Source organism: Kogia breviceps, chromosome 9 (assembly GCF_026419965.1).
Source record: "Kogia breviceps isolate mKogBre1 chromosome 9, mKogBre1 haplotype 1, whole genome shotgun sequence".
NCBI classification, from domain to species: Eukaryota; Metazoa; Chordata; class Mammalia; order Artiodactyla; family Physeteridae; genus Kogia; species Kogia breviceps.
In genome coordinates, this window is record NC_081318.1 from 109,910,772 (window position 1) to 110,054,950 (window position 144,179).

Genomic DNA, 144,179 nt, shown 5'->3' on the forward strand with positions numbered 1-144,179 from the left:
TTTTGATGAAGCAAAAGTTATATTTTTACTCAGAGAATACTCTCATTAAATGTATTGAATTGAATGCACAAAACACTAGTATGACAGAATATACTATGTAGAGATATTAGAAAGATATAAATTCTTGCTCCCTTTATTCAGTTCCGAGATGATCTCCAAAAAAAGCAGTTGTTTCCTGACTGCACGAATTCTTGTGTGGCCAATAGCAGGGTCCTCTAATTCCTCTCAAATTGGCATCTCAGTGCTGACATTTGCAAGTGCATCTTCTCCAAACATGGAACTAGGCTGGCTGCCATAAAGCCACAGCAACTGGAAAGGGCCTGGAAAAAAATTATTAATAAATTTAATAATTTACTAGAGAAATATACACAAGCAGGACCAAACAGCATATGTGAATTATCACTTAAAATAGTACCTATTACGTGATGGTGGTTGTATAGCTATGAATTTATCAAAACTCATCGAACTATACATGTAAAAAGTGTGAATTTTACCTTGTGTCTATTACACCTCAATAAGCCTGACTTTAAAGAAACTGCACTTACCCCAATTTGTGGTTTTACACTCTCTGTTTACTTAGAGTGGTCTGACTGCCTCTCACACCAGAACTAAGCTCCATGAAGGAAGAGACTATTTTTTTTTTTTTTTTTTGTGGTACGCGGGCCTCTCACTGTTGCGGCCTTTCCCGTTGCGGAGCACAGGCTCCGGACGCGCAGGCCCAGCGGCCATGGCTCACGGGCTCAGCCGCTGCACGGCACGTGGGATCCTCCCGGACCGGGGCAGGAACCCACGTCCCCTGCATCGGCAGGCGGGCTCTCAACCACTGCGCCACCAGGGAAGCCCAGGAAGAGACTATTTTTATTTTGTCCATTACTGTGTACCCGGCAGCTTACATAGTTCTGGGCATATACGATTTGTTTGCATATTTATTTACTGGACTCTGTGTTTGTTGAATAGACTAGTATATGTATTTGAACGTACCTGTTTGGCAGTAGATATTTTTTATTGATAAAATTAATATTATAAGATGAGCAGAAATTTTATAAAGAGAAAAACTCCCTTAGAGCCTTGGCTTTATTTTTTGTCTTCCTTTCTTGCATTTTTCATACATATACAAACATAGCAGAAAGCCAGGGTATATCGACAACTCTGTATTTGAGCAGATATATTCGGACCCACAATCAGAACGAACAGACGAGATCAGGGACATTTTCTAATCTAGTATCACAAGATATTTTGGAATAAGCCTTTAGCTGAAAAAGAAGAAGAGTTACAAGAGTAAGAGTTGGCTATTAATTGCATCACTGCTCTAGGAAAAAAACAGGCTGGTATATTCCAGTAGAGAGAGGTAAGCAGATTCATTTATTTTATGGTATAGCTTCTTTTAGCCAGTTCAGAATGACACTGCTTCTCTCACGCTGAATAATAACAAAAACACACTAGAGGAAATTACAGGAAAGCCAGGAATCTACCATACTACTCTCTATCAGATCTAAGACGTTCTCAGTCAAGTATTACCTTCTCTGGGGTGAGGTGTTTCATGTTGGTTGACTTTAATATGTGCTGTAAATAATTATTTAAATAAATTATATTTGCATTAACTGTTACCTGTACAGAGAGGGAAAAGTGAAGGAGATTATAGTTCTTACTATGAGAACCTTGTGAACTTCTTACCATGCTGTTGAGAAACCAATCACTCTCATGGCATACTGGAACCTCTGTTCAGCTATTTTAGAGGGAAGGGTGGGCAACAAAAAGTAAAAGACATCTTCAAAATCCAACAAAATGAAAGTTAGTATCAGAACTCTCAGTTATAGAAAACTTCTTAGAATATCAACATGCTGCATAGAAGATATTTCTAAAAAAATAAAAAAACAATAAAAGACTAAATGCTTTCCCCTTTAGATTCGGAACAAGGTAAGGATGTCCATTCACAGCCCTGTTCTTCAAGGTAATGCTGGAACTTTTAGCCACTTCAAAAAGGCAAGATAAATAAGTGTGACAGGGATTGGAAAGGAAGGTAGAAAAACCATCTCTGTTTTTTTCATTTGCAAATGCATGATTGTGTATGTAGAAAATTCCAAAGCATCTGAATTAGCTCACTAAGTCTGCTAAAACAAGTACCGAAGACTAGGTGGTTTAAACAGGAGAAATTAATTTTCTCATGATTCTGGAGGCTAAAATCATCCCAAGCAGGACGAGTTTCTTCTGCAGCCCTTGTCTTGTCCTGTCGATGGCTGTTTGCTCAAATGGCCTTACTCTGTGTGTGTCTGTGTTCTCATCTCTTCTTACAAGGACACCAGTCACAAAGGATTAGGGCACATTCTAATGACCATGTTTTTACCTTTATCACCTATTTAAAGGCCCTATCTTTAAATACAGCCACATTCTGAGGCACTGGGGTTAGGACTTCAACATATGAATTGAGGGGGAGTCACATTTCAGCTCATAACAGCATCTAAAATAAAAACCCTTAGAACTAAAACATGTGTGCAAGAAGTTCACAATATAAAAAATTAACACTCAACAATCAACCACATTTCTATATACTGGGAATGAACATACAAAAACAAAAATTAGACTCACAATGCAATTTAAAATCATTCCATAGAATGTGAAATACTTAAGTACACACTTAACAAAACATGCAAGGAATTGGCATGCGGAAAGTTACAAAAAGTAGATGAGAGAAATAAAAGACCTTAATAAATGGAGATTCATACCGTGATCATGGATTTGAAGAATCAACATAGGAAAGATAGAAATTCTCCCCAAATAGATGTTGAAATTTATTGCAAATTTTATTAAAGTTTTTTCTTTTTTTTTTTAATACATAGGCAGAGGATTATTCTAAGGTTTATACAGAAAGCAAAGTAGCTGGAATAGATTAAAATTTTTTGAAAAATACAAATAGAGAATCACTCTACTTGATTTCAACACTTATTACATATAGTTTCAGTGATTAAGATTGTGTGTAATTGGCAGAGGTATAGACTCAGATCAATAGAACAGAACAAAGAACCCAGAAGACACACATAAAATGCCCAGTTGATTTTGGGCAAAGGTAAAAAAAACAGTTAAAAGGATGAAGGATAGCCTTTTCAGCAGACAGTGCTGAGTAATTGGATAACCACAGGAGAGAAAAAAAAAGAAAAAGAAACTTGACCTATAACTCATACTCTATACAACAATTATCTCAAAATGCAGCAGTTCTGTGATGCTTAATTTTACACATCCACTTAGCTGGGCCATGGTGCCCGGATATTTCACCAAATATTCTGGGTATGAGGGCTTTAGGGATGAGATTTTCATTTAATTTGCTAATTGCTGAGTAAAGCAGACTGCTTTCAATAATGTAAGCCGGTCACATTTAATCAGCTGAAGGTCTAACTAGAATAAAAACTGACCCCCTCTGAGCAAGGGGGAATTCTGCACCAGAAGCCTTCAGACTTGAATTGCAATGTCAGCTCTTTCCTGGGTCTCCAGGGTGATGGCCCGCCATACAGATTTTGGACTTTCCAGCCATTGTAACCGAGGGAATCAATTCTTTAAAATAAGTCTCTTTCTTTATATATCCATATTCTACTGATGACATTTCTCTGGAGAATCATGGACCTACACGTGAAACTGAATTAGTAACGTTTCAGGTCAAAAAATATATCAGAGACTATCTTCAGGGTCTAGGGCTCAGAAAAAGAGTTCACAGACCTGGCACTAAAATTATGATTCATAAAAGGAAAACATGATAAATCAGACTTCACCAAATTAAAATGCCATTAACGGGAGGAAATATTTGCTAACCACTTATCTGACAAAGGAATCGTATCTAGGATACATTAAGAACTCTTAAAACTCAACAGTAAAAAAAAAAAAAAATCTAAATCTCAAATTAAAAAAATATTAACACTACCAAATACTGGTGACAATGGGAAAAAAAAACCAGATTGCTCATACATTGCTGGTAAAACTGTAAAATTTCACACACATTCTGGAAAACAGTTTGGAAGTTTCTTATAAAATTAAACACTCAACTACCACATGACCAAGGAATATTTAACTCAGAGAAATGAAATTTTCTGTTTACATGAAAGTCTATACAAAGATGGTCACTGTAGATTTTAAAAATTAATACTTTGAAACTGGAGGCCCCAGAGGTTCCTCAGCAGGTGAATGGTTAAAGAAACTGCTTTGTATCATCCCATGGAATACTACTTAGCAATAAAAATAAATACATTGTTGATACATGTAACAACGTCAGTGCAGCTCTATAAAACTATGCTGAGGGAAAAATCCAATCCCCAAAGGTCACATACGGACTTATTCTATTTATATAATACTCTTGAAATGTCAAAACTATAGAAATGGAGAACATTGGTGGTCCCTGGATGATAGAGATGAGGTGGGGGAAGGAAGATGTTTGTGGCTGGGGACAGGCAAGGGCAGAAATCCTTGTGGTGATGGAAATGTTATCTTCACTGTATCAATGTAAATTTCCTGGCTGTGATACTGTAATATAGCTTTGCCAGTTGTTCCTTCAGAGGCAACTGGATACATGAAGGTATGTGGCATCTTTATTATTTTTTTACAAACTGCATGTGAATCTTCAACTATATAAAAGTTAAAAATGTCATTTAAAAGTTACATTAATTAAGACAAAAACGGGTATTTTTCCAGGATTATATTTAATAACACATTTGAAAGTTGATTTGTGATAAAGATGCTACAGAGGAACATGAAGGAAAAGACAATCGTTTTATATATTGGTACTAGCTTAATTGCAAAAACATAGGGTCAAATGAAACTTGACCCGTTCTTCACCCCATAAATAGAGTGAATTTTAGATGAGTTATGGTCATAACTATGAAAAGCCACACAATAACAATTTGGGAAGATAATGTAGGATTATGTCTTCACGGACATAGAAAAGAATGGAGAGTAGAAAAGAATTTCTTTTTAAAAAAATTCTATTGAAGTATAGTTGGTTAACAATGTTGTGTTAATTTCTGCTGTACAGCAGAGTAATTCAGTTATATTATATATATATATTATTTTTTGTATTCTTTTCCATTATGGCTTATCACAAGATATTGAATATAGTTCCCTGTGATGTACAGTAGGACCTTGTTGTTTATCCATCCTATATATAATAGTTTGCATCTGCTAATCCCAAACTCCCAATCCTTCCCTTTCCACACCCCCCCCGAAGAATTTCTTAAACAAGATACAAAAAGTTATAAATTCAAGGAGAAAAATGATGTATTTAAATACATTAAAATTGTGAACTTCTGTTTATCGAAATACAATTTGAAGATAGTAAAGGCAAGTGACAAAAGTGGTGAAGATCTTTTGTGTGTGTATTCTGATACTGAGATCATATCTACAGTCTATGAAGAACCATCTACAAATCAGTAAGATAAAAAGATGCATAGGGATGTAGAAAAATGAGAGATTAAAACAGATATTTCACAAGAGATATACAAATAGAAAACAAAGTTATAAAATAGATGTTCAGAATCATTATAATCAGAGGAAAGCCAACTAAAACTAAAAGGAAATAGCTACCTCTGCACAGCATACAGAATATCCACAATTAAAAAGACTGAAGTGCTACGTGCTGCATCTCTATGGATGCCATCATTGTGGAAATGAACTTAGTACCTATTAAAGTAGGAGCCATAAATTTCACACATCAATGTTTCTTCTCTTTGGCATATATATTTAACAGAAATGTGTACATGTGTGCCTCAAAATATGTGGATTTAAATTTTATTTTAGAATTATCTTTAAAGTACAAAACCAGGAAATGGCCAAAATATCCATTAATGTGTAATGCATGAAGAAATTATGGTATATCCATACAAAAATTATATTAGGCAATGGACGTGAATAAAATATGACTGTCTGCAAAACACTCTGAAACTTAAGACATTATGTTGAGTGAAAGATGCCAGATATACCAGAATATCCTGAATATTCCCAGTTCTATTGTTTATAAATAGAACTTTAAACTACAGGGTATAGGTGTGAATACAAAATGATTAAGTTTCGAAGAAAAAAACGTAATTGTTTCAAAGAAAAAAACAACTTCTAAAATTGTAAAGATAACGGTTACCTTAAGGAACTGAGAGGAGAGTTATTACTGTCAGAGTATATACACATCATGGGCTTCTGATGTGCTGGTAAATTCTAGTTCTGGCCCTGAAGAACGATTATGTGGGTCATTGATAGTAATTCTTTATGCTAGGTGTTTTTGTTCTAGATATAGTTAAAACTTATGAAGTTAAAGGAATTGGTAAATTAAAATATGGTAAACCACGAAAAGTAATCAGTGAGAATAAATTAAGTAATTATATGATATGAACTTTAAAACATAAACTATTCAAAAAGATTACTCCATCTTTTCAAATAGCTGTATGTTACTGTATAGTGTGTGTGTCTGTGTAATTATTTATTTGTCTTCTATTGGGAGGGGGTATCCAGGTGGTCTTTAATTCTGCCTGCAGTATGAGACTTCAGATAAATTGGTCTCTCCCTCTCTGTTTTCTTCCATGATACAGCGTCTCCCATTTGTCAGGGTCGCCTTCCTAAGTCACAGTAGGAAACAATGTTGCTTTGTGACCCTGTAGAATATTTCCTGAGACTTTATGTCCTTGAATCAAATATTCATATTAAGGTGAAAAAAGAATAATGTGGTAGAAGCAAGCATGTATTTATCAGAAAAGCATTTATACCTGAAACAATTAACAATAATCAAAATATATGAACTGCCATTACTTCTTGAGGTAATCATGATTTATGACTTCACGAAATTATTTATAACCTGTTTAAGAAATCTAAAGTTACACCAAACTTTCAGACCATGTCTTACTGGACTAGGATTTTTTTTCCTCCACAATAAAAATCCATATCACGTTTCACTAAATGTCATGAAACGCCAAATATACCATGATGTGATATATTGAAAATATGGACTAATTTTTACTTCAGAATTTCTCCTTGTACTTTTTCCTGGGTAAATTTTAGAGTCGTTTTGGAGATTTTGAAAACTATATTGAGATTTTGACTGGAATTTCCCTTTATTGTTTGTGTACCATTGGTATTTTAAAACTATATTCTGGTTTGCAGCTGTTCGGAATCAGATTTTTTTTCATTAGACTTCTTAAAGTTAAGGCTGAAGTCTCCCTTGGAAACCTTTTCAGTGCCCGCAGTTTGCCTTTCACTCCACCTCAATTTTCATACCCAAGATGTTTACTTTCTTTGCCCCCCTTTTTCTGTATGTAGCCGGTACGGATAATCTCTGCAAATGCCTTTAACATTATTTTTCCCGTGCAAACCTTACACTGGTCAATATTGTCACCCTTTGCTCAATTGCATCCTGCTGTGCAGATAGTCCTCAAATGACCTGGCTTCTATGTGACACTAGTCCCTTTTTTTCCTAGTAATACTGCTGAAATCTATTATATGATTTTGTGTTTGTTTACTATTTTTTGGTTTATGTGGATATTTTCATAATTGTTTTTTAAGTCCTTTTATCATCTTCAGAGAGTCTGCCAACAGAGGGGAAGGAAACTCTGCTTTGGTATTAAGAGTGTTTATCCTTCGGACATAAAGAGATCAGGGGTAGGAGTGGTTAGAATCACTTAGCCCAATGTCCAGAGGCTGATACCTCTGCTAAATATCTGATGGAGTTGATGTGTTGAGGCATCACCATGTCCACCCTTAGCAGCGTTGAAAACTTTGAAGCCATTTCCAGAAAGCTGTTTTCAACAAACCCAGTTACCAACCTTTTCCTCCATGATTCTTCTACTAAGTGTTTGCTTTTCGGAAACCTGCTTCTCATGCCCTTGTTTTCCGAGGATTTGTAATTTTTGCATGTGAAGGGAGAAGGAAACTATTTTAAGAGTGAGCGGATACTCAGAAGCAGTGTTCATACTATTTTCTGCTTTTCTAGATGGAACACACCCTGATTTCTGAACTTAGAAGTAGGATGGTGGTGAAAGGGGCAGTGAAAACGTAAGGGCTCACTATGTTTACTTCTGAGTGGTGAAGATTTTGTCAGCATCCGTTGTTGCTGTGATTTTATTTTCAGTTAAATATGCCACGTGTTTAAGGGAAATTTGCTCAGATTATTAATTGGCTGATATTTTGCTTTGATGTTAGGGTCTTTCATCTCCTCCCACCCCCGCCCAATTTTAAAGCATATTTTAGTAAGAATTTGGGAAATGATAAGCCAAGGACTTAGATATCATCTTAACCAGGTAGTTGAAACCCAGCAAACAACAACGTAGGGAAATCCTTTAAAACTAGATTATTTGTAATACTTAATTTTACTACGATAAAAACTTGAAAATATTTTAATTTTGAAAAGACACTACAGCATTTATACAACCTCTAAGATAATTAAGAGACAACCATTATTTTTACTTCCCCAATGAATATAGCTCTTTATCTCTCCTTGGTGCTAACAATTCAAAGTTAATTACAGAGTTGTTCGTCCTTAATGCTATCCCTATTGTTATCTTTTTATTAAAGTATGGCAAATGGCTCAGCTTAGCTCGTGATAAGGAGATGAGTTACCAGAGCCGTAGAGAATTGAAGAGCTGGAAGTCATACTCTAAATGTCTGTGGGGAAAAACCACCTCACGTTGTTTAACTCCTGTTACAAAGTAGTTTATTTAGCTCCATGCTATACAGAGATAAATTCCACACACATTTATTTAATTTTCTACAAGTTGTATTTCTAAACGGAAATGTTTCAAAATTATTTCCTAGTAGTATAGCTAATGAGGCACAAAATGGATTCTAGAAGACAAATATATTTCATCAACTGGGAAATTTACCCATGGCTCAGCCTTGGCTGAGGTCAGTAAGGCAGGATAGGATTCTGAGAGTGTGTTGGTGTAAGGAAATAAGGAAGGTCGTAATGCCTTTTAAAAAGTAACAGCTATCTAGTTGAATATATACAACTGTTTAAACTTTTTTATTTTGAGACAATTGTAGATTTGCATGCAGTTGTAAGAAGTAATACAGATACGCCATGCATCGTTCACCCAGTTTCCTATAAAAGTGACAACTTGCAAAATTATACTATAACATCACAAGCAGGATACTGACATTGATACACTGAAGATACAGAACATTTCCATCACCACAAGGATTCCTTCTGATGTTGCCCCTTTAGATTCGTACCCACCTCACTTTCCCATCCTACGTCTGACTTTTGGTAACCATTAACATTCTCTATAGTTTTGACATTTCAGGAATGCTATACAAATAGAATCATTCAGTTTGCGACATTTTGTGATTGGATTTTTTTTCATGCAGCATGATTTCTTGGAGATTCATTGAGGTTGTTGTAGATGTCAACAATTTATTACTTTTATTAAATTTCATTTCATGTATTTCATTACACGAATGTAACATAGTCCGGTTAACCATTCACCAATTGATGGACACTTGGATTGGTTCCAGTTTTTGCTATTATGAGAAAAGCTGCTATGCACATTTGTGTACAGATTTTATTTGAATATAACTTTCATTTCTCTGGGATAATTACCCAGGAGTGCAATTGCTGGGACATGTTTGCTGCACGTTTAGTTTTGTGAGAAACTGCCAAAGTGTTTTCTAGGGTGACTGTACCATTTGACATTCTGACCAGCAATGTGTGAGACATCCAGCTTCTCTGCATCATTGCCAGCATTTGGTGTTGCCACTATTTTTTATTTTAGCCATCCTGATAAGTTTATAGCAATATCTCTTTGGGGTTTTAATTTGTGTACCTTAATGATGAATTCTTTTGAATATCTTTTCATGTGTTTGTCACCTTTGACCATCTTCAACAAAATATCCCATCATGAATTTTTTCCCTTTTGGTAATTTTATTTTATTTTTTTTTCACTCTCTTGAATTTTGGGAGTTCTTCATATATTCTAAGCACTAGCCTCTTGTCAAATAGGTGGTTTGCAAACATTTCCTCCCCATGTAGAGCTATTCATCTTCTCAACCGGGTACTGGCAGAACAAAAGTTTCAAAAGTTGAGGACGTCCAACTTGTCAACTTTTCCCTCTTTCTATACACACTGATGTCAGGTCTATGAATTCTTTACCCAGCCCTACATCCTAAAGATTTTCTCCAAAGTGTTTTGTTGCAAATGTTTTAGGAATTAAGTTTTTGGTTTAAGTATGTGATGCATTTTGAGTTAGTTTTCATATAAGGTGTGAGGTTCAGGACAGGGTTCATTATTTGCCCATGGATGTCTCATTGGTCCAGCACCATTGTTGAAGGGCTATCCTCCCTCCACTGAAATGCTTTTGTACTTTAGTCAAAAGTCATGTGGGAGTATTTGTGTGTTTCTATTTTTGAGTTCTCTAGTCTCTTCCATCAATCTAGTGTCTATCCCTCTGTGACTACTACAGAAGCTTGATTGTGTAGTTACATAGTAAGTCTTGAAATTCAGTAGGTTTAATCTTCTACATTTATAATTTTTCAAAAATTATTTTAGCTACTGTTCCTTTGTATTTTTATACAAGTTTTAGAAAAATCTTGTCTGTATGTACATAACTTCTTTCTGAGATTTTGATAGGGATTTCTTTAAACCTAAATATCCACTTAGGGTGAATAGACATCCTTATTATGTTGAGTTTCAATAAATAAATATTGTAGCTTTCAATTCTAACATTTGTACATGTTTTCTTAGATTTACACTGAGGTATTTTATTTACTAATTTTAGATGGTATCACATTTTACATTTTTGTGTCATTGTGTTCATTGACAGTTTATCAAAAAGGGATTGATTTTTATATGTTCACTATGTACGTTATGGACTTTTACACATTTCTTAGTTTTAGGAGATTTTTTTGGTAGATTCTTTGGGTTTCCTCTGTAGACAATCATGCCATATGTAAATATGGACAATTTTGTTTCTTCCTTTTTTTCTGTGTGACTTTTATTTCCTTTTCTTTCTCTATTGCACTGGCTGAAATGTTTACCACTCTACAGAATATGAGTGGCAAAGGAGACATTCGTGCTTCCTTCCCAATCTTAAGGGAAATGAATTTAATTTTCATGATGAAGTGTAAAGTTAATGTAGCTTTTTGTAGATACTGTTTATCAAGTTGAATAGGTTTCATTCTATCCCTATTCTTCAAGGAGGTTGTGTTTTCCTTTTTGTTTTGTTGTTGTTGTTTAATGAATGGATGTTGAATTTTGTAAAATGTATTTACCTCAATCAATATGATTATTTGATTTTTCTCCTATAGTTTGTTAATATGGTGCATTCACTTTACTTGATTTTCAAATGTGAACGAATTTTTCATCGTTGGAGTAAACTCCACTGTATCATTTTGAATACAGAAAGATTTTTATATGTTCCTGATATCTATTCATTAATATGTTGTTAAGGATTTTTCTATCTATTTTCATGAAATATATTGGTCTGTAACTTTTGTTTGTTTCCTTGTTTTGAACTGTCTTGCTTTTATTTTGGTATTGGGTAACACTAGCTTCATAAAATGAGTCTGCATGTGTTCTCTCCTCTTTTACTTTGTAGAAGACATCGTGTAGAATTGTGTAGAATTAACTGTCTATGAAAATACTCCAGTTACATGAACTGATCTTAGAGATTTCTTTTTTGTAAATTATAAACTCAACTTTATTAATATTTAATATTAAGAAATATTTAATATTTAAATATTAAATTTATCTAGAGATTTGTCAATTTCATAAATCTTTTCAAAGAAACAGCTCTGTTGAATTTTCTTCATTGTTTTTCTGTATTCATATTCACTGATTTTTATTTTTAACTTTATTCTTTCCATTTTTCTCCTTGTTTTGGGTTTATTTTGTTCCTCTTTTTCTTGGATTTTTAGGCAGGATCTTAAATTATCCATGAGACTTTCCTTCTATTCTAATGCATTTAGTGCTAGAAATTTTCCTCTCAACCTACTTTAACTATGTCATAAATTTTTATATGTTGTATTTTCATTTTCACTCAGTATGGTGTATATTTTTATACACCTTGAGACTTGACCCATGGATTATTTGGAAGTTTGTTGTTTAGTTTCCAAGTATTTGGAAGTTTTCCTTTTATCTTTCTGTTATTGATTTCTAATTTTCATTAACTGTGATTAGAGAATATGCTCTGTATTACTTCAGTTCCTTTACATTTGCTGAGGCTTGTTTTATGACCCAGGATATGTCATATCTTTGTATATATCTAGGATTCCAATGACACGAATGTTAATTTTTGAAATAATCCTACCCTTCTATTTCTTCTCTGTTGTTTAGATTGGTTAATTTAAATTGCTGTGACACTGATTCTTTCTTCTGTTCTTTTCACTCTGCTCTTCAGTCCATCCATTGAAGTTCAATTACAGTTACTGTATTTTCACTAATATTTTTATTTTATTCTTTATGTCTTTTGTTTGCTGAAACTTTCTATATAGTTAGTGCATCTTTCTATTTTTTTCCATTGGTTTAAAGTATATTTATAATTTTTATTTTAGAGTTTATGATAGTTGCTTCAAAATCTTCATGAGATAATTATAATAGCTCTGTCATTTTTGGTATTGACGTCTACTGACTGTCATTTTCATCCCATTTAAGGTCATCCTCTTCTTGGTATGGTAAGTAATTTTCTGTTGAGACTGCATATTTTACTGTTACATTGTAAACCTGTAAATCTTATTGAAGCCTTTTGTTTTCGCTGGCTTGCTCTGACCCCGCTCTAGCAGGAGATGGCAAGGTGGAGACAGAACCACCTCGATACTGGAAGCTGTGGGTAGAAGTCTGGGTTTCCCAGTTGGTTTCCTTTGACACCTAATGGGGAGGGCCTTGTCACCCACTGAGAGGTGGGTGTGCTTTCTTCCTGCTTCCTGCATGCCTTCTTCTGGTACCACTGGGGAGTGGGGGTGCTCTTTGCTGCCTAGTGACAGTGAAAGCCATGATTCTCCACCGGCCCCCTCAGGCAGGAAGTGGAAGAAGCCTAATCACTGCCAAGCAGAGATGAAGCTCCTCAGTCCCCATTCACCTTTCTCTGACACCACCCAGCACGGGCTAGGGGTTCCTTGTTAGAGCCAATAAGGGTGGCATTCTAAGATCCCCATGTGGCTTTTGTTGGCATTTGAGGGGTTCTGGCCCCAGCTTTTCTGTGGTGTTGGCTGGAGTAGAGTGGTTATTTTTTCTAAATAGCTTAGGTCATTCCAGAAATAACTGCAACCACTAAACTTCCTCTCATCCCCATGACCCTCCATTCCTGCCTCGCCTATTTCTCTGACCCTGCATGTACCCTCTATCACCACATTTCCTGGAAAAAAAATTCTTATGTTTCAGAGCAAAATTTCTCACCATGGTAGAATTCTTTAACATCTTTTAAGAAAGGACTTGTAACATTCTAACCTCATGTCTTAGGCTTATTTAATTCAAATGACCGAAAAATACAATCTATTTTACCTCTGACCTTCATGACTGAAAGTTTGACCTTTTCCTCATTAGGAATTGCCTTGACCCTGAAAACTAATTCTGGAATATCTAGTTCTCTTAAAAATCATCACTTCTCTTTTCTACTCTCACACACCTAGATATTCTATATTGTAAATTCAGATGTTTCTTTTGTTCACCTAGTACAATATCCCAATTGTGACTTTGTTTTCACTCCAATGAAGCTTTGAGCCAATGATCCAGCTGCTTTCTTGCTAACGTTCAAAACTTTCACATCGGGTACATATGACTATCTTCCTTTTAAGCTTATACACTTACAATTCTTAGGGCTAAGAGAGAACACCGCATGACTTAAGACAAATGTATTTTTAGATATATGGCATTTGGTCTTAGCTGGAGTCTCAGTCCTCACCAGCAATCGTGTTATGTAAGCTTATCTAAAAAGTCCTTTCACACTCTGCAAAAGTTATTCCCTATCTTCCCATTCTCTTCAAATCCAAACCTCTCACACCTTTTCACTAAACAAATTAATTATAAAGCCACAGGAATTTATATGCATACAATAATGTAAGAATAGATAGATAACTTAATTGAGTTTAACACAAAGCCCAAAATATAGAAACAAATAGATACAAATTAAGATGCAAAATAAAGGTGGCATTTCCTAGCAGTGGGGACATACATGGATTATTACGTGCTTGCTATGAGAACAATTGACCAGCTAAGTATTTCCATGACACACTCATATCTACACATAAATAAACTACCTTAATTTAGGTCTCCAGGAATATTACACCACTGATGGTTCTCAGGAAATTACTGCCTATGTCATATCTCCAGGTCACTGAATATTATAAATCCTCTGCCTAGAATTCTCTCCTATGATTTTATTGCAAACTTTACCTTACTTCATCTTGAAGCCATTTTCAGCTCACTCAGATTGAAGTTTTCCCTCCTGGAGTTCCACGGGGACTTGGGTATTTTCCTGTTATTTCGTTGTTTATAAACATGCTCTCTTCATATCTGAAATACCCTGAGTTGCAAGGAATCATGTTTATCTTTAATACCTTGCTCAGTAAATGATAGGAGCTAAGCAAGGTACTAATTTTGATTTGCAAATCGTTCATACAAACATTTATTGTTTACTATTAGCAGAGAGGATGCTGTGAGTTATGAGAGACAGAGTGATGGTAAATAAGACCAAGGACATTCCCTGGGTGGTTCCAAAGCCCAGTGGATGAGGTAGTTTTACCTACAGGAAAAATTAAAGGATCTTAGCCTAAAAAACAGAGCCGTTAAGATGATTTAATAACAGAGTGCGATCATATTGTTTAGAAAAGAATCTGCATTAAATGATTCTGTATCTTTTAGAAGACCTAAAAAGAATATTAAGTACTATTTGAAGTATATGTTTCTATAAATAGTTGTTATCAAAAATAGGGTTAGCTCAGGGTGCACAATTATTTCTGGTGCAATTTCAAAATAAGAATGAATCAACTTGTATTTAATTTTTTTCTGAACAGGGATGGTGTGGAAGTAGTTTTTTCCTTTGCATATTATTTCATGCATATTTTATAATTTTAATTTTATTAGTGCTTGACAACAAGTTCAAAGGAATATTTATTTGGATTAATCTTGATATTTAATGATATCAACTTGAAAGTGAATGATAATACATAGTAAAGGTCTCTTGTATAAAACATTTATGGAGTTATAAAATAGGTCTTATACATTTATGAGTATTCAAATGTTCCTGTTCAGTTATTATACTAAAGATAACTAGAGAATGTCATTCCTATTCCAGGGGATTATGTGCATACTATCTTCAATACAAAGTCACACTTCAACAAACTAGATGAATTCAGACCTTTAGAAGTTGTGACATTTGCTTATAAATTTAAACTCTGCCCCAGAGCTATAAGAATAAATTAATAATCTAATTTAAATATTTGACAGATATTTCTTATAAGAAATATGGTATTAAAAGATATATTAAAGTAAGAATACAGTAGGAAAGACATTCTTCCTAATAACATTTAATTTGCTATCACGAAAATAAGGTTTATGGAGTCCATGCAATTTGTATTATAAATCTAAAATACACATCTTTAATCAAGGAAATGGCCCTAAGGCAGAAGTAATACTCTCATTGACAATTAAGGTTAATTGATAAATTTAGTGATGGAGAATGATTCTGTTTTAAAGAGACAATTAGGAAACAAGTCCAATTAATAGGAAAAACACCCACTAGCAACAATGTCTCTTTAGCTAGGAAAATTTTTAAATATACATGCCTCAGTACAATTTTAATTTGGTAGAGACCTTTCTGGGTCAGTTAGTTAAAACTAATTGTTCAGGTTTACTCACCATCTAGGATGAGTGACACCAAATCTCCGAAGATTTCTTACCCTCCTGAATTTAGTTTTCCCCAAATGAAACTGGTTGCCTAGGAAAGACGATGCTGTTGCATTGGTTATATTCAAATATATGTCAAGGAATATGTTGACAACACACATACATTATAAGAAGTACTTAACTCGTGTATCAGTACGGTGACAAATCAATCCCCACATCAATAAATTTGCTCACATTGAAATTTAGGTCACTCAGTTAATGAACCATAGGAGGAATCTCATCTGTATGATTCTTCTGAAGTAAAATTGCAATCATGCTAGTTTATTGAGATTTGATTTGCATTTAATTGACAAATCATTGTTCAGTTTTGCATAATCATAACATCACACCTAACCCAAAACAGCAAAGAGGTGAAAAGGAAGACTTATGTAATATTGGAATGTTATTTGAAAGTCTCCATAATCCCCGTACATACTCCTGGCTGACAGGCATGATACCTGTATATCTTCCCTTTGTCAACCCTCACTTGTTTTTCCAGCATTGTGTACCAATGCTTTTCATGCTCATTATTTGGTGTTTGCTGGGAGGAGACTTGCCTATGTGATGATAGTGTTGGTTATTTGTTTCTCAATAATGCTTATACTTTATTTTCTCTGTATATAGGCAAACTGGCTGTGAGCTTTTTTTTAATTAAAAGAGAATTTATCGGCATACATTTATCCTAGACAAAAGGAAATCACTACTCAAAATTATTCCCCAATTGCCTGCTATTCAACACTTGGGTGAATAACTTTCTTTTATAAATAAAATGAAAGAATTGGATTTATTTTACTTTTTATTGTGAATTACTTTACCAAAGTAATCACACTGACCACATTGTGGACCACTTAGTGAATACACCACTGGATGGGATGGGCAGTGATTAGTTGAACTGCAATGTCAGGAAGACAAGTGTAGAATCAATGATGAGTTATGGCTAACTCATATACACTCACATGAGCAACAGTTACATTTTCAGGAAGGTTATGCACCGGTTTTAAACATAGTCTTATCGAAAATTAAATTTAAAAACATAAATAAATTATTTTAAAACAAAGTAATGCATATTCAAACTATTTTCTTCCTAGTTATGTTACGTTTTACTATTATCTGGGCTGTTGGGGTTATGTATGTCTATTGAACCTGTATGGTGGAAATAATGTACTACAGTGTGCTACTGCATATCATGTTGATAGGTTGAAATTAGTCACAGTAGGAATAGATGCACCATGGAAATCAAAAAAATCTCCAAATCGGGGTTTGCTATGTTGTTTCATTGACTAGTCTAATTCTCTGATATAAGGTTGGAAGATGGTACAAGCTGTTTCCGCATCCAGTAAACTTTCTTTAATTCAAATGTTTCGAAGTGAGTTGGTTTTGTTGACGATCTAGTCTCAAAAAAAGTGAGAGGAAAATGTAATTAGGAAGATTAAGCTTAAAAGTGTGATATGTCGGAAGCCATACATCATAGTGTAAGGACATGGAGGAATGTTTTTAGTATTAGAAAATGTATATCCGGCTTAGTAAAGAACCCACTTTTATCAAAGATGAATGTCTCAACATATGTATCCTTATTCTCTTCCCCGTTCTTTCTCACTAGTGTACAAAAAGGCATCAACCAACATTTATGTCAGAACTACACTCATGTCAATTTCAGCCCCAATTTGGCTACAGATAGAGGAACTTGGAAAAAGCTCTAAACATCTGAAATAAAGAAACTACTGGATGCGGAAACAGCTTGTACCTTCTACCCATGCTCATCTTCCAACCTTCTATCAGAGAATTAGACCTCATAATGGAGCAGAAAGCATTACATTGATCTCCCACAGAGTAGCTTTCAAAGAAAGTCTACCTCATTTTCTACATCCACTCAGAAGACGTAGCTTCAGGTAACACAATAGTTTCAAGGAGGAAAAGAACAGAATGTTCTATATATAAATTGTGGTATATAGGGGAACTTTAGGAGCACAAAAACACTGGAGTCTGCAAGACACAATTATTGGCATAACAGTAATGCAGTTTTTTTAATACAACCATAAACAAATGTAACTCTTCATATTCAGTGGACCAATTAGAGTGAATTTTGAGAAATGATATTCAGTCTAAGATATATAAAAGGGAAACCTATAACACAAGTGGCTTTCACAGTTAAAAAATAAAACAAATGAGTCTACAGGGTTAGTTAAGAAGGTTTGAAAATCTAAAATACGATAAACTTTGAGAGAAATAACAGTATATTTTTTTAAAAAATTAGAAAAATGAAAATCTGGTGTCAATTAATAATCAAAGACTGGTTATTAAAATAAATAAATAAAATAGCTAAACTTCAAACAATTGAATGAAGGAAAACATAGAATATCTGGGAGGGACTTCTCTGGGGGTCCAGTGGTTAGGACTCCATGCTCTTACTGCCAAGGGCCTGGGTACAATCCTTGGTCAGGGAACTAAGACCCCACAAGCTGCACTGTGTGGCCAAAAGGAAAAAAAAAAAGAATATATGGGAATAATCAGTAGTTGAGACTTACAAAATTTTAGCTTGTATATTTTTAGGTTTTTATTTTCTGTAGTAAGTTTCCATAAAAACTAATGGCTTCTAATGGCCCCTAAATGTATCTCAAGATGCTGAAACAATTGAACAGAGCAAAAAATAAATAAAAATAAAAAATAAAAGGTGATAAAACTGTCTCGAAAATTACTGGTCAGATGATGATGTGAGCTAAAGCTTTTTATGACCAGATAATTTCCACTATAATAAATTTTAGTTGATTTTTTCGATTTTGTGGACACAACAAATAAAAATTTTTCTCAATTCATTTGATGAAACTAGCATAGTCCTGATGGCCACAGATGAAAGAAAAAAATCACAAAAAGAACATGATGGTCCTTAATCATGAAATACATACAGTATAATGAAGGATTCCCTATATCTAAGTCAATAATAAATGATGATAACATTTATTAAAACACTGTGAGAGTAATCATACAGTATTAATCAATTAATACACTATTAATCAATTTAAAACTGGGATAATTCTTAAAACTCTTAGTTTACTATGAATAAAAAGTCATGGAAAATTTAACTTCTCATTATAAAAAAATCAATGTAAGATAATAGAGTTTTACTTCCTTAGTATGGTATATTGTCAATAGCAAACATGAAAAATGCTGAAGCACTACAGACTTCACCATTAAACTCTTTAAAAAGACAAGGTTATTGGGCTTCCCTGGTGGCGCAGTGGTTGAGAATCCGCCTGCCGATGCAGGAGACACGGGTTCGTGTCCCGGTCCGGGAAGATCCCACATGCCGCGGAGCAACTAAGCTCGTGAGCCGTGGCCGCTAGGCCTGCGCGTCCGGAGCCTGTGCTCCGCAACGGGAGAGGCCACAACAGTGAGAGGCCCACATACCGCAAAAAAAAAAAAAAAAAAAGACAAGGTTATTCCTTGTCATCAATACTACAGGACATTTTTTTTCTTGGATTTCCGCCACTGCAATAGAGTATGAAAAATGTAATTAAATGTACTCATCAAAACTGAGTAAGCACCATTATCACTTGTAACTAAAGATTTAAACAAATCTTCTGAAACACATTGGAACTAGAAAAAAAAAGAAAATTAAGTTGGAAAATGACAAAATGAAGATTAAAAATTACACTCTTCGTAGCTTATGTGGAAAAGCAGATTAAAAAATTAAGAATATCATTCATAATCATATTAAAATATTTCAAAAAATTAGGAACAACTGTTTACTGTGCAAGAACTATGTGAAAATGTTACTAAATGCCATTGGGAGACATAAATAAATAGGGAATAAAATGAGAGGTTGTCTTATTCTTTTATGGAAAGAATTAATACTGAGAATGAAGAAATTTTCTCCCAATTAATCTTTGGAGAGACTACATTTTCAACAGAAACTCTACTGTATTCTTAATGTGCTTACATCACTTAAGAATTCACCTTGTAACATAGACACTGTAACATAAACATCATGAAGAGAGTGAAATGCTGTTGTTTTTGTAGTCTCTTGCTAGAAGTAATGCCAAAGTTTACCCTCACCTGAGTTCCCCTTTTTTTTTTAGCTGTTTGAGCGACATCCTGCTGGACTGCTGAGTAACTCAGTGCCTGTATTACCAATACCTGACCTTTGTCCAGACTGTGGCTTCAGACTTCTGCGCTCTCCCAGGTAATCATCACAGCCCCTTCATCTTCATTACCTTACATGTGTACATTCTTTTGTTATCCAAGGTAGAATTAATAAAAGGCTGGCATTAATGACATTGTATAATAGGCTTGTCAGAAGAATTCAGGGCATTAGAAGGGATTTACAACATTGAAAAGTAAACTTCAAATTGCATATTACCTGCCACCACCATTCTCCAGCAAATGGAACCCCTATGGTCAATCCGTTCACCTGAGACACAGCCTGCTCTACTGTCGTATTGCTGGCACCCGTCTTGTACTCAGATTAGCATCTCCATCAACTTTCTCCCTTATCATTTGTGGGCATAAATCCCTATCTATTGGATCACCAGAAGTAACCTTAAACTTCAAAATAATTTACTTCTCTCTGCAGAAATGATCATCTCTCTGCTTTCATTTAAAAATAACCATTTAGATCACTTATGTCTCTTACTTCTTGAAACCGTTCCTTCAGACTAGACTCCAAGCCTTTTCATATCCCAAAGTTCCCAGATCACTCATAACACTGTCATCTACAGCAAGTGCTACAGCATGATGTGTTCAAACAGAAGTGAATGTGTAAAAATGTGAAAACTTGGATAAAATACAGATGGAAATTTATATAATTTAACAGGACTGAGGATTCCTAAGCCTGACTCCAAGAGTAATTCTTTAATTAAAATATTGATAAGTTTGACAATTTAAAATATTACAGCTCTAATAGAAGGAAGCAAAAAAAAAATTTTAAGAACAACAACAAGAAAGATGAGAGGAAGGGAGCTAAAGAAACATTTATAGCAAAAAAGAAAAGAAAATCAGAATTATGAAAAAAATATTTTTAAATGGGAACTCAAAAAATACTTCCGAAGTGTATAAAGACTAAGTACTAATATCCTATACATAAAACAGAATTTAATGAAAGTATCATAATTCACAATGAGATAAAAAAGCAATTCACAGAAGAAGAAAAATATGTGGCCAATAAATATATAAGTTATTTATGTGATAAATACATGACACAAATAATTTTAATTTATTTTATCAAATTGGCCATAATGAAGAAAGAATGATAAATTCCAGTACGGGTCTAAGTCTGGTGAACAACGGACACTTAAATATTCTAGAACAAATGTAAACTTGATATTTTACTTGGGCACAATTTAGCAAAAGACAGAAATATGTGTAAACTGTGATACAAATATCATGTGGAAATGATTGAAACTGCTTTGGTTTGATCACAAACTAGTTTTTCAAAAATCAGTATTTAGAAGAGCCAAATACAGCTTGACCTAAGTAACTTACAATAATAAAGCAATAACTGAAGCCAATGTAGTATTCCGCATTACGAAATGCAGAATTCAGTATGATAGTCTTCACACAGCACAAGGATAGAACAATTTCCTATAGCCTGATCAGGCAAATGAGATGTGATAGAAACTTAATTTCACCCATACAGTGCCATAAAAATATAAAACCTCTATTTTATTTACTTTGTTTAATATATTTGTATGTTTCAAGTAACAACCCAATAACGTGGGTTTATTTGTTTTCAATTAGTTAGTTTGTTGATGTCTTAAATCTTGCACTAGGTGGCATTCAATTGTTGTCATAGGTAGATAGAAAAAGAAATAGATGGGTGGGCAGGGCTAGATAGGTAGGTAGGTATGCAGACAGGACATACACACATGCGTGCACTATATACATACATAATAAATAGAGAACCTTGACTACATTAGTCCTCTGTGACACTTACGATAGTTCTACACAAAAGACACATACCATGTAATTAATGTCCTTCACAGAGATACTAAGAATTATTTATCTGATTAATATTCATACATAATGTATCTCTTTAAAACAAAAGTTTCAAACTTTATTTGTTCAATATTATAAGTAAAATTAAACAAAATTTAAACTTTCTCTTAAAATCACCTCTCCGCAGTAACAGCAATTCTCATTCTGCTGCCTCTCTGCAAGCATAAGTCAATAAACTGCCTCGGAAACCACCAGTGCCCCATGATCGCACCCCATGCTGCATATCAGATTATCATCAAGGGGAAAAAATCATGTACTTAGGGCTTCTATCAAGGCAATCAACTTGCTAATGGAATTTTCTCACAACTTACGGGAAGCAAAGCAAGGTTATACTAAGATAATGTGAAATAGATGAAAAGAAGTAAGACTTCAGGGGATTTGGTTCCTTTTCTTAATAGACTTTTACTTTTTGGAAGAGTTTACACTGCACCCAGTTTCCTCTATTGTAAATGTCTTACCTAAGATAGGTTCATTATGATTGATGGATCAATATTGATACCTCATTATTAACTGAAGTCCATAGTCTATTTAGATGGCCTTACTTTCACCTAATGTCCTTTGAGTGTTCGCGGATACATCCAGAACATCACGCTTATTTGTCATGTCTTGAGGCTCCTCTTGGCTGTGGTAGTTTCTCCGTCTTTCCTTGTGCTTTACAAGCTTGACAATTTTGAGGAGGACTGGTCAGGATTTTGGGGGTTTATTTGTGGGTTCCCACTATTAGAAACTGTCTGTTTTTCTCACAACAATACTGGAGTTATGGGTTGGTGGTTGGAAGATCAGAGAGGTAAAGCTCCTTTTTCATCACACTGTTGCAAGTGTAGCTCTATCAACATGATTGAGGAGTACTGACCTTGGCTTTGATCACCTGGCTGAGCAGGTCTGTGTCTGGTTCCTTTACAGGAAAGTGACTCTTCCCCACTGTACACTTTGGAAGGAAGTCACCCCCTTCCCGAGGACATGTATTATTTGGAATTATTATTCTTCATGGGAGCATTGTCTCTTTTTCCCCATCAGTGTGGAGTCATAGGTATTTATTATACTAATATGCCCCTGGCTCACCTTGTGTATTTATTGGCCCCATCCTAAAGTCAGCCCTTTTTCCAAAGAGCCATGGTTCCTTTTGTTGGAGAATGGTATTAGAAACCAATATGTCAGTGCAAGACATTTTTCTAGATGCCTCTAGAATGTCATTTATTTTAGACCCTCCTAACTGAGGGAGCAAAAAATATACATGTGTATACTAACCCATGCATATCACATATATATATGTAAAATATTTCTATATGCAACCATGTGTATCTTTATGAACCTAAATATGAGTTTATCCTGATGTCTCCCCTCTAATTCATTATCACATGGATCACTGTAGCTTCCTCCTCTTACTACAAATTCTCACTCCAATAGTGAGAAACCTGCCATGCATCCAGCTGATTGTTGCATTCCTGCAGACATCTACAGCAATGTCAGAGCTGTCAACCCGTATCTCTGTGGGAAACAACTCCATCAACTAGAGTACGGTGTGTATGTGCAATTCCTTTTGCCTTTCATCTTACACTAATTTCCAAAGATATTTAGATCAGTATTTTCCCACCATCTTTGTCAGTGTGGTTGTTTCATACATTTTGCATACAGCTAGAGCCTCTTATTACAGTCTGTACCCTCCCCAGGGATCCCCCAACTTTTAAAATTTGCCGACATTAGGGTTAGTACTTTGTGCTATACAGTCCTATGGATTTTGATAAATGAATAATGTCTTGTATCCACCAGTACAGTATCATACAGAGTAGTTTCATTGCCCTAAAAGTCCCCTGGGCTTCACATACTTCACATATTCATCCCCCTGCAAGCTCCTGGCAATCAGTCTTTTTTTAACAGTCTCTAGAGCTTTCATTTACCTGAGTGTTGTATATCTGGAATCACACAAAAGCATTCTTTTCTCACCAGCTTCTTTCATTTATCAACATGCATCTAATATTCCCACAGCTTGACTGTTCAATCCTTTCCACCACTGAAAAATATTCTACAGTGGGATGTATCATACTTTATCTATTCAGGCACTGAGAGACCTTTTGATTGCTTGCAGATTTAGACAAATTATGAATAAAGCTCAGACAACCACTTGCATGGAGGTTTTTACGTGAAAATAGGTTTTCAAGATTGCATTGACTCCTTTCACCCTTTGTGTTTTCATGTATATTAGAATAACTATAATGCCACACACACACACACGCACACACACGCACACACATTTCTATAAGAATCCTGATTCGGATTACTTAAACACTAGGATCATTTGGGAAGAACTGGCATCTATGATACTGTCTTGCAAACTGTGATTATAGTATTTCCCTGTCACAGTATCTGTAGTATATCTCATGGTTTGTTTGGGGGTTTTTTTTGTATTTGTTTATTCTGGAATATTGAAACACTGTCCATTCTTGTACATTGACATTGTTTACAGGGATTTCAATAAATTCACTATTATAATTTTAATATTTTATAGATTCTTTTGGAATTCCTGCATATATACATATTATTGGAAAATAAGGACAGTTTGATTTTTTCCATTCCTATCTTTATGCTTTTCATTTCTTTTCCTTACTTAATCATACTGAATAAGGCCATCAGTAAAATGATATGGTGACAATAATTTCCCTTGTGTCATTTCTGATCTTGGTGATAAACTTTCAATATTTCACCATTCATATATCGCCAAGATACTTAACTTAGAGTTTTTAATATACTCATTAGCGGTTTTCTTTCAATTCATGTTTCACTAAGATGTATTAAAAAGAAAAACAAGGAATATATACCATTTTATAAAAAGGCTTTGTATTGACTTTTTTCTACATATGATTTCCAAAATTTTTTCTAGAAATGTCTTCTGTCAATTCAGTGAGTTACATGAATTGGTTTTGACTGTTAACATACCTTTTTTTTTTTCTGGAAAAACTTACTCATTATCTTTATTTTATGTACTACTAAATTCAGTTTGCTAAATTTTTATGAAAGAAATTTTGGCCATAATGTACCTTTCTTTAAAATGTTCTCTCAGGTTTTGGCATCAAGATTATAGTGATCTCATATAGGATTTAGGAAATGCTCTCTCTCTAGGTTTTCTAAATGGTAGGGTCAGATTGAAGATATTTGTTCTATATATCATTGGAAAAATTAACAAGACACGTAAACTGGGCTACAGTTTTACTGTAATTGATATTTGACCGTACGGTATCTTTACTTATTTTTATTTCATGTTTGATAGGTTGCATTGATTTTCTAAAAACTGCCTGTATCATACATTTTGTCAAATTAATTATTATAAAAATACTCATCATATGCTTTGATTTCCTTTTTAATATAAGATGATTGATACTGACCGGTGCTCTTAGCCTACCCCAGCAAGTAGAAATTGACCAGAGGCCAGACAAGAAATCCAGGCAAGGCTTTATTAAGGCCCCTGCTGCAGCAGGGGTGAGCCAGAACAAACAACAGGTTCCCTTGCTTGCTCGCTCCCTGACTGGGGAAAGCTTGTTCCTTATACGGGGTAAGGGTAGGGGTGTGTCCAGGGGTCGGGCTGGAGGGGTGGCTTAGGTGTTTTGCCCAGCCCTTGGGTGGTGGTGTGTGCAGGGGGCATGCGCAATTGCTCCCGGCTCTTCGGAAATGGCAGTTGGCTTTTTTTGTCTTTTTGTATATTTGGGGTCCAGAATTTGCCCCAGCTTCACAGGCACACAGTTATTGTTAGGCCCATACAGTTCGTTTGTATTTTGTTCCTTGAGGAGACGTACGTCCAGGTGCAAGCGCTGCAGCACTGCAGCAGAGGGTCCCAGGTCCCAGGCCTGTTTCATGATGACATCTTCTGTATTCATGACACTGGTAAGTCTATTTTTTCTACATTTTTTTCTTAAGCATTTTGCTATGAGTTTATCAATTTTATTAATCTTTTCAAAGAGCCAACTTTTCTCTTATTGATTTTTCTCTGTTTTACTCTTACTTTAATGCAATGAGTTTCTGTTCTTATATTTATTATTTCATTTTGACTAATTAATTTTTAGGTTTGAGTTGTTCTTTCCATTTCTTAAACTAGAAATTTAGATCATTGATTTTCAGTGTTGTAATACTTTTCAAATGTATGCTTACATAAAGTCACACACTGATATAACTACTTTTGCCGTTTCTCAAAAGCACTGATATGTTTCCATCACATTATCATTCAATTCAAAATATATTTTATACTTGCACCACAGTTTCGTATTTGAACTATGGTTTATTTAGTAATCTCCAATTTTGTATCTAGACATTTTGGCATTTTTCTGCTTATATTTTTTGTTTACTACAATTATTAGTATAACTAAATTAATATCTACCAAACTTATTTTCTCATCTCTTATATCTTCAAGGGGCATCCGTGGTCCTGAGAAAAGGTTGACTTCTTGGAGTCTAGCCCTTCACTCGGTTGGTAAGGGCCTCTGAGGAGAGTTGCAAATACACAGCTCACAAATAATAGATTCTTTCCTTTGGTAGAATTGTATTCCTTTTAGTCTGTGTTCCTTCTGAGGCTCTCTGATGCTTTTTCACATATGATTTCCATAATTCATTCAGCTTTTCTTGCTTCTCGGAGAGAGATCATTGACCTGCCATAGACTATTCCAATCTACTCATATTTGGAAGCTTAATAAAGTTTCTATGCTACTCCACCTATTTTGAAAATTGTGTCTCTCTTCTATTTTTACGACATACCAAAATGGTATTCATGCATCTTTCTCTGTGATACATCCCTTGACCTAATCTAAACATGTTCATTCCTTTCATGACCGTAGAGTAAGTTTATGCATTTATAAATAGCTAATAGTAAGAATATGAAATGAATTTATGGAGCATGCTTACTTTTTTCCCTGGGAATCATTTTAAGGTTGCTAAGTTACTATCTCCAAAATAAATTGCTCTTCATCCGCATTTCTATTGATTGCATGTTTTAACTCCTTTCTCACCTGTTCTTGGTGCGGTATTGAAGGTCAAGGAAGGCTCACCATTCTGTTTACCACTTCACTCAAGGGATTTGCATTAGCCAAAGGCAATAAGAAGCCACGGGATCATCACACGAGGACTGGGATCTTCCAGTGCAAGTGTCTGGAGACTGCATCTCTGTACATGCAGTGTGACAGTTTGCCCCACTTGAACCATGAACCATGCAGCAGCCTAGCTACGCATACATTTAGATTTTCCTACATGAAGACCCCTTCTTTCCAAATGCTAATCGTAATTTTTCTCTCTCTTGTATAAACACATAATCTCATCCCAAATTTCCTCTTTTTGTCCTGCCATATATTTTTAGGTCCCTCTTGTAAATTGTTCATCCTCTTTCAGTTCACAGGTGTTCGCTCCTCAATTAAGACAATAATAATGATTATGATTCTACCACCACAACAAGGTGTGGTGGTAAAATAATAATTGTCAATAATTATTAATAATTATTAATTATTGACAATAACTGTCAATAATTGTGAAGGGTGAGAAAGTGACATTTTACCCTACCTGTAGGCTAACAGAATAACCTGCCATATGTAGTTTCACACTGACACAGTTTGCTGAAGCAGAAACAAAGGCTTTATCCCTTAAGGTGAAAACAGTAGCTGGAGAGTCAGCACGATGTTCATACTTGTGACCCCCTCCCCATATGTAACAGGAAGGTCCATCTCAAATCCTGCACACATGGCGGGTAGCACTCCTTCACAGGACCACTGAGCTAGGGCTTCACTATTTTACAGTGAGTAAAAACAAGTCTGCTTTTTGTTGCTTAATACCCAAAACTTAGAGAGGTGTGTCTCCCTCGAGGTACAGTTGGCTTTTCTCCTTATCCTTGAGGGTGAAAATTGGGGGCATTAAGGGAGCAGGTTCAGTATTTTCACCAAACGCATCCTTGCTGCACGCTTTGCAACAATTATTTTCGCCACGTAACTAATTGGCCGTAATGCAATTTTGCCATAACAGAGAAAATAACTAGTTCACTGTTTGGTTTGAAAGTTTGGTTCCAATTTGTTGACAGTCTGGTTTCCTTTCTCCATTGACCCCATATTCCCATTTTTATATTACATCAATCTTCGCCCTCATAATGGTTACACAGTGACCAGGAGATGTGGCAGTCTTAAAATAGCGGATAATAACTATGTATGTCAACTTGATAGAAAATACGATCATAAAACTTACTGAAAGTGTGAAATAAGAAAGTGTAAAAGCCAGACTGCATACTAGACTGGAAAATAATAACACAACAGTTTGCAAATTCTTTGGTGATTTGAAGGCACGGAATTGAAGCCACATTTACCATAGAAATTTGGAAAGTCGAGGAACAAACAACTGACAATATTCCAAGAACAATGTAGGGGCTTCACAACCCAATACAATGCTTCGTTTACAAATATGCATTTGTATTTGGGAACGGATACCTCTGTTAATGAAGGAAGAAGTTTTAGTAAAAAAGAAATTGTTATGCTGAAAGAGGAGATGAAATTATGAGAAACAAATTATGAACAAAAAACTTGGACACACTTGGAAGTGCTTGGGTACAACCCACAAAATAAAACCAGTTGTTTCCACAGTATTGCCATGAATCTACACACATTTTAAATATATTAAAATAGTTCACATTTTGCAATAAAGTCTTTTTAATCTTGTTATTCATTTCTAATGTTTTACCTTTACGTCCTTCCTAATGTCCCTCTTTTACTTTTTGTTATTTACATTTGACAGCAAAATTGCCTGAAGGCCAATGTTGTGCGGTAAAAATGTTTGTGATGAAAGTGCTTGCAACAGTGATGTCTACAGCAAAGATACGGACTATGGAAATTCCCAGGCCCTTGAAGGAGATCCTCACGAAGTAAAGACAGATTAAGTGTTTTGCCTCTGATTACAAAGGTACAAGTAGTTGGGTTATGACTAAATCCAAGCATTTCTTAATCCTTATTTTCCGTTGTCTCCAGAAAAAAAAAAAAGAAAGAAAGAAAGAAAGCAATAAAGTGGATAAACAGCCACCTTAAATCATTTATTTTCGTCCTGATTTTTAAAAAAATGTTACTTCCTCTTTCCATATCTTCTCAAATTCCTGACAACATTTAACCTTGACTGATTCCTCTCCCAGCAGAGAATCTGTTTTCTGGCCATAGAAAACGTATTACCACCCAAAGTCATTCCCAATCAGCTTAGTAATTAATATGAACGATTGATGACCTACTGTGGGTATCAGCTGTGGATGTGTCAGGTAATCAAACTCATCTTATGCTAAACATACTCGTTCCATTGTTGAATAATTCATAAACATAGCAAAAATCATTTTATTCTGACATCTTCCCCAGTTTTAACTCCTAAAAGCAATGTTTCTAATCTCTTCTGAAAGAAATTTGCAGGCAAGGAACCAATTATTCAGTTCAATTACCATCAACGTCAGCATATGCTCCTATAATATACGCTAATTATCAAGTTCATTATAATTTCCTAAGTAAGCAACATATTTAGCAATGTTTTATTATTTAAAATTTAACATAATTGATGTTGTTATTTTTTTTTTTTTTTTTTTTTTTTGGTACACGGACCTCTCACTGTTGTGGCCTCTCCCGTTGCGGAGCACAGGCTCCGGACGCGCAGGCGCAGCGGCCATGGCTCACGGGCCCAGCCGCTCCGTGGCACGTGGGATCCTCCTGGACCGGGGCACGAACCCGCGTCCCCCGCATCGGCAGGCGGACTCTCCACCGCTGCGCCACCAGGGAAGCCCAATGTTATTATATTTTTGGTGAGAATTTGCTGACAGCCTTGGGGATGTGACCACCTGTTTTGTATCTGACGCTCGGCTCCACATCTTATGGAGATTCATTCATACTTCCCTTCACTTTGTAAGTTACCTGTCTTGCGGTTTCATCCTCGTGGTTTTGATGTTAGCTGATTGTACCTTGAGCCTCTGGTTCCTGCTTTTGAGGTTCCTGGAAGTGATACTAACTCTTACAACTACTGCCTTTATTCCCTTATCTGGCCCATCCAATTTGGAAACTTCAGGTAGTTCAGTGTGGATTTCTAACACCTGCACCTGAAAGCATTCTGAGTTAGACAGAATGTTGAGCCAGGTATGAGATGTTGTGGGTACAGACGCTAAAATAGGGAACAAAGTGATGTGGGGTCTGCTCTGGAGTGTTTCCTTGGACCTTAACTGAGGGTCTTTTCACAAATACATATTATGGGGCTTCCCTGGTGGCGCAGTGGTTGAGAGTCTGCCTGCCGATGCAGGGCACACGGGTTCGTGCCCCGGTCCGGGAAGATCCCACGTGCCGCGGAGCGGCTGGGCCCGTGGGCCATGGCTGCTGAGCCTGCAGGTCCGGAGCCTGTGCTCCGCAACGGGAGAGGCCACAAAAGTGAGAAGCCCGCGTACCGCAAAAAACAAAACAAAACAAATACATATTATGGTATAGCCTGTCTCAATCCCTTGATCATATAACATTTTTACCACTACAATATTTAGAGCTCCCTGGAATTGTAATGCTGTTATTCTTGACCCTGTCAAGAAAATCTTTAATCCATACCTTTCGTGCTTCTATAAAATGCGAAAGAAATTCACTCCATTCCTGGATCCAGTGTTATGTAGCCCCTGGCCTCTTCCTCAGGGCCCCGGAAAGATGTCTCTGGTGGTGCCTCTCCTGCTTACATACTTCTCGCTGTTGTCAAAGTTTAAAGTTCTTTCTATCAGAACTTTTTAGAGTATGGATTCAAATTGTGTTTAGCCTAGAAATACAATGTGAAATTCATAAGCTCCATGTGTACTTTTGAAGAACGAAAACATCTGTTAAATCTCTTTTTCTGGGAAAATAGAAAGTTTTCTATTTTTTTGAGGAAAATGAATCTACTGAATTAACTAAAATGAATCATGTAGCAGAAAGAAAAACAATAAATGTCAGCGTAATAACATTTTCTCCAATAAAACATTTTAATCAACTGAAAATCATTAACACAATGAAGGTCACAGAAGTGGTTATGAGATGTATTCTGGAGAGATATTCAGCTCTTGAAAATTCCCTTCAGTTACCCTCTTTTATAAACTAAGAGAATTGGGTCAACCAGGTGTCAATGCAAATCTGTGCTTCCACAATCATTCTTATTGTAGCCACAAGGCAATTCTGTCCTGGAATTCCATATTTATTAATAGACTTAACAGGTAAGCCAAGAGACTCCCATTGGGATTTGTTTTACTCAATTTTTCTTGAGGAAGTAAGGTGCTTTAAAACATTTAAATGAATATATTTCTGAATCGTTTCCTTGTGGCTTACTTGACATGCTGCCATTACCACAAACATGGCTCAATTAGGGCATTTTTAACCTGTCAGAAATCCATGGACATTCCTCCGATCAGTGAGTGTCTGCTGTTACAAAGGTAAAAAGCCTGTCCATCCAAAAGTTTAAATAGTGCTAAGAACACTTTTATATCTTCTATTTAAAGCTGATACAATAAAGAAGTTTCTTTCCTCTCTTTTGAATGTAACCCGAAATAGCAAACGTTGTAAAGATAAATAATTAACTTAAGTGAAATTAGGAAACAAAGCTCCATGTCAAGAATGGTGAAGAAAGCCCCATTAAATACTGACTAATTTGGACTTGAGTCCAGGAGAAACTTGAGCTGATACACACTATCTTGAACTTCAGGAAAAATACCCCCACTGTCCTAAGGGGAGTGTCATGCTTTAAAAGGTCTATCCGACAATTTGTTAAATGAATAAATAAATATAGGGGCCTACCAAAGGCAAAGCAGAGAATGCTTTGAAACAGAAAGAGAAAAAAAGTTCAATGCCTATTTCTTATTATTTATGACCACCAAGTGGCAGAGGTGAAGTAGCATGAAGGGGGCAGAAATCGTGATAAAAATCACCATACCTGCACACAGAAAGCAGCAGGCTTCATGGGCCTTAGTGAAGAAAGAGAGTGTTAAGATCTGAAAAAAAAAAAAAAAGAAGGAAAAGAAAAAGAGAACAACAAAAAAAGTGTCACTAGAGAAGAGGACAGAGAAAATGCAACTGGAAGCTTAGCAATTCACCTTGCCCCAGCTCTCAATCTGTCTGGCCTACAATATTCTTCATCAATTGGTGGGTTCTCTGCAAATGCGAATCACAATAAAAAAATTATGAAACAAAGAATTGTCTGCTATTTCTTATCCAAGGATGGCATTTGCTATGAGCTAGTGACTTAAGAGAGCTTTTCACTCTTCCATTTTCCAAATGAAGCTATTATAGTGTTTATATTGTTTATTCTCATCCACCTTATATTAGATGTGTTTGGAGGAGATAAAAAAAAAAAAGATCAACAACTATGCACAGTGAAGAAGTGTTTATATCACCCAGAAATTCTGGACTGCTTCTCAAAGATAAAAGTAAAAACTCGATGAGCCTTTGAGGTTTTCATCTTTTGAGATGGGGAAATTTTCTTTTATATACATATATGAAAAGGCTTGGCATGAAAATTTGAAAATCTCAGTGGGGGGAGTGAGGGCGCCAGCAAAGACTAGTATTTGACTCATTTACCTCTTCTTACTTAATAGGATTGCTATGTTGCTGGGAGTGACATCGTGCTCAGATTTTTTAAAGTTATATTTGCTTGCCTCTCTTGAAGAAGAGAGTAGCCAGTTACGTGTAAGTGATAGTTTTTTGATGAGATATCCAGGAAAGTCTTAAAGCTGTACTTATATAATGGAAGTCACCGTTTTTCACCCTCCCCTTTACTCTATGTTCCTAACTGCAAAAGAACTGTGAGGATTGACATTCCAGGAGCTGTCAAGTGACTACTAGGTGATGTTGACAGTGGAAGTCCATGTTAAGGATGCTAAGGAGAGAATGGGCTCTGGGATCCCTATCCCTGGGATTGCCATATCCGCTATGGACTTCTTAACATCAAACTTCATGATATGTGTGTGTGTGTGTGTGTGTATATATATATATATATATATATATATATATATATATATATATACTGGAATTTATATATGGAGAAATCTATGCATTCATAAATCTTAAGTGCACAATTTGATGAGTTTTCATAACTGTATACACTCATCCAACCACCATACTACAGTCAAGATATAGAATATTTCCACCACCCAGCAAGTTCACTCATGCCCTCTTCCAGTTAATCTTGCTCTTTGTTCTTATTCCTAATACCATAGATTATTTTTGCCATTTGTTGGAATTCGTATAACTGAAATTTTTGTGTCTAGCTCTTTAAAAACGACACAATGTTCTTTGGAAGATTGGCCTATGTTATTGTGTATATCAAAAATTTGTGTTTATTGCTGAGCTGTATTCCACTGTAAGAACACATCACAATTTGTTTCTCCATTGTCTTCTTGGTTAATATTTAGGGTGTTTCCAGTGTTTGGATATCTTGGCTTCTATGAATAAAACTTTTATGAACATTTGTTTATAAATCTTTGTGTGAACATATAATTTTATTTCTCTTAGGAATTTAGGTGCAGGATACACAGAAATATAATTACTGAGCCATGTGATTAACATGTATTTGTCAATATGAGAAACTTACAAAATTTTCTACAAATTGGTTAGTGCATTTTATAGGCCTTTCAACAATGCGTAAGAGTTTGATTGGTCCCACATCCCCATCAATATTTGGAATTCCCATAAATCTTAATTTTATCCATCTTAGTGAGTCTGTAGTCGTATATTTATGTGAAATTAGTTTACATTTTTCTAATGAGTCATAATGTTGAGAATCTTTTCATGTGTTTACTGGTCATTCATGTCCTCCTTTGTGATGTGGCTGTCAAGTTGTTTGCCCATTTTTAATAGATTCTTTGACTTCTTATTACTGAGTTGTAAAAATTATTTGTATATTGCAGACGCAAGTTCTTTGATCAAATATCTCTATGTGTGATTTAAATATACCTGTGTGTAGTATAAACTCTGAGTATGTAGCTTGCATTTTTAGTTTTTCAATGGTTATTTTAGATGATCAGAAGTTTTCAATATTGATGAAGTCAAATTTATCATGTAAAAAACTTTTGATGGTAATGCTTTTTGTGTTTTCTCTAAGAAATCTTTGCATTCACCAACATTGTGAAGATATTCTAAAATTTGTCTTGTAGAAGCTTTATAGTTTTAATTTTTTATACTCAAAACTATGATACATTTTTAATTAAGTTTTCAGTGTTGCAGGAAGTAGTCAATTATGCATTTTGTTTTTTAAAGCACAGGAGGAAGCTCATTTATTTGTTTATTTATATTTATGGCTGTGTTGGGTCTTCGTTTCTGTGCGAGGGCTTTCTCTAGTTGTGGCAAGCGGGGGCCACTCTTCATTGTGGTGCGTGGGCCTCTCACTGTCGTGGCCTCTCTTGTTGCGGAGCACAGGCTCCAGATGCGCAGACTCAGTAGTAGTGGCTCATGGGCCCAGTTGCTCTGTGGCATGTGGGATCTTCCCAGACCAGGGCTCGAACCCGTGTCCCCTGCATTGGCAGGCAGATTCTCAACCACTGCACCACAAGAGAAGCCCTAATTATGCATTTTTTATAATCATATTTGGTAGTTTCAGTACTATGTGTTGTAGTAGAAGTAAGATTCTTGTAGACAGCACATAATGGGTTAATTGTTAAAATCACTTCTGCTATTCTTTGTCTTTATTTGATTTTTTAGATCTTTTATATTTAATGTTATTATTGATATACTAAGATTTAAGCTTATCATTTTATTTGTTTTCTATTTGTTCTATCTTTTTTCATTTTATGTTTCTTCTTTAATCGTATACAATGGGAAGCCACTGTTGAATTTTATCAGATGAGTTGTAGGATCCTGTTTTCAATTTAGGAAGCCATTTCTGGTTCATCTTAGGAGACATGTATGACTTATGGAAGAGTGAAATCACAAACACCAATTAAGAAGATATTGTACTACTTCAGTGGGAAAGGATGGAGCATTGCTGATGAATAGTGACAATGAGGATGGAAAAAAGTACATGAAATCAGATATATATTAAATACAGAAAAAGCCAGTTTTGCAAAGGATTAAGGTGGAGTGAAAGAATGAAGGAGAGAGAAGTATAAAAGTTTTTTTTTTTTTCAGGACCCTAACAAGAGTAGCTGTGTAGATAAATTTGGTATTTACTAAAATGAAAGATGGAAAATAATAGTTTTAGAACAGGAAAATAAGTGTTTGGATTTGGGAATATTTGGTTTTAAGTTCCCTAAAGCATTTAGTGTCAATGTCACATGGACATTTGTACTAGTGAAAAAAGAAGAAAAATAAGAATAATGTGCATATATATGGTGACTGAAGTTATAGGATTGCTTAAGAACACCTGAGAATATACTGCAGCATGAGAAGTGAAGAGAATCCAGTAATAAACTGTAGAAAACTTTTAATAACCAAGATTATTAAAGGAGAAGCTGGAAAAAGTACTGGGTAGGACAATCAGAAGTAAAAGAAAAATAGGAGATATTGGCAAAGAAGGCAAATTAAAATGCATTCAAGAAGAAGAAAATTATTCATTCTACCAATAGATGGTGAGTGATAAGTGAAATGAAAGTATAAAAGACATTGAACTTGACAATTTGAAGGTCAGAAATGACAGTGATAACTCCAGTGAAGTGATATGGATGGAAGCAGATTCAAGTGGATTGGAGAGTCAATGAGAAAATTTCAGGTTCAGGAAAAATGGGGCAAGGTTATGCAGAATTTTTGCTGTACAAATCTTTGAAATGCTGTGCAACTGCAAGATTTTTTAAAAGTGCACTTTGGAGCTGCAAAAAAGAAAAGGACATTACTAGTATCAGAAACAAAGAGGCAGTTTAGAGCTACAAAGGAAGGATAGGACTGTGTCATACAGAGTAATGGCTTTAAATATCCATGAAAGAAAATACGTGGCTTGAAGTTAGAACTGTGACACCTGTATAACAGATAGAACCATTAAGGGAATCCAGAAAAAAGTCTGCTTAATGGCTCAAAAAGACAATGAAGATTCATGATACTCTCAAGTCTATAAGTTAAAAAGTAATAAAGTTTAACATGGAAAATCTAAACTCTAGTCTTAATCATTAAATTGGTGTGAAGTCTGAATTTATATTGCTTACCTGAAGGTAAAATTTATCAGCTAAGGGATTTATATAAAACTTAAAGTCTGGCAGTGGTAAAGCTGGAGAAACTCCCTAAGTCCAGCCATGTAGGATACTCTAAACACACATATAAAACCACTTCACTGAATAAGATCTCACAGTAAATAAATACAAAATAAGAAGAAAAAAACACCATGAGGAAAAGTTCAGAAAAAATAAAAGAAGAACTAATATGCCAATCACTAGGACATATTAAAAGAATAGCGTAAAAATATTAAAAACACAAAATGACATCCATTATATACCAGAAATGAACATCTAAAAAAGTAACAAAAAAGTAAAAATAGGAGAAAATTGCAGATGAAACATTCTTATAATTGGCCCTTTTACAAAACAAGCATAAGCTGGTAAACACTTATGGAATTAACATTTTTAGAACTGTGAAATCTAATCCAAAATGTATAACAACCATAGAACTCCTTTGTAGAGAAGAGGGTGGCTGAATTTTTGTAAGAGAGTGTTGTGGCAATTTCATTCACCTGCATACCATCTACTATATTCCAGTTCAGGGCCGCACTCCCCAGATGGCACTCTGAGATCCTGCAGCAGCTTGCTGATGCCAGGTCATTAGTACCGATGGAATTTTCTTTTCTTAAATTACTGTAGTTGTGCATTTTGACTTGTCTGGTATTACCCTGAGGAACTGGCATAGAGGTTGAGGTTTGTTGTACTGCCTCTTCCTCCCTACCTTGGGCTGGTACAGATATTCGAGCAGCAGTGGTATCTGCAAAGGATTCAAAGACCCACTTCCTGTCCCCACCTGGGCCAAGAGATGGCAGATGGAGCAAGGGGTGTGCAGTCCCAGTTTATGCAGGAGAAGGCAGAGGAGGAAATCTCTTATGGAATAAGGACTTGGAAGAGAAAGTGTAATGCATTTACCCAGGACTGGACACCGGCTCAAAAATTATCTGAGAGCAACTTAGACTTGCACCTCTGGCAGATCTGCGGACTCTGTGCAAGCATGAGGTGAAGACAAAAGAAAATCTGTGGGCAGCACACTTAATATTGAAGCTGTGCTCCAGCTAAGCAGGTAACAGGACAAGCTGCAAAGAACAGGAGAGTAATTTCTTTTTTTCTATTTGGCTCCAGGTACTTAAGGAAATTTCTCTTAGGTGACTGGCTGATCAGTGAGATAATGAAGCAGATACTTCAGTGAACACACATGAAAACATAGAAGGAATATTTTTTTTTTGCAAAAAGAGTTTAGAAATGTCTCAAAACAAATAAGACAACCAAAGACTTCAACACCACCAATAACAAATCCTGGGGAAGAGGAACTATGTCTTCTAGAATTATGACATTATAATATTCAAATATCCACTTTTCATCAGCAACAAAAAATTATGTCACACAAAGAAACAATACAGTATTTTCCACTCAAAGGACAAAAGATGAATTGACAGAAACTGTCCCTGAGGAAGACTGGATATTGGACTTGCTAGACACAAATCTTTAAATCAACTATCTTAATATGCTAAAGAGCTAAAGGAAACTATGGGCAAATAATTAAAATAAACAAGTAAAATTATGTCTGAATAAAATGAGAATATCAATAAAGAGATATAAATGATTAAAAGCAACCAATCACAGAATCACAGAGCTGAAAGCACAATAACTGAAATGTAACAAATTCTCTGGAGGAATTCAATGCCACATTTGAGTGGAAAAGAAACAATCAGTGAACTTGAAAACTGGACAATTGAGATTATTCAATCTAAGGAACAGAAAAAAAATGAAAAAAACGTAAAGCATCTAAAGGATCTGTGGGATACCAACAAGCATACCAACACACACGTTATTGGAATCCCAGAAGGGAAAGAGATAGAAAAGGTAAAACAAAACAAAACAAAAAACAAAAAGTTGAAGCATTATGGCTGAAAACTTTCCAGATTTCATGAAATATGTGAATCTACATATGAAAGAAACTCAATAAACTCCAAGTAGGATAAATTCAAAGATATCCACACTAAGACTCATCATAATCAAAAGGTTGAATGACAAAGAGAGACAGAGAGAGAGAGAGAATCTAGAGAGCAGCAGTAGAGAAATTACTTGTCACATAAAAGGGAATCTCAATATGGTTAACAGTCTATATCTCTTTAAATACAATGAAGATCAGATGGCACTGGGATAACATATTTAAAAGCCTGTAGAAAAAGAAAGGTTGTCAACCAAGAGTTCTATATCCAGCAAAATTATCCTTCAAATATAGAGGAGAAATTAAGATATTCCAAGTAAACAAAGATCAATGGAGTTTGTTGGCAATACATGAAGACTAAAGAGAGTGCTTTTGCTGAAATAAAATGACACTAGAAGTAACTCAAAGCCATATGAAGAAATAAAATATCTGGAACGGTAACTATATAGATAGATTAAAAGCCAGTATTATTTTAATGTTTTATTTGTAATTCATTTTGTTATTCCCTTCATTATTTAAAAGACAAATTATTAAAATAATTGTAAATCTATGTTGATGGGCACAAAATATATAAAGATGTAATTTTAACAGTAACAACAACAACATAAAAAAGATCTTGTTTGCTATTGAAGCTAAGTTGGTATCAATTTAAATTAGATTGTTATAAATGTAAGATGGTAATTTTGATCCCCATGGTAACCATTAAGACGGTACCTAAAAATACAAATATGAAAAATAACGTAGGAAAAAAATCAAATGGTATACTACAAAAATCAGTTAACATAAATGAATGTAGGAATAGAAGAAATAAGGAATAAAAATAGACATCCACAAACAAACAGTAGTATGAGAAAATTAAGTTCTTCCTTAACAGTGATTACTTTCAATATAACTAAGTTAAATTACCTAATTAAAAGACACAAATTGGCAGAATGGGTAAAAAAATGATCCAATGATATTCTGTCTGCAAGAGACTCACTTTATATCCAAAGACACACACAGGTTTAAAATGAAAGGATGGAAAAAGATATTCCATGCAAATACTAAGCAAAAGAGAGCAAGGGTGGCTATACTAATAGCAGGAAAATAAAGTGTGAGTCAAAAACTTTCACAAGACACAGAGAAGGACACTATATATTTTTAAAAGGGTCAACTGATACAACAATTATGAATATGTACACACCAAACAATATAGCCCCAAAATGTATGAGGAAGAATTGACAGAATTGAAAGGAGAAAACATTCTACAATAATAGTTTGAGACTTCAACATCCAATTTCAATAATGGAAAGATCACTTATACAGAAGATTAATAAGGAAATAAAGGATTTGAACAACACTGTAGACCACCTACACCTAACAGACATACATGGAACATTCCATCCAACACAGAATAAACATACTTCGCAAGTGAACATGGAACATTCTCCAGGAAAACCATATGTTAGGCCACACAACAATCTCAAATATAAAATTTACAAAGATTACAATCATGCAAAGTAACTGATAAGGGTTTAATGTACAGAATACACAAAGAACATCTACAGCTAAACAACAAAGAGACAATTTTTTTTAAAATAAGCAAAGTACTTAATTAGATATTTTTTTTCCAAAGAGGAAATGCAGATGGCCAACAAGCACATGAAAAGATACTCAACATCATTAGCATTAGGGAAATTCAGGTCAAAACCACAATGCTGTCCCATTTCAAACTTATTAAGATGACTATAATCAAAAAAAAAAAAAAAACTGAAAATCAAAAGTGGTGATGAGGATATGAAGAAATTGCGCCTAAGTACATTGAGTGTAGAGTACTTCAGCTCCTGTCAAAAACAGTTTGTCCTCCAAAAAGTTAAACACAGAATTAACATATGATCCAGCAATTCCTTGCCTAGATATACACCCAAAATAAGTAAAAAAATGGTAGTAAAAAAAATACATGTACATACACGTTCAAAACAGCACTATTCGCAACAGTGAAAATGTTGAATTAGGTCAAATATCTATCAATAGATGAATGGATAAAATAAATGTGATATATGCATACAATGGAATATTACTCAGCCATAAAAAGGAATGAAGTACTGATATATAGCATAGCATGGATGAATCTTAAAAGCATTATGCTAAATGGACAAATCACTTATTGCATGGTTCCATCTATATTAAGTATTCATAACAGCTAAATCTATGGAGACAGGATGATGAGTGGTGCTTGCCAGGAGTCAGTGGGAAAGAAAAATGAGGAACAACTGCTTAATGGATACAGGGTTTAATTTGGGGGTGGTGAAAATATTTTGCATCTAGATAGAATTGGTGGTTGCACAACACTAGAAATACACTAAATACCACTGAATTGTTCACTTTTTTTTTTTTTTTTTTTTTTTGCGGTACGCGGGCCTCTCACCGTTGCGGCCCCTCCCTCTGCGGAGCACAGGCTCCGGACGCGCAGGCTCAGCGGCCACGGCTCACGGGCCCAGCCGCTCCACGGCACGTGGGATCTTCCCGGACCGGGGCACGAACCCGCGTCCCCTGCACCGGCAGGCGGACTCTCAACCACTGCGCCACCAGGGAAGCCCTGAATTGTTCACTTTAAAATGGTTAATTTTATGTCTTGTGAATTCCACCTTGATTAAAATAACTGTTTTAAAACGCAAAGACAGAATTTAAAACGTAGAATATTAATATACATACATATATAGTTATATATGTATACATATTTATCCCTACACATATGTACATACATATATGTGTATATGTATATAAACAAAGGACTATAGGATGTTTTGAAAAACCAGTTAAAGGGACATCTGCATCATATATTAACAAATATTTTAAAACAACATTATTTAATACAATACAATATTCATGTAGAGCAAGAAAATAGAATAAAGAAATTAGATAGAGACCATGCAAAGAGGATTATGGATATTCAGAACAAGTGTATATGTTATGAGGTGTTGTTAAAAGTTTGTAAGGAAAACATGGGGTGTTCCATGACTAGAAGGTATGAATAATGCAGAGGCAAGTTATCAATACAAACATTTTTATAATGTGTTTCCATCACATGGCACAAAGCAGAATTTCCAGCTGGGCTGAAGATGTGAATGTGAAAAGTATATTAAAATAGTTATAAAATTGATACGTACTCAGCTAGGGAATAATCTGCAGTAAACAAAAATCAATACCTTACAAAAGTCTTTCTTTGAACATTTTGCCTTAAAATTATAAATTAATACACCAATGACAAGAAAATTTTTAAAAGTACATGAGAAATCACAAAAAATAAAATTAAAAAGTTTATGGATAAAAATGAAATACCTATGATGACTAACTTTTGAGGACATAATTAAAAAATGAAAGTAATTTTTAACAAAACTTGTGTAACTCAACTAATATTATTTAGAAGGTAATTTTATGTTTAAACTCATATTAGAAGTGAGGAATCACTAAAAGAATAGAAATAGACAATAAAGTACATGCAAAAAAATGTATAAGGATGGAAATATTAGATCTAAGAATAGAAATTCATTAATTAACAGAAAGAATAAAGAGATGCAACAAAACCAAAACCTTGCTCTTTGAAAATACTACACTGGCCACCGACAGGACAACATATTTAGGCAATTCTTCCACATGGAAAACTGAGTCTAGAAGGATATTAATCAGGAGAGTGATATCTCTATAGAAGGTTATCTCTCTACATGATGCTTGTAAACTGAGGTGGAGAGAGGAAGGCCAGCAAGGAGATGAAATAATGGCCACTTTGATTTAAAGTGAGGACAAAAAAAAAATCAACAGGAATTGGTGATAGATTATGTGTAAGTTATGATAAAGATGAAGGAATATCAGGTTTCATGATTGAACAATGGGTGCAATTTTTGTAAATACGGAACAGTGGGGGGGAAATGGGGTAAGGTCTTTAGTAAAATGTCCCAGATGGACTTCTTAAGTTTGTGATGCTGATAGTGATGAGAAACACATTGGAAGCAAGGCTGTCAGTTTTGCAGTGCAAGACCATTATGTCCCTGACGTCATGAGCTGGTGCAGTAGTCTTGTGAATAGGCTCTTTTTCGGGGTATCAAGAGCTATGGGTATCCTGAGGTTGTTACTGATGCATTTTTGGAGTTTATATATAAGGACCACACCCTAGAGATAGGAGCAGATGGCAAGAGAAAACCTTAGACCCTGACAATTCCTAGAGCTATAATCTCCACCTTATATTGCCCTGCCCCAGATGTCTATCTTGCTTTTGCCACTATTTTTTAGGGCTCTGTTACTTATAGTTGAATCTAATCATAACTGATAGAGAATCTCTGTACTATTATTGAGAATCTACTTGAAACTTTTCATTTACTAAGAAATGAATCAAATTTAAGGATTCAAAAATAGAAGAGTGAAATTCACAGGACTTAAACATAGGTTTCTATCTAATTCGGACAATAATTCAGGAATTTCGTAGCGTATTACACAGTTATGCAGAGTCTATAAATTGTAGTCAAATACGATCTTGAAACATTTTGCTCTGTAGTTCCACTTTTATTTCAACTCTTATCAGGGCAAGAAAATATATTTCTTGAGGCATATACTTCTCCCAACAGTTCAGACTGAAAATCTTGTCATGGATATTTTTCTTTACTTTTACAGCCCTTTTATAGCCCTTGTTATATGGTCTAAAGTATCTGTTTCACTGTCGAAGACATACACATGCAATACAAAAAGTCCTCATTTCCGGTGTGTTAGCCAGAGTTCTCCAGAGAAATAGAACGAATATGATACATAGAGAGAGATGCCTAGATAGATATGAGACTTTTTGTGAGAATTTGCTCACATGATCACGGACGGCACCCTAGAAGTCCCACGATCTGCTATCTGCAAACTGGAGAACCAGAAAGCCAGTGGTGTAATTCAATCCAGTCTGAAGAATCAGGACACCAATAGCGCAAGTCCCAAAGCCTGAGAACCAGGAACACCAAAGTTGGAGGGAAGGAAAAGACCAGCGTTTTAGTTCAAGCAGAGTCAGTTTACCTTTGCCCCACGTTTCTTTTATTCAGGCCCTCCTGGATTGGATGCTATTCACCCACACTGGTGAGGGTGACCTTTTTTACTCAGTTCACCAATGCAAATGCTAATATCTTCCAGAAACACGCTCGTAGACACACCCAGAAATAAAGTGTAATCAGCTATCTTGGTATTCCTTAGCCCAGTCAAGCTGACACATAAGATAACTAACTAAAAACTTTCCCTCTGCTCTCTGAGACTGGCAGTTGGAGGCCTACAAATTGAACTGATGACTAGGAGAGAAAAAAAGTTTATTCTTAGATATATGGCAAAACCAACAAAAGAAGTAGGTAGATTATTAAATGGTTCAAGCTGGAGTTTTCTATACCTGAGTTCCTTGGGAAAAGAGGGTACAGGAAAGTCTTCTGTGCGAAGAACAAATAGGTTTCCTTAGGGAAGATGAATGGGTTTTCAGAAGAACAAACAGGAGTTAAGAAAGTTTGTGATGTTTGTTTACATAGGTGGGGGTGGAATTTCTAGCCTGTTTCCTGGCCCGAAAGCTCCCCCAGAGAGGGGATTTATGTCAGGTTTAATCTCAGTCTTCTTTTTAAGAGTAGATCTGCCCTGAAGCCTTACTCCTCAGAAGTTGCTCTTTTTAGTCATATAAGGGGATCTCCAGGAAGACTTCTTTCTGCATCTTTCAAATCTAAAATGTTTTCATTTTAAAGTAATCTTCGCACCAACTCTGGGGTCGCGAGTTGTACCCACACTGTCAAGAAACTCGACCAGTGAAATTCACCCTTCTGAAAAAGACACTTTAAACAAATCTCTATATGAGGGGTCACCGGTTGCCACCTCAAATTTCGCCTCCACTTCTCTGCCTCCTTGAAGCCGTCATGTCCTCTTGGAACAAACTAACCAGATTCTGGAAGGGTTGCTCCCTTGTTTATGCAAATAGAGAAGTTTAAAATATTCCTCCGTCCTTCACTTTTTGAAACTGTTTCTTGCTGTGTCAAAGGAATGGCCATGGCATAACTGGACCCATTTGCATGGGTTTCCCACCAAGAATGAAAGCTCTTAGTCCTGAGGATACAATGTTTGGAACACTTCCGAGGTGGGCTTGATCCAGATCTGCTAACAGACATTTGTTTTCCGGTTTGTAAAGGAGAACATTTTATGCTACCATTTTCACAAAGTGGGTCTCTTTCTGAAGGAACCAGTGTGGGACATAAGAGTTTGCCTCATTTGGAACCTTTGCTATGTTTTCCTGAGGCTGAATTTTCTGAGACCCGCCACACTGCGGTCAGAACGGTCAATATTGGGGTGATTGGAGTTTCGCATTTTGTCCTCATTCCACTGCCCGTGCATCTAAATCAACTGACTGAACGTATTTCATTTCTACTAATTAACACCAGCATTTCCACCCCCAACGTAATAAATTCTCCTGTTGATCAATGCTGCCAATGAAACAGCGACCTCATTTTCCTTGGGGCCTCCCTGCAGGCAGGTGGAAACAATGTGTGTTCTCTTTGGAGGCCTGAGGCTAAGGTACAATTTAGCTGGGAAGGAACAGAAAGGTCTTACTTGACACGTGCGAACAATTAGACAAACTGAAAAGAGTCAACAAAGTTCGCACCCAAATTAGTCAAGGACATAAGCGATTTCTAGACTACTCCACTTCTTTCATTTTATTTTATTCTAAAAATTTCAGCATTTACTTAAAAATTAATGTCCATATATTTTAGGTATGTTACTATTCGTAAAAGAAGACCAAACACATGCTAATATCAATGGTGTTTCTCTCTAAGAAGTGAGTTTTAAGTGTGTTTTTAACTTAATTGCTTCTTAAGTTCTCTATTTTTTGAATTTTCTGCAGTAACATATAACTTTGATAGAAAGGAGAGTCATTTAAAATCATCATATAAAATTGTGTATCTTGGATTATACTTGGAATAATAGGATAATTAGATGATAGCACTTTGGTAGAGAGGATAATAAGTTACTCTTTCCCCCGTCTCTGTGTTTTTTGTATATTCGAACATTTCTACATGTTTTCTTGTGCAATGAAAATACGAAATGTTTTCCAAACTTAAAGGTAGAATTATCGATGTTGCTCCGCACAAGTTTTCTAGGACTCTGAGGTGTAGCAACAGCGGGTTATGATAACAGGGCTCAGAGGCCAGGGCCCGAAGTGTCTGTCAAGGAGGAAAAAAATTCCTTTCTCTTCTAACCTCCTAGGCTCTCTGACTGGGGACTTGCAAGTCACACTAAGAAAAGAGAGATTAACAAGAGAAAACAAACGCAGTTAACACGCGCAGCACAATATACGCGGGAGAAACTCCGTGATGAATAATTCAAAGCGGTGTTAGCACAGGGCTAAAATGTGGAAAGTGACATGACAAAGGAAAAGGGGTTTAGACTTTCAGAGGTGGCAAACTGTGAGAAGAATTTATGGGGGGAGGAATAAATGATAAGGCTTAATCCAGTAAGGGTTTTTTTTGTGCAGGTCTGTCTTCGTCGTCATATAATTCCCCTGGAAGAGGGAATTTGTACAAGTTCTCATTTAAGTTTCTACTTCTAGTCAGATTTTTAAAAAGCTCCGAGAAAGTCTTCTGTGTCTGTTGATTCTCTTTTGCTTCCAGCTCAAAATAATCCTTATGCCAAAGAGACATATTTTGTGGTGAAATAATCTGATCCCCTACAGAAGAAAACTTGGGAATTTATATTTTTAGCCGTAAGTTCACATCTACTTGGCATTTCTTGATACTTACTGCCCAGAAATCAAATATTCTCTGTCTTTCTTTAGTACAAATTCTTTGCCCTGTTCTCTTGTTCTGACATAAAATCTCCTGTAGCCTAATCCTTAAATGGGTTACGATGACATATACAATTGAAATAGCCGATTGCAAATTTTCTCAGGGAACATTAAGTATTTTGACCGACTTCACTGAAAGACAAAAGGATTACAATATTTCCTAAATATAATAAATATTTTCTGGGTTGATGCCTTTGTATTTCATTCTTAAACAAGAAAGATGCAATCTCTCAAGATTTAGATATGTACATGCCCCCACCATCAAGGAAGAAACAACCCAACCCCAAGTTGATACTTTTAAATAGGATTATCATCCAAGTATTCCAGTTGTCAATAATCTTTCTTTATAATCCTGTATGGCAATGATGTAATAACTCCCCAGGGAAAGTAAACTTTTCCTTCCATCTTCCAATGCATTTGCAGTAGATAGACTCAAGAGAAAAATCTTTGCAATGAAACAAGGTGAATCCTTGTTTGTTTGGCCACCCCTTTGAGATGTAATTATCAAGTGGGACAGGGCCCCTATCCCCACTGTCTGCGGGAGGGCAGGAGGCGAACTTCCAAAAATGCTATTTAGCAACACAGACGTTTTAATCACATGACCAACCTGCCCAGCTTCACGTCTTCAGTGAATTGTCCTAATCCAACCTCTGTGTTTGAAAAGTTTGGGCTCATTGTTCCTTATTGATTGAATTTACAGGATTCTACAGGATGGTCAATAGAGCTATCCAGATGTGAACATGTGTCATTTTTCCTGAAAAGGGAAGTATAATCCCAATGGTGGTTCAGAGGCCAGCAGGGCTGCTACTGCCCTCAGGCATCCAGGGAATGAGACTGTCACCTGCTCAGTTCCAAAGGGGACAGGGGTGCAGCCCTATTGGGCCCGAGGTGGGGGTGAGGGGACAGGACCACCCCAGGGGGCTTGGAGAACAGAGCTTGATGCCAAATAGGATTATTCTAGAGCCTTAAAATATAATAGAATTTGTCCTGCTAAATTTCAGACTTGCCTAGGACTTGTGACCTCTCTTTTCTACCCAATTACTCCCTTTTGGAATACGAGTGCCTCTGCTCTGGGTGTGCCAACACTTTTTTTTAGAATTAGATAACTTGTTTTCTGGTTTCCCAGGTTCACAGCTTGAGGCAAATTTTGACGCAGGATGAATCACAACTCCTCTTTCACTCACACCTGATTTAGCTGATGTCTGGATGAGACCTTGGACTTGGAGCTGAGGCTGGGATGAGCGAAGAGTCCTAGAAAGGTTCACATGGGGTGCATGTATTTTACATGTGAGGACAAGAATTTTTTTGAGGGGTGGCACAGAGCGCAGAGTGGTATGAACTGATTTGTGTCACCCCAAAATTCATAGGTTGAAGTCCTGACCCCCGCTACCTCAGAATGTGATTGTACTTGAACATAGGGTCTTTAAAGAGGAAATTAAGTTAAAATGAGTTTGCAAATGTGGACCCTAATCCAAACATGACTGGTGTCCTTATGAGAATAGATTAGGACACAGCCACACACGGGGTCCACCATGTGAAGACACAGGAAGATGACCATGTTCCAGCCAATGACAGATGCCTCAGAAGAAATCAATCCTGCCAGCACCTAGCTTCTAAAATTAGGAGAAAATAAATTTCTGTCATTTAAGCCTCCTTATCTATGGTACCTTGTTATGGTAGCCCTAGAAGACTAATACAATATTTAAGAAGTCCTGATAGTTCATAGTGTGTTATATTTTAAATAAATCAAGTAAAACATTTTTTAAACGCCAGGGGAACACAAATGGCATTTTAGAAGCCTGGACATTAATGCAAGTTCAGAAGAAAATTTTCTGAATTATCTAAGTAAACAGTGAAATCTGAAAAGCCTTATGACATTAAGAAGATTATATTTTCTTTAGAAAATATATTTTCTTTAGAATTATATATTTTGCTTATTAATCTTTTAGTAACTGTTGATTTAATTAAAATATTATATTAAAATATATTAATATTGTATATATTAATAGTATATTATTAATATAATAATATATATTATAATATAATATATATTATATTATATAATATATATAATATATTATAATATATTATACATTATATATTATATATATTATATAATATATATAATATAATATATATTATATTATATATATAAATAATATATTATTAATATTATAATATATTAATATTGTATATTATTGTATATTATAATATTGTATATTAATATTAAAATATTAGTATTTAATTAAAATAATATATTCCTTATATACTATACTCTGAGGAATTGCTAAATTTTTACCAACAGAGAGGATGTCGTATAACTTTAAGATGACATCACTGCTTAGCTAGTTAATGTTAGTGACATTAAAGATGGGATCCAAGTAATTGTGCAGTGCCACAGTCATACAGAATGCATCTTCTTCCAAGATACCGCCAAGGAAAAGCAGTATATGACATTATTCCACAGGAGGGGATGAACTTCAGCAAAGCCAGATTCCTGGCTTGCCACACTAAGATTTATTGGTATGAGAAACTTCTAGGTTTACTGGGGAAGGAGACACACATACAGAACTAAGATCCCATGAGCATTACCAGTCACAAGTGCTACAAGAACTGAGAGAAACTGAACTCCAGAAATTAAGTCTGGAGCCCCTGGGGGAGGTTTAACTGCAAAGAGAGCTCCCTGGCTGGCCTCAAATCCCAGGAAGTGAGAAAGGAGACTTGAAAGTGACTTACAGAGGGAAGGAGGGGCAATGCTGATTTTAATATGTGATAATTTATGTCCTACTTGGAAAGACCACTGAAATAATGAAATGAAAATGGACTTTTCATACGTTATTAGCATTATTACTTGCCAATCAAAGAGGACAAAATTTGAAAAGACTTGTGTGAAAAGGGAGTGTACATATGCATCAATACAAGATGAAAACCTAAGAGTAAGCTTTCAACAGAACCCACTATTCAGGTATGATATCCTCTGCAAAAGGCCAAGGGGAAAAAAAAAAGGAAAAAGAAAAAAAAGGAAGGAAGGAAAAAGGGAAGAAAGGAAGAAAGAAAGAAAGAAGGAAGGAAGGAAGGAAGAAAGAAAGAAAGAAAGAAAGAAGGGAAGGAAGGTAGGGAGAAAAAGAAAAAAAAGTGTGCTCCAAATTCTGACCACCTGAAGAGAGCAATTCCTTATTTGCATGGATACTTGGATAGCAACATGGACCACAGTTCAAAACTTCAGAACTGCCCAGGAAACTTAGATCTGTTATGAAATCTGTTATGAAAGAGGGGCTCCTGTGCAAACCACTAGAAAGCATAAAAAACAACACTTGAAAAGAGATGATACTGGGAAATTCCACTGTATTTATAATAAAAATGCCCTCTCATTTCTCACCAGGCCAACTCACACCTCTGGTGAGCTATGTGTGTATCATCACTTGAGCTGGATGAGGAAAGGAGAGAACTGTGCGTGGTCTTCCACTTGCACGCACATGCCAAAGAGTGTGGATATCTTTGTAAGCGTTTAGAACAACTTATGATTCTTATATTTGTTACAAAGGTTGGACTAAAAATTCCGCCAAGAAATATCAATGCAAAAAATACATCCATTACTCTAAAACTCTTAGAGGAAAACAGGCAGAACACTGACATAAATCGCAGCAAGATCGTTTTCGATCCACCTCCTAGAGTGATGAAAATAAAAACAAAAATAAACAAATGCGAGTTAATTGAACTTACAATCTTTTGCACAGCAAAGGAAACCATAAACAAAGTGAAAAGACAGCCCTCATAATGGAAGAAAATATTTGCAAAGGAAGCAATACACAAGGGGTTAATCTCCAAATACACAAACAGATCAAGCAGTTCAATATCAAAAAAAACCCACCCAATTTAAAAAGTGGGTAGAAGATCTAAATAGACATTTCTTCAAAGAAGGCATACAGATGACCAAGAGGAACATGAAAAGATGCTAAACATCACTGATTATTAGAGAAATGCAAATCAAAACTACAATGAGGTATCACGCACCCCAGTTAGAATGGCCATCATCAAAAAATCTACAAACAATGAATGCTGGGGAGGGTGTGGAGGAAAGGGAACCTTCCTCCACTGTTTGTGGGAATGTAACTTGGTGCATCCACTATGGAGAACAGTATGGCGGTTCCTTAAAAAACTAAAAATAGAGCTCCCATATGATCCAGCAATCCCATTCCTGAGCATATATCCTGAGAAATCCATATGTCAAAAAAGTAGATGCACCCCAATGTTCACTGCAGCAGTATTTGCAATAGTCAAGACATGGAAGCAACCTAAATGTCCATCAACAAAAGAATGGATAAAGAAGATGTGGTACATATATACAGTAGAATATTACTCAGCCATAAAAAAGAACAAAAGAATGCCATTTGCAGAAACATGGATGGCCCTAGAGATTGCCATACTGAGTGAAGTTAAGTCAGACAGAGAAAGACAAATATCATATGATATTGCTTTTATGTAGAATCTAAAAAAAAGGGTACAAATGAACTTATCTACAAAATAGAAATAGAGTTACAGATGTAGAAAACAAACTTATGGTTGCCAGGGAGTGAGGAGGGGAGGGATAAATTGGAAGATTGGGATTGACATATACACACTACTATATATAAAATAGACAACTAATAAAGATCTATTGTGTAGCGCAGGGAACTCTACTCAATACTCTGTAATGGTCTATATGGGAAAAGAATCTTAAAAAGAGTGGATATATGTATATTTATAACTGATTAACTTTGCTGTACACCTGAAACTAACACAACATTGTAAATCAGCTATACTCCAATAAAAATTTTAAAACATTAAAAAAAATACATCCATTACTTAATTCAATAATGTGCATACATTCTAAAGCCTTGACAGGAGGGGTGGGCAGGGAAGAGCTTGGAGGTTCACAGCAAGGGCTCTGGAATCAGGATACCTTGGCAGGTTTCCAGTTCTACCAGTCTCGAGTGACATGGGCTGTATCATATAAGATCCCAGAACTTGTTTCTTCATCTCTGTGATGGGGCTAATATTCTTTTATATAACTGGTATGATAAGTGACATAATGTATTCAAAACACCTAACGCTGTAGCCCATATTACCATAAGTGCTTTATAAAATGTGGCTATTAATATAGCTTTAAACTGATTTTAGTTGAAATATTGATTGATTTGTCAAAATGCTTACCGTAACAACTGCGACTTTATCCTGTTCTGTAAAGTCAACTCTTTTATAAAATGAAATTTTACTTTAGGGACAGTGATAATATCTGGTTTTGCTCTGCAAAGTCCATTATAGTTAAAATTTAGATGCTTCTTGAAAAAGATTTTCTTCCCTACTTCATCATGGATCTCAACAATTAATTGTACTCACTGTTTAAAACGTGGTTTATTACTATGGCAACACACAAAATGTGTCAATACATGACCTAATAATGTTCTTTGATTTTTGTTATCTAATACATGCCAGAGGCCCACACATCTGTGTTCATATTCATAATATATTCGTGCATATGAATAAATATGCACATACCTTGATTTGGGAATATCGTGTTATCAGTTATAGGAATAAATCAGTGAAACAAAGAGAAGGTTTGGTAGGATCAGTCATTTTAAATGTTTACTAAGTAAAAACTAGATTAAAATCTGTTGAATTACCGGTACTGACTATAATACTACAGTCAGTGCTCAACTTTTCCCTGGAGACCGTGCTTCGAAGATTGTTCCCTCACCCCAGTGTTTTCCTGGTTTCCATTTGGACCCGTGTGAAGCCCTGTCCCAGTCTGAGCCCTGATCTCCGTCGTGCCAATGAAGTATTTTGCCGCTCTTTCTTATCTGATTTTCTCCTCCTTCCTCTTCTAAATCCACGCCCCCTATTGTTAATAGATGCCTAACTGGATTGGAAAACATCAAGGATGGAAGGATTTGTGAATGAGATCAAAGCTCCTGCCGTGCCTAGGCTCACAGCTCTCCTGGATTCCTTACTTTTCGCACTTCAACCCGTGGTCTCTTCCCTAGTGAACACAACTGCACCGGCATAACTTCTTTTTTTGTTTTAAATTGAAGGATAGTAGATTTACAATGTTGTGTTAGTTTCAGGTGTACAGCAATGTGATATATATATATATATATATATATATATATATATATATATACAATTTTCCTTTATAGGTTATTACAAGTTACTGAATATAGTTCCCAGTGCTATACAGTAGGCCCTTGCTTTTTTTTTTTTTTTTTTTTTGCGGTATGCGGGCCTCTCACTGTTGTGGCCTCTCCCATTGCGGAGCACAGGCTCCGGACGCACAGGCTCAGCGGCCATGGCTCACGGGCTTAGTTGCTCCGCGGCATGTGGGATCTTCCCAGACCAGGGCACGAACCCGTGTCTCCTGCGTCGGCAGGCGGATTCTCAACCACTGCGCCACCAGGGAAGCCCGGCCCTTGCTTTTTATCTACTTTATATACAGTAGTATGTATCTCTTCATCCCAACCTCCTACTTATTCCTCTGTCTACCAGTATCTCTCCCCCACCCTCTTTCCCCTTTGGTAACCATACGTTTGTTTTCTGTGTCTGTGAGTCTGTTTCTGTTTTGTAAATAAGTTCACTTGTATCCTTTGTTTAGATTCCACAAATCAGTCATACCAGATTATATTTGTCTTTCTCTGGCTCACTTGCATGGTCATAATTCTTAACGTGCACTTTCCTCACAGCCCGAAGGTAGAATTTATACAATTGTATATATTTTCTTGCAGACCATTTAGAATTGGAAGTGGAGGTGGGGCACCAAGATGGCCGCGTTAAGTCTCAGTGCTCAATACGGGGGGCGCTGCTGAGCTGGGCAAGTGAGGGGAGCTGAGAGGAAGCATGAGTGGGCAGTGGTTCAAATCGCAAAGCAGCTCAGCAGCCATGCCCCACTCCGCCGGCTCTTACTAAGTGGGTGCGCGATGACAGCCTTGCACTGGGAGGAGGACTAGGACATCACTGGAATTCTGGGGCTGATACAATTATTTGAAATGCTTTGTTCTTGAAATTGTATCGGGACCTGGGCTTTGCTCCTGCTTCTGGTATGAGATAAATCACTTTCAGGAATCTGCCTTAGAAAACTCTAGGTCCTCCTCTCTGGAGGCTGGGAAAGAGGGACCACTGCTGCCTTAACTGGCCCCCTCAAAGGGGAATGTTCCTTGTATTAGCACAAATACTTCTGTACTGACTTTATTTTCTTCGGGGTTTTTTTAAAGGCATAGATTATTTTATTATATATGAGCAGTTTGAGAAATAAGGTGAAAGGAACTGAAACATTTAGGACATTTCTGAGAATATATATGAAATCTGGACAACGTCCTTAAGAATATATTTGACCTTTGATATTCTATTGTCATCAATGAATAATTACATTGCCATTTTATACTCTTGCACAGATGTATCACAATGCCAGATAATTATTATTTATATTTTTATTTTACCCCTCATAAGTTTATAGAAAAATACAACCCTTGTAACATTTTGAATTTTAAGTTTATACTGCTTAACAATGTTACCTTATGGATGTTTTAGGATGAAAATTAAAAACCACTAAATCAATAAAATATTAATTTCCATAAGCAATTTGTGAACCCATCCACCCATTCTTCTCGATCCGTCCTGCATTTTACCCACTCGTGCAATGAGGACATATAGTTTCTCAAGTCCTTGGCCATATCCAGTCTCTATGTTTTTAGTTTATTCTTAACTTCTTTTCAAGTTTCAACTCCTTTCAATGTCAAGAAAACCACCCCTTTGCTAAAAATCGTAAACACCTGGCCTCCTCATCTTTATCTTGCTTTCAGAGTATAAATTTACATCACGGTATTGACCACCCACTGCCTTTTTTGCCGTTCTAATTTAGCAGCTGAGTGTGAGCAAAGAAAAGCCCACAAGCCCAGTTTTTCAGAGACCCTAAGTTGCTCGCAATCCATTGGTCCACTGTGTCACCACCCTCTCCCTTCCATACTCTCTTGAGACTCCTCTACTACCGAGCCGTACTTCCCTCCAGGTTCATTGGTAGGATAAAAGGTATTATCAACATCTATTGTTTCTGATTGTACATCGCAGTTTCACAGCTCTGTGTCTTGTTACAGGTACTCTTTCTTCTTTCAGGTTCCAAAGCGACCGCTCTTCCGTGATGCATTTTCTATCCTCCTCAGTAGATGTCAATACTTCTGCTTTTTGTGACTTTTCAAATTCATACGTACCATGATATTTACCAAAACCCATTACGGTCACCTCTCCTTCTTCCACAATCTGTTCATTTTGAGAGAACAAAAACTGTTTCTTAATCTTCTCTGTTTCTTTTCTACTTAATACAGAAATCACTTAATGTTTGCTGAAGGACTATTGCCATCACAATTTGCCTATAGACTGTTCACTGAATGTTTATTCAAAACAAGGTTAGGTATTGAAATTTACCTGGATAATTATTTGTCTTTAAGACCAAAAGCTGTCCAGGCATTCTTGATCCTTTCATTTAATAGTACATACTGACAAAGTTAGTATCAGGAGATAGTTTGAAATACAGATAAAGACACATATGGATTTGGAGACCTGTGGAGTCCTCTTGCAATCCTTTTAAGGAGAAATAGCAGCTTATTCACTCTGTGGAAACTGTTCTTTTGTCTTTTGTACTCCCGAGCCAGTGAAGTAAGCACTTCCAGAGACCCGCGGCACTGAGGTCAGGACGGCACTCTATTCAAATCCCAGCTCTGCTTCGGAAATTGGAACTTTGAGCAAGACAAGGTACTGAGCTCCTGGTAGGGCAAGTCTTGTCGTATGTAAAATGAAAATGATAGTATCAAACTGATAGCACTGCTTCGAGGATTAAATCTAAATTTGTGAAAAATCTGCACCTGGGCTAATGAATAAAACTTTAGAATGGAAAACTTATGGCCCATTTCACCTCGGTGAAATGTCTTTTTTTCTATACATGGGTTTTCCAGTCTAACCTGTATCACACCCTGAAGACCACACCCCAAGGTATTACCTGAACACCAGACCCAGAGCACCTGAGCAGGAATGTGTTAAGACAAACACTGCTCCCCCGATGTCACCACAGTCAACCCTAATACTCTGTGAACATTAGAGAGTCTGGGTGAGGAGAGTGTTGTCTAAGAACATTCTAGAGTATAGCAACGTCTCCAGAGCAGTTCTATACAACAGAAATATAATGCTGGTCAGAAATAAAAGTTTGTCTAGAGTAGGCACATTTGAAAAGTGAAGAGAAACAGGTGAAACTAATTTCAATAATACATTTTATTCAGCACAAAACATCCACAATATTATCATTTCAACATGTAAGTAATATTAAAAATGGTTAATGAGATATTTCACATTCTTTTTCTGAGGGCTAATGTAATAGCTAAGAACAAATCTGACCCCATATTAGATGTGTTTATTTTACTTTAACCTTTGTATTCTATTATTTCTGCTTCAAATTAAGAATGTCGCCCATAGCCTGAAATACACAGGATAGCCCATTCTCAGGGCTCTGACCTTTACAAGTATAACACTTTTCCCTTCCTATAGAGAGAAAAAGTTGCAGAACAGAGAAAAACGTTGGTCTTGCTGGAGGTTTACAGGAGTATCACGACCTGACCTATGTGGACGGCTGCAAGAACAAAGGATTGGACACCAAGAAGTTTGTCACAACCAGCCACAGCCTCTCCCCTTTTAGTGTAAAAGAAGCCTGGTTTCTGACTGGCGTAAGATGATTCTTTAAGACACTAGTCCACCATCTTCTCGGTCCACCGGTTTTCGGAATAAAGTCGTTATCCCTTCTCCCAACAACTTGTCTCCCAATTTACTGGCCTGTCGGGTAGTGAGTAGGAGGAGATTGGACTCGGTAACACTAAGTCTTCAAACTATCGTGTGTATGCTATACGCATAGCACATCTTTATTTAGACTCCTGACATTTCAAATGTTCATGGGCCACGTGGGGCTAGTGCCTACTCATTTGGACAATGTAGTCTAGAAGGCTAGAAACCGGCGAGTTTCTATCCTTGCCCCATCTAGGAAAAAGGGCAGGAGAAAATGGGGTGCTTTGTGTCCCATGCCAAATATCATGGCCCAGCATGCACATAAGGGCCAGTTGGAGGCAGTGCCTGCGTCTCCTCTCTCATTGCCACCATCCTTGTCTGCTGACTTTCACAAGCTCTCTCTCACACTGTTAATGCTCTCTCGTCCGTGACACCTGGGCCCTCATCCTTCAGTGCTGTTTTTCTTTCTTTTTTCTTCTTTTCATGTATCTGATTTGTTCGTTTCTCAGCATCATTATATGCCACTGAAGCTCTGTTTGGACAATGAATTCATCTTTGCCTTCTTCAGTACATTGATCTAAGCTTTTGACATACTCTAGTGTTGGCTCCATATACTGGCCTGATTTTAGTTGATGAGCCTGCGGAACTCTATGTTGGGACATAGAATCCCAACAGCTGACCTACTCCTTGGATGTTCCCGTCATCCCCCCCTGGAGATCGGGAGAAGGTTTTAGTAATCTTGACCACACGAATTTCCTAGAAAGGAGGGAAGTAAGAAGCAGAGATACAATGAAACAAGAATGGAAGGAAAGCCAGAGACAAGGCTACTGTGGATGAACCCTTGATACAGGCGGTCATATAATCACGGTCATGAACGTGATTCCTCCCCAGCATTGGAGGCTCACTGTGCAGCAGGCCCTCTGCTGGCCCCTCATCATTTCCACAGCAACCTTTTTATTTTAATTTTTTTTTTTGCAGTACGCGGGCATCTCACAGCTGTGGCCTCTCCCGTTGCGGAGCACAGGCTCCGGACGCGCAGGCTCAGCGGCCGTGGCTCCGGCACGTGGGATCCTCCCGGACCGGGGCACGAACCCGTGTCCCCTGCATCGGCAGGCGGACTCTCAAGCACTGCGCCCCCAGGGAAGCCCCACGGCAACCTTCTGAAGTAATGCTTGTCTTTCTGCTTCTGCTTGGGTCAGTCATGGTTACATTTACTAAAACAGGCACACAGTTTGATGGAACCCATCCGCTCACACTTCTTTTCTTCTAGCGTTGTTTGGAAGCTCTTAGAATTAAAGCTGTTTATCTTCTGTGAGGATTTCTTCCAAATGACCATAGGAGACATATAGAGAGGCCAAACCTTTACCCTGAAGTCATATTTACTCACATTCTTAAAACATGCTGACCGTATGTTCAGTATCTGGCTGTGCCACCAGCTGATGTGAGGGTCCTCACCGCCAGTCCTTAAGTGAGCTGGGCCCCGAGAGGACAAAGCAGTGTCCCTACTGCCATGGCCATGGTCCCTTTGCCTGAACAACTCATTTCCTCGAGCCCTGGCATCAGCCCTCTCCTTCACCAGAGCTTCCAAAGGCTTCTCTCTCTCTCTCTCTCACCAATGTTATTTTTATAAAAAATATGATAAAAGAAAGGGGAAACCAGAAAGAAAATGGCAAACTCTCTGAGTACAGTGACTAATGCTGTCAAATGGAGCTAAACTGTGTCTTGATTGTAAAAGAGAAATCAATTTAGAAAGTACTGACTTGGAAGAACTTAATTGCTCATAAAATTAATTTATGGATGACTTTATTTGATGTTTGGAAACAAGAATACAAAGGACTCCACCTAGCCAAGAAGAGGTAACTGACAAGAACAGAAAATGGAAACAGATGAGAAGGTAATGGTGGTTTACCCTCCCCTGGAAATATCCCATATTAGGCTGTAAGCAGTGGACAGTTATACAACAGTTCCAAACCATGAGTTTTAGAGAAGTTTAGAATTTAAAGAAAGAACTATTTAAATTGAATTATGTTATAAAACTTCTCTGTGACTGATGTCTTAAAATCGAGCTAGGTCCATGTGAGTTTATAAACAAAATTCAAGGAAATAGTATCTTCAGAAGAAGTTATAGGATAAATAATATGAAATTTGTTAAGTCCCCAAGAGCCATCAAAGCAGAATATTCCTGCTGAGATAGCAGAACTTTATTGTAAATTATCATGTAAGCAGAGAAGCAAAACCACAGCAACAGAGATTGTAGAATGAGTATGTGCACAGTCAGAAACACACACACGTATATCTATTTCCATCTTTGGCGATGAAAAGATTCACGTGGATATGATGACCAGTCCATAGGAACAAAAAGGAAATAGAAGAGCTTTCTATCACATATATATATATATCATATATATAAATAATATTATTTACATTTAAAAGTTTCATAATAAAATGTACATGAAATAATTATCTTGAAAGCTTAAGTCAAATGTATATTTATATTGGGAGAAAATGAATGATACAGTGGTCACTCCTTACAACGCATAGATTACAAATAAATAATTATTAATGTTAACCTTGCATATGGTTGATATTTATTGGACTGATTGGTGCAATTCTTGTATTGTCTTCTCACTGTCCCAGCTTAAGAAGATATTTCCACGCCTCATTCACCCCCCTGCTATGATTGGGTGCCCTCTCTTCGTGGTCTCTGAACATGGAGGGCTCATGCGGTCTAGTGTCCTGGGGAGTTTTGAGAACAGCCATCGAAGGGCAGGTGAAAGTTCACGCCCGGGGCATTGCTCCTCAAGGGTTTGGGGAGCAGTTGGCGTGCAGTCGAGGGCACATCACTCCCATGAAGCTCCTGGGTGTTCCCATAGCATCTTGGCCAGGTTGCTCTGGGTGGAAGTCTTACCTGACACTTCTTTGTGGCGGAGTACCTCTCAGACCAGGTCCAGATAAAGCCAGCCAACGGCCCCCATTCTTCACCCTCTATAGGCCAAACCCTCATGTGCTTCTTTCTTACCACAAGGGCTTGATGTCACTTTAAAAGGTTTTCCCTCTCTCTAGGTGGAGACTAAACCATTCAACTACATATAGTGTATCTTCCCATTACTGAACGAGAGAGAAGCAGTGATTTTCAAGAAAAAAGAAGCCTCATACAGTACAAATACACAATTAAACAAGACATGCACACGTATGTACACAATTAAAGTCGCACTGAAAAAGAGATTAAAACATACAACAGAGAAATAACCTTTACTCAGCTCCCACGGTGTGGAAGGCCTCCTGTAGACTTTTCCATGTATGTTGCAAACTTGAGTCCTCACAAAAATCCCACGTTGTCCCTTCTATTTTACGAATGAGAAAAATAGGATTTGGGACGTGAACATAGTCGGCGGAGTCAGGCTTGAAGATGCCTGACTGCGTGGGGTTCCGTGCACGTGTGCATGTCTGTGTTTCCTGCAGACCACACTGCCTCAGGGCACTACAATGCCGAAAGGAGCATGAACCTGGATATTTACATCCCTTATCATCCCCTTATCCTTTACAGTACTCCATGCGGGTTGCAAGGCTTGTTTGAATACGTGAAACACATCATTTTCTACATGCAAATGAAGCCGTGTGTGTACCCGTGTGTGTGCTGTGTGTGGACATATACACTTACGCCCCTCACAGATAAATCAATACGAGAAGTGAGGGAAGAAGCGAAAGCTATGTTTATTTATGCTTTTTAAAAGAGTGTGACTATAAATTCAAATTCTAACTATTGTGAATATTCAGAACTCCAGGTATCTTTTTTTAACTATTAAAGTATTGATATTTATATTTTGTATGAAATCTGTATAATATTTAAAGTGATATTTGGCCATAGGACATAGTCTGTCTTCCAAAATAATAAAACAAGGCATTGTTTTAAACTTAGTATGTGTAATTTAGCATGTTAGCTATCTTAATACTGCTTAGAAAATAGAATTTTAAAACTGCGATACAGACTTCCCAAATGAACCAAGGTGATTTGAGAAACAGTAAATATGTGACATAATTAAAAACAATCAAGTGAAGAATAAAATAGCAAGAGTCAAGAAGCAAAGGGGAGCTCATGGAATAATTATATTTAAAACCGAGATGAAGGATAGTTTCTATAATTAAGTGAAATTATATCTCAATCCCTTAGTGCAGCGGTTCCCAAATTTTTTGGCACCAGGGACCGGTTTTGTGGAAGACAATTTTTCCACGGCCGGGGGAGGGGGGAATTGTTCAGGTGGTAATGCACGGGATGGGGAGAGGCCGGTAAAGCTTCTCTAGCTTGCCCGCTACTCACCTCCTGCTGTGCAGCCTTGTCGCTAACAGGCCTCAGACCAGTAACAGTCCGTGGCCTGGAGCTAAAAGATCACCACTCTGTGTATCTATAGCTGATTCACTTTGTTGTAAAGCAGAAACTAACACCTCCTTGTAAAGCAATTATACTCCAATAAAGATGTTGGAAAAAAAATAAAGGCCAAATCAGGGAGGGGGAAATCCTTCTCATGTGTCTCTCTTGGTTGTGTACAGTGCAAGATGTAAATGATTATATCTCATATGGAAATGTTCTCTGAAAATCAAAAGATTGCAAATGCGATTATTTATAAGATCCAAGGAAATACTGTCTCTATATTCTATCATGCATACTACAAATACCAGATAAATATCTAACGTTAAGAAGACATTGTCAAATGTTTACTTTAAGCAAAGACTCCAGTACTCTTGTTGCATGTGTCAATGGCAATGATCATTGGTTCCCGTGCAGTCAGGTGGAATTGCACATGTGGAGATGAGATGTCTTAAAGGCCCTAATGTAAATCAAAACCACAATAAGATGTCACCTCACATCTCCTAGGATGGCTGTTATCAAAAATAGAAAAGATCACAAGTGTTGGCAAGGAGGTGGAGAAAAGGGAACCCATGTACACTGTCGGTGGGAATGCAAATTGGTGCAGGCATTATGGAGAACTGTATGGAAGTTCCTGTAAAATTAAAAATAGAACTATCATATGATCTAGCAACCCTTTTTCTGGGTATATACACAAAGGAAATAAAAGCAGTAGCTTGAAGAGATATCCGTGCTCCCATGTTCTTTGCAGCATTATTCACAATAGCCAAGATATGAAAACAACCTAAATGTCTGCTGATTGATGAATGGATAAATGCATACACATATAACAGAATACAGTTCAGCCTTCACAAAGGAGATCAACCTGGAGGCCATTAAGATACGTGAAATAAGCCCGTCACAGAAAGAAATATACTGCTTATCTCACAAGTGGAGTCTAAAGAATTTGAATGCATAGAAGGGGATTAGAATGGTGATTACTAGGAAGGAGGAGGTGGGGAAAATGGAAAGATGTTTGGCCAAAGAATACAAAGTCACAGTTATGAATGATGAATAAATCTAGAGATAGAAAGTATAGCACAATGACTGTAGTTAATGTTACTGGAAATTTACTAAGAGAATAGGTATCAGATGCTCTCACCACACACACAAAAAATGGTATTTATGTGAGTAGGTGATATGTGAATTAGCTTGACCATAGTAATCATTTTTCATATATATTTGAGACATATATGTTTCAGTATATTAAAATATCATGTTTTGTACCATAAATATATATAATTTTATTTTAAGAAAAAACAAATATTAGTTTCAAGATTCAGTTTCCATGCAAGGGTATGATAGGAATAGACTCAGACTAAAATTCTCTTATTTAATTATCTAAAAACTATCATATTCTTTCATTCTTTTTTGATGTATAATTCACTAGTTTAAAACCATTTTAATTATATAAGTATTTAGATAGAATTGGATGTGCAAAAATTAAATGAGCTCTTCTAGTATCTAGTTTTGCATATTATTTATTTCTCTGGTTTATCATAAATATATTTTTGAAATATTCTGGATTCAGTAAATTCGATTTAAAATTCAACCTGCTCCTGACCACCTCTGTGGCTTTGGCAGGCAAGTCAACCTCTCTAAGCTCCAGATGTTTCTTCTGTAAAACAGGAAAAAAAAAAGAGTTAAATGGCCTTGAATAGCCAACACTTTAATAGAAAAAATGTTCATCAGCTTTATAAAACTTAATTTATATAACTACTTTTTCACAAATGAATACATAATTTGTTTTCATTTTCATCAATTCTGTACTTATATTTCACAGTTAGTAAAATTGTAAATCTAGACATTTTAAGTTTTTCATTTTCTTGAGAAATGAAAGAAATTGCTTGGAGAAAGTACAGTTAAAATATCTATTGGCACGTTTCTTTCTGAAAGAAAATAGTTAAGGTTGACTATTTGATTTTTCAACAAAAATTTACATATGATAGTAATATGCTTTCAATATTTTTTCCTAATAGAGATGAAAATGTTAAATTCTTATTTTAATTTACATGTATTTGGTAATTAATAAAGTAGAATGATTTAAAGCTCTTCCTTTCCCTTTTATTTTTAAATATCACATTAAGAATGCATCTTTATTTAAATAATCAACAATACACATGTAAATAGAGTAAAAATAATGAATGCCCCCTCACTTCACAAATCTATCTACCCAGAGCTAATCAGCTTGGTCTCCATGACAGCATGACATTTTTATTCATTTCAAATTTTTACAACTTGATAAGATATGGTATACTAGGCTATAATAATCACATATTATAAAATAATTATAAAAATAGAATTATGAAATTTGTATTCTACAACATATTTTTCTGCCATTTATAAAACATCAACTAGTTTTATGTTCAACTTATTATTTAAATAGCTGTTTGTATTTGCAGAATATTAATTTTCCATAATTTTATTCCATAATTTTATTCAGTGTTATTTTATTTATAGAGATTCAAATTGTACAGTTGGTAGAAATGCATTTGACTGTGAGAAACAGAGTAACGTATTCATGATGACTTAAACAATAATATATATTATTTTTGTAGAAAATCCAAAAGTGGAGAGTCCAACAGTTTCTGCAGAGACTCACCTTTATGTCATGGACTCTAGAAGCAGGTCCTCCTAAAATTTGTCCCAGGACAATGTGAAATAGGCTTCGGATACTCTGTACCTGGGAGAAGATGTGGGTTCTTAGATTTGCTTTTACCTTCTGACAGACTTCAAACTCCTCTCTCTTGGCATCCAGGACAGAAAATGGTGACCTGATCAAATATCAGCAGTTTCATTTTGCCAGCTGGTTATTTGCTCAGCGGGCGACATCAGAAAGGAATCAGTATGAATAGTGGAGTGAAGTTTGGGTTTAGTGTGCTGGTTCTGCTGCCTTGCAGGTTGAATAGATTTAAAGCTTCTCTTCTGTCATGTATGTTCCAAGAGTTTGTAGATCTTTATCGCCTTGGCAGGCTCATTGTAAAGTTCCTGCTCTGACCTCCCTCAAATGGTTTTGCAGTTGTTGTTTTTGTTGTTTATAAGGAACAAACCCTTAACTTTAATTTATTCCATATGAAATCATATGAGATGAACTGCTGGGCCAAGAAGATTAATGAATTGGATCATAATCGATTAGCTGAGAATGTAGCTGTCAGTTATGTCCCAGAGGGAAGGCAAGAAACAAGGGTAAACCCAATGGATGTGCTCCCCAAATATACATGTTGGCCATTTATTGTTCTTTTTTATTGATGAAAATAAATGGGAGAATTGAAAATGACCTAACTGGGCTCTTGATGCCTCAAAGAGCTCTGTATTTTCATACAAAGTCTTATTTGCAGAAGGATGCCAGGCAGTTTTGTGTATATAGCAAGAAGAAGAAATCGTAGCTTAATCAATCTACCAGATTAACAATCTTTATTCCCTCTGGAAATCATACTGACTACTGCCTATCAAGGGGATGACTAATAGGATATTCTGTAAATTTCACACATACTTTTCTAGCAACTGGGTTGTCTACTTCCTTAAAGTTAGCTGTATTTATTCCTAAAACTGTTATGCCACTTGTACTTCTAATGATAATTATATAATTTAATTAAGCTGCTAAGTGATAATGGGAAAATAGAGTTATGTTTTCATGAAGCCTAATTTAAATAATTTAGAAAGACTTGATAAATGTGACTCACCAAAAATATTTCTCAGTGCCTAAACTATAACAAATTATGTAAATAAAATAAAACTTTACTCAGCTCCTTCACTGAAGTTATTTCAAATGTGTCATTATGCTCTGGGTAGATTTCTAAAAATATTTTTATTAAGAAAAGACTGAAACATTTCTAAAAGTAGAAAAATAATATAATTTACCCAGCTTCACCAATTATCAAATAATGAAAAATATTGTTTCAACTGTATTCCTACAAGTTTCACCAGTAAATATTCCAAAATATATCTCAAAATATGACAACATTTAACCTACCTAAAATATCTGAATCCCATCTAAAAATTAATAAGTGCTTAATATCATTACATTGTGTTTAACCTTTTTGTTTATTTCACATTTGTTTTCATAGTTTGTTTGAATCAAGAACCTATCAAAATAAGGTCTACATTCTGAAATTGGTTGATACATACGCGATCTTTTTGTAATACGAAAGAGGATGTCTTTTTTTCAAATTGCTTTTTAAAGAACCCAAGTACTTTCATCCTATAGCTTTTATTACAGCCTGGATTTTACCAACTGCATCACTGTGGTGCCAATTCTCATGTTCCTCTCTCCCCTGTAGTCGTTTACATTCATCGTTGGATCTAGCACCTTAATCAGATTCAAGTTCAGTGTTTTCGCAAGAAAACGTTCTCGTTGGTATTCTCTCCCGTTCCAAAGGAGACAGTCAATGATTGGTTGTCTCCCTTACGTATATGTAATCATTCACTGATGACCATTGACTAAATCCATTAGTTCAATAGAAGTTGCAAATGGGGATATTCTAATTGCTTCATTAATTCTTCATTTATAAACTAAAATAATTTATAGAAGACACATTTCTTCATCAATTATTTGGTTACCCACATCTCCTCCTCAAGCATTTTGGTTACTCTGATATAAAATTTGAAAAGGAAAACCAAGATAAATGATATATACTTGTTTGTTTTTTTTTATGTGGGTAATTAATTGATTGGCAGAAGTCCTTCAAATGGGAAAAATTAAGGTGTAAGCAAGTGGACATGAATGTTAGTCCACTAATGTGCAATATGCATGCACACGTGCATATTTTTGGATCATTATAAGTTAAATTTTTAAACAAATCTAGGAAGTGTCGTGCATCACAGTTATTTTCATTGGTCTGGCATTCTGGTTTTGGTCGCTGGGAGCCTCATCCAGTTAGCTATTGTTTCCTTTTGGCATCGCTGAAAGACTCCTTGCCTTCTGTCTTCAGATCATGCAGGCTTGTTGTGCACATTTCCTGCACCAGACATGGGCTTGGACATCTTCCTACAGAACCCTACTGAATTTTAGGGGAAACGCCATTTAAAAACTGTCACCTAGATGCTGTGGATGCTTTTGCTGTGTTGGTCCTTGCTTGTAAGACTTCTTGTAGAAAATTCGAAGTTGATTTTAAAAAAAACAAAATAAGAAATATAGATACATTAGAATTGTTATACTATTATGAGTTAAACAGATAAAACATCTTACCAAAATATAAAGCTTACCAAAATATAAACCTAAATATTAATAAAAATTGAAATCTGTGATAAGTTTTGTGAGAAAAGTTGATGCAAAATTTAACCTTAATATATATGCTTATTTTTTTCAGAATTTTAAGTACACATTATTTATAGCCAATTCAGGAGAATTTCCTTAACTGGAATTTTAGGTGGTTTCTGAATCCCATAAATACCATGTGCAAAATTATGTTAACATAATTTCTTTTCTGAAGCTAGATCTCTTTCACTCTATGCAAGAATTCATGACTCAATAATTTAAGAACTCCTCTGTCTCCATTTAATTTCTACTTTATCATCCAATAACTGAAGTAATGACTACATAATAATTCAATTTGACATGGGGATACTGAATTTAAATATTCTTTCATCTATTTCTGGCAGACTTGATTTTGCCTTTTTAAAATTTTTTAATTTTTTTTAATTCTTGCGGTACACGGGCCTCTCACCGCTGTGGCCTCCCCCATCGCAGAGCACAGGCCTTGGACGCGCAGGCCCAGCGGCCATGGCCCACAGGCCCAGCTGCTCTGCGGCACGTGGGATCCTCCCGGACCGGGGCACGAACCCATGTCCTCTGCATCGGCAGGTGGACCCCCAACCACTGTGCCACCAGGGAAACCCGATTTTGCCTATTTTTTAACATATTTATTGGAGTATAATTGCTTTACAATGATGTGTTAGTTTCTGCTGTATAACAAAGTGAATCAGCTATACATTTACATATATCTCCATATCTCCTCCCTCTTGTGTCTCCCTCCCACCCTCTCTATCCCACCCCACTAGGTGGTCACAGATCACGGAGCTGATCTCCCTGTGCTATGCGGCAGCTCCCACTAGCTATCTATTTTACATTTGATAGTGTGTATATGTTCATGACACTCTCTCACTTAGTCCCAGCTTACCCTTCCCCCTCCCAGGGTCCTCAAGACCATTCTCTACATCTATGTCTTTATTCCTGTCCTGCCCCTAGGTTCTTCAGAACCATATTTAAAAAAAAAAATTTATATTCCCTATATATATGTGTTAGCATATGGTATTTGTTTTTCTCTTTCTGACTTACTTCACTCTGGATGACAGACTCTAGCTCCATCCACCTCACTACAAATAACTCAATTTTACTTCTTTTTATGGCTGAGTAATATTCCATTGTATATATGAGCCACAACTTTTTTTTTAAACATCTTTATTGGAGTATAATTGTTCTACAATGGTGTGTTACTTTCTGCTTTATAACAAAGTGAATTAGCTATACATATACATCTATCCCCATATCTCTTCCCTCTTGCGTCTCCCTCCCTCACACTCTTTGTGTGCAGAAGAAATCTGAGAACCGCTGCAAACTGTCAGATCAAAATGGAGCCACAGAATGTGACATTTTCAAGAGCGGAATATAACATAAAAACTCTTTCTCATTTTTTAGAATCTTTATTGAGAAACTAAACTAAAATAAAATAAACAAGACAATGCCTGTATAAGATAGTAACAATAAATAATGATGTTGAGCTGCTTTTCAAATATGCATTGGATCCTTGGATATTAATTATCTATCTGTGTATAAGAAATTACCCCAAATTTAGTGGCTTAAAGCAAAAGACATTTATCATCTCACAGTGTCAGGAACAGGGTTGCAGCCTAGCCAGGGTCTTTGCTGGGTCTCTTGGAGAATAAGTAACATGAAATCCAGGAACAGGAAGTAGATGAAGATGAATATGTGATACTCAGAAATAAGAAATGTAGGGCTTCCCTGGTGGCGCAGTGGTTGAGAATCCGCCTGCCGATGCAGGGGTCACGGGTTCGTGCCCTGGTCCGGGAAGATCCCACATGCCGCGGAGCAACTAAGCCCGTGAGCCATGGCCGCTAGGCCTGCGCGTCCGGAGCCTGTGCTCCGCAACGGGAGAGGCCACAGCAGTGAGAGGCCCACATACCGCAAAAAAAAAAAAAAAAAAAAAGAAATGTAGAAAGCCCCACTGACACCAAATTTGGAAGCCCATAAAAGGCATACACTGCTTGCACCACTCGTCAAGAGACGTACTTATTTATGACAATATTTTTAATGTGGAAAGACACACATGACGTAACATTTATCTTTTTATCCATTTTTATGTGTACAGTTCACTGGCATCAAATATGTTCACCTTGTTGTGTAACCATCACCACTGTCCATCTCCAGACCTCTTTCATCTTCTGAAATTAGAACTCTGTACCATTAAGCAATAACTTCCTCTTAGCCCCTGGTAACCATATTACATTATCTGTCTCCACGAATTTGAGAGTTCTAGGTACCTATTATAAGCGCAATTATATATTTGTCCTTTTGCATCTGGCTTATTTCACTTATTAGGCTGAATAATATTCTGTTGTTCATATAGACCACATTTTATTTATCCATTTATCTATTGATAGACGTTTGTGCTGTTTCTACTTTTAACTATTTTTGAATAATCATGCTATCATCACTAGTATACAACTACCTGTCCAAGGCTCTGCTTTCAATTTTTCAGACTATATACCAAGAAATGGAGTTACCCGATGACATGGGAGTTTTGCTTAATTTTTTGAGGAACATCATACTGTTTATCACAGAGGTTGCACTCTTTTACTTTCCTACCAACAATATGCAATGATTTTAATTTCTCCATATCCTCACCACCATTTGCTATGTTCTATTTGTTTGATTACAGCCATCTTAATGGGTGTGAAATGGTACCTCATTGTGGTTTGATTTATATTGTCCTAACAATTAGTAATGTTGAGCATCTTTTCATGTGCTTGTTGGCATGTCTATTAGAGTCTTTTGGCCATTTTTTTGTTTTTTTTTTTGCGGTACGCGGGCCTGTCACCGTTGTGGCCTCTCCCATTGTGGAGCGCAGGCGCAGCGGCCACGGCTCACGGGCCCAGCCGCTCCGCGGCACGTGGGATCTTCCCGGACCAGGGCACGAACCCGCGTCCCCTGCATCGGCAGCCAGATTCTCAACCACTGCGCCACCAGGGAAGCCCTGGCCATTTTTAAATTGGGTTGTTTATTTGTTGTTGAATTGTTATAGGAGTTTTTTTTTTGGCCATGCCGTGGGGTGTGTGAGATATTATTGCCCTGACAAGGGATTGAACCCACGCCCCTTGCAGAGGAAGCGTGGCGTCTTAACTACTGGATCACCAGGGAATTCCCGGGAAATTTTTAACTGTATCTCAAAATTGCCAATTTTACTGGGTTGCCAGAGACATTAATTAAATTCTCAAGAAAATTACTAAGCAGGACTTTTTTTTTTTTCCAGAACCCTACATACAGGTTTCTTTTTGTTTGTGATATTAAAGCCTATTTATTTTTGAAAAAAAAAATTCTATTTATTTTATTCTAACATCTGTATGTTTTTGTGGTGCAGGAGTGTTTGAGCAGTCAAAATAGTTAATTATTCTGCTGTTATACAATTTATGATTTCTTATTCACAGTCAAAATTACACACACGAAATGTGGACGTACTGATGATAAAATGCCTCCTTCTTTTTGTTTTGTATGTATATTCCTTCTTCAGAAACTTGGCATTTTATGTGAACTAATAAAACATAGCTAACTGGTTATGGTACTGAGATAAAAGCTGTTAAAATGGCTGAATAAATTCCCAGAGGCTTGCAGTCCTATCCACTACACACCAGTGGTTTACCGACTTTCTTGTTAAAGGTCAGACTTGACACAAACTCAGAGAAAAATGTTTTGTAAGAGTCTCAAGCAATGTAAGACTGTTGGGATGTAGTTCTTTGTTGTCAATTTCAATGCTGAGTAGACAAGCTTTCAACAAGTATCTATTTGATTTTGACCATTTTTATTCAGGCATGGACAGAGAAGGCCTACTGACATTAAATTACTAACAACATATATTCTTAGGCGCTGTCTCTGTGCCTGGAACACAGGTGTGACCTATGCACAAAGTCGTTATTGAATCTTGGAGTCTTGCAGGGAAGGAAATTATGAAATGAACACATACATGCATGAATAATTCTAAATATTGGTAAATTATCTGACAGACAAGAAGAGCGCTCCGTTAGCATGAGTAGTCAGGCACTACTTTATATTCACTGGAGATACCAGCCTTGTACCAAAATGAGAAAAAACTTGGGGACAAAATGGTAAAACAATAAGGTCAATTTCAAAGTATTAGCCTTGTTAGCATATACTGATTGCTAATATCTTGACATAAAACTCAAACTGAAATATAATCAATATAAGCAGTAGTGTAGTTTTGTTTTCTCGTAACTAATCCTTCATCCTTTCACCTATAGGAATATTACAGCATGTGAAAGAGTTGGAGCATAAATTAATGTGTCATGGGGATGATTACCTAAGTAAGTTTATTGTTCTTTTTGCATAATCTATTTTTCCTAAAGGAATATTGGATCCAAGGAAACTTTTGAGAGAGATTAATAAGTTATGAGTGTGACGGTGATTACAATTTTCTAGAAAGTATTCAGATGCCACTCTGGCCAGAAATAATTATTTGTTTTTCTGAAATGAATTATTTGTTTTCTGCAAAAATATCTACTTCAGCATAAGTACTATATTACCCAAACTTCCCTGTTTTATTCTTTTTCTTTAAAATAAATTTATTTATTGTTGGCTGTTCATTGCTGCACGCAGACTTTCTCTAGTTCCGGTGAGCGGGGGCTACTCTTCATTGCGGTGCACGGGCTTCTCACTGCGGTGGCTTCTCTTGTTGCGGAGCACGGGCTCTAGGCTCGCGGGTTTCAGTAGTTGTGGCACACGGGCTTAGTTGCATGTGGGATCTTCCGGCATCAGGGCTCGAACCCGTGTTCCCTGCATTGGCAGGCGGATTCTTAACCACTGCGCCACCAGGGAAGCTCGTATTCTTTTTTTAACATTGTGAAATACCACATATACAGACAATAATAAGGTCACGAACAATCAAGGCGCCTTAATGATTTCTCAAAAAAAGTTAACACCAATGTGACCACCCAGGACAAAATTAAAACACTGCCCCTTGTCAGAAGACCTCTCATACCTTCAATGATCAGTATCCCGCTCATCCCTTAAATATTGTACATTTTATTAATCACCCACCATGTAATTTTACTACATAAACTTGTATTCTTGAACCCTAGAGTGTAGTTTCTTGAACTTTTGAAGTAGAATCATAAAACAGGTATTTTATACATACCTTCGTTGACTCAACATTATGACCTTGCTACTGCATATGCCTATAAATTATTTGTGTTTATTCCTAGAGGGTAGTCTGTTGAATATGTATACCTTGACTGATGTATCTATTATAACGTTGCTGCACATCTGATTTGCATCCAGTTTTTGGCTAACGCTGATCAGCAAATCCTTGTGTATGTCTCCTGGAATACATCACGGAAGTATGTGTCCCATTAGATGACCTGTAAGTCTCCAAAATGCAAATATCAGTTCACATTCCTACCAAAGGTGTATGAACGTTCTAAGTGTTGGATATCATCAAAAGTAATATTTGTTTAGATCTTAAAATTTTAGCCACTATGGTGTAAATGTAATGGCATCTTAATGTGGCTTTAATTTTAATTTCTGTGATCAGTAATGAGAAGGAGGATATGTTTGTATATTATTGGACAATTAGATATCATCTTTTGTAAAGTCTGTGTTCGAGTTTCTTGTACACTTTTATATGGTACTTCCTTTATACTGATTTTTAGCTTTTTGTATATAGAATATAATATATTGAATAGAAGATCTTCTTTGGTTATTTATGTGGCAATTATTTTTTCTCCTAGTCTATACCCTTGACATTTAAACTTTTAAACTCTTTTACTTTTTTTTTTTTTTTTTTTTTTTTTTTTTTTTGCAGTACGCGGGCCTCTCACTGTTGTGGCCTCTCCCGTTGCGGAGCACAGGCTCCGGACGCGCAGGCTCAGCGGCCACGGCTCACGGGCCCAGCCGCTCCGCGGCACGTGGGATCCTCCTGGACCGGGGCACGAACCCGCGTCCCCTGCGTCGGCAGGCAGACCCTCAACCACTGCGCCACCAGGGAAGCCCTCTTTTACATTTTTAAAACCACTTTATTGAGGCATAAATCATGTATCATAAAATTCACCCATTATACATGTATCATTCAATGACATTGTAGTAAATTTCATAGAGTTGCACAACCATCACTAAAATCCAGTCTGGGAACATTTCCATCATCCCCTAAAGTTTCTTTATACTCATTTTCAGTTAATGCCCATACCCACCCAAGTCTGGATTAGTAAATGTTCTACTTCTATGAATTCACCCTTTTGAGATACTTTATATAAATGGAATAATAAAATATACAGTCTCTGGCATCTGATTCCCTTCTCTTAAAATGATTTGAGGTTTACCTATGTTGTAGCATGTATGAGTACTTCCTTCCTGTCGCGTGCTAAAGAGCATTCCATTGTATGGATATCTCACATTTGTTTATCAGCTCATCAGTTGATGGGCATTTGAATTATCTCCAGTTTTGGGGATATTATAAATAATGCTGCTATAAACATTTGATTTATGTATATATTTTTGTGTGGACATATGTTTTCTTTTCTCTTTGGAAAATTCCTAGAATAAGATGGCTAAGTAATATGATAAATTTATGTTTACGTTTATAAGAAACTGAACTCCTTGCTAAAGTGTCTATACAGTTTTACATTCCACCAGCAATATATCAGTTTTCCATTTTCTCCACATCCTCACCAATACTCATTATTATCTATCATTTTAATTTCATCCAGTATAGTGTGGGTGTGTGTGTGTGTGTGTGTGTGTATGTGTGTGTATGTGCAGTGGTATCTTACTGTGGTTTTAATTTGCTTTTCTGTAATAACTAATGATGTTGAGCATATTTTTTCATATTTTTTAGCCATTTATATATGTTCTTTAGTGAAATGTCTATTCAAATATTTGCTCATATGATAATAGAGTTATTTGTCTTATAATGGAGTTGTAAGAGTTTTTTACATGCTCATGACATGGTCATTAATTATGTATATAATATGCAAATATTTTCTCACAATTTTTCTTTTAATTTATTCTATTAACGTTATGTTTGGAGAATAAAAATTCTTTTTAATGAAGTCAAATTTAATGATTTGTTTTTTTATGTCTGGACTTTTGTTGTCATAGTGAAGAAAACTTTGCCTGACTCAAGGACACCAAAATTTTCTCCTACGTCTTTTCCACAGGTTATTTTTTAAATTTTAGCTTTTACATGTGGGTCTGTGTTCCATTTAAGCTGATCTTTGTGCATAGTGTGAGATAATGATCGAAGATACTTTTTTTCCTCCATGTTTCCAATTGTCTCAGTATCATTTTTGCAAAGACTATCCTGTAGGATTCCCTGTAGGATTTTATTCACACTTTTGTTAAAATTCAATTGACCATAATAATAATAATAATTTATTTATTATAATAATAATTTCTGGACTCTCAATTCTGTCTTATTAATCTCTGTCTATGCCTATCCTTGCATCAATACCACACTGTTTTAATTACAGTGCTTTAGAGTAAATTTTGAATTGGATAGTTTAAGTCCCCAACTTTATTCTTCATTTTCAAAATTGTCTTGGCTATTCTAGGACCTTTGCATTTCAAATACATTTTAGGATGATTGTCACTTTCTACCAAAAAAAAAGGGCCATTGAGATTATTTTTTATTGAAGTATGGTTGGTACAGGAATGTGATTCAGATATATAGAGACATAGATATAGATATAGATACAGACATTTTATATCCTTTTCCATTGTGGTTTATCACAGGATATTGAATACAATTTCCAGTAGGACATTGGGATTTCTTTTTAAAAATTACAATTACATTGATCTTTGGTTAATTCCAACACACACATATGTCATATCTCTCCAATTATTCAGATCTTTGATTTCTCTGAACAATGTTTGTCTCTTTTATAGTACAAGTCTTGCACTTATTTTTAAAAAATTTTTCCTACATATTTTGTCCTTTGTGATGTTATTTTAAATGAATTTGTTTTCTTAATATTATTTTCTGTTTGTTCATTGCTAGTATATACAATACAATTGATATTTGTATGGTATTATTGTTTTCTGAGACTTTGCCAAACTCATTTATAATCTCTAATAGCTGTGTGTGTGTGTGTGTGTGTGTGTGTGTGTGTGTGTGTGTGTGTGAATTCCTAGGGATCTTCTACTTTCAGGATTCAGAATTATGTTGTTGGCACTGCTCTCAGCCCCACCTTAACTGTGGGTATGCCAGCAATTGACCCTGGAGTCTCTCAGGTATTGTTTTCACCAGGCCACCAGCAGAGAGCCACTGAAGTCAGGTTCCAAGAATTGCAGTAATTATGGATCTGGACCCGCTGTGGGTGCTATGGGGGCAGCTCAGACTCCGGCCTGGCCCAACCCCCACGTGTATGTGACCATAAAGTCTACAGCTGCTAAAGCTAGACCTGTCTTGGCTGAGGGAACATTCATTGTCCGTTCCGATGTTCTGTAGGCACTGAGTTTACAAAGCTGGTCATGGGAGCGTAAAGTTGCAGTTTGTGTAACTGCGAGGAGAGATTTCAGCTCTTCTTCCTTAGTTGCACAGCTCCTGGGGCTCAGCTGTGGTCTCAAACCCACGTCTGTGTGTGGACCATCCACTGGGGTCTGCTCCTGAAGCTTCCCTGGAGCACACGGGTCTACTCCAGCAAGGAGGGGCCATGGAGGCTGAGACAGCCAGGGTGGCGGGAGCCCCAGTAGGGACGGGGCACGCGGGGTAGCCAGCAGCCCTGGGAAGAAAAGAGCTGGCCCCGGTGGAGCCCCTTCCTGGTGCCTCTAGGGGCTGGGGCCAGCAGAGGGGTGAGAGGCTGCAAAGGTGACCCCCACCCTTTATGCTTCACTCAACAATGGCTATTTGCTTCTATGTCAGTCCGGGTTTCTTCCACAAGCATTCCCAGTTGCGGATTTCCTCACTCCCCTCCCTTCAGGCTGTCTCCGCACAGCCCAATAGCAGACCCCTTCCTGGGTTTGCTCTCCGAACCCCACATTTCAGCACCCGGTCCCCCGTCCGCACCTGCAGACACACGTCTCGGGTTGGGACACGCAGAGCTGTGTCACAGGCAATCTGTGTTGGTCTCACTCTGTCCTGCCTGCCACAGGCCGCTTGTTGCTCTCTCCTCCCGTAGCCCCGAAGCTCCCATTCTGTCCCACGTGACAGAATGTTCCCGCCCAGATGCGGGAACATCTCGTCTCCTTTAGCTCCTCCCCAAACCAGGGACTCAGTTCCAGTCCCACTTCCTGTCCTCTTTCTTTTCCCTTCTTCTTTATTTCATCCTGCCCAGTTACTCAGGGATCTTTCTTGTCCTTTTTCAGGTGTCCAAGGTCCTCTGCTAGAGAATTGTTGCATTTGTAGATGTAGTCTCTATGCATTTGTGGGGAGAGATGAACTCCACCTCCTCCTACTCCGCCACCTTGATTTACTGGATAATATCCTATGTGTTTTTGAAAGGATGTGCATTCTGTAACTGTTAGGTGGATTGTTCTCTAACCAATCAGAGTTGGTTAATAGCTTTGTTCAAGTCCCGTATATCCATCTTGATTTTCTGCCTGGTTGCTCAATTTATTAGTGAAAGTTTTACATTAAAATTTCCAACTGTTATTGGGTAAATCTGATGTCCACATATGTATGAGTCTTATTTTGGACTCTTCATTCTATTCTAATTGTTTATTTGTCTATCCTCGGGCTAAGACAATGGCAATCAATGCGATACTTTCTCAAGTGCTGTATATATTACATAACAAGCTATGATATTTGGTAGTGCAAGCTCTTCATAAATGTTTTGGCTATTTTTGACCCTTTGCAGTTCCATGTAAGTTTCGATGTATGAGCTTGACAGCATCAAAACCTTTCATTTTGACTTTTATTTGGATAAATTTAATTCGGCATTTTTTGAGAAATAATGAATATCTTTATTGGAAGAATAATCTAATCCACATGCTTTGAATCTCCCTCAATCTGTTTTAACTTTATTTCGTTTTTATCAATATTCTTTGATAATTTTCTATTCTAAGTCTTATACATCTGTTTAGGTTTTAATCTGGGTATTTGATTGATTTGTTTCTATTTAAATTAATCTTTTAAAATTTTATTTTCTAATTTGTTTGTTATTTGTTGTCAGTGTGCTGAGGCTGTTGTAACAAAATCAAACAAATTGGGCGGCTTCAACAACAGAAATATATTTCTCATGCTTCTAGAAGTTGTGTAGTCTAAGATCAAGTTGTCTGCCAATTTGGTTTCTGATGGGAATGCTCTCCCTGGCTTAGAGACTGCCGCTTTCTCTCTGTATCCTCACACAGCAGAGAGACACCTTTGTTCTTCCTAAAGGGAATTAATCTCATCACAGGGCTCCACTCTCACCTTCAAATAGCATTTGAGATAAGGGCTCCAAAATATGAATTTGGTGGCGGACACACAATTCAGCCCATAACACTTGTATATGGAAATATAATTAATTTTTATATACTGACCTTGTAGCCAATACCTTTGGATTATTTCCCTTTGGTTTCTAAAAATTTATTTGCAGGTAATTTTGGATATCTACATACAAAAAAATTCATCTACTACACAACATTTCATCTGCAAAAATTAGTTTTTAATTCTTCTTTACTAATTTGTCATACTTTTTGCCCCCCTCACTGTGTTGGCTATGCTGTCTACTACAGCGAGGCATGGAAGTGGGCATGGAAGGCATTTTTGTCTGGTGGTCGATATGACACCATTAAGCATGGCATTTGATATAGGTTTACTGTAGGTAGAGGCAGTTCTCTTCTATTGCTCATTTGCTAATTGTTATTAGCGTGGACTGTATGGGATTTTATTAAATCTTGCATCACATCCACTGAAATGGCCATAGACTATTCTATTAATGTAGTTAAGTACCAGTGTTACCTTTTAAATTTTTATTAACCTTCCCTTTCTGGAATTAACATAAATTGATAATGAATTTCAGTGAATGTGTTTTGGATAAATTTCTTTAAATAGTATATGGGTTGGTTCAGTTTTCTTATCCAGTCTGGTTATTTGGTCTTTAAAAGCAATCTTTTTGGGAACATACGTATATGTATAACTGATTCACTTTGTTGTAAAGGAGAAACTAACACACTATTGTGAAACAGTTATACTCAAATAAAGATGTTAAAAAAATAAAATAAAATAAAACCTGTACTCGTTAAAATAAATAAATAAATAAAATAAAAGCAGTCTTTAGTCCATTTACTACTTTTTTTCTTTCTAACAGCATTATCTAAACATATGTATGTATAATTGACATACAACAAAATGAACATATTTAAAGTTTAAAATTTAGTGAGTTTTAACATATGTTTATATTCATGAAACTATCATGACAAGCAAGGTGAAAAATATTAATTATTCCAATAGTTTTCATATGCCCCCTTCATATTCATCCTCTTATATATTCACTGATCTAGGTTCTGTTTCTATAGAGTAGTTAACATTTTCTAAATTAAATGGAATCATAAAGTATGTACTATTTTGTATGGCTTCTTTTGCACAGCATAATTATTTTGAGATCAATCCATGTTATCGTATGTATTAATAACTCAAGATTTTAATGATGTGTAATGAACAAACTTTTTTTTCCCCTAGGTTTTGGCTGTTACACAAGTATAGCTGCTATGAAAACGTCTGCATAGATCTTTGTGTGAACATATATTTTCAATTCTCTTAGTTAAATACTTAGGAGTAGAAAGCTAGGGTTAGATAATAATTTTTTTTTCTTTATTTTTCTGTATTTTGTACCACAGTATAACTTATTGTATTTGGGAACACAAAAAACACTGCAAAATATTTGTCACTTTTAAATTCCAACCAGCAGTTTATGACAGTCTTAGTTGCTTTATATACTTGTCATTCTTAGTATGATTTATCTTACATTGACTTTTCTACTGGATATATATCTTACTGTAATTTTTAATTGGTATTCCTTGATGACTAATAATTTTGAGCATATTTTCATGTGCATATTAGTCATTTGCATGTCTTTGAAGAAGTGTCTATTTAAATCTTTTATCCACTTTTTAATTATATTGTCTTTTTACTAAGTCTAAATGTTCTTTATATATTCTACATGCAGGTTCTTTGTAAATACATTCTCTCAATCAGTAGTGGGTTTGGGGAAGAGAAAGAGAGTTCTCTCTTTATATATATTCTCTCTTTATATATATGTGTGTCTGTGTGTGTGTGTGTGTCTGTGTGTCTGTGTATGCCCCATCAGAAATTCATTTTTTGTTTAATTTTCATGTAAATTTTTCTACATTTTCATTTTTGTCATTTTTTAAATTTCTTAATCTCTGGCCTTCCATCCTGGATCATTTTACTCTACCATGAATAAATTTATATGTACTTATCTAACTGTGGTTCAGGTGGTGATAAGTTCTCTCAATTTTTGTTAATCTGAAAATGTCAATATTTCAACTTCATTCTGAAAGAATATCTTAACTTAGAATATAATTTTAGATAGACAATTTTCTCCAGGTATTATAAATTTTATTCTATTTATTTCTAATTTCTACCTGTGAAAACGCAGCTATTGGTTTGTTTTACATTTGAAGGGAATCTCTTTTTTCTGTTTTCAATGTTTACTTAGATTTATTCTTGCTTTTTACTTTTCCACAGTTTATGTAGTATTATATAAGTGTGTATTTATTTAGATTTTCTCTCCAGGTTCCAGGTGTTTGATTTTGTATCATTCTTAAATTTTAGAAAGTTACCAGCTCTTCTATTTTCAAAATTGGCTAATATCCCTTACTATCTCTCCTCTTTCTAGGACTCCAGTGAAATGAACAGTTCTTACACTATTTCTTGTCTCTTACCCTTTTTCCTCACTTTTTTGGTACCACTAAGCTATATTTGGACAATGTTTTCTGACCTATTTTCCAATTCACTAACTATTGTTTTAGCTGTGTTAATTCTGCTGTAAAGTGTATCCATTAGTTCTTAATTTTATTTATTTTATATCTAGTTTTATTATTTTTGTGTATAGTTTTATAGTTTGTTTTACTATCTTCCAAAGTCCTCAACCTTATATTTAGTTTTTTAAGCAAATACATTTTAGTCCCTGTTTAATAATTGCATGTTTGGAGCCACCAAAGTTCTTGTTTCGGTTATCTTTTTTTTTTTTCTGCTTTCTTGTTTTATTTGTTTTGTTGTTGTTGTCATATCTTCTCATTTACTTCTGACACTCTGTCTTGTCAAATAGACATTGTGTTTGCAAAATTGTTTGTTAAATTAACTTGAAGCCTACAATGACTTTTATTCCCTCCAAAGAAATTTTTCTTTGCTCCTATCAGGCTCCTAAATCGCGAATAATCCAGAATTACCTTGATCAAAGTTCAGAAACAGATTATTTAAACTAAGCTACAGTCACTACAAGCTACAAGGGCCTGCCTTCCCCATGTTGGACACTAAATCAGAGGTTTTTCACTTTGAGATTTCAGCCCAAAGTGAAGATTTGAGAAACTCTTCATGGTCCTCACACTTGGTCAGGTTCTAGATTCCAGTCTCTTTCCTCTTGGTCTCCAGAGGCTGTCATTATTTCTATTCAACCTCTTACCCTTGCAGTTGGACATAAAGCAGCACTAAAAGCTGGGTTTATTTCCCTTTTCTTAATCCTCTTCCTGAACACATCCAATCAGCTCTCAATACCTTGTTAGCTCTCCAATAAAATCAAGTAGTATTATTTTCTCAAGATTTTTAGTTACCGTGATTGGAAGAATTGGTTTGAATTATCTATTCTTCCCTTATGAGAAAAAAAAAAATCCAAAAGTGCTTAGAAGGTGCTCAATAAACTTATTGGATGGAAGTATAGAATAATTCTGTTAATTCTGAAAGAAAAGGAACATGTGACCATATTGATTTAATTTTAACTATTAGAAAGAGTAATATATTCAACAGGACCTGGAGGGGCTACAGTTTTGTATTCACTTTGCTACATTTGTCAGTTATTTCTAATCCCAAATGATTCTAACAACCAGAAGAATATCAACAGCTAAATAGGGCAAATTTTGTGTTATGCACAGAAAGTAATATGAAAACACATGAAAATTAAAGACTTTATTAATGAGAATGGGGACATAGTATAGAAAGAAATAAAAAATAAGTTGAAGGCAATATATACATGGTAGGTACATATTCTTCTCTGTTTCCTATTAAAATTCACACTATGATTTCTCATGTGTCTTTTCCTTCTCAACTATTTAAGTCATTACAACTTCTGTCACCACTTTCTTACCCACCCATAACACCTACTACTTTTGGTCCACCTTCTATTGAAAATTTTCTTAGCATTTTATCTTTAACTTTTGAAAGCATAATTCAGAAAAGCTTTCAGTTTTAACATGTGTTACTATTGTGCATGTCCTAATGATATTTACGACCTTTTCTTCTTTTATCTTTTTAATGAATTTAATCCTACTATTTTGGTTTTGGTGATTTTTTAAAAAATATTCTGTCTGTACTTCTTCTGTTATGATTGTATTCATTAACACAAATTAAAATATTGCCTTTATAGTAATGAATTTATACAAAGCTATCTGCTTTCTTGCCTGAACCATAGACACCAATTCCAAATTACCTGCACAACAACAAATACCATGTAGATTTTCAATGAGCTTCTCAGCTTCAACATCTCCAAAATGGTACTGTTTATTAACTTCCAGTATCTACTTCCATGCCTGATTTCTTCCTGCACTACCTGATTTATCAATGCCACAAAGTCAGAAACATTATTAGTGTGAATTCAGGGAAGAAGTGAGAATTCAAATTAGGAAAGATTTCTAAGAGAAGCTAGCAAAATACTTGAATACAGGTGGAGTTAAACGAGATAGAAAACTCAGCAGTAGGTTTCCAGTTCCACATGTAAGGAGCTTGAAAGTTACCACTCTATTCTAACAACAGGCAAAAAAGTTGAAAAGACTGAAAAAAATTAACAAATCTTCTTCGATATGTAAGAGAGGTGAGGTATTCTAACAACAGGCAAAAAAGTTGAAAAGACTGAAAAAAATTAACAAATCTTCTTCGATATGTAAGAGAGGTGAGGACACAGGGTAAGCCATTGGTACCAAGACTGGAGAGACAGACAGGTTATTTTGCTTTTTGCTATTGTGTTGTGAGTTCTTTTTATATATTATAGCTATTAACCCCTTTTCAGATGTATGGTGTGCCTATAATTTCTCCAACTTCACAGGTTACCTTTTCATTTTGTTGATGATTACCTTTGCTGTATATAAGCTTTTTAGTTTGATTTTGCCCCATTTGTTTATTTTTGCTTTTGTTACCTTACCTATTGCTGTCAAATCCAAAAAATCATTGCCAAGTCCAATGTCAGAATGCTTATACCCTATGTTTTTTTCTAGGATTTTTAGGGTTTCACATCTTATGCTTAAGTGTCTAATCAATTTTGAGTTTATTTTTATGTATGCTGTAAGATATGAATCCAGTATCTTTTTTTTTTTGCATGTGGATATACAATTTTCTCAAAACCAATTTTTTTTTTTTTTTTTTTTTTTTGCGGTACGTGGGCCTCTCACTGCTGTGGCCTCTCCCGTTGTGGAGCATAGGCTCCGGACGTGCAGGCTCAGTGGCCATGGCTCATGGGCCCAGCCGCTCCACGGCATGTGGCATCCTCCCAGACTGGGGCATGAACCCACGTCCCTTGCATCGATAGGCGGACTCGCAACCACTGAACCACCAGGGAAGCTCCTCAAAACCAATTATTAAAAAGACTCTCCAACAGAAGCAAGAAGACCAACAATACTGCAGCCCGTGGAACGAAAACCACATTCACAGAAAGATAGACAAAATGAACAGGCAGATGAAGGAACAAGATAAAAACACCAGAAAAACAATTAAATGAAGTGGGGATAAGCAACCTTCAAGAAATAATGATACTGAAGATGATCCAAGACCTTGGAAAAAGAATGGAGGCAAAGATTGAGAAGATGAAAGAAGTGTGTAACAAAGACCTAGAAGAATTAAAGAACAAACTGAGATGAACAATACAATAACTGAAATGAAAAATACACTAGAAGGACCCAATAGCAGAATAACTGAGGCAAAAGAACGGATAAGTGAAATGGAAGACAGAATGGTGGAATTCACAGCCACAGAACAGAATAAAGAAAAAAGAATGAAAAGAAAAGAAGACAGCCTAAGAGACCTCTGGGACAACATTAAACACACAAACATTCACATTATAGGGGTCCTAGAAGGAGAAGAGAGAGAGAAAGGACCCTAGAAAATATTTGAAGAGATTACAGTTGAAAACTTCCTTAACATGGGAAAGGAAATGGTCTCTCAAGTCCAGGAAGTTCAGACTAATTATTAGAAAAATGCAAATCAAAACTAAAATGCGGTGTCACCTCACACTGGTCAGAATGGCCATCATTAAAAAAATCTACAAATAACAAATGCTGGAGCAGGTGTGGAGAAAAGGGAACCCTTCTACATTGTCAGTGGGAAAGTAAATTGGTGCAGCCAGTAGGGAAAGCAGTATGGAGGTTCCTCAAAAAAACTAAAAATAGAGTTGCCATATGATCCAGCAATCCCACTCCTGGGCATATACCCAGACAAAACTATAATTCAAAAAGATACATGCACCCCTATGTTCATAGCAGCACTCTTTACAATAGCCAAGACATGGAAGCAACCTAAATGTCCATCAACAGATGAATGGATAAAGAAGATGTGGTATATATTTATAATGGAATATTACTCAGCCATAAAAAAGAATGGAATAATGCCATTTACAGCAACATGGATGGACCTAGAGATTATTATACTAAGTGAAGTAAGTCAGAAAGAGAAAGACAAATACCACATATATCACTTACATGTGGAATCTAAATTACTACACTAATGAACATATCTACAAAAGAGAAACAGACTCACAGACATAGAGAGCAGACTTGTGGTGGCCAGCTGTGAGGGTGAGGTGGGGAGGAAGGATTGGGAGTTTGAGATTAGCAGATGCAAACTATTATACATAAGATGGATAAACAACAAGGTCCTACTGTATAGCACAGGGAACTATATTCAGTATCCTGTGTTAAACCATAATGGAAAGAATACAAAGAAGAATGTGTATATATATATGAATCACTCTGCTGTAGAGCAGAAATTAACACAACATTGTAAATCAACTATACTTCAATAAAATTTAAAAACTAAAAATCAAGAAATATAAACAAACATATTTGTTAGAGACATGAAGGAAACACCAAAAGAAGCTGCAAATGTAAAGAAACCAGATCCCTCTAGTGAGAGGGAAACTGGAGATCAAGAATAGACACAGCTTTTTTAAAGACATAAGCCTTATAATACTACTTGTGTCTTCAACCAATGTTTATGCATAACTTTGATAAAAATAAAAACTCTAAAAAAAGACATATCTTGCACTATTAAATGACAAGTTTGAAAATATCTCCAATGTTCTGTAGCAATGATTTTCATTTTTCTACATCCCCCTATATGGTCTACTTTGTAGATTATAATATGCTTCTCCATACGTTCTATCTGTGGTAAAATTAATGCTAGTCCAAAATATAGATTTATCACACTTATGAAAAATGATAATTAACTAGTTCTGTAACCTTGAGCAAGTAATATAATTTCTCTGGACTTTCATTTCCTCATCTTTAAAATAAAGGTGTTGGAATAGATTATCTTAAATGTCCCTCTCAGTTCTACCATTCTGTGAGATGCTATAAAATAAACGAACTTACTTTCCATTTAGGTTTGTCTCCAGTAACATGATATATATGGCTTCATTTTATGGATGACTATGACCTTTAATGACCTTGAGCTAGCTTCTCCAGATTCACATATTACAGCTAATAGATGTACGAGCATTCAGCTCCAATTGACATTACAGCATCTGGGGAAAGAAGAATTGGACCTGTGGTCCAATTGATATTTTGATATTTTTGATATTTTACCAGCTCTGCTTCTAAAAATCTATACCTAGCAATAAAAATGTACTAAATGCTATTTTTGGTGCCACTCACAGTTAAAAGTCCATTTCGATGAGGCTGTCTGTAAAAATAAATTTGAAAATAAACCCAAGAAGATCATAGGGAAAATGTCTGTTTGTATTTCCTAGGGCTGAATCTGCCTGGAAGCTGTTCTTTCTCTCTCAAATCTGAAAAAGCAAATAAAACACCCTTCTGTCATGCTGAGAAGAGAAAGTTAGGGGATCCTTGGGATGTGCGAGACAGAGCATCATTTAGATCAGACGTTTTCATCCAGAGTCAGAACTCAGCTGGGAGTGTGGATCTGGGTCCTCTATGTGACAAAAACATATTTTTTTTTCCTAAGATGTAGCCTGACAGGAAAAAAAAAAAAAAAACAATACAAAACAAAACTTGTACACAAGTAAACCTGGGCATCTCTTCAGAAAACAGATGGACCAGTCTCTCTGAGGGCCATGACGTGAGGCAGGGCAAAACCATTACAGAGCAGCGGATCAAGCAGCAGAGTTCTCGGAGTGACATGAAAAAAGTACCACCAGGAAAAGCCTGGCCACGTGACCCCACGATGAGGGCAAGGGTCCCATCTGGGACTGGGGAGTGCGTGAACTGGCCTTTGTGACTATACGGTAAAAGAAAGAAATGTGGACCTAACATTGAAAGTACAATGCAATGCAGAACGATATCATAAAGGGGAATGGATATCCTTATAAGGGGATGCAATGACAAATCTACAAAGGTCAAAGAGAGTGTTACCCAGTACTGGGAGTATATTATCAATAATACCAGCTTTCTATCGCGTTGAGTAGTCAATCTTTACAACGTGATTTTTGTGTGCAGAAGACATCTGAGAACCACTGCGAACTGTCAGATCAAAAGGGAGCCACAGAATGTGACATTTTTAAGAGCGGAATATGACATGAAAACTCTTTCTCATTTTTTAGAATCTTTATTGAGAAAATAAAATCAAATAAACAAGGCAATGCCTGTATAAGATAGTGGATCATAAATTTTGGTGAGCAGTAGTATTACCTGGGAAATCGTCCAAGACGTGATTGCTGAAGCCCCATAATCTCCCCCTTGGAGATGACGACTCCCTAGGTGAGCACGAGGTCCTGGACCTTTCTAAGATCTCCAGGTGACTTACATGCATTCCAGAGTAAGATCTCTATGACCTGTGTTCATGGTCTCATACATTCACATACTATGCATATACGGTTGGGTTTATTCTCGTAGTGGCTACTTTTTTGAAGGTTAAAGGAATGAACACATGCAAAGTGATGAAAACAGTGTTGGATACATGGTCGTCACGCTTCAGTGTTAGCCGTATATGCTCATGCACGTGCATCCAGAGACAAATGTGGATTATGTATGTGTGCGTGTTATGTAAATATTTTTGTCTAAGAAAATTAGGTACACATAAATTAAATGAAGCAGAATGTCCTGGATTTCTCTGTCAAGTAATATTTTGCTGTTCACTAAAGCTGTGAATTCTGAATAGCTTGTCCTGAGACCAGAAGCAGATTATAGAGCAAACAGAGGTCACTGTAATGTAGCTCATGCAGGGACCCCAACAATACAGAGAACTGCCTGTGGTAGATAGACAAATTACATTTTTCTTGTTGTTTAGATTTGGATAACTATACTGAAATATGGGTGAAGACAAGATCAATTTTCAGTAAGAAAAATTGCTTTGGGAAATCGCCTAACTACTATTAGCATATTAGATCTGTCCTTTTAAATTGTTTTCATCACTTCCAACTACTGCAATAAAATTCTCCTGTGCAATTTAACTGCAACATCAATGAAGTTGATTGGTCTATAACATGCAGGGTCAGTTTTATCACCCCTTAAACTCCAGAATTAAGATCTTTTTATCCCAACCACTAAATGAAAGAACTACTTCATTGTGTGTTTCCTAAGGAAAAAAAAAATGGAGAAAGTTAGCCTAATTTAATTCTCGATAAGATCTTTAAAGCCTGAATGTCACAAAGCGTAATAGAAAACATACTTTTAAATTTAATTTCACAGAAGTAACTGTAAAATCTCTGCAAATTTTATTCACCACGAGTATGATTTTTCCAATGCAGAATATTAAACCAGGGGAATAACATCCTTTGGAGCTACAATAACTCAAGCTGCTAAGGTATTAAAAATTGTGTTCCCATGCAAATTCCCATGACCAGCAGTGTAGAGGACTCTTGCTGGTATGAGGGAATCTAGGATTTCAGCTGGAAGGTTTAAAAGTAATGTATTAATAACCATATGTTTAGGGACAGGTAAGGAGACTAAAGACATAAAATTGCTTATAAGTCAAGGAAAATCTGCACACAACAAATAGTAATAGCTTTAGCAATAGAAGGGCTCTCTCTTAGTTATCCATCCTTCTCTGCTACTGGGGAAACGAATACAGATACCAATGAGACTTCTTGAGTTTTGAACAACTGTATTGAACATGTGACATGTAACAACTCTGAAAATGAAAGCAAAAAAAAAAAATTAAGCATGTTTAATTCATGCAGTCTTGTATCTTTAGTGTAGTATTCTCTTTACAAATTCTGTTTCCACATAAGTACAAATGTTAATTGACATCGATCTTAAACAAAAAGATTGCCAGTTATTTCTTGAGCAAAAGTAGATTTATTTGGTTCAACAAAGAATTGCAGTTGGGGATCTGCAGTCATGGTGAATCACATGCAAGTTTCCCCACAACAGAGAGAGGAACTCTTGTAAATAGAGGAAGAGGAAGGTGAGAGAGTTAGAGTTTACCAAGAGTCTGTTGAAGGAATTGAGTGTTTGAAGTATAGAGGCTTTTCACTGACTGAGCTGTGACATTCTCTCATTAGCTGAGCTCTTACCAGGCAAGAAGAGGAGTCTTTCTCCTTCCTGTTGGCCTCCGCTATTGTCTTAGGGTATAAGAGCTCCCCACCCTTGTCTCTGGACTCTATTTTAACTGGGGTTTCTGTTTATTAATTTTTACATTTCTCCCTTTTCATAGAGCTCTTTCTCTGATAGCATCACTGATCACTCAATGCCAGGAAGGAACTTTCAGTGTGTAGTGTCTCACAGTGGAGGGAAAGTGCATGGATTGGAAACCCTTGAGGTCACATTCAAGGAACAAGGAGGGGTAGGAGGGAGAACTCTCGGGCACTTTTTATTTAATGTCCACGTGTTTTCAAGACCATAGACACTGGAGATTATCTGAAGCATATGACATCATCAAAAGTTTGGGAACAAACTTCCAACAAACCAGATCTGGATATCATGGGAAAGCTGTATCATTAGATGCCGTCTGCTTCAGTTCCAGGAAATCTTTATTTTCAGGTCACAGGATGATGTCCCAGTTCAGGGATTGTTCAGGGCATTTACAGGTATGTCATGTGAATCCAAGCGTCTGTTCCCTGGAGTTTTGTGTCACAAGTGTTGATTAGCAATACCTGATAGGGGCCTTTCCAGTGAGGTTGAAGACAGTCCTTCTGGAGGTGTCTTTTCCAATTGACAAAAGCTCCAGATTGCAAGGTGGGATTCTTAAGGTCTTCATCTCCAAGATCAGGCTGCCTCATCAACATCAAAAGGAGTCGCCTTACCCCGCACGTTACTTGCCGCTGTCATCATCAGTGAGCCATGAGAAGTCAATGTTACCCAAGGGAATTTCCTGTAGATCTTTACAAGGACTCAAGAGGTGTCCCGTCAGCATTAAGCAAGCAGTATTGTCAGTGATGGAGGGGAGAAGAGTAGCAGGGTTAAGGTAATTACAATGTGAAAGAGTTATGGGAAGGGCTGGTAACATAAAGATTTCATAGGAGTGAGGCAGCTGGCTGAGCAATGTTGAGAATAATGACAATTCAAGGGAGCTTCTACTGCATAGGCTACAAAAATCATTAAAGGGTGCTCCCTTTAATGTGGTCCCCACAATGATTTTCCTGGTGGCCTTAACCAAAAGGGCAGTGGTCATAATGGCTCTAAAGCAAGGGGTTATCCTCATGCCACAGGGTCCAGTTGCTGGCTATTATAGCCATGGTCAATTGATGGTCCTTGTGTTTTGGGGGAGTACCCCAAGGGCAGTTCATTTATTTTCATATACAAATAGGAAAAAGGGAATCCAATCATTGGGATGTCCAGGGGCAGTTAGGTTCATCAAGCTCTCTCTTAAGGCATTGAAGGTTCTGTTGCCAGTTCTTCCCATTAAATTGGGTGGCGTTCTTATTGTTGAGTAAAATATACAGAAATTTGGCTACAAGAGAGAAATTTGGAATCCAGTTTTGATATTGGAACACCTCTCCGTTGGTGCTTATTTCGGGGCCTGTGGAAACTTAGGAAAGCATGAAGTCTATCTGGATCTAAGTGTAGCCCCTGTTCTGATATCAGATACCCTAAATATCAAACCAGATATTTTTGGTTTGGGCACACTGCAATTTTTCTTTGATGACCTTATGCTCCTTTAAGGCTAAAAGCTTTAGCAAGTGGATGCTCTCTTCCTGTGAAGAGGGAGATCATCTAGACCAACCTTCAGCATTTGTGAGAAAAAAGGACTCTTAGTATAACCCTGAGGTGTTAGTGTCAAGGTGAATTGTTGTTTTTTTCCAGATGAAGGTAGAAAGGTATTGGCTCGTTCATCAATGGAATACTAAAGAATGCACTGAATAAATCAACTACAGTAAAGGATTTATTTCTGGTGGGAATGGATCCTAGTAAGCACATGAGGTTTAGGTACAACAGGATGTCGATAAATAAAAGTGGTTTATTGCTCAGAGGTCCCAGACAAGCTGAAAGAGAACAGCACCCCGTGGGGACCTCCCATGTACAAGAGCCTTTCCATGTCCCCTCTTTCTTGTTTGCCGTCCTTCCCTGATTTCAAAAGGGCGGATTCAAATAGTTACTAATTAGGGAAGTGAGGGAATGCAGAAACAAAGGAACAGCAGCCTCAAATGGTCTTAAAGAAAACAGCAAGGGCTTGAATTCTTAACACATCATATAGACTCTAAGTAAAGAATAACGTGCCTTGACCATTGCTTTTGCTCTATCCTAGAAAGAAGTTAAGGGATGGGATCACAAGACCATGATTTACTAGTTGCTTTGTAGAAACACAAAGATCAGTCACAAGCACCAATGACACAAGTCACAAGACAATGCCAGGAAGTCTGCAACTGAGGTCTTATCAGGAAGCTGAAATCACAAAGACTTCCTCCTCTTTACCTCTTTTGTCTTTAAAATCCTTGCTCCCTAGCCAGCCTGCAAGGTGGGTTTGAAAGGAGTCTTGGTATCCCATCTTCCAGGTTTGCATATCCTTGACTAACAAACCTTTCTCTGAACCAAACTCCAGTGTTTTAGTCTGTTGGCCTCACTGAGCATTGGGTACACAAACTTGGGTTCAACAACAAAACTTCTACCCTCAGCTCTTCGGTGTTCTCTCCAGGAAAACAGGAGGGATTCGTACAAGGGAAAACGAGGCCTTGAGCCTTGTAATCTTGTATCAGGGGCTTTCTGTCCAGAAGGACTTCTTTATTTACAGGGTACTGATTAATTCTGGGGAGAGGATTTGAGGGATGTATTTGAATCTTGATGGGAGATGCACTGTGAAGTTTGCCAACATTAGTTGGAGATTTTGCCCATACGGAGGGTGGTAGCTGATTCAAATGATTAGTGCTTCCAGAATCTGCTCTAGTAGCGTCAGAGATGGAGCAAATGAAAGATGTGGTAGTATCATTTAATCCAGCTGCTGGACTGTTTTGATGACTACGGTCAAATTCTAGAATTATTTCTCCCTTTTGGGAGAAAGAAATCCCAGCATGATACTTCTCTAAGAAGTATTCAGCCTAATGAATGTATAGGGACTGAGAAACGAAGGAGAAAATGGTAGGTATCTCTCAAAAGGTCTAAACAAAAGGCAATAGGTTCAGAGACAGAAACCTCTTGAGGTTCACTGGAGATTCCCCACTATCCTAGAGCTGTTTTAGTCCTCTAACACAGGGGCTACTTTATAGTAGTGGGCTTGAGCACTGAGAGTGTGGCTCTGGTGTCAGTTAGGACTGGAAGAGACTCATCCCTCATCTGGAGAAGCGTTTCTCTAAGCCAAATAAGAGGGAAGATTGGAAAGAGCTCCCATAGTTCTTCGGAGCCCCATCTTCGAGAATTGGGAAGACTTAGAAAAGCTGGTTAGAAGGCTGCAGGTCCCTGAACAGCTTAGATTTGTAGCAATCTCTTTTCCAATGTTCTGGCTTTTTGCAATAATAGCAGAAACGAAAAGGTTTTTAGTTTTGTTTACGAGCTTTTGTTTGCTGGAGTTGAAGATTAAGAACTTTGGTGGTCTTCCTTTGAGGTGACTCATCTGGAGTGAGAGAGCTGGTTTGCCAGATTAACCAAACCTGGAGAGGACATGGTTTCCCTTTCCATCCTCGTCATCTTTACTAGAGTGAAAAAATCCTGGTTTAGCCCATTAATAAACAGAGTTAAAAGCTATTCGGGCAGAATCAACATTTGAGGGAACACCAGATTAAAAAAAATAGATAACATGAAAGCAATTATAATATTCATGAACAGTTTCATCAGATTTTTGTGCATAAGGCTGAATTTTGTTCCAATCAACAGGTTTTGGAAAAGCCCTAGGAATTGCTTGTTGAAGTCACCTAGCAATTGCCTGAGCCTGATCATATAAGTTAGTGGGCTGGTCTCCTGGTTATAATTCTAGAGACCTTTCAGGATTTTCCCAATGAGTGGTTTTCATCTTGTGCTGGGCCTGCTCTTTGCCTATAAACATATGAACCAGCTGATATAAGTCAGAGAAACCAGTTGATGAGTTTGAGTGACTATACTAAATTCCTCAGCAAATCTGTGAGCATCTTTACTTTGGGAAAATCTTTGACTATGGCTCACAGTTTACCCTTAGTCCAGGGAATATAAGGAGTTAAAGGTTTAGCCTCTGGGTCCTCAGAGAGCTGACTTTTATTTATTTTTATTATTATATTTTTCTGAAAAGAAAACATGATTTTAAACATTCATATCTTATTTATTTCTAAATGTCAGAGTTCTCGGTCAGACTTGAAAATACTTTAAAAACAAGTCCTTGGCAACCTCCAAATTATTCTTGGTGACCTTAACATCCCTCCGGCCATCATCTTGGGACAGAAGGGCATATAAAAAGCCACCTTAGGAGGCTGACTTTTAAAGGGACAGGTTCTAATAGTTTCAGAGGAAAAGGGGGTGGAGAATTTTAGAGGAAAAAGGGAAGTTCAGTGAGGGAATTAGTATGGGAAAACTAAGGGTATGGGGGGAGGTATAAAGGGGAAGAAGGAACATGGCAACAGAGGAGGAGCCTCAGACAAGCAGACAAGGAAGAGGAACCTGAGGCTTCAGATGCCCCTTTTCTTTCTTTAATCATTTCTTGGCCTCAGCTGATCTTAAAATCTTATTCGGCAGAGAGGCAATATTAGGCTCCTGATAATATTTGGAAGCCTCAAAACAACAATCAAAATAAGTGTTCCGAGCTTCCCTGGTGGCGCAGTGGTTGAGGGTCCGCCTGCCGACGCAGGGGACGCGAGTTCGTGCCCCGGTCCGGGAGGATCCCACGTGCCGCGGAGCGGCTGGGCCCGTGAGCCATGGCCGCTGCGCCTGCGCGTCCGGAGCCTGTGCTCCGCAACGGGAGAGGCCACAGCAGTGAGAGGCCCGCGTACCGCAAAAAAAAAAAAAAAAAAAAAAAAAGTGTTCCATTTAGTTTTATAAAGCCAAGGTTGTCCAGTTCAGTTTTAAGAAAAGCAAGTTGGAGGATTTCAAGTTTCCCATAATGACTATTGATGTTCTAAATTGCCTTGGGTTAGGTTGGTTCATTTAGTTAGAAATGGCTATAAGCAAGGACTACCATTTTCAAACATAAAATCGGTCAGGGTCTGTACTGGGGCAGGCACCCTCAAAATAGTTAGGTAACTGGGGTCCCATTTCTCAGAGGTTTTTCTCTACAGTCAAAGAATAATTTTCAAATGACCTAAACAACTCAAAATGCTTACAGCTCAAACAGCCTGCAGGCCTAATATCAGTCAGTTCTAAAAGAAAAGTCTTGTCTTGAAGGAATCAGGGCAAAGGCTTAACTGCACAGCCCCAATGAGAGAGCCCTTGTTCCCAAAGGAATGGGCTAAGGTTATAGCCAGTTCCAGTTGGTACAGTCTGATTTCAGGGAAGTCGGGGTGAAGTGACAAATGAGTACTCATATACAGAACAAGGCCTTGATCCAGAAAGGATAAAGATTTAAAACGGATCCCAAATAAAACCTCAAGAGTTTCAAGATACACATGGGACAAAATCTGGGATCTAGGAGAAAGACTCATCCTCAAACTCCAGAGTCCTAAGAAAAGCAGGGAGTCCAGTGTGGGTACTGCACCTGTTCCCTCACCATTCTGTTGTCAGGGGTGTTCGCTGGTCCCCATATGCCCAAAACGTTGACCTACAAAATAGATTGCTGGTTATTTCTCCAGCAAAAGTGGATTTATTCAGGATCAACAGATAATTGCAATTGGGGTCAGCAACTGTGGTGAGCCACATGCAAGTCCCCTCCATAGCTAGGAGAGGAGGAGTCTTTTACAGAGGGCAAGAGGAAGGTGGGAGGGCTGTGGTCAATAGAGTGCATTGGAGGAATTGAGAGTTCTAAGTGAAGAGGCTTTTCATTGGCTGGGTTTTGACCATCTCTCATTGGCTCTGCTCTTGCCAGGGAAGAAGTGTCTCTCTTCTTCCTGTTGGGTTTTGGCCTTCATCATAGGTCTTGAGAGCTCTCCATACTGGCCTCCTGACTCTGTTTTAATTGAGGTTTCTGTTTATTAACTTTTACAATTATTTTCAAGAATCTAACATTCCAATTATTCTCTGCTTTAGCCATATTATACTGCTTATTTTCCCTGAATGCTTGGGTTTTTTTTTTTCTGTCTTTTGTGGTTCAATTCTTCTTCTTAAATATCTTCTCCCAACTTTTCTTTCTGACAAATGTTCATTTATGCAGAGTTTCCATTCCAGAGTAAATTAAACTCTCTCTTATAAATCAATAGTAATTTGTATAGCTTACATTTAAACATTTTAGTTATTATTCTTATGACCTTCTTTTCCACTAAATATGACTTCTACAGTACAAAAAGCCTACCTTAAGTATCTTTATAGCTCTCAACATTCTAAAATATATTAGATGCTCAAAGATTAAATGGAACATATTTATCTTGATTAAAAGATACTTACACATTAAATATATGTAAAAGTTTATGAAATTTGAAAAATATAATTAACATATAGTAAATGAGTTTGTTAAAATTTTAATATGCCACCTTTTGAAATTAAAGAATCATGATGGATAATATTCACCACTAACCAGAAACATAGCTCAGTATAAAGCTGAGTCACAGTATATTATAATGTTAGCACCTTATGCAGCAGAACAATTTGGCGAGAGATATGAAGCCAGCAGAACTGTTGGAACATTCCTGGGCTAGCTGGTTATTATGGAAATAAAAGCAAAAGTGAAACAGAGTGTTAAGGGGGAAAATCAGCAGGAATTACTTGTAAGTTAAGTTTTGGGCGAAGACATTAGCTAAAAATCACCATAAGAAGTCAATCTATCTTACAATGGTGTCGTGGCCAACACGTTCTGTAAGTGTTCCTATTTAGCATCTTAACCCTCATTAAATACTCAATTTCTATGTAACTATCCAACTAGTCAGAACATTCATTATAATTATAATTAAAAAATAATTGAGATTTGGTTGAGTATCAACCTAATACTTATCTTTATTTGAAAAACATGTACAGAGCACTGTAAAGCAATTATTTAAAATATAGTCATTAAATTCATACTAATTTATTTTTACCCATTTGTTTTACTTGTGTAAGAAAAGTTTTCATTTCACTTAACTCACACAAATTAAAATTCAAGAAAAGTTTCCAGAAAATTCAGCCACAGAATACCTGCTATGCACCTTTAAAGCATTTTATTTCTATCAGGTAATTAGACACCAACATATAGGGTTAGACTGTAACATTTGAAAAATAAGTTCTAACGAAACAGTCTTAAAATAGATACAATGTAAATGACAAAGACTAAGTTACTGCATTATTAGCTGTATCAGAGGATGATACAAGATGTATGTATGCTAGTTTTTCTGAAAGATTATTACTTTGCTCTAATGCTTGACAGATTTCATCAGTTTGAGTGAGAAGATACAATCTGAGCATACTGTTACTGAAATTCACTATATAATTCTAGAACTTGTTAAAATGTCTTTTAATTTAATTTTTAATTTGCTATGGAATAAAATCTTAACGCAACAAACATTATGGCCCACATTGCCATGATTGTGATCTGGTTTAACATAAATTATATTTACAGCTGAGTTAGAATAATTGTGCAACATAGCTTCAACATTCTTTTCTACACTTACTGCATTAAATGTTGGCTTTGGATTTGAAATGGTATACAGTTGACTGTCCCAGTTCCATCTCTATCCTTCCCTTAAACCTAACCACTACCTCCCCTCCAAAAAAAAAAAGATTGAAAACGTGTTAAAGTGTGTAACAAAAAGAAGCAACAAAACACCTTCAATTAAAATTATAATTTAACCTGCTCTGAGAATCCACTACCTATATGACTATGAGAATAAAGGTAAGAATTATAATAAAATAACAGTACTGTCTGAGTCTTGCCCACCTCACAGTATCCACCGGGACACATGGTCTCTGCCAGCCAAGCCAAAAGCAATAATCTCTCTGCAGCATAAATGTGGCATTTTGAACCCAGTAGATGGCCTCACACTGAAACCATAAGTCTAAAAGCTGGCAGACTGAGAATCAGTGAAGAGTCACATCTTAACAAATACCTATCAAGGAAACAGAAGAAAAAAAAAAACAATAACTGAAGTGGATTTTCATATTTACTGTATGTATGTCAATGTTCGAGTGTGTCAGAGAACCAAGAATAAGCTAAGTCTTACTGTGTGAGAGCAAGTCACATAATGAGATTGAAGTACCTGTTTAAACACAACTGCTTCTTAGCTTTGGATTTAAGAAGATTCTAATAACAACCAAGCAGCAAAAGGCAGGACCCAGCAATCATCAGTTATGACAATAATCACTAAATATGTAGACATATTTATTGTAGGTTGAATAAATGAAAAGGAAATTATACAAATTTTAAAAATAAACAAGATGTTTTCTAAAACACAAGAGGGATCCAATCCGCATCCTGCAGAATCAGAGGAAAGGCTTAGTTCTGAATGTTTCCTAGAAAAATGAGAATGAAATTTACAGTGTCCCAGTATATGCAACAGGAAACAAGCCAGGGCTCTTGTTAAAGCAGAACTAAGAGATAAGGTTAAAAGAGGATTAGAGTACCTACAAAAATGTCAAGGAAATGCAATAGCAAACCTAAAATTCTTATGTGAAACAGAATAAAAATCCGTGTTTTCATACTGTCGTATGGAAAATAATCCACACAGTCAAGAACAATATCTAGAATTTTCTCCCAGACTGATGACAGAGAAGGGAAAAGAATGTTTTTAATTATAGAAGTTGATGGTGTTGAACATGAGCCTGTGCTCTCTCTCGGACAGCAGAGACAGTTAAGAAGCCCTGTCCCTATGTTTCGAGAAATAACTCACTACAGGCAAATCTGACTCAACCAAACTTCAGTGGAAGCTTAACCTTCCCAAAGTCCCTGGACTTTGACCTCTCCTTCAGCTTAAGCAGCAATGGAGAGTGGAGCCACCTCTGCCTGAAGACCCCTCCCCAAAATCAAGTGGACTCAGAGGAAGAAATTCCCCTATCAATTTACTTATCACACCACCTGCTCAGTGCCCACCCCCCCCACATCACGTTCTCTTCAGCCTCATCTACTACTTTCTGTAAAAGAAAACCCTCCCCCCTTGTCCTGTGAGATGCCCTAGATCTTGCATTTGGAAGGGGGTCTCCCTATTGTAACATCTCCTTTTCCCTCTCACAATAATTACCTCTTCTTATTACAATAGTCTTTTTGGATAAAGTCTCTCCTTACCCTAACCCAGATTTGCTGTTTTTAAAAAAGTTAAGAAAGATCAGAGAAAATTCAACCTAAGAAATTTAGATACTCATAAGGTGAGTGTTAAGTCAGATAAGATGTAGTATAAAAGCAAAACAAAACACTTTTTTTGAGCTAAAAAAGAAGCTGACTTTATAGGTCTACCTACAAAAATAATTTCCTGCCAAGAACTATCTGGTAAAGTTGAAAACTGCCCTGCTGTAGAGTATCCAGTGTCAGGGGTAGGTAACCTCTAAACCAGCCCAGACACTTAGGTAATATGTCAGAATGTCACCTCCAAAAAGTGAGAGTCAAGAGTAACTGAGCGATCTCCAAGTTGCAAACTTACATTGAGGTCTAGGGGAATGCATTTTATATATAATTAAATTGTAACATTAAAACTAACTTTTAAGATAAGGAATGAGGACCTTCCAGTACTTAATTATGCCCTAAGTTTAATTTACACAATTATGGAAGTACATTAAGTTTTTAAGACAATAATATTACTACATTTAATACAAAACCAGGTCTTCTGAGATAATCATGATGTGTATTCAAAAGCGGATTTTATGTCTTAAACATTTTTATGCTCTCCAAAAGAAATGTTTGCAGAAGAAGATAACACAAGATGTTGCCCTGGGAGAACGGAGGCATTTTCTTCCTTAAAGGAAGTCATCTGTCAGCATAGATTTTATTTACTGCAAAAATTAGAAAACAGAATTTTTACATATTGCTTGACTGTCTACAAACATGGATGGAATCCTCTACCGTACATAAAGTAACAATGTACTTGTGCGTTCAAAAATATTTTCTCAAAACATGTTATGAAAATTGATTTTGCATTATAATAGCAAATTACACAAAGGTAATTACTGAATAAAATTACTACCAGAATTTCAACCACATTATATAACTTTTGTTGCTGTAATTATAAATTGTCTTCTTCAAAGCAAGCTGCTTGTGAATGAAAAAAAGAAACTAAAAAAAACAGTACTAGGCTCAAAGGGCCCGGGATCATTTATCTGGCGGTAAGATAAGACCTTCAAAAATACCAAGTGGTACTGTTAAAGGACACCAAGGCAAACTGAACAACTTTCATACTGTAATCTAGAACAAAAGCGAACAGTAATTTAATTGACTAATCCAGGTTATTTTACACAATTATCTATTAGTTACTATTACTTTATCTGAACAATCTTCCTTTTCCCTTGTCATGAGTATGATTGATGGAGAGTGAAGTGTTGATGATTCTGTATGGACATTGGTTAATACTTAAGGTCTCCTTTCTTCTTGTAGGAAAACAAAACAAAACAATCAAACCAAAAAAATAGGATTGGGCTACGTGGTAATGTAAAAACTGGGGAAGTACAATGTCACTCACTGTAGCCACCAAACATGGTCTGGTGCCCCTCTGCTATTCCTTGTCCTCACACATACCCCTCCTGCTCCTTCTTCAGGTCCATTCTTGTTGAAAAGATTGCTTCCCGGGCAGTAAGTCATCTCCCACTAGTTTCCTTTCTCCTAAGAGCCAGAGGCCATGGAGAGAGGCCAGCGAGTCACTACGCCAATTCCAGATCATCTGACTTGCAAAGACATACTGTTTTTACGAGTATTAAAAAATCAAACCTTCCCTCTAGTCTGGTTTGTCAATTAAAAACGAATATCTAATCTAAACTTGTTATGACATCTGTATTTCTTCTTCCAAGAGGAGTAAATCATATGCAGGAAAATTGTGACACTTCATTTGATAACTATTTTATCTTTATCATCCCCAGCCAGCTTTTTTTCTCATAATCTTAGAGCAAAATTTAAAAATACTTATAAAGTATCTTCATAGAGATTTCTTTTAAATAAACAAACAAAAAAAACCCCCAGTTTTCTTTGGAAAGTGATGCACATTCAATATAGAAAACGGAAGGAAGGAGAATGAGCTTGGTCACAAGCCAGAGGTGTGACCTATAAAAACCCTGACTCTCTCAAAACCCCAAAGCTGCCCTGTAGATAAACACTAACCTGTCTCCCTAGGTTCTTAACCACTTATGTATTATTTTAAAGACAAAGCTAAGTTAGGAAACCCTTCTTTGACAGGGTTTAAAATAGATATTTCCATCATTTTATCCACAAAGAAATGAATAATATAAGGATATATAAAACTTTGTGACCATCACACCTTTTCTAATGATTTCAAAGACGATATCTAAATAATTGTAATATAGAATAATGCAATAACTTTATCCTTTGATGCATTCCATTTTCTCCAAACATGTAGCGCTAATAGATTAAACATAGAAAAAGAAACCAAGAAATATAGCTGGGCTCATATATAAGAAAATATTCCAGTGTACCATAAACAGAGGAGAAATGCCAGTGGGACAGCAGCTGGAATCTGGACAGGGGTCAGTAGGGACGCCTCGGAGTTCAGCATCCAGAGGGTACAGGACACACTGTGGGGACCCGAGTAGCCTCCCTGGGAGAGGGATCTCGCGTAAATGAGGACAAGGGAAAAATGAAGAACTACTGGTAACCCATGGCTTAGGTCTATTTCTTCAGAGGAAATTTGGGAATAGGGAAGAAAGACCAAAACAGTATTGAACCAGCTGGCCTGATACACCATTGTGTTACCAGAGTAGAAGTCAGGCTGTTATAGAAGACACCATAAACTACAGTGGCTTATATAAGATGGGAGTTTATTTCTCTGTCTCCTAACTTCTACACTGCGTAAAGAGCCTTATTTTCTTGTGTCACTCAGAGTCCAGAATGGCAGGTGTGTTTGGCCATTCTTAGTGTGTGACTTAAAGCTATGGGTTCAGGGTGGAAACAAGAGTTGTGTTCCTTTCCCAGCCAATGGAGAAAAGTGAAGAAAAATCTTAGGGATAAAATTATCTTTGAGGTGTCAGGGAGGAACATTTCCTCTAACCTCTTAGGTTCAGAGACTGGGTCTGTGTTGAATTAAACTGACAGCAACAACAAAAAATGATGGAGGAAAGGAGTACAAAGTTATTAATTTTTTTATAGGCACGGGAGTTCACAGGAAAGAAGTGAAACTCAAAGAAGTGCTTAGACTTGAGAGCTTACGTTCTCTTCAACAAAAATGGGAGTTCTGTGCTTCAAGGAATGATAAGTAAGAGTTATTTCAGTAAGGTTTATTTATGCAGCTCTTCACCTCTTGTGATAAGTGTTGATTCCTCATCCTGGTACAGGAGATTGGGGAAATGAACGCTACCTTCACAAAGGGAAATTTATGCCCTCATTTTAGGCAGATAAGAGGAGGAAAGAGAAATCTTTCCTTTATCTGTTGATTCTTTTTTTTTTTTTTTTTTTTTTTTTGCGGTACACGGGCCTCTCACTGTTGTGGCCTCTCCCGTTGCGGAGCACAGGCTCCGGACGCGCAGGCTCAGCGGCCATGGCTCACGGGCCCAGCAGCTCCACGACACGTGGGATCCTCCCGGACCGGGGCACGAACCCGCGTCCCCCGCATCGGCAGGCGGATTCTCAACCACTGCGCCACCAGGGAAGCCCTATCTGTTGATTCTTAATTGCCTTCAGCTTATAATAAACCTTAGGCCAAAGTGGCATATTTTGGTGTGGTATGTCTTGATCTCCCTCAAAAGAATTGACCAGATTGTTTCAACTCACATCCCATCTTCTCTAATGTACTCACAGGCTCCCCATTAGTTACCAGAAATGTTGTGGAATTTAGTATCTAGCTTGGCTGCCACGGACCCAGCTACAAGTGGTCAGGGTGGACACACCGGGAATGTTCTATTTCTAAAAGGCAGGGGGAGACAGCAGTTCCCTCCACAGTCTGTTATTCTGGCCACTTGACGTCTAATTTCATCACACATCCACACCCTTACCAAGGCTCTGGATGTGGAGTGCTGCAGAGGAAAAGGGGTGGATTGGGTAATCGTCAGCAGGAAAACATATTTCAGCCTGGAAAACTGCTCTCCCTAGCCATGCTGTAGCCAGCATTTACTTAAATGGTCTCATTCACCATTTGGAAGACAGATCATATTACCAAGAGAGTCAAACTGTAGAGAAGTGGATAGAGAAAAGCAGAATTCTGGTGGATGTTGAATGTGCCTTTGCTGCTTTGAGCAACGTACCACAAGACAGAGGAACCTAGGCTTGGGGGGACAGTTTGCAAACTGGAGGTTGAAGGGAGTTCTGCTGAGAAGGGAGACCCATCTCTGGTGGCCTGAAAGCTAAATATTCTGTGAATGCACTAAGATGAGGCCTGGTACAGTTAGAAGAGTCAGTTACCTGCTTCAGTAATAGTTCCTACTCAGAGCTATTCCTGAAATGTTTCCCTGCCTTTAAGACAAAGAGAACCAGCCCAAAGGCAAAGATGAGGCCCTTTGTTCCCCAGCTTTCTGTTTCAGGGGTTCCAAAGCTAACCATTAACAAATCAAGGGGGGGTGAGGTAGGCCAATCAAAGAAGCCAGTACATAAAAAAAGAAGTTTGACAAGTTAAGGTTCAACATAGAGAGAGAAGTGTGAGCGTCGTTATTTTTGTTATGAAATAGAATCTTAGTGATATTTTGAAAGAATTGAATGGCATGAGGAAAGAAAGCTTGGTGTAAAAAAACAAGCTCCCAGATGGGAACAGCAAAAAGCAGCTCCATCCTGGAAGGGCATTTCCCTAAATGAACTTGGCAGGGGGCGCTGGAGCAAGTTGGGAAGGGCACTGTTACGGGAATGTCAGCTGCCTTTTTGTTCCCCTTCAGACCACAAAACTGGAAGCTTCTGATGTCTCCTCTGCTCTCTGTACCATCACAATATCTCACCTAAAATTGATGATTGGGTTGGACCCAGAGCCTTTGAGGACGGTCACAAATGTTCACTCTCCTCCAGCCATACTTCTCAGCACCCACAGGGCTGAGAAGATGGCTACTGCCTCCACTTTGTTTCCTAATTTCATATGAATTCACCTAATTGCCGGACATAAGGGTTGGCCGAAAAGTTTGTTCGGGTTTTTCCACACGAGGCTACAAAAACCCGAACGGACTTTTTGGCCAACCCGCTAATTTATGTCTAAAAGGCTATGATGGGAAAAGAAACCAAAGTGATGTTTAAAAAATTGGGAAAGAAAATAACTGTGCAGTTTTAAAGGAGAATGTAAGACAACATTTCATGAATAGGTTAGGGCATAACTTCTTACACTTGAGGCAAACAGTAAATAAAGGAAAATGAAAGATTGTTATGTTGGACGACATTAAATTGCTTGTCCATGCTTCACAAAGACGCCACAGACAGACAAAAGTCAAGCAATTGTCCACAATGAATAAACAGATATGTATTCAGAAAATGGAATATGAGCATCTAAAAATAAAATCAACTAGACAGAAAGTTGGGCATAGCTCGTCAATAGTCTAATCAAAATAGCAGGAACCCAAGTGACTACTGAGCAGATGTAAAGTCCCCCAACTTAACAGCAAGCATGCACATAAAAATAAACAGTGGAATAAAACTGGTAATATTTTAAAAGTTGGACTAATAGGGAGAAGAGAGAGAAATATCATAGAGATGACATTTCTAGTATATATGACCAATAATTCCAATTCTAGTTATGTATCCTAAAAACCACGGCACGTGATCATGAAAGGGTATGGAAGAGTCTATTCCTGGCGACATTATTTGTAAGACAGAAAAGTTAGAAAAAATTTGTCACCCATGAGGGAATGGGTAAATATTTTGAGCCATATTCCTAAAATGGAATTGCATATAGCAGTTAAAATAAACTAGACTACCTGTATTGACAAGTGTCAATCTCAAGGATATAATGATTAGTGAGTAATACGGACTATATGGTACCATCTTTATAAAATAATAAAATAATAGTACATATTATACACACATAGGAATATTGTGTGTAATCCTAATATATGTGTAAAATACACTTAATATGTGTAATATTAAGTAGTATGTGAGGATGTATAAATCCACAATAATACTTTCCCTTGAAGCAAAGGAGCAGTAACATCAGGCATCTCTAACTCTATTAATGATATTTTTATTTATCAAAAAATAAATAAGGCAAAATGTTAAGGTTGATAAGCTAGGCGGTGAGAATAGTAATAAAGATTTATCACTCTCTGTGAGATATGAATATACCTCATAATAAAAATAGTAAAAATAATGGGACTTCCTGGGGGGTCCAGTGGTAAAGAATCCGCCTTCCAATGCAGGGGACGCGGGTTTGATCCCTGGTCGGGGGACTAAGATCCCACACGCCACGGGGCACCTAAGCCCACAGGCCACAACTAGAGAGAAGCCCACGTGCCACAACAAAGAGCCCGCACTGCAACGAAAGATCCCACGCGCCTCAACGAAGACCCTGTGTGCTGCCACTAAGACCCGGCACAGACAAAAAAAAAAATTAAATAAATAAATTAAATTAATAAATATAAAAATATATTTAAAAAATAGTAATTATAAAAATCACAATAACAGTGATTATTCCAGGATGTCAGATCCTGGAACTCCCTCCCCAGTCCATTAAACCTGGGTAACCTTGACTTCTGTGTCTTGGGGTCTTCATAGGAGCCTCAGCCATGCTTAGGTGTTCCTCTACTCTGCTCAGTATGTGCCAAAAATAACTGGTTTGACTCCACCAAAGAAAAGCTGAATATAATAATTTGTATGAATACAATACCATATATGTTCATTTGCTACACATTTTAAAATTGGATGTTATAGAAACAATTTTTTTCATTTTTGTTTAAATTTGGAGCTAAAATACATTTCTGTAAATTCAAGTTGCATGGCATTTTAACCACGAAGCATGATCATCAATTTTCAAATTTAAAACATGAATTTTTTGTGAAGGCATTAATTGTGGATTATGAAAATTATATGTTTTAGAGTTTGGTCTTTTTCTCTAGGTGCTGGAGAAGAGTCAAAACACAGTTTGTAGAACTGAGAGAGCGGGCGGAGGCAGAGCAAATCAAGACGAGACCTGAGGCTCTTCAGGTCCTGCAGGTGGGCTTTCCAGTTGAGGTCACGTGTCTCTGCAGTCCGCAGCCGTCTTCCCGGACCTGCAGTGTCAGAGAGAGGACAATGCTCTTTATTCCAGGGTGTATCATCCTACAGCGCCCTCACTTGTACATTAAATATATTTTGGGGACAATGAGTTAAATACTCAACAGAAAATTAATTTTAGAAAAACACCTGAGTTTCTCAGATGTAAACAATTGAGCAGTGTATCATATAGTAGTACCTGAGCAGTACATGTCGGTATTAGGTAATCATGCTTAGAAAGCTCATGGATAAATCTAAATGAGTAGATATGTATAAATATTGTAGTCTTAATGTGAAACAATTTAGAGGCATAACTTTTCAGTTTGAACGGAATGATATTTTTTTTTTCTTCCCTGCTAGAATTATAGTGAAAACTGTGGTACCACCCTGCACAGTGGTCACCGCTGCTACACAATTAACCTTGACCTTCATTAAGGTCCCTGTTCTGCTGGCAATGTTTGTAACTAATGAAGCAAGCCATTTTCTTGCTGACATAATAATTTCATGGGTAGTATTACTACCCTAAATGGGAGGACATTAAAACTGACTTCTGGAGGCTTTATTTTTCTTCAAGTAAATCCATTACTGAGAGAATTTAATCCCTTACTGACTCTAGAATTACAAAGCAGAGTACTTATGTGATGGAATTATACTAAACTACTAATTATCTGTGGTACATTTGAAATTTAAACAATTTTACTTTCCATAATTACTTTTTTCTCATTTTAGTTTCAGTAACTAAATCCACTTGTTAAAATGACATTACAAAGAAATATTGAGGTGAAAAAAGTGATTCCAAAGATTTAGCATTAGATTTAAATAAACAATTATTATAGTAATTTAATACTAATATTGTATGGTCTGTTGTGCTTATTACCAATGGGAGATTACTGATCTATATTATAAAGGAACACATTAATTTTCAAAGTGAATATGAATTTACTGAATTGAGGACTCCTATATATATATATATTTTTTTTTTTTTTTTTTTTTTTTTGCGGTACGCAGGCGTCTCACTGTTGTGGCCTCTCCCGTTGCGGATCACAGGCTCCGGACGCGCAGGCGCAGCGGCCACGGCTCACGGGCCCAGCCGCTCCGCGGCACGTGGGATCCTCCCGGACCGGGGCACGAACCCGCGTCCCCTGCGTCGGCAGGCGGACTCTCAACCACTGCGCCACCAGGGAAGCCTGCCACTTCTTGATAGACTGTAGTATTCACGTTTTAGATAGAAAATTGTTTCCAATCTTGCCTTCTGTGTGTACATCCGATTGTTCTTACCATATGACATTTATATCCAAATTTCAGAGTTCTGAGTACTAACTCCACATGATTATGTAGTCATTCTATTGTGGAGGTCAAAATGATTTATTGTGCACATTTTCAGTAAACAGTATATTTCTAGAAACCCCTCTGTCGATTACTGAAGTCCAGAAAACTTTTCATGACATATTCACTCCATTATTTAACAGAAAACAGATTTTACTTTTGTATGAACACTAAATAATTTGCTTCTTCACTAAATAAGGCAAAAAATCCTATCTTTTAATAATTGCCGTTTACGAAGTATTTACTGTCTCATTGCCTTTATATACATTCTGTCTCTATTACTTATTTAAAATGACTCATAGGTTAAGTATTATTAACTGCATTTTACAAATGAGGGATTGAACATGAATAAAACTAAAACAAGTGGAGGCCACATAGGTGGCAAAGGGCTAGAGCTGTGAACAGCACCTGTGTTTACCTGGCTACTGAGTCCCTTCTTCCTCTCCATCACATTCAGCTCAGGACCCAGGATCAATCCTAACCGGAGTAGCGGAAAATGATACAAGTGTCCTCTCTTCCCCAACACAGTTAAACAGACACAGAGTGGCTCTCACAGGAAATTCAAAGACAATCTAGGATCTGAAGGAAGTTGTGTGTGTGTGTGTGTGTGTGTGTGTGTGTGTGTGTGTGCGTGCTTGAACATCACTGAAGGAGTAGAAATACATGTGTGCAATAGTTTATAAGAAACATTTGGAACAGATCTATTTAAAAGTCATATTTCAACCATCATACGTATAATAAGCCTCTTTTGGGGATTGGTGGAAGGAGGGCTGGAATCAGACATTGATATTTCTGCAGAGAGGTGTATGATTCTTCACACTAAGTAAGATAAACATTACGAATAGCTTCATCTAATTGTAAATAAGGTTAAACTTCCAAATAAGCTGTTTACAAACCTTCATATTGTCTTTTTTTAAAACAATTCAGAATTGTGGATAAGAGAGGGAGTCACTGTGAAAAGTAGGGCTTTGGAAGGAGGGATTAAGAGCAGGGTGTTTATTGTTTGTTATGTGGCAGCGTGGCCATAGCCGATTCACCATGTCTGTACATCCGTGAAACACTCATTGCTTAGGGCATGGTTCAATTACTCCATTTTTGAGCAGATCTAAAATATTTTTGCGTATATGGTTACATCTAAATAAAACAATCAAAACAATAATTTTTCATCCTGGTGTCTTATAAATTAACATTTCCTCAAAATTTGGTTTCATATTATAATGTATTATATACATGAATAGCTTATAATGGATATTGCACTATCACTCTGTTGACGGCAACTACTTGATGACAACCTCTCCTTAACCGTTCTTTATGGAGGCCTAGATTGAGATTACTCACAGATACCCAACGTTGGCTTATGATTTATGGAATGTAATTAGATCACTGAGGTAGAATCTGAATTTTCTTCTGGTAAACTGCACGTTTGCTCTTCTTTTCTTAATCTTTTGGGCTCATTCTTTGCAATAGTCTTTTCTACAGCTTGAATTATATTCTCATGATTCTTCTGTGTTGTTCTAAATCATTGGTACATAAGGCAGTAGAAAAATTTGGTGAACACATATACATATAGGTCCCTTTCAGTCTAACATGTACTCTAGTCAAATATGTTAAATTTGCTATAATAATGTCTATGGTACCACAGGATGAGATTCAGAATTTTTTGCCACTCAATCCATATTGAGAGCTTATAATCAGTAAATATTATTTCAATACCACAAGGATAATGTTGCATAATATAATTATCCCAGAGTACAATATACTTTCCTATAATAATAAATATACATAAATACAATATTATAATATAATAATACTCTCCTGAAAAAAGCTTCTCAGACTTAAGTTTCAGGTTGATGTTTGCAGGCTTTTCAATTAACTCACTTCCCATTTTAAGCACCCAACCTTTTTTAGTTTTTCATTATATTGACATTATAAAAAGCGAATTTTCACTTTGCTTAATTCTGTATATTTCAAAAATATTTTACACATGTACATACACAAGGTACAAGGTTGGTTAATTTTATTCCCTCATAGAATTTTAAAAGAACTACTATAATCTACACATGGAGATAATTATCATTAATATTCTCCTTAATGTAGGTAATTGATAATACTGATAATTTTCATGAATATTGAATTCTATACATTTAAAAATTCTATAGAACAGCAACAGAAAACACACCATAGGAAGCAAAAGACTGGGGGACAGACACACAAAAACAGAAACACAATTACGAATCTGAGACCCAAACATCAATTCATTAACTGTGCTAAATCCTGTCGTTCAATTAAGTAACTATAAATTTCTAAAATCCAGAGCCCACCAAGTCTCTTCGTTTTACCTTTACCCTGACCTAAGAATCTCTAGTACTTAGTAGATTTTAAAATACTGGAGGAGGGGTGGCTGAGGAACTATATAAAGTGTAGATCACATATTCCCATAGCTTCCTCTCTTGCGTCTTGCAGTGGGTCTAGCAGTGGATCCCTGACATCAGATACATCCATATCGACATCAATAAATTCCAAAGGCAGTAGACTGTCATTATCCCTTGTATTGAGGTTAAAATTGCAATGCTCTTTCCCTACAAAGTTGGCATGGTTGATACTTTGTCCCACACCTCAGGATGCGTTGTTTTGAAGGGACAAGAATCAACACATTGGTTGGTCAATGTTTTCAATACAGGCCGCAATAAATTTAACAATCCAAGCTCTCTGGCTCACATAGGCATTTAACCTAATACGTGCTTCCATTTGCCACAATGTCCAACTAATTTACTAAACCCCAATTCCCCAGTGAGTGATTGAGGATTGAGTACCCCTTAATTTCCACATGCTTGCTCTATAAGTCAACATCATTTCAATACCAGACCCCATAGAGAAAGAATGCCTCAAACCTCTTGTTTTTGGCTCTTCAGTTTGAGAGGACTATTTCCTTTCATATTTCTCCTTCGTGATCATTTACTAACAAACATACCCACGGCTTGGTACGTCAACAGAAGAGATGACTAATGAAACCTAAGTAGTCATAAAAGGAAAATTCTCATGAACTGAATAAACACAAGAATTACAAATGTGATGAATAGGAATAAGATGCTACAGAAATTGATATTGCCAAGCGTATCATTTCAGCCACATTTCAATACTCATGACAATTACTTAGAATCAGCAACACCGCACAGCTAATCAGCTGCATCTGTTCATCTCCACAGCTGTTGTCCCGGAAAAAACGCCACTCTCCTCCCCACGCTGCTCCAAACACTCTGCGATTGTAATGAACACCTATCCTGATAAGAAAAACAGCCTAACATCTTGGAGCACATTCAAATAGAGGTCCCTTTGAATGTTGGAAATACGTATTTACCAAGGAAACTCTCGGGTGAGGTAGTAAAATGGTTACCTTTGAGCTATAGAAGTTTATTTTACATCCATATCAACTTGCTATTTATTTTACACTTATTCCTCTAAATGCCCGGAAAACAAAATAAAATTATAAATAATATAACCAGACAGACATTCAAACAACTAAATCATTTAGTTTTTTATTCTTTTTTTTTGAAGAATATATATTATTTTTAAGCCTTTACTATGCTCTCAGAACATATACATATGTGTGTGTGTATATATATATATATATACACACATACATGGTTATTAAGGGGAAACAGAAAAGAATGGCAGGAAAAGACAGTAGCAATTAACCTGTTAAAACTACTCTAAGCTGTTAAGAGAACATTTAACAGGGAGAACTGACCAAATGAAGACTTTCAAGGGACATTTTCTCTCTTGGAAAACATATTAATGAAGCAAGAACTTAAGGGAAATCTTATTAAGAGGATGGGGTGGAGGTATATGAGAAAAGTCTTGAGGTGAAAAGAAGCACAGAATTAGAAGTTTTAAGTAAAAAAAAAGTTTATGGCCTGGATAGAAATGGTCAAAGGAGAATGGGAAGAGGTCAGTGAGGAGACAGAGGCTGCCTTGCCTATTCATGTTTAAGGATTCAGGGCTTCTCCTAAGAATGATCAGAAGTCCATGATGAAACCGAAGAACAGTCATTATTTCAGGGGAACTTTATGTCAAAGACTATACGACCTCTTAGAGGGTAAAAACTCTTTGAATTTCTCCATGGAGTCTGTCACAATTCCTCAGAGGCCCACTCTGTTTTCCCCTCTTTTGTCCATAACCTGTGTTGTCTTAATCTCCAGTCTGGACACTGGCCTCTCAAGGTCCCCAGAGCAGTAAGTCTGTAATAATGTTTAGCTCTCCTCCCTCTTTCTTCTTGTCTACTCTCTGGGCACCGTGTCCTACAGATGCTGTACCTCACAGTTTTCTTCAATATGATTCTTCTTAGACCTATTTCTACAGCCCTAACTCAGCTCTCACAGCAGGCCTATAGCAGCAGCCCTCAAGTTACATAATCTCTCCCTTTGCAGCCTTACCTTTGACTGTGGGACTGTGCCTGCCTTCATTTGAAAATCGTATTTGATTTTAATCAGTTTTATTTTCTAAGTGTAAAAATACAACAGAACCCGAACACATTTCACAGCCTATGTCTTGATATCTCTATGCATTTAATGTATTTCTCCAGTCTTGTTTCCACACAATCCCACTTCTCTATGATTTTGTGGCACTTCTTTTAACTTTCTCATCTTTTTCCAGTCTTTGCTAATGCTCTCAGCCTGTGGCGATCCTAATTATGCAACATGCATTTTTAATTGTGTCTGGTTTCACATGTAATAAGACCAGCTACCCTTTATTGAGTGCATACTCTGTGCCAGGCAGGCACTGTTCTAAGTGTGCTCATTCAAAATATGCCCTGTGTGGTTTTTAATACTAACCTTATTTTTACAAATAAAGACATTGAGTCTCAGAACATCACATGCATGGTAAGAGACAGAACACGGATTCCAGTGCTTAAGCATCACCTCTGGATCCCATATGCTAAATATATCTATATATCTATATATCTATACCATTTCTGATATGATTGATACAATTGCCTCTGCCACTAAATTAAATGATCATCTCTTCTTGTCAGCATCTGTATTTTGCTTTGAGTTTTGTTTTCCCCTTTTAGCCTTTATGCAATAATACTAAGAGTCATTCATAGAAACATGTTGAACTGTATGCAGTAGCATTGCATGTATTAGAAGCATGGCGTGCCCCTCAAGTCCCGGCTACCTGGTTATTAGCAGTGTAACTTTAGGAACCTTAAACTTTCTCTTCCTCAGTTCCCTCATATGCAAAATAGGGAAAATATCAGGCAGTATAATCTCTCCATAAGTTATTATGAGAGTTGCCAAGATATGGAATGAACCTAAGTGTCTATCTACTGATGAATAAATGGATAAAGATGATGTGGTATATACATATATATATATATATATATATACACACATATATATATATTAGAGGAATGAAATCTTGTCATTTGCAAAAGCATGGATGGCATTTTTCTAAGTGGCATTATGCTAAGTGAAATAAGTCCGACAGAGAAAGACAAATATTGTATACTCTCATTTATACCTGGAATCTAAAAAAAAATCAAATAAAAGCAAAAACGAAAACATGAAGATCATAGATACAGAGATCAGATTGGTGGTTGCCAAAGGCAGGAGTAAGGGTTGAGAGAAGTGGGTGTAGGAAGTCAAAAGGTACAAATTTCCAGTTATAAAATAAATAAGTCATGGGGTTGTAATGTCACAACATGGGACTATGTTAAACGTACTGTATTGCATACTTGAAAGTTGCTAAGAGAGTAGATCTTCAAAGGTATTATCAAAATAAGAAAAAAAATTAAACTATATCAGGTGAGGGATGTTATTATGGTGATTGTTTAACAATGTATACCAGTATGGAATCTTTATGCTGTACATATGAAGCTAATTTAATGTTACATGTCAATTATACCTCCGTTGAAAGAATTTAAAAAGTTAAATTAAATTTCAAGCATAATAAACTTAAATAGGTATGATGAGTATTGAATAAGGGGTGTGTGTGTGTGTGTGTGTGTGTGTGTGTGTGTGTGTGTGTGTGTGTGTGTATCTAGAGCAGTCCCTGGTCTGGCTCAAATGAAATGCTTATGTAAGTGTAATCGTCAGCACTATTTGTTATTGCCACTAGTTTCCATACTTGCTTCTAGTTGGGTATTCTCTCAATTAACTCCTATGTCTCTATTTTTTTCGATAATGAAAAAAACATTACAAAAGGAAGAAATAAGAAATTGTAGATGACGGGCACCCTGCAAAGACTGCCCAGCCTGGAGACACTGAAGGAGAGATGCTCAAACTCAAACTCCCTTTAGTCACCCTGTCCTAGAAGATCTGCCCAGCCATGCCCAGCCCCTCTGGCATGCACCTATGGATACTCCGCACCTTTGAGGATTTTGCCTTCTCTTGCATTTTATCGCCCCATCCTCTCCCCTGGTCCCAAATACCGCTGTCCTATATGCAGGAAGTTTCCTTATCAGAACAATACTGCCTCCTTCTAAGGAAGCTATGAATAGGACTCGTTCTCAGAAATACAATTCTATTGATTTCCTTTTCCAAAGAAAGTAGGTGAAATTTTCCAGCAACGAAATCCTCTCCTGTTATCTTTCTTATTTCTACATGGCCAAGGGATTCTGAGGAAGACAGCAGAGAGGCAGTGAAAACACAAAACAGGACTATATGAATAAAACTCAGGAAAAGAATACTTCTCATTTCCAGTCAAGGAATGAAATAGATAAGTTTATGAAAAAGGTAAAGACCACAAGTTCCACAGGCACTTTTTCTTTATAACGTCAACATTATTCGATATGCTGGTTTCTTTCCCCAAAGAAAATGCCTCCCATTTATTTTTAAGTATTCATTCTGCCTGAAATACTGACTTTGACTTTCCCTAATTGGAACAGATGTTCATCTTTCTGGTGGAGGTTCATCTCTCTCCACATTCTCTCTCATTAGTGGCCATGAAGAACCATTATAAGTATAACTCCTCAAATCTCTGTTTCTTCACTCCTAAGTTTTATTTGAAGCCCTTTTCGGGTGCTTAAGCAGCATCTCAAACTAAGCTTTGTCCTGAAATGTATGGACACTTTTAGAAAATACATTTATTGCTACATAATTTGAGATAACAAAACAGTGGATGGAGGATATCACGTCCTTAGATAATGTTGCAAAGGCAGAAATTTCCAAGGGCCGGTAAAGAATGCTACCAAGAGAAGGGGAGCCCTGTCATCTGTGATTTCTCTTCTCTTGACAGATGTTCTTTCCACAGAGCACACGAGAAGGAAATGACTGTGAAACTGCTTCCGTGGCTTTAGCCGTCTGTCATGTTCTGATGCACAAAGTTCCCAAATTCCTACTGTTGCGTTATTACCAGAAGCACAGGTGCTGGGAAAACAGCAGTTGACCACAGAGTATGTGTGATGCAACAAGCCGTCTTACTATAAAGTGTGCGAGATGCCTTCTAAATAAGTTTGAATTCATTGTGTTATACCTCAGTGTAAATCGACATTGTTCAGACAATATGCTCAATAAAATGTAGTCACTAGGAACTTTTCTCCCTTCTTTTAAACACCAGACCTCTTTAATATGGTGCCGAATTAATAAACCCACCTTTTACTTGAATCGGCTGGGACAGCTCCCTCTCTCTTTCCCTGAACTAAAATCTTGCAGTGGGACTGATGTCAAGTCTTCAGATGATCCTCAATCAGGACTGGCCTAATTCTTCATGGCCCTTTGCAGACCATAATTTTCTTACCCTTGTGCCAAAACCCTTCCTTTTTCAAACTTCAAGCCAGCCGGTCATGCTGGCTATCCTTCACCCTCATTTTCATTTTCTCTAGGTAATTAAAGTAGGCATGTCTTGGACATTTCTGAACTGCCCACCTTCCTGTTCTATAGATAAGTAGCACAATATATGTGGTACCTGCAGTCATGTTCACATTCTATACTATAATATTTATGCAATCACATGTGTATTGGGCAGTGCTCCTCTATACTGTGTCCATAGCTGAGTGTAGTTGGACCAGAGCAGACTCTCTTGACCTAAGAGGGGCCAACTGATGGGTTCACCAGTAGAAAATGTGTTTTTCTGAAAATTTGAATTAAGTTTGCACCGACTTAAAGAGTGATATAACAATAGATTACAAGGGCACTGGTCTATCAGCACAGGTCGATTCTACTCCCCCACTCCCTGAAATCCTGGTGTTAACCTTTCCTGTATTCAATGTCTTATCTCACTTTCCTTCTAACAACATCGGTATATATCCATTCACTAAGTGTATCAGCCTTATTCTAACCTTACTTTCCTTTCTTCCAAAAAACTGGTTTCCCTGATAAGTACTACAAGAACCCTGTATCAGGTAGCGACTGCTGTGTAAAAAACAACCCCACACTTTGTGTTGTTGAAACAACAACCATTTATTTATTCACAGTTGTTCAAGTTAGTAATTTAGCCTCGTTCCAAATGGGACCTGCCATGCATCTCTACTCAATCACAAGTTAGATATGTGGCTTTCCTGACCTTGGCTGTGCTCTCTACACATCACTGAAACAGCTGCTCTGACTTGGGACTGGTTTCATGGTTCCTTATTCCCCATGGGCCTGTCTTGGGGCTGGTCTCACGACATAATCAGGGATCCCGAGAGAGAAAGAGAGAAAGCATGCCACTCTCCTTGACACCTAGACGTGAAACCCACACGTCACCACTTCTGCCGCAAGTCAAAAGGACAGCCCAGACCCAAAGGGAAGAGGAATGGACTCCACATCTTAATGGGAGAGGGTGCTGGGCTCGACTGCAAAGGGTGTGGAGTCAGGGGGAGTGTAGTCAGTTTGTACTCTACTACAAGCTCACCCTTATGCGGTTTCAGCTGCTTGGCCTTCTTACCTCTATGCAACATCTGCCCCCCTCTAGGAGGCTGCAGCACAGCTGAGCAGGATCCTTTCACCTTAGAAATTAATCTCATGACGAAAATTACTGTCACCATATTGAGATGGGGTTTTCAAAGCCCTCAGACAATTTTTGAATTTTCCCATGAGGACTCTCTCAAGTCCCTCATTGTCAGTTTCGAACTCTCTCCATTCTCCTTGAACCACATATACAACTATTTCAAACCTGTGAGAGAATAAGATCAACACTGTTCATGTGATGCTCTATTCCATGAGTGCAGGTGTCATCACTCTTTGTTACAGCTCAGTAGTATTGAAAGGTCTGGGTGGGGAAAGATGCCAAATTTTATAAAGACGGGAGTATAGTCTGAAAAATGGCATTACTTTACTGTGGTACCAGTCATCTGCAACCCATCAAATTAACGCATCCCTTAAATGTAGCATATAGTCAACATATCTAGTGTAGAAAAATGTGAAAAAGCCAAAACTTACCTCTCTCAACTATTAGTTGGAAACTGTGGGCAAGGTGTTATCTTTTCTGGACATCTGTTTATTAATCTGTAAAATAAACAGATGGAACGAAATGATCGGTAGGGTTACTTATAGCAAGAAATATATTCAACTAGGGAATGGGATCTGGAGACATAAAAAAATCATACGTTTCATGCTCTGAAGAAATAAAACAAAACAGACCATTTGATGTTTAACGGATACATATTTTTTAAACATTCTTCTTAGAGATATTTTGCTCATGTATTTTTAAAACTTCTTTGTTTTCTTTTACTATAAGCACATTTAAAGAAAGACACAATTGTTCTATAACAGATATCCATCTGTTACTTACTTTATACTTTGTTACAGTAACATCTTTTCATACTTCTAGTATAATCACTTCCCTGTAAACAATGATAAAACCGCCATTTAGGGTTGCAGTAATTTGAAGAAATGGAGAGTGTACGGATACAGTAATATTTCCAAACATGAGGAATATAATACTTCAGCTATCACTAACAGTTAACTTTCAGGACGGCCAGCTTAAAGTTTATTTACAACATTTCTTGATTTATCAATTTTTAACTTTCTGTTAAATATCCACTCCCTCCAAAGACAGAAGATAGGCTGATATGCTGAGACTGTAGTCTCTTTCTAAGATAAATTTGGTGGGATTCATGGCCAATGCGTTACAATGATACTATGCTGAACACGCCTCTACTGCAAATGCAGAGCTATCATAGAAAATATAGAAAACGAGAAAATGAGAAAGACACACACAGGATTAACTTCACATTAAAACTTCCATGGAAAAATTAGGACTTCTGTAATGAAATCAGAAAGCAACTCAATAACCCCTCCACCCCACACTTACTTCTGTACACGCCCATTTTCTTTTCTTTTTTTTATTTTTTAGCGGTACGCGGGCCTCTCACTGCTGTGGCCTCTCTCCGGACGTACAGGCCCAATGGCCGTGGCTCACGGGCCCAGCCGCTCCGCGGCACGTGGGATCCTCCCGGACCGGGTCACGAACCCGCATCCCCTGCATCGGCAGGCGGACTCTCAACCACTGCGCCACCAGGGAAGCCCAATGTACATGCCCATTTTCAAGGCTATTTCTTACGGTAACATTGAGCTAGATTTGGAGCAGGTTCTATTTTTCTTCTGGTTACACACAGATAATGAAAAATCCTACAATGTTATGTAGCACAAAACAGTCTTATCTCTGTAATTAATATGTCCAGCCCATGTCATAACTGAACCTAAGTTGGATAAGTCTCTCCCTTCCCCAATGTGGGCCATCGGCTGCAGAGAAAACAAGGAAGGTGGCTTCTTCCTTTGTCCCTCCTGTTGCTTCCATGCCTCCTCATCTCTTTCTTTTTTTCCCCTAGTTTTATTGAGATATAATTGACATATAGCACTGTATAGGTTGAAGGTGTACAGCACAAAAATTTGACTTAACATACATTATGAAATGATTACCACAATACGTTTAGTATCCGTTATCCATCCATTATCTTATATAGATACAAAATTAAAGAAATTAGAAAGGAAATATTTTTTCCTCATTATAAGAACTCAGGATTTACTCTCTACACAATTTTTATATATAACATATAGCAGTGTTAATTATATTTATTATGTACATTACATCCCTCATAGTTATTTATCTTTTTTTTTTTTTACAGTAGGTCCTTGATGGTTATCTATTTTAAATATAGCTGTGTGTGCATGTCAGTCCAAAACTCCCAATCTATCCCTCCCCTCACCCTTCCCCTCTGGTAACCATAAGTTTATTCTCTAAGTCTGTGAGTCTGTTTGTGTTTTGTAAATAAGTTCACTTGTATCTTTTTTTGTTTGTTTTACATTCCACATACAGGCAAGAAGGCAAGGATCGAGAAGATGCAAGAAATGTTTAACAAGGACCTAGAAGAACTAAAGAACAAACAAACAGAAAGGAACAATACAATAACTCAAATGAAGAATACACTAGAAGGAATCAATAGCAGAATAACTGAGGCAGAAGAAAGGATAAGTGACCTAGAAGACAGAATGGTGGAATTCACTGCCTCCTCACCTCTTTCTAACCAGTGCTGCGTTGGACCATGCAAAGTAGGGTTGAGATCAGGGAAGGGAGGGAAGAGGAGAAAGAGAAGCAGTGAACTCCTTTGGGACTAATACCATGGAGAGCTCTAGTGCTTCCTGTGCTTGGCTGGTATCAAAGGTGACTCTTGTCATATTGTGTGTGTGTTATGTTCTTAAGGGAACCTTCCATCTCCTACATCACATTTGTATCCAATAAAGGCACCTCTCTACTTGCTGGGCACTAATGACTTCTTCCTTAGCTACCAGCCCTCTGGGGCACACCCCACATCATCCGCAGAGGTCTCCAGCCCCTTCCTGGGCCCTCTGGATCAGAATCTAAGGACACCTCCTGTCAGCCCTCCCACATACATGGCCAGTGTCTGGACCATGGGAGACATTGGTGTATCCTTGGGCCTAAAAAATTCTGGCAGCACAAGCCCATTACTAACCAGCTATATCTGCTTTGCTCCATCATCAGGGCTGCAAGCCCGTCATCACCTCACACGTTTATTTTCTGCAGAAAGTTGTTAGAGTGTGGGCTCTGGGCAGCGCCATGTTCCTGGGATGCATGTGCATTCTCTGGTGGTCACTCATTGGTTTCCAAACATAAGATAAAAGTAAAATGGCCCCCCCCCTTTGAACACACAAACTCCTTACAACGTGGGGGAGGGCAGGGCTCACACATGGCTGGCTGTTCTCCCCTGATCCACACCCCTGACCTGCAATTACTTGCTCAGCATCTCCGAACTATTTCATAAACTGGACATCAGTTACCAATTCAAGCGCTAGTTGTCAAACACTTTATTTTCCTGAAAGGGTGATTACTGACACCTCTCTCTGGAATATAGCAGCAAAAACTCACGTGAAACTGGGACTTAAATAGTTATGATTCTATTTTAAACACACAGCTATTGATGTTCTAGATGCAAAACCATGAGTGGGGAATTGCAGCCTCAGGCCTCATGAATTTCAGGTGACTTTCAGGTGCAAAGCAGAAGTGGCTGATGAGAAGGCAGACTCACAAGTGGGCGGATGTCTAAGGGGGTCCACAAGTGAGGGCCAGAACCAGGCCCGCTGGGCTGAGACAGCAGCAGGATTCTGATTCAAGGTTTACTCGAAATGAAGGGGCATAAATAGAGCCGGATCCTGGGAGCACTGGCCAGGCAGAGGGAAGTTTGGTCTCTGTGACGGGTGTGTTTATACCATGGAAATAAGCAAATGCTTCTAGTAGCTGTGTTTTACCCTGGTGACTGGCTGTTAACCATTTACTAGTCCACCAACGGGTATAATTATACATGCAATTCAATATAAAAATGAACATGAAGCGTGGAGGTGGTGTTTAATATCAGAAAAAAATGGATTTAAGGCAAACTCGATATACATATATGGGTAACATATAATGATTAATGAAATAGCACAAGAAAGAATAAAAGTCATGAACATATATATTAACATGAAATAATACAGCAAAAATCTGTAGAAATACAAGGAAAAATTAATAATTCCACAACCTAAAGGGAAATTTTTAATACATTTCTCTTAGAAATAGATTAATCAAGCAGGAACAATATTAGAAGGTAGATAGACACTTTGAACAAGAGAATTAAAGGGCTAAATTTAATGGAAGTTATAGAGATACAATTTAAACAATAGGACATTTTAATGACAATATTGAAGATTATGATAAAAGTTAGCATTGAATACAATTAAATCAGATATATGTATATATTTGCTAATACATTTTCAGCTGTAAGAAAAATTAAAACAATGTGATATGATTATTATGTTTAATTTGTGTTCCCATTTTCTAAGGCTGTGGTCAAATTTTTCCATGTACCTATGTTTGCAGATACCCATATTCTGTAGTGAAATCATCCGACTTCAAGTCTCATTTTAAAACACACAAAGAATTTCATGCAAGCTGATTAAAAATTTTAAATCAAAGTAGAAGGATTTTCAAGTGTCCTAGAAACTTACGCTCAGTGTGACAGGGAATGAAAATTCATGAAACCTGTTTGTACCATCATATTTGATTTCAAGGGCCAGAGATGCTGAGATAATTGGAATGACACATAGCAAAAATTCTGTCAAAGAAATGGTAAAACGGATAATCATAGACAAAGCAAGAAATTGATTGATAAGACATGCTTGTCCAAAGGACACTGTGCACAATAGAATTAGAGATACAGCCAAAATTTTAAGTTCACTATTAAAAATGCAGTATTATCCATTATCCACTGATGAAACTACTGCTGTGAACCAGCAGTTTTTTAGGTAATTGCCAGCTTGGAGGTGTAAAAAGAATCCCCTAAAGTCACAGTATACTGCAAATATTTGCTGATTTGTAGAAACGGAGATCGAATTTTTAAACAATATTGTACACTGGCAGCGCTGCACTTGCATAAATAAATATAGGGAAATGCAAAGATTTGTCCAATAAGAGGCTTTCATCCACATTTCATAGTGTGATGTAAAGAAGGGTGCTCTGGCCAATGATGTATTATCTGAAAAATTAGGAGATGTTGTTAAGGGTAGGCAATCGCCAACCATATTAAGAGCAGGTCATTGAATATTTGTTATTTTTTCTCAGCTTTATGAATATGCGGGTGGAGATTACATTAATTCTTGTTTTATTCTGAAGTTCATTGATTTTACTAAGGGAAAGTTTCTTATTTTATTGACATGGTGAGAACTTTAATAACTTTTAACGAAAACTTTCAATATGAAAGATTTATGCTAGGCAAAAGGTGATTGTTTTAAGAAGACAGCATCTTGAAATGAAAATGTGTATATCAATGATCACTTACGCTATTTTGTCTAAGAGTATATGGTCTCAGTGTTCAGACTTCTCAGGAAATTCATTAAATCTTTTTGTTGTTTTTACTAATCTACACATCTGTGTTTGGATCCTCTGGGTGAAGAACGATTTTCTTCTAGACATAGAACCACTATGGCATGTTTATCCAAGTAATACTGGCTAAATATCCCCTCATTACTGAATAATCATAAATATTACAAGACTTCTCATTAAAGGACTTTTTTTTAAGTTAATTTATTTATTTTACATTTTTGGCTGTGTTGGGTCTTCATTGCTGCGCGCGAGCTTTCTCTAGTTGCGGAGAGCGGGGGCTACTCTTCGTTGCGGTGTGTGGGCTTCTTATCGTGGTGGCTTCTCTCATTGTGGAGCACAGGCTCTAGGTGCATGGGTTTCAGTAGATGCAGCACATGGGCTCAGTAGTTGTGGCTCGCGGGCTATAGAGCGCAGGTTCAATAGTTGTGGCACAAGGCCTTAGTTGCTCCACGGCATGTGGGATCTTCCCGGACCAGGGATCAAACCCGTGTCCCCTGCATTGGCAGATGCATTCTCAACCACTGCACCACCAGGGAAGCCCTGGACTTCTTTTCTAGTGAGTATTTTTGCAACATTTGAACGTGCTTTTACAATTTATTGTTTATTTTTATATCACAGTTTAAACTTTAATTTAATAAGATTGTTTTGTTAACTTTTATTTATAACAAGCGTTACTGGTTTTCCATTCATACTAGTGATATAAAACTTTCAGTTGAAGTATATTTTGTAACTAAAAATTGAGTGTATATAAAGCAAAATAATATTAAGTAGATTATAATATAGGCTGTCAACAGTTATTGCAATATACTTGGTAAATAAATAAATGAAGCTTGGGTAGCATTTTGTCATATAATAATGAGTCGTAAATATTTTTGTGTTCCTTTTATATAAGAAATTATGCAAGAAAGAAGAGAAAGGAGACATTTTAAAAGTTAAAAAGAATATTGATTTTCTAATCTATGTTGGGTGTAATAGTTGGTACTTTGGACACACTATTCTGTTTAATTCCTATGAAAATCTGATATTGATTTCTTCATCTCTAGTTTAAGATGAGAAAATAAAGCACAAAGTGACTAGAAACATAATCAAAATTCCATTAATAACAGATTCTATGTAGCCCATTTGAATTCCAGGCATCTCACTGTGTAGTATTCTGCTTCAAGTGCATATATTGAATGGGACAGTAGATATAAACAATATGATTCCTTCCCCCACAGCATACACAGAAGAGATGGACATAATAAAACATGATGTTTCAAAAGCATTGTGAGGGCTTCCCTGGTGGCGCAGTGGTTGAGAGTCCGCCTGCCGATGCAGGGGACGCGGGTTCGAGCCCCGGTCCGGGAAGATCCCACGTGTCGCGGAGCGGCTGGGCCCGTGAGCCATGGCCGCTGCGCCTGCGCGTCCGGAGCCTGTGCTCCGCAGCGGGAGGGGCCACAGCAGTGAGAGGCCCGCGTACCGCAAAAAAAAAAGCTGAGGATGGTGTGGAGCATTCAGACAGAAGAGAATAAAAGGTCAGTCAAAGTGTAGAGCGATGCAGAGAAGGACAGAAAGGAGTACATCAGAATGCATAATGACCTACAGCAATCCCAAAATTAATTATAGATGCTTCAAAATAAAATCATAATATTTCTCTGCGGCAGAGACTGCAGTTGAGATGTTTGCTCCGTGTGCTTTCTCCCTGCCACAGGCCTGAAGGGGAGGAGTCCTTGACTGATTCTCTCCAATTGGTTGAGAGAACAGAGCATGTGGTTTTCAGGCTGGTGAATTTGAAAGAGTGCACCAACCACCACGAGGTGGTTCTTTTTACCCCACGGTGGCAACATATAAAACTTTATGATGGCCGTGTTCACGATCAAAGTGTCCTGTGTGCCTGTTCGCTCTTTCATATTTGTCATGGAGGATTGCATCACCTGCCTTGGGACCTGTATTGTTGATATAAATAAACGTTTAGTGAGTTCGTTCACTGAGATTTAGGGATTAATTTGTTACTACAACAAAGCATAGATATTCTGACTAATACAAACACAATGCATAAAATTGTAATTAAAATGATAAACTGGAAAAACATTTGCAAAATAAGACAGAGGCTACAATCAATAATGTGAAAAGTTCACACAAGTCAATTAGAAAATGATTGACCCCCCTATAGACAAAAGTCTCAGAATAGGATGAATTTGCAACATAAATAACTTCAAATTATATGAATAGATGTTCTTTATTCGTTGGCAATTACAGAGAGGAAGATTTAAACAATCACAGCGTGCCAACTACTTTGTTTTCAAAATTAGCTGGTATTCCAAATGATAAGACCAGAGACTTGAAGAAAACACCACAAAATGTGGCAGGGTATTCTTCAGTTGGGGGGGCATAGCTTCTCTTTGTTTTGGACACTTCCCATACATTGTCAATAAGCATGTCATGATTTTGTTATCAGGAAAACACTATCATTCAAAAACTAAAATCATTAAAGAAATCAGAATTATTTAAAATAATATTAGGTTAATATCTATATGGTAAAATCTCTTATAGGTATAAAATATTTCAAGAACTCCAAAAGAATATGAATTTATATGAACATGAAACAAGATTCAAAATTTACAAACAGGGAAGTAAGATTATTCTAACAGCCTATAAATAGCTAACTGTCAAGATAGGTAACAGAAGGACACAGAGACAGTAAAGAAACTGGTTCTGGTTCTGGTCCAGATCTGGGGACCCTGCCAGGACTGGGGTCAGGTGGAGGTGGAGCCCTGTGCCCGCACGGTTCTGGGTTCACCTGGCCTGAGCAATGAGCCTCAACCTTCACAGCAGCTGTTTCTCCTGCACCCGTAGGTGTGGGAAGCTCTCTGCAGACAGTGACCTGGCAGCACTTCTTTTGTAACTCAAGTGTGTCCTACTGAGATGAGAGTGTAATAAATTGTCATCTTTGTCATAAAACTATGACCAGAAGAGAGGAGTCATGTCTTGAGTGAACTTCACAGATTGAAAATGTCACAAGGGAGTTTGCTAGTAGCTGTGGAAATTTTAAAGAGAGATTAAGTTCTAGCGCAAGAGATATCATTACAAATCTCATTAAAAAGATCAAGATGGATACAGCACGACTTCAATAGTTTGAACCTCTCAGATCCCTAAAGGTTCAGCAGGGACATGAAACAAGCATCTACAACTGACAGCGTGAAATCTTCTGGATATCACATTTAAAAGTCTCTTCCACTGAAAGGAAGTTTTCTCAAGATGGCTTTTACCTGAATACTATAAAAGAGATCTCCAACTTACTTAGAGAGTCCATGCAGTGCATCTGCATTGTTTCTCACTTGTGGGGAGGTTCTGAGCAAATATTGAATTTTTTAAATTAATTTAAATTCTAAACTGTTTTTGGTTATGGAAAATGTGTTAGCCCTCAGTTTGAAGAGGAGACAAAATAAGGCATCTGTTAAAAAACCATACCAATTAGGCCTCTGTCAACAAAAAGGACCACAGACTATAAATTCCAGAGGAAACCAGAAGAGTGTGCTACCAGAGGAAAATGGGCAGGGTTTTTTACAGAAAAAAGAGGGAAGTTAACACAGGCTTACACAATTTGTTTGAATCAGAGAGGGTAAGATTATTCTATACAGATGATTGGGTTATGGCATGAATATAGATCATGAACAGTTCCATCAGGCCTTTCTGTAGTAGACTAGATGCTTCCTGTCAGTAGAATGGTGCAAAAACTTGAGGAACTGCTTCATGAAGGGGCTCAAGCTACCTGAGAAGCTGATGTTGCCACAACCATGTTCCTTCTCTGGAGTTTGCCTGTGTCTGTCTTGGCCTTCTCCAGCTAAACTTGCAGGTCAGTTGGTATAACTCAGAGATGGCTTGGATCATAGGTCTGTATTGCAAGGTTAAATTCTTCTACAAGGTGCAGGGATCCTCACTGACCTTGGGCAATTACTTAGCTATGGACCATAGGTCTGCAGGGACCTAAGGCTTCTGGTCTTACAGATTGTGGGTGCCATCAGGGCTCAAAGCAGTGACAAAGGGAAAGGTTTTTCCAAGAGAGCTACTACGTGCGGGAGATTTAGGAGGAGGATTAGGAGAATCAGAAATATAGAATGGCAGCTCAGCAGGTTCTGGGCAAGCTGGAGTCAAAGGAGAATGAGGGGAAAAAGAGAGCTCCTGAGCTTTTTCTGGAGTATTTCGATGAGATTAGAGGTCTTTATTTGCAGTGGTGAGAGTGGAAACAGTATCCTGAAGTGAGGCAATTTTATTTTATTGCATTCTATTTATTTATTTATTTATTTATTTTTAAACTTTATTTTATTTATTTTTGGCTGCATTAGGTCTTTGTTGATATGCACGGGCTTTTCTCTAGTTGCGGCGAGCGGGGGCTATCCTTCCTTGCGGTGCGCGGGCTTCTCATTGCAGTGGCTTCTCTTGTTGTGGAGCACGGGCTCTAGGCGCTCGGTATGCATGAACCATCAGGAGTTCATCCTTGCCAAATCCACACTGGGCTGGAGGAAACAAATCCCAAGGGCAGAATTTACTTGTATCTGATAAAGAGCTCTAGACCTCCGGATAGCGTTGTAAAAGGTAAAAGCAGGTCACCAATGGGTGAAGGATACAGAGAGGAACTCATTCTTGTCTCAGAATTCTTCACAGCAACAATCGATGACAGAAGAGCAGATAACTGCATTCACCAAACACATCAGGAAATAAAGTACAATGACATTTATATATATTATAATATAAATAAAATATTTTAATGAATATTTTTTAATTTTATAAGATATTTATAATAACATATATACCCAGTCAGGTTACTATATACATATAACACCACAGTCAGAGATCCTCAAAGAAAAAAGCAAGCAACTATAGCCAAGTGAATCTTGGAAAATGGTGCCAAAACAAACAAAAAATGACTAAATGAAAAAATCCAGCCAATACAAGATAAATCATACGAAAAATCTGAGAAATACAGAAGCTGTTGCAGAGAGACAAAACAAGTATTGAGTCAATTTAACTACAGAATCACGTCTATCCAACTAGAAGGATTAAGATTTCAGACAAGACAGGAAATATTATGTCTTAGCAATGCAAAACAGTGAAAAACAAACACAGAATTTGCAGGAGAATCAGTATGGCCAAATTAAATCCCAATTATGCAATTTTGATAGCAGATATTCATCAATAATACTAGAAGAAATTTTCAGGGTTTATAAAATATTTTACCCCAAACCTTTGTGTGTATGTGTGCCTATAGAGTGAAACCAAACAGGACCCCGCGGGACCCTATCGGGTATAAGAGCCCCACCGTGTCCCCTTTTCCTTAAGTGCAAGGCTTTTCTTCAGACCTCCGCTGAGTTTCAAAAGGCTTGCTCAAGAGTTAATGATTAAGAAAATGTAAATATGTAGTAACAAAGAATAGCTGTAGGGTGGGAAACTGGTACCAATTTAAACAATAGATCAGCCATGTAACACATTTTTTTTTTTTTTTCCTGTATTTTTTACTTTCAAAATCTGGAGGTTATCCCATCACTGGCAATGTACTTGGGACTCAAAACTATGCTTGAATTCATTGTTAACTGGATGTATAAATAAACTTGTAAGTGAATGATAGGAGGTGGTATAAAGCAGTAACAGGTTTTCTGCTGCTTGCTTTTACATTTGCAAATTTGTGTTTGCTATTTTAAAATCTATCTTTCCTTTGCATTTCTCTTCCTCCTCCATTCCTTTCTCTTTATCATCCTCCTCATCCTTCTTCTCTCTGATAATTGTGAATGTGTGTGCGTGTTTTACGTTTATTCCTTCTTTTTGTGAATTGCTATATTACCTCCTTTACCAGTGTCTTATAGGTTTTTAACTTAATCTGGTGCTTTGCTAGCCTTTTAATGCAATATACTAACTTTTGTGCAAATATTTATGCTATACTTTGTCTCTTTTATTTAAAGTATTTTCTGGCTTTTTAAAGCAGAACTTTTAACATTCTGTTCAGTCAATTTCAAAAAGAATCAAAGCATTAAAGAGTCTATCAAACTTTTCTGTGTGATTTTTGCCATAGCAGATGAAAATATTCTTGCTTAGCACACAGTTAGATAAATGTAAACAAATTCCTTTCATGGTTTTAATTATTTTGTATTCAATGTTTTTATTAAATTAAAATAAATTAATTTGGAATATACTAAAGTTCTAATTTCAGTTATTTCCAAAACATTAACCACTTAGCTGAGTTGCCATTAATTAACTAAACAATCCCATTTTCATTTCTGTGGAATGCTACTTTGTCTCTCCGTCCACCATTCTACCATTTATTTCTATCTGTCCCATTCTGCTATGCTCTAGTACTTGAGGATAGGAAAGCTATTTCATCTTAAAATATTAATTTATTTTTGCAATTAGTCAACTCACTGAGTACATATGTTAGTTTACGTAGATTTTCAGATTCTTCATAAAGTCAAAAATTATATACAAATAATATTTAGCTTTTCCTTTCTGATAGTTATATCTCTATTTTAATTGATTTGGATAATTGTAGTAATTATTACAAATTCTTCCACAACCTGTATAGTGTTGCTCATAAACATCCTTTTAAAAATTCCTTGTTTTAACAATTATGATTCCAATTTCTTATTAAATAAGATACTATACTTTACATAAATATCTTTTAATATCTTAAGGAGTTATTCTGTTCAGTTTCTTAAAGCTTAATACATTTGAATTCAAGGTTGCATGTAAAATCGATATTGGATGTTGAACTGTAATGTGTTTTTTACATTTTCTGTACATTTGTAAAACATATGCATGGTTTGAATGGCTTCTCAGTTGTATATATAAACATTAATAGCCTCTGTGTCTCATTCAATGTTTTTCTTCCCTTACATTATTTACTTATGTCTTTTAAATATTTTGATTAAGCTGTTTACAATCTCTCTCTAGTTGCCTGAATTTAGAGTTAAATTGTTTTTGCTTTAATGCAATCCAGAAATTTGGTCATTTAATAAGGATAAAACATTTTAATCTCTTTAAGTGTATTCTCATAATTAAATAGTATCTTTAACATCTTGTTTCATAATGTTTGTATGCTTTTTAGATATTTCTACTCTTTGCTACTTCAATACAATTATTTATTTGTGTATTTCTGTATGTACACATGTTCATAGCAGACTTTTTTTAACATCTATATTGGAGTATAAGTGCTTTACAATGGTGTGTTAGTTTCTGTTTATAACAAAGTGAATCAGCTATAATATACATATATCTCCATATCTCTTCCCTCTTGCATGTCCCCCCCACCATCCTTATCCCACCCCTCCACGTGGTCACAGAGCACCTAGCGGAATTCCCTGTGCTAAGCGGCTGCTTCCCACTAGCTATCTATTTTACATTTGGTAATGTGTATATGTCCATTCCACTCTCTCACTTCGTCCCAGCTTACCCTTCCCCCATCCCAGTGTCCTAAAGTCCATTTTCTAGGTCTGCATCTTTATTCCTATCCTGCACCTAGGTTCCTCTAAACCATGTTTGTTCTTTTTTCTTTCTTTTTTTTTTTTAGATTCCATATATATGTATTAGCATACAGTATTAGTTTGTCTCTTTCTGACATACTGCACTCTGGATGACACACTCTATGTCCATCCACCTCATTACAAATAACTCAATTTCATTTCTTTTTATAGCTGAATAATATTCCATTGTATATATGTGCCACATCTTCTTATCCATTCATCTGTTGATGGACACTTAGGTTGCTTCCATGTCCTGGCTATTATAAATAGCGCTGCAATGAACATTGTGGTACATGACTCTTTTTGATTATGATTCTCTCAAGGTATATGCCCAGTAGTGGGATTGCTGGGTTGTATAGTAGTTCTATTTTTAGATATTTTAGGAACCTCCATACTGTTCTCCATAGTGGCTGTATCAATTTATATTCTCACCAACAGTGCAAGAGGCTTCCCTATTCTCCAACCCTCTCCAGCATTTATTGTTTGTAGATGTTTTGATGATATGGCCATTCTGACTGGTGTGAGGTGATATACCTCATTGTAGTTTTGATTTGCATTTCTCTAATGATTAGTGGTGTTGCGCATTCTTTCATGTGTTTGTTGGCAATCTGTATATCTTCTTTGGAGAATTGTCTATTTAAGTCTTCTGCCCATTTTTGGATTGGGTTGTTTGTTTTTTTGATATTGAGTTGCATGAGCTGCTTGTAAATTTGGGAGGTTAATCCTTTGTCAGTTGCTTCATTTGCAAATATTTTCTCCCATTCTGAGGGTTGTCTTTCCATCTTGTTTATGGTTTACTTTGCTGTGCAAAAGCTTTTAAGTTTCATTAGGTCCCATTTGTTTACTTTTGTTTTTATTTCCATTTCTCGAGGAGGTGGATCAAAAAGGATGTTGTTGTGATTTGTGTCATAGAGTATTCTTCCTACGTTTTCCTCTAAGAGTTTTATAGTGTCTGGCTTTACTAATCCATTTTGAGTTTATTTTTGTGTATGGTGTTAGGGAGTGTTCTGATTTCATTCTTTTACGTGTAGCTGTCAAGTTTTCCCAGCACCACTTGAAGAGGCTGTCTTTTCTCCATTGTATATTCTTGCCACCTTTATCAAAAATAAGGTGACCATATGTGCATGGGTTTATCTCTGGGCTTTCTATCCTGTTCCATTGATCTATATTTCTGTTTTTGTGCCAGTACCATACTGCCTTGATTAATGTAGCTTTGTAGTGGAGTCTGAAGTCCGGGAGCCTGATTCCTCCAGCTCCATTTTTCTTTCTAAAGATTGCTTTAGCTACTCATGGTCTTTCGTGTTTCCATACAAATGGTGAAACGTTTTGTTCTAGTTCTGTGAAAAATGCCAGTGGTAGTTTCATAGGGATTGCATTGAATCTGTAGATTGCTTTGGGTAGTAGAGTCATTTTCACAATGTTGATTCTTCCAATCCAAGAACATGGTATATCTCTCCATCTGTTTGTATCATCTTTAATTTCTTTCATCAGTGTCTTATAGTTTTCTGCATACAGGAATCTCTATGTATAATATCATGTCATCTGCAAACAGTTAAAGCTTTACTTCTTCTTTTCTGATTTGGATCCTTTTTATTTCTTTTTCTTCTCTGATTGCTATGGCTAGGACTTTCAAAACTCTGTTGAATAATAGTGGTGAGTGTGGACAACCTTATTTTGTTCCTGATCTTAGTGGAAATGCTTTCAGTTTTTCACCATTGAGAACGATTTTGGCTATGGTATTCTCATATATGACCTTTTTTATGTTGAGGTAAGTTCCCTCTATGCCTAATTTCTGGACAGTTTTTATCATAAACAGGTGTTGAATTTTGTCAAAAGCTTTTCCTGCATCTATTGAGATGATCATATGGTTTTTCTCCTTCAATTTTTTAATATGGTTTATCACATTGATTGATTTGCATATATTGAAGAATCTTTGCATTCCTGGGATAAACCCCACTTGATCATGGTGTATGATCCTTTTAATGTGCTGTTGGAATCTGTTTGTTAGTATTTTATTGAGGATATTTGCATCAGTGACATTGGCCTGTAGTTTTCTTTCTTTGTGACATCTTTGTCTGGTTTAGGTATCATGGTGATGATGGCCTCATAGAATGAGTTTGGGAGTGTTCCCCCCTCTGCTATATTTTGGAAGAGTTTGAGAAGGATAGGTGTGTTCACGCAGCCAACCCCAGTCCTCTCCCTGCGATCCGACCTCTGAAGCCCGAGCCTCAGCTCCCAGCCCCCACCAACCCCAGCGGGTGAGCAGACAAGCCTCTTGGGCTGGTGAGTGCTGGTCGGCACCGATCCTCTGTGTGGGAATCTCTTCGCTTTGCCCTCCGAATCCCTGTGGCTGCGCTCTCCTCCGTGGCTCTGAAGTTTCCCCCTCCACCACCTGCTATCTCCACCAGTGAAGGGGCTTCCTAGTGTGTGGAAGCTTTTCCACCTTCAAAGCTCCGTCACAGAGGTTCAGGTCCCATCCTTATTCTTTTGTCTCTGTTTTTCCTTTTTTTCTTTTGCCCTACCCATGTACGTGGGGAGTTTCTTGCCTTTTGGGAATTCTGAGGTCTTCTGCCAGCATTCAGTAGGTGTTCTGTAGGAGTTGTTCCACATGCAGTTGTATTTCTGATGTATTTGCGGAGAGGAAGGTGATCTCCACTTCTTACTCCTCTGCCATCTTGAAGGTCTTGCCAGACTTCTTCTTAATAGTCAAAAGTTGTAAGCAGTTAGGGTATCAGTTAATAGCTGGACTAATGAATATATTGCAGTATATTCATACAGAGTTATAATACCTGAAACAAAAACTAGGAAATAAACCAACTGATCTAGGACACACAAGTTAATAAAAATACATATTTTCTGGGCTTCCCTGGTGGCAGAGTGGTTGAGAGTCCGCCTACCGATGAAGGGGACGTGGGTTCATGCCCCAGTCTGGGAGGATCCCACGTGCCGTGGAGCGGCTGGGCCCATGAGCCATGGCCACTGGGCCTGCGCGTCCAGAGCCTGTGCTCCACAACGGGAGAGCCCACAACAGTGAAAAGCCCACGTACCACAAACAAAAAACAAAAAATAAACTACATATTTTCTTTTCAAACTATTCCATAGTTATTGTTTGATATGTGTTGTTGCTCTTATTGTTTCATATTTGTCTTTTATCTATTGTCTTAAATTTATCAATTGTTTTATGATTTTCCAAAGCACACATTTATTTAGTGCCTACTGCATAGCAACGTTGCTTTGTAGTAAAGACACTTCATATCTTCCATTTTTATAACCCACACAAATTAATAATATTAATAATAATAATAACTTTACATTGTTAACTGTATACCTGACTCCTTTATGGAATTAATACAGATAATTCTCCCTAACCCTATAACATGGATATATTTTTATCCACATTTTACAAATGATGTTGAGGACAGAGAGTTTAAATAACTTGGCAAAATTATACAGCTAGTAGGGATGGAGCTATTAGCTGGAGATGTAACTTCTGAGAATGAAGCAAATTATGTTATAAAGCACTTACCCCAAAATGTAATAAGCAATCAAAATGGTGGATTATTTTGTCTGACAGATGATCTATAATAGTCTTATTACCATTCCAGATAATTTCTTACCACTTTGTGTTAGCTTGGAGCTAACCAAAGCTAAAGATATTTTCTGCTTTGTTTTCTTCTAGAAATGTTATGTTTTAGTCTCTACACTTAAGCATATGATTGATTTTTAGTTAATTTTCATATTGAGTAGGAGATATGAATCACGGCTTATTATTTTGCATATGGATGTCCAAATGTTCCAATACATTTGTAGAAAAGACTATCTTCTCTCCATTTAATAGCTTTTGCACTTTTGTTGAAAACTGAATAGCCATTTATGAAAACATCTATTTCTGGATTCTCTATTATTTTCCTTTGATTGCATGGATATTCCTACTTAAGTATCAGAATTGCATTCCCAGGATAAATCTTACTTGAGCATGGTGTAACATAAAAAATTGTTAAATTGTCCATTTCTTCTTTCAGTTCTATCAGTTTTTGACTCATGTATCATGAAGCTCCCTTGTTAGGTGCATACACACTTAGGATTATAATATCGTTTTGATGAATTGATCTCTTTATCATTAGACAGTGTCCCTCTTTATTTGCTAATACATTTCCTTGATTTGAAGTCTACTCTGTCTAAAACTAAGACAGTTGCTCCAGGCGTCTTTTACTTAATGTTTGCAGGGTACCTATTTCCCCATCCTTCTAACTCATTTATGTCTTTATGTTTAAAGTGAATTTTTTTTAAGCAACATCCTTTGGTTGAGTTTCTCATTTTTTAATCCATTAAGCAAATTCTGCTTTTAAAATTGGTATATTTAGATAATTTCATCTAATAAAATTTGGGGTTTTTCTGAGACAATCGTTACCATAGTGACATTGATTTTGTGTATTTTTAAAAATCTCTTCTTTGATCACTGATTTCCTTTTCTGTCTGCTTTTGCATTGAGTAATTTTTATGATTTCATTGTATCTCCACTATTAGCTCATCACTTATACCACTTTATTTTAAAGTTTTCAATTGTTACCTCAGAATTTACAATATATATTTAAATTAATCATAGTCAACCTTCAGGAATAGTATGCTGCTTCATGTATAGCATGAGAAACTTAACACAGTATAATCCTTATTACACTGTATTTTATTTATCTTATTTTGTTGTACATTTTATTTATGCTATAAAACCACAAAAGTTTGCTACTGTTTTTGCTTTAGATAGCCATTATATTTTGAGTGATATAAAATAAGAGAAATATTTTTATATTTACCCTTATTTGAACAATTTTCTAAAGGTGTTCATATCTTTGTGTAGGCCCCACTTCCCATTTGATACCAGTTTCTGCCTGAAGAACATCCTTTAACATTTCCTGTAGTACAAGTCTGTTGGTAATAAATTCTTTCAGGCTTTTATTTATCTGATAAAACATTTATTTTTAAATGCATTGACAGGTTTTTTGTTTTTTCCTTTTAGCTTTCTAGTGTCATCTGGGATACATGTTTTCCAGGTCCTGCCCCGTCTTAATCGGTCTTCATGCAAAGACTGAAGATGCAGTTTTCTGTGCTTGCCCAGAGACATGAAGCCTTTACTTTTTAGGGCAGAAAGGTCCAGGCAGGGCTTCTTTCTGATTCTGCAGCAGTGGTCATGCCCCACTTTCAGGCCAGCATCACAGAGGGAGGTTTTCTCAGATGTCCACCACCTGTGTTAGTTATTTATCACTGCATCACAAATAACCTAAAATTTAGATTACAGCACCACACGTACACTAACTCATAGTTTCTGTGAGTAGGGAATCTGGTGTGACTTCCTGGACCCTCTGACAGTTTGCAGTCAGGATTTCTGCTGAAGACTCCACTAGGGTAAGTCTACTCCGAGCTCACTCCCAGGTTGGCGGGATTTGATTCCTATGGATTGTTGAACTGAGGATCTCAGTTCCCTGATGTTAGTGTGCCAGCCAGCAAGACAGAAATAATAGTCCTCTAAAAACTAATCTTAGAATTCAAATCTCTCTTAGTCTGTTGGGGCTGTCATGACAAAACATGATAGAGTGGGTGGCTTAAACAGCAGAAATTAATTTTCTCCCAGTTACGGAGACTGAAAGCCAAGAGCATGGTTGGGTTCTGATGAGAGCTCTCCTCCTGCCTTGTGGATGGCCAACTTCTCCCTGTATATGCACATGGAATAAAGAGAGAGAGCAAGTTCTATGGTGTCTTTACTTTTAAAGGCACTAATCCCATCACAAGGGTCCCACCCTCATGACCTCATCTAATCCTACTTACATCCTAAGGCCCCCACTTCCAAATGCCATCACATTAGTGGTTAAAGCTGACACAGGACTTGGTTAGTGGGAATCAACATTCAGTCTATAACAACATCCTATCACTTTCTATATTCTAATCATTAGAAACAAATCACAAGGTTAAGCTACAAAAAAATGGAGATCACTCAAGGGAGAAGATACGAGGAGGTGGGGATCCCTGGGAGCCAATTTAGAAGCAGTGTTCCAGCCCCCCCCCCCACCACAATGATTTCCATTTTTTCTAAGTACAAAATGCATCACTCCTTCCTGAGAAACTGGTCTCATCCCATGACAATGTCCATAATCTCATTATTTAAATCAAGTCCACATCTTAGAGTTGGTTCATGGAAAAGACTATGTGAACTTCCCTTGTATCTGTGGCTACCAAGGTTACTGTATTGTCATGCTGGTATACACTTGGTCATTAATAATCCATTAAAAATTTTAGCTGTTTACCTGCTTATGGGTGTCATCCATGGATTCTTCCCATGGTGTGCCACAGGTGGACAAGAGACTGCATCTCATCTTTGTTAGGTGGAAACTATCTTTCATGAGATTTCAGGGTATTTAATTGCTCTGAACCCCAGGTCTCTGATAGGTTTAGAAAGTTATCAAGTTGTATGGCATCCAGTATTTTTAATATATATAGTTTTGATGGAAAAATAAAAACACCCTGTCTAGCTGTCTACACTTTTGGTAGAAGCTGGAAATTCTGACAGTAATTTTTGACCTTATATTTCAGTATTTTTAAAAATCAAAATATTCAATAGACTTATCTTTCTGTTTGTTATTTTGACCTACTGTCCTTTAATGCCCTGAGATCATTTCACCAACCTCCTCACAAAAGATTAAACATTATACTAACACATGCCTCAAATGTGGAGATACATGGGATTGTCCTGACTCTGCATTTTCTAAGACAGTTGGTGCACTCAGCAGACTTCCTTAATACACATCTTTAATTGAAACATAGTTCCATTATGGAAATAAGTATATTAATGCGTAAGTGTCAGACTAGTTAATATATTTCTTTTTACTATTCCTGGAAGGATTTATGAGTACATCTGGATTACATTTCTTTTAAATTTCAATTTATGCTTTATTTTATTGAGTGCCTTTTACAATTTTAGGTTAACCTAATTTCTTGAAGAATGGCTAAGCTGATAAGAACTTAGAGCATATTATTTCCAAGTATGTAGCTAGCATTAGAATTGTAAGAATAGAAACAGCAATAAAACTATATATAGTATAATTTCAAACTGAGGGTCATGAATGAAAGATTTTGACAAAATATGCAATGTGATTTGGTGAAATATAATTCATAAAGATAAATCAGGGCTTCCCTAGTGGCGCAGTGGTTGAGAGTCCGCCTGCCGATGCAGGGGACGCAGGTTCGTGCCCCGGTCCGGGAAGATCCCACGTGCCGTGAAGCGGCTGGGCCCGTGAGCCATGACCGCTGGGCCTGCGCGTCTGGAGCCTGTGCTCCGCAACGGGAGAGGCCACAATGGTGAGAGGCCCGCGTACCGCAAAAAAAAAAAAAAAAAAAAAAAAAAGATAAATCAATGTTGTTCAAATAAATAATAAATTTATGTTGGTTTATTGAAAACTCTAAAAAAAAATATGAAATTGGCAGCTTTTGTAACCACCATCAATTCTTAATCCATTGTCTTAAAAGATGTTTATTATCTTATCAAATTGTCCTTTGATTAGTATTCAGCAAAGTGAAGATAATATAAAGAATTTTTAAAAGGTGGCTAAGACAAATAACGATTGTATTCTGTGAAATAGAATCTATTTATTGATGATTTGGATGTTTGGGAAGTAGGTGTAGGTAACTAGGCACCCCCCCTTTTCAGCCAGTGAAACATCTGGGTTTGAGTTAGACTTATGCAGTCATCTATGTCAAGTTCTGCTATGCTCAGTCTTACAGTTCTTGTTGTTTTTGTTTCCATTCTTTTTTTTTTTTAATTTTTTAAGCCATGGGAACCTATTTTCCAGACCAGGGATTAAACCAGACATTCTTATGTGTGCTTCTGGTTGAGAACATTCTCCTTGGTTAGGTTCAGTAGCAGGACTGCCATTGCAGTTCCTTGCTTCTTGCTGAAATCCAGAAGCAGCTGTCACAACAAATAAGGGACACTGGGCATTTGCATGCTTATACTAAGTCTAGATATTTAATACAAAAACTCCGGAGTTTTGGCAGAACTACAGGGGCTGTTGCTTATTACTGAGTTTCATCTCATCACTGGATCATAGAATCTTGGCTGCTTAAAACCAAAGGGATGCTAAAGCAACCCGCTAGGGCCATTTTGAAATCTAGGATCATTTAAAAAATCATTTAGGGTCATTTAGAAATACCTCTACCCCCAGTAAAGATGTCACAATCACATGTAACTCTGTGCTTCAGACTTTGGAACAGTTCCTGTGCAGGGCTGAGGCGCCTAAGGTCTGCCTCTAAAGTGGTTCTTCTATGGCACTAGTTAGTACTCATTTACTAAGCTGACCTCCACACTCTCCTGCTAAAATTTTATTTGGGAGTGATATCTTAGGTCCTTTATTCATTTGTTAACACATTAAAAGTAATTTACCAAAAGAATACCCTGCTATATACGTATTTCATTTTTTCATTAAGAAACATACTAAATGCTCATGATTGAGAAAATTAATTTAAAATCATTTAAGAAATAGAAGTCTCTTGGGCTTCCTTGGTGGCGCAGTGGTTGAGAGTCCGCCTGCCGATGCAGGGGACGCGGGTTCATGCCCCGGTCCGGGAGGATCCCACGTGCCGCAGAGCGGCTGGGCCCGTGAGCCGTGGCCGCTGAGCCTGCGCGTCCGGAGCCTGTGCTCCGCAACGGGAGAGGCCACAACAGTGAGAGGCCCGCGTACCGAAAAAAAAAAAAAAAAAGGAATAGAAGTCTCCCACTCTGCTAGGTAGTGATTCTTAAAAATATTTTTAATAAAATACACTCAGGGGAAATATACATCAGCACATTGAGCATTGTACTACGTACTTTAGGATGGTTTAGCCAGGAAGAGACTTAGAGTCAAAATTTACATACATTTAAAGGTAAAGACAAATATGAATATATTAGATTCATATTTGAATCTAATAGATTAGGTTAGCCTCATACAATAAGGCTTTGGAAGTAATATTTACATTCCCCTGTCCCATTTATTCTAAATGAAATATGCTAGGAACAGTAGAATAATACATTTTTAAAAAAGTGAAATAAATTATAATCATGCAACCTTTAAAATGTACAAAAACCTATCAATGTACAAAGCCCAAATCGTTCATGAAGGATGATTTTATCTGCATTTAAGAGCTCCTGTCTCAACTAGGAATATCTGACATGTATAACTTACAGATGGTATTAGGTTTTACCTATTATGACCTTGCAGTTCAATTTATTGACTCAACAGGTGGATGGCATGTGTTCACATATGCCTACCTGTTCTTTAAAAGGTCAGACGGCTGTGATCTCAGCCTTCAGTTTCCTCGGGAACAGACAAACATACTAGCAGTGAGAATAATAGCACTTGGGAAGCCGGCTTATCTTTCAACCTCATTCATGGCCTCTTTATTTTTACCTTCTTGGTTGATCTTATCACCACCGTCCACAACTTGTAGAGACAATTTTATTTTTCTTGATATAACAATGATTATATTCAAGAATAATACCCCTTTTATGTAAAAACCTCTCTATTTTGAGTGCAACTTTCTGTTAAAATAGCATTATATTTTATTTGTTTATTATTTTAATCAATAGTTCATAATTTTAGTGTCCTGAACAATCCATATTATCAATAATATTATTTTCTGAGGCTTGAATGGAGATATCAGAATTTGTGAAGTCTGATGTGGGTTCTTCATTTGAGATGATTGAAAATGATGTCCTTGTAGTTGTAGACTGTGTAACAGTCACCTAATAATGTATAGGTACACAATGAAAGGAAGTACTTCTGTCTCTTTGAGAGAGTGCATACTGAGCAAATCTGCAGCCAGGAGAATTGAAGCAAAGGAGAAACTCTAAACCCATGGATGTCATGGGAAGCACCTCAGGCACCAGCAGATAAGACTGCTGGGTTCAGATTTTATCTGTAGGTAGGCTTACCCATAGGCAAGTTGACATATGAAAAATGGATATATAAAAATTACTAAGTGAGGAATGTAAACGTCTATATCAACAAAGATAAGGAAACATCAAAGCAATGCTTAGTAGTAATAAATTATACCCATAAATGTAAACTATTTTGATTTCAGATAAATTTATTTTCTCAAAACAAATTTATCTCTGTTGTGCTATATGAATATGTATAAACTTGAACTTCATATTTGAAATTGAAAGACCTACACATAATAGTCTTTTCTACAAAACGAATATTGGGAAACCTTTTACTGCCATTATGTATAGACTTACTTTAGTAACCTTTGTTCTGCCACTGGAAATAATGGGATATATTTTTGCTTCAAGGTGGAGATAAGTCTAAATAAGTGGTTAAACATTTCAATGAAAACATATTCTAATAATGCTATACTATCCATGGAACACTACTACTAACTTTCTAAGATATTAGAGCCCTATCTGGTTGGCAGCTTCCATCATAAACACATGGGATCTGGTGAAAAATAGGGCTTAGTTTGAATCCTGGCTACCCTTGTTGACAGGAGCTTGTCTGACTTTATAAAACTATTTAATTCAATAAGCCTAAAATACTTTGTTATGGGCTGAGTTGTTTTCTCCTTCCTGCTTCGAAATGAATGTGTTGAAGTCCTAACCCTCAGCACCTCAGAATGTAACTGTCTTTTCAGATGGAGTTTTTAAAGAGTTGATGTGGAAAAAGTAAAACTATGTGGCACATATATACAATGGAATATTTCTCAGCCATAAAAAGGAACAAAACTGAGTTATTTGTAATGAAGTGGATGGACCTAGAGTCTGTCATACAGAGTGAAGTAAGTCAGAAAGAGAAAAATAAATACCATATGTTAACACATATAGAATCTAAAAAAAAAAAAAGTTTCTGATGAACCTAGGGGCAGGACAGGATTAAAGACACAGACACAGAGAATGGACTTGAGCACATGGGTAGAGGGAAGGGTAAGCTGGGACGAAGTGAGAGAGTGGCACTGACATATATACACTACCAAATGTAAAATAGATAGCTAGTGGGAAGCAGCCGCATAGCACAGGGAGATCAGCTTGCTGCTCTGTGACCACCTAGAGGGGTGGGATAGGGAGGGTGGGAGGGAGATGCAAGAGGGAGGAGATATGGGGATATATGTATATATATAGTTGATTCACTTTGTTATAAAGCAGAAATAGTCCCATTTTTCCTTAAAAAAACAATCACTTGGCTGTGTGGAACTCTAGGGTGCTTTTTTTTCCCCTTTTTCCTTTGTAGAAGATTTTCTTCTACTATCTTTCTAGTTTGCCTTGTTCCTGAAAAAAACATCTCTTTCTCTGTACATAGCATGCACCCCTGCTCCAACTTTGACTGCTTTTAAGATATTCTCTTTATGACTAGTTTTGAGTATCATGTTCCTAGTTGTTTTGTTTGTTTGTTTGTTTGCTTTTGCTTAGGGTTCATTGACCTCATTTCTGTGAGTTCAAAGTTTTAAACTTTTTAAAAAATAGACATTGTTCTTCAATCTTCAAATATTTTTCATCTCCAACGTTTCTTCTTTGGGGACTGCAATTACACATATGTTAAGCTGCTTGAGGTCATCCCACACTTTACTGATGCAATGTCATCATGTTAACACAGCTTTTCTACAGTCTACTTTTTGTATCTCATGTATTTCATTTTTTAATTTCTAAAAATTCCAATATGAGTCTTTTTTATCTTTAAATATCTTTAAATTTCTCTACTTGTGCTCAATCTTTATCTCCTTGAACATGTAATGTTACAATAATGGCTTTAAAGCCATTTTCCATCAATTCTGTTATTTGTGTCATTCTGTATCTGCTTCTACTGATCAATTTTTTCATCATTCTGGGTCATATTTTATGCCATTGTTAAGTAACTTTATTTGTTGATCAATTGCCAAACCTTGTAAATTTTACACTGCTGGGAGCCTTATAGACAGGATAAGACACGTCTAGTCTAGGGCTAATTTATACCAATGTTGAGACAATAAACTTCTGATTATCTTGACTTCACAAATTTTCCACAATGGTGTGGGAATATCAGAAAGTTCTGTGTGAGCTCTCTGATTTACTCCCCCTGCACCCATTGGGTGATGCTCTCCCCAGCTTTAGGTAGACAGCTCATGCACTGATCTTTACTAAGCTTAAGATTCACATGGGACCCTCTCTGTAGCTCTGAGCGTTTGTCACTCTGAGCTTCCTCCAATCTGGTACTCTTCCCTGAGAACTCCAGCTGCCTCGGCTTTTGGGCTCCCAACACCACCTTTCCAATTCAGAGAGACTGCCGGTTTCTACTGAATGTCCCCTGACTACTCTTTGGCCTAAAACGTTTCTCCCAGAAGTTAGCTGGAAAGATCGTACAATTTGTTATTCCGTCTCAAGGATCAGTGTTTTAAGCTGCTTAATGTCCAATGTCTGAAAAACCATTATGGATATATTTTCTCTGTATTTTTAGTTAGTTCAAGAGATATTTTTATTGAACACTGAATCTAGGTTAGGTGTTTTTCCTTTCTGGAATTTAAATATATTATTCAATTTTTTCTTGCTTGTAACATTTCTTTTGTGAAGTTATCTGTCAATATGATTGTGATTTCATTTAAGATGATATGTCCTTTTCAAGACTTTTCTCTTTGTCTTTGAGTTTTCAGCAGCTTTGAAATATGTCCCTAGTGAGGCTTTCTTAATCTTTATGCTATCCTGGGTTGACCTACCTTCTTGAAACTTTGGGCTGATATAGTTCACGAGTTTTGGAAACTTCTTAAGCATTGCCTACATTTTTTCTATAATTTTTCTGTTTATCTGCTTTTTTCAAAAACTTCATTAGCTAAAGTACTTCATAATTATTTTATGTTTTTCAAAATCATAGTCTGGTTAGACAGCCTATGATTATATTCCCTTTTTGTTCTTATTTCTCTGATATTTTTTTTTCTTCTTTGCTTGTTTGTTTTGGCTAATCTTACTATACTTGTTTCTATTTCACTATTCTTATTTCAAAAGACAAACAGGTTGTGTTGGTTTTCTTTGTTATGCTTGTTTAATCTCACATACTTTCTCCTATATTTATTATTTAAGATTTTCTATTTTATTTTTCTTCTTATTGAGATGGACATGTAGGTAATCAAGTTTTTAATAAACTTTATTTTCACAACAGTTTTATATTTACAGAATATTTGAAAAGAAAGTAAAGAGAGTTTCCCTATACCTTGCCTCCGGTTTTCCTTATTATTAACAATTTGCGTTAATGTGGTACATTTGATAAATTAAAAATTAATGTTGATACTTTAGTAACTGAAGTCCATACTCTATTCAGATGTTCTTAGTTTTGGGTTTTTTTTTTTTTCCACTGACATTTTTCTGTTTCAGGATAGCACATTACCTTTGGTCATTATGTCTCCTTAGCCTACTCCAGGCTCTGAAGGTTTATCAGACTTTCATTGCTTTTGAGAACCTTGACAATTTGATGAATACTGGTCAGGCTTTCTGTAGAATTCTTCTCAGTTGGGATTAGTCTGATATTTTCCTCATGATTACGCTGAGGTTATGTATTTTGGGGTGAAATTTCACAGAAGTGAAATGCCATATTCATCACATCATATCAAGGTTACTGATTATCGACATGACTTACTTCAAATGAAGTTAACTTTGATCACCTGGCTAAGCAAGTGTTTGTCTTATTTTTCTGCTGTAAATACCCCCCCCTTTCCATATACACAGCCCATGTTTAAGGAGTGGGGAGTTATGCTTCACCTCACTGAGAGTGAAATATCTACATAAATTATTTGGAATTATTCTGCATGGGAGACTTTGGCCTTTTCCCTCATTTTCTTTGCTTATTCAATTATTTATTTACAGCAGGGTAGACTCATGAATAGTTTTTGTATTTTTCTTAATAATCCATTGCTACTTTATTTATGTTGTTACTCAGATTATTTCAATTTCAACCCTTTTAGTGAACTCTGTGTTCTTTTGGCATACTCCATTATTTTTTGTGTGTGCCTGTGTTCAGTACTTTCTTCCTTTCTGGCACTAGAAGATGCTTCAGGCTCAGCTCTAGCATCCACCCTTTCTCCAAGGAGACCTACTTTCACTTATTGGAGAATGGCATTACCAAGATCTAGCTGCCAGGCGTACACATTGTTACTGAGATTTCATTGTTTCTAGGTCCTCTCAGCTAACAAAGCAACGGAATGTATGTGTGTACAATAACTCATACATGTGCACTGGTATAAATATTTCTGTATATAGCCATCTGTGTCTATATTTAGCTACATATGAACTTATACTGATGCCTCAACATGTAAGTCATTACCATACAGGATTTTCTAGCCTCCTCTACCTTCTTACCTTTAAACTCCCACCTTAGCAGCCTTGCTCCACCATTCACCATCTATTTACTTTGTGGTTAAGTTCCAAGATACATGTATTAGACTATCAAAATGGGATATTTAGGAATGATCTATTAATGAAAGTACAATGTTTATATATATATTCTTTTGCCTTATTATTAGAGGCTTCACTCATTTTCAAAATTGTCAGTTGTTTTCCAGTTTTCTTCAATGACAGCATACTTTTCATGGTGGCCCTAGTTGAACATTGAGGTTTATATTTTTTATTATAAAAATCATGCACATTATTTTAATCTTTACATTATATCTTGGTCAATGCCCCGTTTGTTTTTCATAATTGTTTTAAAGTATCCAGTGTTATGGATGAGCATTTATATGTATATGATATAAATATATAATGTTTTCTCTGTAATTTTAATTGGTTGATATATATTCAGTTGTATTTTGCATTAAAATTATGCTATAATGTACAGAAATGAGTTTCCCTATCTGGAAAAAACGTTCTTAAAAGTGAAGTCAGTAGATCAAATTTACATGTAATATTATGATACACAGTATCAAATTATTTTCTAAAGGGCATTATATTGATTTACACTAATTACACTAATTTACACTAATGCATAGTGAATGAGACTGCTAATATCCATATGCTGTGGCTGAGAACTGCATAAGCTCTTCTAAGATTTTTTTCCCCAAATTTATAAGTATATTGCTACTATTAAATTTGTATCTATTTAATTATGACCAAGTCGATATTTGAATATTACTGAATTTCTAATTTTTATATATTTCTCCAATTATCTTTTAAAATTGTTGTTTGACAAGAGCAATTTTTATAGATTTGAAATGAGACCACTGTCATATTCAAAATCCCCACATAGATTGAAGCTCTTTCTGGCTTATCTGTTGTATTCCACTGATCTTTCAATCTGTGCTTATGTTAGCAACAAAGGGTTAATCGGTATATCTTACTAATATTCTCTAATGACTCAGTAGACCTACTCTGCTACCATAAGATATTTTAATGACATGACTTCTGCTTATGTTACTATATTAAATTTATACAGTAATATAGACTATTACACATGAATTTAGATCTCAATCAAAACTACACCACTGAAAACTGACAGTAAAATAATTAAGATAGAAATTGTAGTAATTTTTAGATGATTTTACAAAAAGTTTAAAAAACATTTTAAATTTTCAGACTTTTCTATATTGAGCATATATTACTATTAAGTTGGAATAAGCAAAACCTTATTAAAAATAAAAGTCTATGAAATTGAGTATAGACAAATTTCTATGGTCATTTTATTTCCTTTAGCTTTTAATTTTTCATATTATTTTTGCATAGAACACTACTTTTTGAGAATTTTGTATTTTAAACTATCTTGTGATCCATGATACATAGAAAGTATCACATTTAATTTGATATATTGGTTGTTTTCAGCTTAAGTTAGAAATCTTGAAACATGCTCCCTAGTAACTTAAGCTTTTATAAAACTTTTATTCACTTGTTAAGTTTGGGCCAAGAATTCTTTCTTCCTGTGTTGTTTATGTTTCACTGATGAAAGAAAATACATGTAGCATTTGATGCTAATTCAAAGTTGACCTCTAGAAGGAAAGTTTGGGTTGGTAGTAATTCAATCAATGGGTTGCCCAGTTAATCAGACAAAATTAATTTATAGTCTTTGATGCAGAAAGAAATTCAGAGCTATAGAAGCCAGTCTCTTCTATAATTATGCACTTTCATTGCACTGTAGGACTCACAATCAATAGGCGGGCACATCTAATTAGCATCCCAAATTTACAGACTGTGCTATCTGAATTTCACCTTTCTCAGTAAATGAGATTGCTACTTAGATTTGGAAAATGTGTGAAATTAGCCTGTCTTAACCAAAGTACTTCATTCAAAATGAAATTTTCAATTCAACAAATAGGTATATTATAACATTCAGATACTCTACTAGATGTTCCAGGACATTTGAATGAATATAAAGAATAGCTTACCCTCCCATTCCACTCTCATCCTCCCCAACACTATTCTAGACATTGTTCTTGGTTGTTTATATATATATCTCCATGTAGATCAGCTTCTGTAATCTAGCCCCACAGGTGCTGCAGCTCATCTTCTCCAATGAACTTGTCCTCGTCCCTCCCTTGGCCACTCATTCAAATGGTTACACTTTTCCACCTTCGGAGTTTATCATTCCCTTTTCAAGTCCCCCAGAATAGGGTTTGAAAAATTCCACTCTCCTACTGACTCCTGTCTTTTCATATCATTTCCTCATGTACTGCATCTCCAATAAAAGTTTAGCACTAAATAGCTTCTAATGACTTGATTCTGCATTTGTAATTCCTACCCCCTTTATCCTTGTACTTTCCTATTTATCCAGTTTCAAATCAATGGTCAATCGTTATACCACTTTTCCTGTGCCTACATAGGTAGTCCAAGACTAGCTTTATATCTTGATAGGGCAATAAAAACTCTGATTAAATTAATATCTTTGACAACCCCATCCCATACACCCGAGTAGCTATTGTGATGAAAGATACATTTGTAATCATGCTGAAAGAGATCCTTTTAAATTCACAATCACTGTGCTGAATTGAGTCCTTGATCCGGTCCAGCAATCCTGCTCTATTTCCCTATTCTGTTCCTTCCCCAGCACTTCAGATCTTGCCTGTTTACCTTTAACCTACAACACAGCTTTCCTCCATTCATGCTCTCAATTCTTGATCTTACCATTTCTTCCTCCGAGATGACTGATGCGCCCCCTACCTTCCTGCATGTGTGCCTAACTTCTCTCCTGTTGTTATGATTATTGTTATTGGAACATTCTTTGTTCCTGTTAAGACTGAAGTCTCAGGTGGGCTTTTTGTCTTGCTCTGCGCTTGCACCTTTCAATCTATTCTCAACACAGCAGTCAGAGGGGTCCTGTTAACAAGGAAACCAGATCATGCTGTTACCTCACATTATTGGTGAATGGATAAAAGAGATTCTAGTTTATTCTGCAATTATTTATTGTCCCTTAAACACTAACCATCTCATTACCAGTGACCCTGTACAATTCACTTCAATTGTTCACTACCATGAATACACCCTGTGCTTTATGCACCACAACTTTTCTACTTCTGAAATAAAAACTATATCCCTTAATCTTTTCACAGCATTCTTTATATATATATATATCTCTTCATATACACATTATAAGTTTATATTTTATATATAAAGAATAAATATGTATATTTTAAATATATATACATTATTAGTATATATAACTCCTTTATTTTTATTTTCCAGTCCTATATTATCAGGGAAATCTGCAACATTTGATTCTTCATCTTTTCCTCTAACTTGAGGTTCTTGGTCATATCTCTGCTGAGTGCTGACGAAACTTCAATTCTCATGGACCTGACAGACTTTATTTCTCAAGCCAGGCTACTGAGTTTTCTTGGAGAATTTCACTCAAAAGCCCCACTTTATGCCATTGTAAATTCGTGACGACAGTTTCACCCAGGCCACCCCGTCACTCAGTGACCTTTACTTGGCAAGTCACTTCTCTCCCTCGTTGTCCACGCACGTCTTCTTTATTGCTCACATTCAAACGTTCCCTCTTCACTTTTAGCAAATGAACATGATTTCTCTGCGCTGAAAATAGACTCTTTATGCAAAATTTTGCAAAACTGTGCTATCACCTGCAAGCTCATATTTAAATACCACCTTCTCCCCTGTTACAGGTAGAGGTGTCTCTTACGCAAGGTTAATACTTTCTTTTGCTACTTGGATCTAATTTCTTCCTAATTTTGCCAGAACCGTGGCCCCTGTGGCATGGCACTTCTGGTGCAAACTCGCACTCTCCTTGTACTGCTCTTTCTTCGGCTTCTTGGAGCACCATGTCCTCGGCTTGTCCCTTATCGATCGGTGGTTCCTCCAGTCTCTGACTCATGCACTTCTTTCTCCTTAGTTTTCTCCTTGAGCAGCTTCTCCCATGTCCCTACCTTCAGGTACCACCTATAGATACCTATCTCCCATGCATTTCTCTAGTCATCCTCTCCGTGGAGCCCCTGATCTATCTATTACGACTGCGTTTTAGACTTCATACTTGGGTGAGTCACATCCACCTTAACCTGTCCCAAACGGACTGGCTTTCTCCTTAAAATCTACTCTTCTGATTCCTATTGTGACAAACGACTTTGCCATCTACAAGTGTGCCCAATTAACAGCAGGGGAATGCTCTTTAACTCTCTCCTCTCGTTTTCCATGTCCAAATAACATGCTCTGCAATTTATACCTCTTAAATTTGAATATCATTTTGACATCCATCCACTTTATTCACCCCCCACTAACTAACTTTTCCATCTCTCACCTAACTGCCTTCAACACACTCATCACTAGGCTTGTGGCTTCAAGTATTTTTTTCCTTCCCTCTGGCACTGGTTTCTAATGCATCCAGAGTGGTCTAGTTTTAGCCAAAAGATGAACCCATCACTTTTAAAACACCGTAATGATCTCTTCAACCTGCAAGTCAGATCTAACCTTGACACGGTTGGCTATGGTCTACGTG